At 36.3% G+C, this 144,179-nt stretch overlaps 1 protein-coding gene across 1 annotated transcript; it reads left to right on the plus strand.

The window, feature by feature from the left end:
- Nucleotides 1–40,530: 40,530 nt before the first annotated feature.
- On the plus strand, nt 40,531–114,049 carry RTKN2 (rhotekin 2). Its single transcript, XM_036066737.2, has 12 exons — nt 40,531–40,724; nt 47,655–47,851; nt 61,873–61,931; nt 67,255–67,308; nt 68,625–68,742; nt 71,137–71,331; nt 83,392–83,486; nt 93,399–93,505; nt 94,434–94,565; nt 105,848–106,013; nt 110,019–110,126; nt 111,353–114,049. Exons 1-12 carry the CDS (start codon nt 40,665–40,667, stop codon nt 111,886–111,888), a joined length of 1,827 nt encoding a protein of 608 aa, XP_035922630.2. The 5' UTR covers nt 40,531–40,664; the 3' UTR covers nt 111,889–114,049.
- The last annotated feature ends 30,130 nt before the right edge of the window (nt 114,050–144,179 follow it).

A 144,179-nucleotide genomic window follows, 5' to 3' on the forward strand; every position in this document is an offset into this window, starting at 1 on the left:
CTGTCCTTATTTGGCCTATGTCTCTAGAATAGAAATAATGTCGCTTGTTTCCTACCCCTGCAGGCATTTCGAATGCATTTTGCAAAAGGACATGCGCAGTTGGCTAATTGTTATATAATCCAGTCCTGTCGCTCAACTGTAGCCACCCTAGGACCCATCCTAAAGAAAAAAACTGATAAAAACCCACACCCTGAGTTTCTGGGACCTTTGTCTCTCTTGACTGGCCCCCTCCATCCTTCGAGTATACTTTAATAAAACTTTGCTCTGGAGCGCCTGGGTGGCTCAGTCGTTAAGCGTCTGCATCTGCTTCGGCTCAGGTCATGATCCCAGCGTCCTGGGATCGAGCCCCGCATCGGGCTCCCTGCCAAGCGGGAAGCCTGCTTGTGTTCCTGCTCTTGCTATCTCTCTCTCTCTTTGTCAAATAAGTAAAATCTAAAAAACAAACAAAAACTTTGCTCTGCTTTACTTTGATTTCGCTGTCCTATGATTCTTTACGGCGGCAGGGAAAAGAACTGAGGCTTCTTTCCTTTCCCAGCTCAGTCTCGGTAACAGAAGCGATGTTGGGCAGGGTCTAGCCCCAGCCCTTAAGTCTGGCGGCTTCTGCTTTCACTTGTTTATAGGGTGAAATAAGAGTTGAGCCATAATGTAAGAGAGAGAGAAGGAGAGAGACCCAGCCAGCTCGCAGCCATGCCAGTCGCCTACCTGACGTGCCCAGCAGGTAGCTGACGCCACCTTGGACACTCCGGGTCACAAACCGCTTCCAGCTGCCTGCGGGTACACGAGGGAGCCTAGTTAATCCCATGACAAGGGGAAGAACCACCAGCGGAGCTCGGCTAACTCTCAGAATCATTAAAATAAAAGATAACTAAACTACAGTAGAGACTAAGAGAGCACCTGGAAAGAGAAAATCACGTGAAATATAAAATGAAAACCAATCGCCAAGACAAGGGTGCTCAGCGTAGGTAGATGGGGAAGGTCCCAGACCAAGAGCAGAGTACAAAACTCTGAGCCTGAGTTAGGGTTCAATTGCTAGGACCCGTAATCGAGGCCTGTGTTTCCAAAGAAACTTTGTGTGATGATGGAAACGTTCATCTGTGGCTGTTGGGCACTTGAAATGTGGCTAGTGGATCTGCTGAGCTGAATTTTCAATCTTACGTAACTTTAATGAATTACATTCAAATTTAAATAACCCCATGTGGCTAGCGACTACCATACTGGACAGTGCAGCTACTACATCACGTGTCAGACTTCACCCTGACCAAGGGATCAAAATCAGCAACTCGTTCCCAAATTGTGTCCTTTCTTCTGCTTCCTTCTCTGAATTCTGAGCGGAACCTTATTACTTAGACCTTGATCTGCTTGAGTCCCAGAGAACTGCTTAGAATGACCATATAATCTGTCAACATTTCCATTTGGATAACCAAGAATCGGAATTGGGTTCCCCCTTGTTATGCTTTCTGAGTAAGCAGAGGTGAGGCTGGGAATAACAACTTAAAAAAAAAAAAAAATCTGTCTTTGCCTTTTATTCTATGTCTATAAATAGTCTTGAGGTGAAAGCACCTATTATAAAGGACATTTCTAAGAACTTTAAGGTGTTGAAATTCAAACCCAAACTTATATAGATGACGGCTGTGTTTCCCAAACTTCTTTCTATAAAGAAATATTTCGTGTGTGTGACTTCTATTAACCTCTTACGGCAGCAATAGGACGCATTTTGGGAATGCTTTTTTAGAAAACTGCAGAATTTTTATTAAACTGGGCTAAATGTCATTATGAAATATTGAACACTTCAACCATGAATACTACATGATAACTTTCCAAAATCAATTCCATTTCCTTAATTAGAAAATTAATCATTTGAGATTATTAAACAAATATGAGGCAAGATTAAAATGATGATTTTCATTTCCTTAGGGTTAACTTTTAAATATTTAACAAAAATCAGATAATACTCCTCTCAGAGAAGGCAAGATTTTAGCTGAGATTTAGTTTAATTATATGGTAACTAGGCTCCAAAATTTTAAAACACTGTTTTTAACATTCCTACCTCCTGAAGGCAATATTGACATTCACATGAACAAAATCATCCTTCTTTTATACCCACCACCTGGCAATCAGCCATGATTTTACCAAGCCAAGGACAAACAATTATTTCAAGGACACTTTTTTTGCTACAGAGAAATTCTTGCTTTCTTAAAGAGAGAATAGATTTGGTTCTGCTTCACTGTCTGATTTAAGACCACTGAAATTGAAAATGTGTTATTTCTACTTCTGTGAATCCTCAGAAGACTCTCCCACCCTCCAGTTTGTTCCAACTGGATTGTCAAATTAAGGTACTCCTCCCCAAATTCCTATTCATGTGAATTTTATTGTTGGTCGCAGTCCTCAAAGATCATACAATGGTTCCTTCCTCAATGGTTCTCGTGTTGGCTGCATATTAGAATGGGGTGGAGGGGGCTTTTAAAAAATACAGATTTCTGGGCCCCACTTCAGACTCATCTCAGCAGGGGGTGGGGGGAGGAGCAAGCATAGATATCCTTAAAGTCGCTTGGGAGATTTAATGATGATTACACTATTGAGCTAGTCCATCCCGCTCCCTTAACAGATGTGGGGACCGAGGACCTGCCAGCTAAGTGGGATGTCACCATTTCGTTTCTTACTTATGATGCCATCGGGACCGAAGCAGCCTGAGCAAGTGGTGGCTTTCCAGCTTGTGCACGAGTCACCAGGGTTACAAGGCGGTGTCTCCAGGGCCACCTTGGGGGTGAAAGGGGACAGTGAGGGAAGGGGAGGCGCTGATCTTCCACCAGAACACCCCTCCTGGCTGTTTATATATTGAGGTCCTTCATATTTTGTTCGAAGAGAGGGTTCCACTGCTAAAGTATGCCAAGTCTGAAAAATCACCCCTCAAAAATTGTGAACATCATGTGTCCATTTCTGAGATGTTTATCAAAATATCTTAGAGGCCAGACACCAGTTCAACTATTAATGAAATGTAAAAACACTTAAAAGAACAGAGGACTGTTTATTCTTAAATCACATTTTTCCCCAAGTGTTTGATGAGCTCTAAGGGGCTATCTAAGCCCAAATATTTGTAGCCATGAAAAATCTGTGTACCAGGTAAGAGTGTCAGGACACAAGTGCATGTTTTAAAAATGTATTTCATTTTTCTGCAACTAACTTAATTTCTATTTTTATGTCCTATTACCTCTGATATCTAATGCAGCCTGCCTCTGCCCATGGTTGTGTCTAAGCCAAGGGATGTAGGGCATTCCACGGCATCATGGAGGAGGTCTGGTCCCTGGTCCTCTTCTGTCCCTGGACAGAAATATCTGAAATACCCTCTTTCCTACCTGGCCTCAGGTCATGGGTACATCTGGCTCCTGTTTCCTCCTGACCACAAAGTCACTTAGGTCCAGCTCTCTTTATCAACAGCCTTTGCCCATACTTGGTCTCTCAGGAAAGCATTCTGCTGCTTTTCCAGCCCTCCTGGGTTTGGGGGACCATGGGAGCTGACTTAGGCTCTTCTGTGCAGAGATCCCTCCCCCATACCTACTCTGTTGCTTCCCCACCATGATGCTGAAAGGGGACCCATAAGGCTTGCTGCCTTTCCTGGCTCCAGGAGAAGCAGCCCAGCAGGGGGGACCAAGGCACAGGCTCTCTCTCCAGAAAACAACAGGGTCTAAGTGTGCTCTGATTCTTCTTTCTTATGGATACGGTAGTTGAAAGGATGGGAAAAATTGTCTTGAACTGAGAACGTTTTCTTCATTATTCTGTTCGGAAGTCTTCAGAATCCAGGCTCTTGTAACTCGAAACACCTTTCATTTCAAGACAGTTATTTTTGCTATCATTCCAAAGGTCTATTTTAATACTCAAGCGCAGAGAATCGCCTACTTGTGCTCCTTTCTCTTGTATCATCTTGTCCAAGAAGCCGTCCCAGCGGCGGTGAGGAGAGTCACAAGAGGCAAAGGAGGATGGTGGGGGTGTGGTGGTGGTGGGGGGGGGGGAGACACACGCTTCAGTTAATACCTCAATATCGTATCTTTCTACACACGCATAAAGGAGAAATGTTGATCAGGTTTTGATCAATTTCTTGACCTCCCTTCAACGCTCATCACTGTTTCATCGTTTTCCCCTGGCTACGTGTATTCGCTAGTGTCTAGCAATAGAAATTCATAATATAAATTACAGAAATTCCATATGATAGACAACTATGCAGTCATTTATAATCATATTAAATTGAAATTAGAGGACATGAATAATGATTCTGGACACTGGAAATGTTAACCTGCCCGCCTGACCACACTGGGTTGCAAGGGAAACAGCCCCACCAGCTCCTCCAGCCGCAGGGGAGCGGGGGCTAAGGCTTTTTTGACCACGTGGTCCTCCCTCCAAGGTCGCTGATTGGCTGAGGAGTGAGTAACAGATGGAAGAGTAACCCAACAGTAGACTTACCAACAACCCATTATCTGTATGGGCTTGATGGAAAAATGAGCAGGGCAAAATTTGAAATTTGTACGAAAAATCCAGAAATCATGAGACAGTAAGGTTGACAGCTCAGTTAAAAGGTCATAAGGTAAAATTGACATTGGAGGAGCTGCTGTGAGAAGTAGGAAGCTGAAAGTGTGGGGGCACAGAAGTTAAGAACAAGTAGGAGAGTGGTTGAAGGCAGAGTGAAAAGACAGATGGAGGGCAGCCACTGGAGGTTTTGGCAGCTGCCTCGGATGCAGACCCACACTCCAGTCAGTTCCGCAAGGGGCTTGCCCTAAGCCGACCCCGGCTCTTAGATTTCCAAGACAATTTCCTTGCCATTCTTTGTAAATCCCGTCATTAAGCTCTTTGCACCGTCGGGCCTCAGTGGCTCCCTAAATTGCAACTGTTACAAGAGTATATAGACTTGAGCCCAATGTTATATTTTTAATATGTGCTTACATATATGCATGCATATGAAGTAGAGTCACAAACTTACTAACAATATTCTTAGATGTACCAAGATTATATGGCTTCTTTATTTCTTCATTAACTGATTTGATCACCCAAAAGTTACTAATCACTGGGTGCCTGGGACCATTAAACTTGGCAATGTTTCAGCATGCTGTGGCATAATCCAGTTTATATATTCATTTAAAGTTCAACCCCTTAGGTTTTTGTTAAAGATATATCTCATGTAGACAAAAATAACACATTTATAAAGTCATTCATTGTACCACTGTTTGTAATAGCAAAATGTTATCTGTGTCCATCCATAAGGAAAGAGTTGAATAAATCAGGAAGCATCCTTACAATGAAATACTCTCCCAAAAAACAATGAATACATTATGTACTATACAGATAGGGAAATCCCAATAACGTATTTTAAATGAGAAAAAAGTAGTGATGCCACCTTTGATTTAAGAAAATGAAAAATCAGATTAAGAATATATATTTACATTTGCTAGTAGTAGCATAAACTCTGGAAAGATACATCAGAAGCCAACTAAAGTAATGTCCTTTGGGGGGAATGCTCTTGGGGGAGTAGGAATGGGATGGAGGGAAACAGGATTCTTTCCTGTAAATCTCTGCACATTGTTTCAGTTTATGGATCATGTGACTATATTGTTATAAAAATGAAGCCTATTTTAAAAAGCAATTAACATTCAACCTATGAAAGTGATTTAAATAGTATCTTTTGAGTGACTCTGGGTAAAAAGATTGGTCCCTTCAGACTTACCCTAATTCTCTGGTTAGGGATAGATGGAGTCATCCCATGGTGGTGAAGTGAGGGGAACTGGGATCCTTGCTGGTGATCTCTCTTTTCTGCCTGGTCATGCTTTCCTTCCTGGCATCTGCAGCTGAAGTTGGCAACTGCTGTCCTCTACTGTCTGGTCTTTCTGAATGGGTTTGGTTGAGTGGTGCTACCAGGCTGACTTGGTCTTAGCGCTTGCTGGTACTCAAGACCTCCTGGGTCTCTCCCATATCTCCTATCTGGCTCTGCTAGGAGTCTGATCCCACAGCCTCTGCTATAAGACCATCCTGCTCAGGCCTGCTGATGTCTACAGAGCAATCTTCCTTATCCCTTACCTCATTTCCCACCTCCACTTTCAGGAGACCCTGGGACCAATTGGTGACACACAGGAATTAGAAGAGTTCTTGGAAAGCTATACTTCTGTCTTCCCTGTATCTACCATGGAGAGAACTTCCCAATTCACATTGATGTGGCCAACTCCCAGGTTGGTATGTGGAAAACTCGCAAGGCTATCTCCCCCAGAGACCCAAATATGAATCTGAGCAAAAACTCCTGCCCTTAGCATTCCCTTCCACTTTTCTTACATAATTGGCTTTGGCCCAGAGAGGGAAATTTTATTTTATAATTTTTACTTTTAAAAGAAACAATTTTTTTAAAGATCTTATTTACTTATTTGACAGAGAGAGAGAGAGAGCACAAGCAGGGGGAGTGCAGAGGCAGAAGGAGAAGCAGGTTTCCTGCTGAGCAGGGAGCCCCGACTCAGGGCTTGATCCCAGGACCCTGGGATCATGACCTGAGCAGAAGGCAGATGCTTAACCAACTGAGCCACCCAGGCCTCCGAGCAAGTTTTTTAAATGTTAATTTTGTTTTGACGGGAGAGAACTTGGGAGTTGTTGTATTATTCTCTGTACTCTCCTGAATTTGTTTCCTTCTTGGTTTCTTTTTTTTTTTAATTTGAAGAAAAAAATTCATTTGGGCCCTAGATTTAATGATATTTTGGAGCCATTTTTAGAGCTATTTTGGGGGGGACAAACTGGAATTTGATTCAGCATCATGATTAGTTTGTGAACTGCACAGGTCAGATGGGGAGGGATTTATAAAATTAAAAATGGAAGATAACCCCCAACACGTACACACACACACACACACACACACACACACACACACACACACTTCGTCTGTCATTGGTTGTTGTTGTTTTCTTCCACTATCCAGATAATTGTTTTAAATCCCTAGTTTATTTGGCTAGTTCAAATCCAGCTTAGGAAACAGATATGGCAAGATAGTTTACATGGCTCTTCCATAACTATTTTGTCTCAGATGTCAAAATTTGGATTTTGAAGTTCATTCATTTGGTCAAGAGAATGCTGACCTTTTTCCTTAGTAATGGCTTTTTTTTAAGGTAAAAATGTACTCACAAAAATACTACCTCCTTGGAAATCTTGGCAAGTCTGCCTTCAGATTTCTTTTATGTAGAAAATAACTCTTGTGTTTTCAAACCACTGTAGTTGGGTTTCTTTTAATACCAACCTGACTTAATTCCTACCTGAAACAATCATGGGTAGGAATTTGTTCATTCATTTATTCATTTAATCAACAGACTATTATTGGGCTTCCAGATTCCAGATGCTGCACTCAATATTGAGTATTCTGGGACCAGATATTGGAATAACGAAAATTTTAAAAGAATAATAATAACAATGAAGAATATTATGCTGAGTCCCTTTTCCACTTGCCCCTCTAAATCCACTCTTCATGCATCCTGCTTTGTGCCCCTGGGGGGCTGACCCACTTGGCTGTTATCAGTGAACTCCCTAACTCTTTGGCTCTAGTTGGATTATTTTTCCCCCAGCTCCCTCCCTGTGGGATTTTCATAAACTGGCTTTATCCCTCTACTGAAAGTCACAGCTCCTGTCAGGCAGCCCTCTCCAGCTATTCTCTCTGTCTTCAGGTTCTCACAACTGCCCCCTTTTCTTATTAGTTCAGGCCTCCGGTGGTCATACTGCCCAGTTGTACTAAGCTTGGGGTCTCATTACCTTCTTCCCAGACCTTTATAAAGAGTTCCTTTCCAAAACTCTTCTCAAATTAATTCAACTGGAATGTGCTATCTGTTTCTTTTTGGGAACCTGATGACACAGCTCTCATTTATCAAGAACTCCTTTTGTGCTACACACTGCTAGGTATGCCATTTCATTGAATCTTGTCCACACTTCACCAAGTTAGGCTGATGAATAGAATTTAACTATAGCCAAGTTATTAACTAGATTCTTTTATATTCCTAACCAGGAATCTTACACAGAAAGGCTCACCCTTATACAAAACAGTATAATCAGCATTTAGCAGGGGTATACCCCTCCATCTTGCTCCCCATCCCAGCTTTACTTTCTGTGCCTCTTGCTCAAAGTACCATGTGCTCCCTCTTGGGGTTCAAGGCTCCCATCTGTGGTGCCTCTCTCTGGCCTGTCATACCAGCAGTGCTCCTTGCCCCCACCATAGTTACCTTCCCTGTGGAAGGAGGGGCAAGGTATCAAGATAGTCATACCACAGCACTTGCTGCTAAGTATTAATTATTACCTCTCTGGGGGGTAGCAAGAACTCTAGTTGACCTGTTACCTTAATTCAAACAAAGGGCTTAACCTGTACTGGTAGTTTTAGAGACTGCTGTGATGATTTAAAGACATATTTTGGTGGTTATGTTCTTATTGACCACAGACCCAATGGTACAAAGTGGTCTTATGCAAGGCACTAGAAAAACTCTCATATTTGGTTTTATGAAAAAATTCTGCGGCAATTCTCCACCAAAGTAATTTGATTCCTGAAATCATTTTCGCTTATGTGTCTTTACAAATTCTGAGTTATATATTCCACATGAGGAGAGGAATTCTCCAGGCAACATGTGGAACTAACAGAGGTAAAAAAGAAAATCATTTCTGCTGGTGGAACAATACTCCCTGTTGCCTTTCATTTGAGTAGAAAAAGCCCAGCCAAGTCCATTTATCATTATCAAGGACAATAAGTAATTTCGCTTCCTAAACACTTTTACATTCTCTTCCCACATTTTTACAATTTAAAAAATTTTTACAATTTTAAAAAAGCGCTTTGTCCAAAAGTGCATTCAGTATGTTTCCCCAGACAACATATATTCTATAGTTTCAACTTTTTTGTTTCTGGTATTATTGGGAGGCAGGGGAAAAAAATCCAAATGGTTTGAATTGTATAACAAAACCTACATGCCGGGAACTCTTTGAGTCACAATTCCAAATGCAGCCCTCCAAATATGCATGTCCTGTTTCCATTATCCAAACAATTTTGGAGTGGTGTAGTGTATCCTAACTACAGAAGCCTTGTTTATACAGAATGATCGTGATGGCAAAGAATTCTGCCAAAAACATTCTGTAGCACAGATATGAGGCTTGACTGAACCAGAGAACTCAGGAAACCCAGTAGTCATTTGGTTTAGCTTGGTACATTTAATCCCAATATAAAAATTTCAAGAAAATGTGGAATCCCTTGCAATATTCTCTCTCCATGATGGTGGAGAGAAATGTACTACCCACACCTATGAATTTTCCTTGACTATTGCAGTAATAAGACAGAAGACTAGAATAACTCTGGCAGTTTTAAAACATGGCTGCAAATTCTTTGACACTCCTCCCCTTGAGAGATAGGGGCTCAGCCCTTCTTTTTGAATTTGAAAAGCTAGTGACAATTTTGACCAAGAGAGTATGGCAGAAGGAATGCTGTGTGATTTAAAAGTCTGGGTCATAAAAGGTCATGCAGGTAAGCCTTGTTTGCTGGAACATTCTTCTTAGAGCCTTGAGCCACCGTGTAAGAGTCTGACTGCCTTGAGTCTGCCATGCTGGGAAAGCCTAGAATAGGCATTCCAGTTGATGGTCCCAGCTGAGTCCAGGCTCCCGGCCATCCATCCCTACTAAGGACACATGAATGAAGATGACTTGGACCCTCCAGACCAGCCCAAATTTTCCAGCTGAATACCATTAAGCAAACAGAAAATTCTCTAGGCAACCTCTGCCTGAAATCCTAAACCACAAAGTTGTGAGATGTTATTTTAACCACCAATATTTGGGGAAGTTTGTTTTATAGCAACAGATAGCCTGAATCATTACCTCCTAAGTTATCTAGTCACTGATGGGCATGCCACTATTCAGTAACATAGTTCTAGCTGATAGACAAGAATCTGAACCACAAAGTCACACAGTAATGCAGGGCTGGAGCTTGATTTCAGTGATTACTGAGAACTCTGTGTTCTTTCTTCACTATGACATCTTTTCATGTTGGTCACAAAATTTTCAAACTAGAATATTAAAAACAACTAAGTCCATTGGCTCTCAAATTGTGTTCTCTGGAGCCTTAGGGTTCCAAAAAAAAAAGGTGACTCAAGGATAGAATTGCCAAGCAAGGGAGGTTCTGGCTCTGTTTCAAACCACGTTTGTTCTGCTTTTAGTAGCCGCATAAAACATATTAATATTCCACTTAAGAGATCTTTTAAAAAATGTTTCATTACCAAAACAAAACTGTCAAACAAAAAAATTTTCAAAAGTAGTGATCTCATCTGAAATTTTCATTTTACAATTAAAAAGCCAAGTCTTATGACTACACTTATCGTGGTGAGTACTGAGTAATGTATGAAATTGTTGAATCAATATGTTGTACCCCTGAAACTAATATAGCACTGTATATTAATTATACTTCAATTAAAGGAAGGCCACATCCTGAGAAACAAAGCATCAGTATTATATCTAGTTATGGCCAGTCAAATTCTGATTCCTAGCACAGTGATTTTACCATGATTAGACAATTAGTGTGTGTCATGAATATTAGCAAGACCAAAGACCGAGATGAGTTAATTTATCCAATCAATATTTACTGAACACTTGTTAGGTACCAGTTCCCATACCAGTTGGAGATGTGGTGTTGATCATGATGCGCGTGGTCATTGTTCCCATTGGTGTTACCACTTGACAGGAAATAATTACTAACCAGTAATCCACAAGCTTCCTTTCTGAAAATGGCTTTGGTGTCTGTCACCATCTTATTCATAACAAGTGCAATCAAAAGGAAAATGTTAAAAGTCATATAATTTAGTCTCTTGCTGAGGAGAAATGTCACATAAGAGAAAGAAAAAGAAGGATGCAGGAACTATAATAATCCAGAAACAGTAATAATTAGGTCCCAATTAAGCAGAGAGGGCCATGGGCATAAGAGTACAAGGCAATCTGGAATTTTTAAGTTGTTATAAAATTACCAAAAATGAATTTTCAAGAAGTTTTATCCACTTCTTTGAGTTGTTTATTCAGTTTTGTTTGAGAACATCTCCTTAACTGTTCCAAGAATTTTTTTAAGTACTACATGATTCAGGTAGCATTTATATAACATGCTTTATAAAGATTAAACTAAACTTAAGTAGGAATGTGAGACAGTTTTGAAAAAGAAATAGGCCACTTGAGAGGGTAAATGGACGTGGGGTAATTTCCGAGCATCTACAGGCATAGAGATAACATATCAAAATACCTCATCAATTGAGTCACAAAAATTCAATCTCTTCAGGCAAACCAGTTATAGAACTTGTGAACCAAGTAAGTCTTTATGACTGAGTTAACACCGTGGACTCTTCACTTTTAAAGGTGCAAAGAGATATTTTAAATTTTTTATTTTAATTTAAATTTAAATAAGCAAAGGCTCTGCTTGAACTCTTGAGAAAGTCTAGCTGTAAGAACAATCTTTCCAACACATTTTCTTCTTTAAAAGACTCCAGTTTTGGCAAAATCATCTTCGGTTCATCCACAAATCTTTTACTTTGCATAGTCCACAATTTAAACTGAAGGTATTTTTCTTTTTTAATAGAAAAGCTCATTTATCTGGCATTGTCATCATGAGATATTATGCTACTGCAAACTAAAATTCCAGAAAGTGATCATATTTAGTTTGTATAAATTATTGGTTTTCACATCCATAAAATATAAACAAAAATATCTCACACACATTTATTTTTTCTTTTTAAAAATTGGTATTTTATTTAATTTATTTTTATTGAGGTGTAATTGACATATAACATTACACTAGTTTCAGGTATACAACATAATGATTTGATATTTGTAAACATTATGAAATGATCACTACAAGAACTTTAGTTAACATCTATCTGTCACCATACCTTGTTACAAAAATTTTGTCTTTTTCTTCTTATGACAAGGACTTTTAAGATCTACTCTCTTAGCAGCTTTCAAATATGCAATACAGTATTATTAACTATAGTCATATGTAGAACATTACATCGTCATGAACTAAATTATTTTATAGCTGGAAGTTGTACCTTTTGACCACCTTCACCCATTTTGCCCCTCCCCTCCCTCACCCTGGCAACCACCAAACTGTTCTTTGTATCTATGAGCTTGATTTTTTTATTTGTTTGTTTTGTTTTTTAGATTCTAGATATAAGTGAGATAATACAGTATCTGTTTTTCTTTGTCTGACTTATTTCACTTAGCATAATGCCCTCAAGTTCTATCCATGTTGTTGAAAATGGCAACATTTCATTATTTTTTATGGCTGAATAGTATTGCGTTATATAGGAAAAATAGTATTCCTATATATATAAATATCACTTTATCCATTTATCCATTTATGGACACGTAGGTTGTTTTCATATCTTAGCTATTGAAAATAATGTTGTAATGAACACAGGTGTCCATATATCTTTTTGAATTACTATTTTCTTTTTCTTTGAATAAATATCCAAGAGTGAAATTGCTGGATATGGTAGTTCTATTTTTAATTTTTCAAGGAACTTCCATACTGTTTTCCATAGTGGCTACACCAATTTACAATCCTAACCAACAGTGCACAAGGGTTCCCTTTCCTCCATATCCTTGTCAACACTTGCTATTTCTTGTCTTTTTTGATAACAGCCATTGTAATAGGTTTGAAGTGATAACTCACTGTGGTTTTGATTTGCATCTCCCTGAATAGGGATGTTGAGCATCTCTTCATCTGTCTGTCTGTTGGCCACCCGTATGTCCTCTTTGGAAAAATGTCTATTCAGACCCTCTGCCCATTTTTAAATTGAATTGCTTGGGTTTTTTGCTATTGAGTTGTCTAAGTTCTTTATATGCTTTGAATATTAACCTTTTATTAGATATATGATTTGCAAATATTTTCTTCTATTCAGTGGATTGTCTTTTTATTTTGTTGATGGTTTCCTTTGCTGTGAAGAAGCCTTTTAGTTTGATATAGTCCCACTTGTTTATTTTTGCTTTTTGAGTCAGATCAAAAAAATCATCAGCAAGACTCACGTCAAGGACCTTATGCCTGTGTTTTCTTCTAAGAGTTTTATGGCTTCAGGTCTTACGTTCAAGCCTTTGATCCAGTTTGAGTTAATTTTTGTGTACGGTGTAAAATAATAGTCTAGTTAGATTCTTTTGCATGTGCTGTTCAGTTTTCCCAACACCATTTATTGAAGAAGCTGTCCTTTCCCCATTGCACATTCTTGACTTCTTCATTGTAAATTAATTGACTATATATGCATGGGTTTCTCACACAAATTTATGCTGATGATTATTTAATCTTTGGTGATTCAAATGGCTCAACAAAGATGGAGTCTCGGCATCACATTTTAAACATTTATTCTCCTTGTTTACGACAGTACAAATGATGACAAATATAGGGTTGGGTCTCTAGTAATGCAGGAGCAAAACTTTGAAAACACTTTTAAAATCAATCATTTATGTGAGCTTTTTACTTCCATTTGTTTAAAAAGCATCCTTAAAAACAAAAAAATAAACTTCATGCACATACACAAACACACACACATAGTTACATATATTTATCTATCCCCCTAAATCAGAGATTTTTGTGACTACAGCTTTTTTTCTTGAAGCTTTATATATCATGCTGTTAATACAGAAGCCCCTCCCAAAGACAGGACTCAATAAATGTTTGTTGACAGAGTAGATAATAAATAGTACTTCATAGCATCTCACCTACATTGATTAATTTCGTCTTGTTTTTCACAGCAGCCTTATGACAAAAGAAGGTCAACTAAAAAAATGAGGCTTAGAATATTTGTCACGTTTACCGTCATGGTATTATTCTGTGGTGGAACCAGAACTGGACTTTTTTGACAGAATCCTATCTCCTTGCCATTCATGGACCTAGTTCCCCCTGTAGAAGGAGGAAATAAAAGCTTTCAGATTTTTTATTGTTATCATTGTTATTCCAGCAAAATAAATCTGTGTTCTATTTATTCTCTAGCACTGTGCTTTTCTCATCTGTTTCACAATACTTACACAATCTGTAATTCCCTATGTATGTGTGTATTTGCTTGTTTATTGTCTGTCTCTCCTACTAAACTCTAAGTTCTACAAGAGCAGGGAGCCGCTGGCTTTCATGACCCAGACCTCAGCCCAGTGCCTTAGGCATAGTAGGCATTCAGGGAACAGGCAGGCATTCAAAAAACACGTGTTGACTGTTGAAAGTTACAGAATTGTTTCAATTCTGTCTTCAGTCCCTAACTACAATAGCGCTAGGAAGCATGCTGACCGTGGGCGGCAGGGAACACGAGGAAATGAGGAGTCACAGGCAGCACCAGCGCCAGGCGCCTCCGATCCTATCTTTGTGAACTGACCGCACTCTGAGTCGGGTAACTGACATTTATTCTCAAATATTAGCTTTCCGTCTCATTCAGATGTTGTTTCCAATAGAATCTGACATTTTTGTCTGCGATTGATTTCCTACATAGGAAAAATAAAAATTGAGACTCCTTATAACTTCAAAGTACTTCCTTTCATTGTTGTAAGCTTTTCTTTTTAATTTTGAAAATAAAACACGCACCTGATATAAAACTCAAACAAATAATATATTAAAAATAACTCCTCCACAAATCTGGTCCCATTTCCAGAGAAAATATCTTGTTTAGTTCCTTGTAAATCCTTTCCCAAAGGTTTGATTAATTTACTCCTCTTTGTGGATACATGCACATATGTGTGTGTGTGATCTTATAATTTATTATCCTAATCAAGACACTTTTGAGGATGAAAGAAGTGTCATGTAGGGAGAGCAAGCATAAACCAAGACTGTCCTTAGCAAACCTTGACACATAGTCACCCAATATTGAAGTTTTACGCAAACCCTGGTCGTGTGCATCAAGATCATGACCTTTAAGGGCTTGGTTTGCTGAGCTGTCCAGCTGTTCTGTCCTTTTGCCTTGGAGCTTGGTCTGTGATGAAGATTTTACTGGTCCTTAGGGAAAAAAGAATTAAAATCCAATCATGAGATTTGTTATAAAGCTAAGCTGATTCAATTAAAAAATTTATATCATATTCTGAGATTATGCTCTTCCCACTCTTTTTGGTACTTAAATGTCATTTCAAGTGCGTAATGGTTGTCATTTTCTTTTTTCTTTTTTTTTTTTTTCAATGTCAGTTCCAGTTTGGAATTCAATTACAAGGAACAATAACCCATTAAAATAGGTCTAACAAGAGTTTGGAAGTAGGTAGTCATGAGCCACTATGAAGGTTCGGTGGTGACTCCAAAGACCCAGGCTCTTTCTGTACCTCTCTGCTCCACCATCCTTAGCATGATTCCTCCTCAACTCATGGTAGTAAGACAGTCACTGCGATTCTAGGCATCACATTCAAGTTCCAGGCAGAAAAAGTACAGGGAAGGGCGCCTGGGTGGCTCAGTCGGTTGGGTGTCTGCCTTCGGCTCAGGTCGTGATCCCAGGGTCCTGGGATCGAGTCCCGCATCGGGCTCCCTGCTCAGCTGGGAGCCTGCTTCTCCCTCTCTCTCTCCCTCTGTGCTCTCTCTCTCTCAAATAAATAAATAAAATCTTTAAAAAAAAAAAAAAAAAAGAAAAAGTACAGGGAAGGGCCTTCTATTCATAATTCTTAGTTTATTAAAAATTTGGTGGTCGAAGCCCTCCCTAGTAGATGTCCTTTTATATTTCATTAGACAGAAGTGGGCCATGTAACAACTTTCAGACCACTCACTGACCAGAGGACATCAAGACAGCTAGAGAGCTGTTTAAAAAAACAAATCCCAGATCATGTGATGCCTCTGCTCAAAACTCCAATGGATTCCCCATTGTGCTCAGGGTAAAAGCCAAGGTCTCCCTGGCTCTACACCATCTGAACTTCACCACTGTATTCCCTGTCTGATCTTTTCCTTACTCATTCTCTCCCTCACTCATTCTGGTCCAAACACCATGGCTTCTTTGCTGTTCTTTGAACACACCCAGCATGCCTCCTCCTAAAGGCCCCCATGCTTGCAGCATCCTCAGCCTCCAGATGCCAGTATGACTCACTCCCCTTTCACCGAGGCTGTCTCTAACCACTCTATGTAAAGTAACCACCATTCTCCACCACGGCCTATCACTTCCTACCTCATCTTGCTCAGTTTTTCTTCCTAGCTCACCACCTGGCATACTGTATTTGCTTATGTAGATAGTAACTGTTTGTCTCCTACCACTAGAATATAAGCTTCTTGAAGGCAGGAGCTTTCTCTGTTTTGTTCACTGCTGTATCCCTAATGCTTAAGACGGTGCCTGGCTCATAGGTGTTTGATGATACATCCAATCAAGGGAAGAATGACCATAGCGGTCTCTGGAGTCTCACGATTCACCCCTAGGCCTGAAGTAAAGGCCTACCTTTCCTAAGGTCAAGAGATCTCCCCTCTCTAACTGAACAGGTCTGACTCAACAGGGAGGAAAAGGCTGACAAGTAGGTAATAGGCAGCATCTGCTACAAGGCTCTTACTCAGGAAATTGAAATATTGAAAACCAAATTTCGTTCCAACCAATTTAAAAACAAACAAACAAACACCAAAACTATAGTATCTAGAATCCTTCCTGGGCACTGAGATGATTGCCTCCCTAGCTCGCCTTTGCCCTGCCTCTTCTATAGTGCTGGTGACCCTGATCCTCTGCCCTGCTGAGTTGGATGACCCTCCTGGGATCCTTCTTAGCTGTCTGCCTTCAACCCTGACAATCTCCACTTCCCAGGGTTGCCCTGTGGGTAGCTCCTTCTCTACCCTCTAATCCCCCCAGCTGTTGAAAATGGGACCCAAACAAATAAACCACTCTTCTTTTTCTCTTAACCATAAATTCCTAAGAAGCAAACCAAAAATAAACCCTAATAACTACATCAGTCAAAATTGAAACAAAATCTATCAGATACTTCAAAACAAAATGTCTTAGAAGGCACATGCAATAAAACATTTAGTAGTGAAATAATTTCAAAATTACTTAAGTTGCATTTCTTAAAGATAAATTCTCACTCTTTGTTACTAATTTGAATCAAGATGTTAGTCTTTGGTCATTGATCGCCATTGGAAATGTAATTAGATTCAAAATAACATGTTCCAAATTGTTGTTTTGACTCTCACAAATTGTTTTCTGCCTCTAAAGTTTACCCCTCTGCCTCCACTCGCCCCCGCCCTGGGGCTGTTACACACTTGTGTGAGGAGTTCGCCTCTATTATTAGTCTAAAATTGTTTTTTAGCAAAATGATGATCAAATGTCAGGAAATTCGTAGCATTCTGCCTAATTCTGTGTTGCACAATTCGGAGAGTGGATATATCTACCATGTGGAGAACAGCCAGTGGGGTTGTGGGTGGGAGACAAGGGAAAGGGGGACAGATTTCCCCCATCCCTGGCATGCACGGAACATCTGTTCCTTTATATTAAATGGAAAATCAGGCTCACCACAGCGCGATAAACCAACTTCTGAGGTATAATTGGGTATTTAATATTCAAAAGAAATAGAATGCTCTGTAAAAACAAATTTCTCTTGGCAAATGGGACTTTCCTTTTGAAATTTTGTGCAAGATTAAATAACCTTTTATCACCATTTTGACATTGGATTTCAAAACAAACTTAAAGTGTTTTATACTCATTTGGTCTTAAGATGATAAACAGATTGATGGCCCCACTGAGGAGAAATGATGTGTATATTTTCATAGAATAAGTTGATGTCACCACCATTGAATGGAATGTCTCCCAATCCCTTGCTCCATTCCCTGTAAGTATGTGTGAACATTTGTGGTGAACATACATTCCATTTGGTTAAATATCCATATATTTAAACAATGGTGAAAAACCAATTGGAGCAATACTATCTGGGGTTTATGGAATGACAGTTTTCTTTCTTTTTTTTTTTTTTTTTAAGTAGGCTCCACTGGGTGTGGAGCCCAGTGTGAGGATCAAGACCTGAGTGAGATCAAGAGCTGGACATTTAACCGACTGAGCCACCCAGGCGCCGCATGGAGTGACAAATCTTAACAGGACTTCCCTTAATGGTGTGGAATTCAGAGGAGAGGAGATCTCTTTTCTTCAGAGTGGTAAATTAAGGGGAGTTCTTTTATCCCAAAATATATTAAATTGTAGTAATTTTTTTTCTCTGTGCTTTTTTCCTCTTCCACTGCCCTGACTGCAGCAAGTTGAATATCCAGTTAACTCAGTACAACCTAAGAACACTCTGTCTTCTAGAATAATTACTTGGGTTCATCTACAAAAGGTCGAAACTCTCCAATAAAAGCAAATACAAAGACATACTTTAAATAAGCTGCATGTGCTCTCCCAGAGTTTTCTATGTCAGACTCCCAGAGAAAGCCCATTATTCCTCCAAATGAGTTTTCTGATCACTTAAACAAATAGAGCGTTCTGTTCCTCTCATTACTTGTCATAATGAATATTCTCAAATTAATGTACTACACAGTTAATATGTATTACATTGTTGTTTTCTTACAGATTTGCTGTCAAACTTTGAAATAAACAGGTCCATAGTTAGAGAATAGATCTATGTGGTTTCAAATATTTTCAAAGCTCATTTCTATTCCTTCCACTCTAATTCCTGAAAGAAAAACAGAAGCATAATAAGTGCTTCCTTTCTTGAATATAACTTCCTGAATCTAGTGAGAAATATAGGATACTAAAAATGCTAAGCCTCAAAACTGAAATCTTCCAGTATTTATCAACAAATATTAGCTTCTCTCTAATGTTCAGAAGTTGGCTTTAACAGACATTAGAATTTTCCATTGCTATTGATGTGGTTTAGAGAAGTGAGAAGAAGATGGAAAAGAGATGAGAATCTCATTCATTTCTATAGGGCAAGGTGCTTTCTAAGATGAAATTCAAGATGTATATAAATATAGGTCCATTCCAAGTTAATATTAACATTAGGACACACTTTAGAATTATGTAAGTTTATAAGAGGAGGATTTGAATAAATCTGTATTTATTAAACAAAAGATATTAAAAGATAAATGATGCTTTTTTTAAAAAAAAGAATTATAGGTGTCAGGTTCAGGATAATCAGTAATCTGACGCAGGTTATCCTCTCATCATAGGACCTGTCCCAGGAGAAATTTTCTCTCCTCAACTTTAACCTCCCAGGTAAGTTATGTTCCCTTACTTTCTCCTTTTCATTTTCTGAATTTTACTGTAGTATTCAATTGGGGTGTAATGGGGGCTTAGTAATTCAGATTTTCACAATAATTACAGTAAATGAGTGTGAATGGGTCCTTGAAGCCTCAAAAGAAGGCCAAGAGAACTTTAGCTTTAAAAAGAAATGAGTATTGTCAAAACAAAACTACTCAGGAAAGCACCAAATGAACTTTTAACTTTAAAACAACTTTTTTGGTGAACTCACTGAGAGAAAAAACAGTTAAATGTATCCCTAGAAAATGGGTTGTTAACTATAAGGCAGTTAATTTTAGGGGAACATTTTCCAAACATGATGACTCTGTTATCTGTTATGCAGTATTAAACTAAAGTCTTTTTTTGGCAATAATTAGAAAACTGGGGCAGTTGTCAATTTCATAATGGGTCAAAATTAAAAACTTTGTTTTTAGGCCTTTTTCACATCCATTGGAGATATTTTTAACAAGATAGAATAATCAGATTCTACTTCTATAAAGAATCTTGGAAAAGTCCTACCTTATCCACTCTCCCTGCTTCCCAACCCACTCCCTGTTTATTTACTGATGAGAAAACAGACAGGCCAGAAAGCTTGTGGAAGGCCACCAGTGGAGTTGGAAATAGCCTAGGTTTAAGCACATGCACGAAGAGTTCACCTGCTTCTGATTTTTGCTCAGGAAGTTCCCACCATCTCAACTTTCTAAAATGCAGTCGTCATCTTACCAACTCTTGGAAAGTTTTGTGGGAACTTTCACCTTACTCCCCTCCTCTGCCATTCCTTTGCAAAACCATGATACACAGTGCACATGGCATCTGTCTGCTATGATATAATTGCTGATTCCCTCTATGTCCTTCATTAGACTAGGAGGACAGGTATTATGTGTCTGACTTTCTGTATCCTCAGCACCGACATAATACCCAGAATATATTAGGAACTTAAATATCTATGTATTTAAAAGATTCAATCAGTAGAATTATAGTCTCCTTATTTCTTTTTTCTTTTTTTAATAGTCTCCTTATCTCTAAGACTACATTTTTCTCTATGCATTCTATACTTACGCAATGCAAACATTTATTTTATTTTTTTTAAGATTTTATTTTTTAAGTAATTTTTACACCCAACATGGGGCTCGAACTTATAACCCTGAGATCAGGAGTCACATGCTCCACTGACTGAGCTAGCCAGGTGTCCCATGTAAACATTTATTTTTATTATTACACCAAACATTTGGATTTTTTTGTTGCATATTTATTTTGTCTGTCTATATAGCATCCATTTCCATCTTCAGTTAGCAATATTGGGAAATGGTTCTACTCTCTGTGTGGTTGGGTAGGGTGGACCCCACCTTCAGCTCCAGGGGTCTCAGGAGACCTGATCGCTATATTTCATGTCTTTGGCTGGAGAAACTGTTCCATGGAAGAAAACAGAACTCAAACCAGATGAATCTCACTAAATCCTAGGACACTTTGGGGACTCTTTTGGAGGAAATTCTCCTTAGGTTAAAACTGGTATCAGTAAATTTATGTTAGTTTATACCTGCCTGGAGTCACTACTTGGAGCCTGATAGTGAAGCCAACAAAGAGCGCAAAAGAATTGTGAGAAAAACAGATAAACATTTGATAATAGCCCTCAAGCTTTTGAACCTAACCATACCTGAAATCAGTATTATCAATTACAATGCCTTTGGCTACACATAACTAAACATTGCAATAGAAGTGATCATTGCATTTAATCTAACAAAGAGTTCAGGGATAGATTGTTCCAGATTTGCCCCACATCTCTTGTGTAACCACTATGGCATCACATTCTCACACAACCATGACTAAGGACAGGAAGGAAAAGCCTTTCCCAAGGATTCCATGTTGACTTCTCCTTGTGTCTCATTGGCCAGGATTAGGTCACGTGCCCATACCCTAGCTGCAAGGGAAGCTGGGAAGCTGGTTAGGTGCAGATCTGTCGATTTCCACTTGCACAGTGAGAGATAGGCCTTTCTGGTAAGGGAAAGAATGGTATGGGGTGGGAGGTGGGGAGTGTGTGTGTGTGGGGGGAACCACTAGTAGGGTCTACCACACTGATTTTCCATGGATTTTTCAAGTACCTGAGGAAAAATAGTTCATTTACTTAAGCTATTTTGAATCAGCTTCTGTCCTTTGCAACTAATTGTGTATCATAAAATATTCCATTTTAAAAATTTATCTTTTTATTTTAAATTTTAAAATATTTAAGAGAAATTTCTTATAAATTAGTGTACTATTACCAAAGAAGTAAAAAATTATAAAGGTTATTTAGTTTTAGAAGATGGATTTGCTGTCCATATTTTCATACCAGTGACCCAAACATTTCTGTGTATGAAGTAGACCACTCATGTACTTACTGAGAAGGTAACTGAGCTATCATCTCACAAATAGGGCCCTGGAACAATTGCAACATAAAGTCACTTAATATTTCATAGGGTTCTTCATCTTTATCTTGATTTCAATCTTTGAAATCTATCTCAATCTTTGAGATAAAAATATTTATGGAATTTAAGATTACTGTGCTCTTTTATCCACCACACATTCTGTAAATGCATGTCATTCCATTGCTCACTGTTTAAAAATTTTTTTACAGAAAAAGACCAAAGAGCATAAAGACATAAAAGTTGAACTCAGATGACTGGCAGAATTGGGACTCAAAAACTTTCTTCTCTTCACACACACAAAAAAACTAGGCTACTTCCAGTGAAAATTTTTTTTCTTTAGTGCGTTTTTTGGTGATTAACTTTTAAAGACTTGAATCATTTGTAAATTAGATATTCTTTCCAATTTTTTCTAAATGGTTTTGCTTAATTTTTTCAAAAGCCAGGACAGATGGCTTGTTCATTTTCAAATTTAATTATAGCTGTACATATGAGGAGCAAAATTGTTACTGTTTTTTGTATTAATTTTCTCAAAAAATTTCAGACAATTTAGTGAATACTAAATTTCCTCAGCTTTCATAATGGGTTTAGAAAATAGATATCAGAGGAGCAGGTGGACTAATTAGGAATGAGTATTGCAAAAAAAATGAGCTTTGTACTTTAACCACAATTGTAGTGAGATATCAAATTCTTCTGAGTATAACTACAGATTAGTGAATAAAACTATAATCTGATCAGGGAACCAAGATAAAGGCTAATCCTAAGGGTATTTTAGAAGTTTCTCTAAAGTCATTCCGATATTCTTTTAATCTATGGTATATTTCAAATTATATGTTAGAAATAATTACTATTTATTTAGTGTAAACAATTTGTATCTAAGATGTGAAGATGATAAAAATGGACAAATTGGGAAAAGTTAGGGATAAAATAAAACTTGAATGTGACCATGCCTCTGGAGTTTCTCAACCTTGGTGCTATTGACAATTCAGCCAGATAATTCTTTGTTGGGGGAAAGGAGTTATCTCACGTACTGTCGGATGTTTAGCAGTGTCCCTGGCCTCTTCCCACTAGATGCCAGTAGCGCTCCCCTTCATTGTGACAACCCAAACTGTTTCCAGATATTGACAAATGTCCCCTGGGGTCAAAACTGCCTGGATTGAGAACTAGCACTCTAGATCCTACTCCAGTTTACAAGAAATTCAGAGGACAGAGGAACAGGACATGCACTCAACAAAACCTACACCGTGGAAATTATACAGATCAAATGACATGGTTTTTTCCTACAACTAAATCATAAGAAAGAGTAAAAAAGGGATTAAGAGAGACTTAAGAAGCATATCAATCATTTTCAATGTATGGATCATATTTTGACCCTGATTCATACAAACGAAATATAAAAATGTTATGTGATGATAAGAGAACTATGAACACACTGGCTGGGTATTTTATGACAGTAAGGAATTATTTAAATTATGGGACTATGGTTATGTTCCTAAAAAGAGATCTTGTCTTTTAGAGAGCCTACTGAAATACTTTCAGAAGAAGTGATGTGCTGTTTGGTACTTGCTTCCAATTAATCAGGGTTGGAGCTGGAAGGAGGGGGCAACTTAGATAAAGCAAGACTGATTATGATTTGATAGTGTTGAACCCAGGTGATGGATTCGTGAGAACTCATTGAATTATTCTTCTTACTTAAAATTATGTTTAATATATGCCATCATGAAGAATTTAAACATATTTAAACATTTTTTAACAGTTTTAGCTTCATACACCATCCTTACACTAGCAGCTTTTAATTTTTTTACTGCACTCAGTAAAAAACTTTATTAGTTACTAAGTTAATTGCCAAGAGAAAAACACAATACATTTGCTTTAATCTAAATTTGGTGGCTCTTTGATTAATTTAAGTATTGCTAAGTCACTATCTTATATTAAATAGAGCAAAATCTGACCCAATGCCCAGTACATTAATTTTCAGGTAGTGTGCCTCACCAATCCTGAGGTTCCACAGAAGTGCTTTCAGAAATACCTGATTCAAATTGCATGGTTTAAACACTTCCAATTATTTTTTAAAACTGCCATTTAAAAGACTCAATTTGGAAATCTACCTATCTGTTACCATGTGTGCATGTTAATTCGATTTTCCTAAGACTAAGAGTGAGGTTACTTCTGCCATCACTGTTTTATTGAGTAAAGAGCACCCTGAGAGTACAAGGTGAGTCGTTGAAAAGTAGTGTAATTTCCATTACTAGTTTGTGTGAATCCAAATTTTTTCAATGTTTTCTAACCCACTCCCAAGATGTGAAAGTCTAAAGTACTTTATGACTACAACTTGCAATCATAATACCCAATATTAATATTTTGTTTATTGTTATTTTTTTAAAGATTTTATTTATTTGTATTGAGAGCGGTGGGGGGGAGGGCAGAGGGAGAGGGAAAAGCAGACTGCCCACTGAGATCATGACGTGAGCCAAAGGCACACGCTTAGTCTAGACTGAGCCACCCAGGCGCCCTGTTTATTGTTATTTTGAATCAATGTAATACTATAGAAATGTTTGTAAATGTAATAAAATAATTTTATGCTAATCAAGTCCTGAGTTGTTTACACATTTAAAAAAATGATGGTGCTACAGCAAGAAGTTTGAATATCAATGTCCATGTGGAAAAAAAACCCTGGGCATCAGCTTTGAATAAACAGACCATGCATTGGAGGCAGGACCACACCTTGAGAAATGACGCAATACATTAGAAATTTCATTCCACCTAAAAGCCCTATCAGGTCAAGAATTATATATGGTTTAGTCTCAACCATATGCCCAGACTATTACTAAGGTGCGGCCTATGGAAGCTTTAGTTCCCACTTGAATCTCTATTAACTCTAAATTCAAGACTCTCTAAATTCAAAAATTTTAAAATACCAGTCAGGATACGTGGAGGGAAGGGAAGCCAACTCAGGAAGATTGAAGAGATTCCAAGAAGGGCCTCCTCCCTGAGACGTGAGCTGAGTGACGGCAAACGACGCGGCATGGTGAGGTACCTAGGGTCCAGCAGCAGGGGAAGCCGTTGGTGTCCCTATGCCTAGAAGGGTAAAGAGAGGAAGCAATACTACTGAAACCCAAGGCAGTTGGAGCCTCGAAGTACAGGTAGAGCCGGGGAGGCACACAGCCGCCACTCAAAGCAGGAGGGAATGAGGAAGAAGCAGGGACCCCTGTCTTCCCCCATCCTTCAAGTACTGCCAGTGTCTCCCGCCCGCTGGACCAACTGGAAGGAGGCACCTGGGAGATGCGGGTCGCCGGGCGGTCTCCACAGCAGAGCCCAGGCAACGGATGGATGATGGGCACGGATGAACAGAGAATAATCAGCAACCTTCTCCCTCCCCTGCCCCCAAAATTGGCAAAATGAATATTTAAAATCCTCGGGCTGACGATGTCATGGATTAAATAACAAACGAATGAAATCAAGTAAATCCTTCAATCTAGGGTGACACTTGGGTGACCAGTGGGAATTACAAGCAACCCTTGTTTCAGCTTCTACTTAAAGATTCCGTTCATGTGAACAGGTCTCCATATATCTAGTAAGTTTAACATTTTCATTTTGTGGCGATCAGTCAATTCAGCTTTGTTCTGTCCCTGGGGTGGCAGTCTTGGATAGTGTGACTTGTATAGGGCAACTTCTACTTCCAGTGATATCTGCGGAGTTGGCTACTTGCCTGCTCCTTAATTACAGGTCCCCACCAGTTGCCGAGAGTGTCCCTTCACTGCAAGATCCCTTCTCTGGGGTCCAGTTCTCTCTGCAAAGTCAGCGCCATCCTCAAGGCGTACAGGGATCTGCATGCTGCTCCCGAGCTATGCTGGGCTCTGGGAGGGCTGTCAAGGACCTTTCCCTCTGGGCATGGGAGGGGGCGTGGGAATCCTCTGCTTCTACAAAGAGGCAAGGGAAACTGTGGAGCCCTTTTCCAGCACATCTACATACCTAGTCAAGTATCCCTTCCCTGGGGCCTCACTGCTTCTCCAATCTCTATCCAGGAGTGAGGCCCAGGTCCTCTTGATCTTGGATCCCCAGCCTGTCTGGGGTTTCCCTTTTCCAGGGACACACAGTCTCTAAGCTCTCTTAGCTTCTCCTCCTACTTTCACCTCCCCTGACCAGTTGAATCGTATCAAGTGTGAGAGTGGTGTCTGTGGTAGAAACCAGAGTTTTGACATTTTTTTCTTTATAGCAAAAAACATCTAATCCTATCAGACACAGGCTCTCCTATTGTACTCCGATTCTATTCTATTCTATTCTATTCTATTCTATTCTATTCTATTCTATTCTATTCTATTCTATTCTTTAGCAAGTGGAAAAGTAGTGTAGTAGGCTCTAGAGTCAAACAGATCTGGTTTAAGTCCCAGCCAGGGTGGCCACTAATTACTTGTGTGAATGAAGCGAGTTCCTTAATTTGTGAGTCTTCCCCCCTTCCTGTCCTGTATTCACCTGCCTCAGAATAGTGGGGATTAAATAAGATAGAACATATAAAGCACTAAGTATCATCACTGCGGAACAAAAATACCAAGTAAATATTAGCTGCTCCTGCTGTTATTACTATATGTAAAGTCTCTAATTCATATTTTATATCATGGGGCTACTGAAAAGATTCAGTGAGTATCTAAGCAAACAGACTTCAATTCCATTTTCAAATGGGGAGAATATTTAGAAGGCACAGAAAACAGAAAAAATGGAAGGCTTACCTAAGCACATCATTTAGTGAGTATACTAAGGTCCATAGAAATAATTTAAGAGTAGTGTAAGCTATGAAATCAAAGCCTTTAGGAAAATATATACTACTTTTCAGTAATGCGGGTAAGAAAGGAATTGACCCCAATTAAATTAAATGATAAACTTAACATTCAGAATAATTGGTTAGTAGAATTTTCAAGAATTGTGTTTTCAGGATAATGATTTTGCTTATCTTTATTCTGCAGTTATTTTCACATTTTTTCCATTTTAATATTCATCTGTAACTTAACAATTGCTAAATGAAGTGGTAAATTCTATAAATACATAAAGGGAACGACATTTCTCAAATATAGTAACCATAGAAGAACCTAACCCTTTGTCAGACACCCAGCATCTCCTTAACATGACTACGATTCACAGATTTAATTCTTACTCAACATTTCGATCCTTATTCTTTACTATAGCTTGCAGGTAATGTTTCTTGCTAATATTATATCTTTTGCTAAAAGATAAATCAAAGAATTTGATTCTTAATCTCTTGGGTTCTAGCTTAAATTATTAAGAGATTTGTGTAGTAAACACAGAGTCACAAAAATCCAAACCAGGTTCAAATTAATTAAAAAATGAAAGATGTTAATGTACCCTTTTACACTTTTAGCTAAACATCTTGAAAATAATTTTCCCCTAATCAATAGTGTAATAATGAGAGGAATGTTTATACTATGAAGTCAAATATAATTAATTGTAGAATAAATCAATTTTTACAAAATGTATTAGAAGTAGAACAAATAAAATTACTGCAGTATTATCACATTAGTATACAATAATTAAAGAGAAAATGAGCACATCAAATTTAAAGGATAAAAACATGATTTATAATATCCATAAGGATTAACAACTTACAAGAGAATCACTTATTTCTTTAAACAGTTTTGGTTTAGGGGCGCCTGGGTGGCTCAGTTGGTTAAGCCACTGCCTTCGGCTCAGGTCATGATCCTGGAGTCCCGGGATTGAGTCCTGCATCGGGCTCCCTGCTCAGCAGGGAGTCTGCTTCTCCCTCTGACCCCCCCCCTTCTCATGCTCTCTCTCTCTATCTCATTCTCTCTCTCAAATAAATAAACAAAATCTTTAAAAAAAAAATTAAAAAATAAACAGTTTTGGTTTATTAAAAAATAGAAGTGTGAAATGACTAAGACTTATTGCTAACTGACCTATTTCAGAAAAAAGCAAGTTGATTATTAGGAAAGCAATTGAGAGCCAAGAGAAATAATCTATCCTAATTGATCATTAATTAATTTTGACTGGTTATTCTTGCTAGACATTTGTATGAAATTATTAATATTGAAAGTACTTCAATAATTTAGCCAAGTATTTGACATAAGTTATTTTAATGATACATGAAAGACATCTTGTTAACATTCTGGAATGAATAACTTTATTCATACCATCATAAATATGATGATCATAATAACAGATTCAAATATGTAGTCTCATTTTTTAAATTAATTATTATGGCATCAGACTGACATTTTACCTAGTGTTGTATAACCTTTTGATATTAATCTTGTTAATTTGAGGTTTGAAATGTAGCCACAGAAATAAATAATGATGAGCCTGAGAAATTATTTAATGTTACAAAGTATATGAGAGCATTGAAGCTGAGGGTGGAGGTGGCAAGGCTTTTTGTTGTACTTTTCATCTGAAAAATTAGAGACTTAATACTCAACAGATGCAATCCTATGTTTGGTTAAACCTCCAACTTTTCTCCAATTAAAACTGCAAAGAAATTCAACAGCATTGAGGCTGACTCTTGGCTTTAGACAGAGAAATGTGACGATCGTTCAAGAGCTCTATCTTAAAAGCTAGATTTTGCTTTTTATAGGAAGAGAAAAATTGCTGCTACTACAAGGAAGAAATAAAATTACTTTCTCAGCGGACGGATGACTATATTTATTCTGTGGCCAGTAAGCTGTAGCATAGTGCAATCAAGGGATCATTTTATTTAAAAGGCATTGCAACTGTCACGACCACTGAGCTCCTGGTTGATTAATGTCTTGTCTTATCTAAACTATGACAATTGGATCTGGGAGGCAGGAAAACAAGAAGCACGGCAGGATCTTCAGGGCTGGCATTTCTTCTTTCTCACACTCTTGTTTCCCCATTGAACTAACTGTCTACACGTCCAACAGCGTTTATAACTTTTAGGCTCACAGCTGGAAAGACAAACTGGAGCAAGAGCCTTTCACAACTGTCCTAGCAAGATGAGCATACGGAGATGGCCCTTGGGGAGATCACATACTGCTACCTGGGTGAAACCCTGGCCAATACTGTAAGCAGTCATTTTAAAATGATGGAAAAAATACTGTGGTAGCTCATCATTAACAACCAATTTGGGTCCTTAAGTAAGTGTTGCCATGGAAAAGGCCACATCAGAAAATCACTTTGTGAAAATCTTTTTTATCATATATTGGAATTGTACCTCATGCCATATAATATATATCAATGTTTATACAAATACATAATAAACACTGGCGATGTATCATATTATGAAAGATCTTTCAGAAGAGATTACCAATATGCCCCAGTAGTATATTAAAGGTACTTAATATGTAGTAAATTCTTTTGTTATTTTTATAATGCTTTATAATGATTACATTGTTTCTACCTTCTATAAAACTGTAGAATAGAACTGGATAGGTACTCTCTAAGACTTGCTCTAATTTCTAAAATTTTATGATGGAATCTTCTTGGCTCTGAAAGTCCTGTAATACATTTTGCCAATAGTCATAAAAATTCTGACCTGATGAAGCCATAAAGAGTTGACATCAACCCAGATCCTTTTTAGCTCCCATTGTTACACTAGCTTTTACTCTGTACCTTAGAAAAACACAGCATAGCATCTGCCTTGTACACATGGTGATGATTACTAAACCATTCTCATATTCAAAATATATATAGTAAAATCTTCCATTATTTAACAAATCTAACCTGTCATTCATTAATGACAATGTCTGAGACAATCAAAATTTTTTCAGGGGAAAATATTTTGTTTGAGTAATAAAAGGTGGTTAAACGCTTAATCAAGAATTTGTTTCCTCTAATAACGAATTAAGATATAGAAAAAAACCAATAAGATACACAAAGGACTTTTAAATATTTTTCCTCATTTCTACTGATGTTTTCAACTTATAAAATTCATTTTTGTTAACACTGAATTATGTTAAAAAATAATTTATGATAATCCAGATTTCCATAGCCATTCTTTTTATTTTATTAATTTTATGAATTGGAAACACAGCTAATAGAGGCCAATTTAGCTTCAGTAAATAAGTAATGTCCCAAAGTGGAAACTAATTGCACCTTAGATAATAAAATACATATAATTTTGTATGTAATTTCTACAATTAGCCTGAACGTAAGAAACTATTAAGCAGAGAAGCAAAGTAGAATTCGATTAAATAAAAACTATACAGAAAAACAAGATATTAGGGGCGCCTGGGTGTCTCAGTCAGTTAAGTGTCTGCCTTTGGCTCAGGTCATGAACCTAGGGTCCTGGGATTGAGTCCCGAGTTGGTCTCCCTGCTCAGCAGGGAGCCTGCTTCTCCTTCTCCCTCTGCCCCTCCCCACTGCTTGTGTGTTCTCTCTCTGCTCTCTCTCTCAAATAAATAAATAAAATCTTAAAAAAAAAAAAAGAAAAACAAGATATTGGGCATTGGGAAGAAAATTCTGTTTTTTTTTCTTCTATTTATATGAGTATCTTTTTCTGGGTACAATATTTTAAAGGAATATTTTGGTTAGACACTTTTCAAGTATGAATCCGGTGTATGATTGTACATAGAATTCTTCAAAGTATTTAGTGTTACACATTAAGGAAGACACATTAAACCTGCAGGTAAAATCTCATATTTTATTTATACCATGCTGAGGAGAAAGAGTAACATTGTTATAAAAACATGCACCAAACAAAGAAATGAAACTCCAAATGGTGAAGATATTGTTAGGACATAAAAAAATAAAGATGTATATCGGATGACTATATTCTCAAGCCTACACAAATGTCCTTTCAAGAAGTCAGAGACACATTTTTGAGTCACAGTGACAAGTTTCTTACTGATACTATATACTATCTTACACTATTTATTTCAACTGAAGAATTTAGTGCATGCTTGATAAATGAATGATTTCTGTAAGTAATAAAGAAATGGTTTGAAGAAATTAAATTATATTCATGGTAGAATTAACAAATGGAAAGAATTAGAGCAGTTGCCATCAAAAAGTAAGCTTTCATTTAGCATTAGCTATTATTTAACACTTAATTTGAGCATAACAAATCAGTAAAGCTTATACAGCTCAAAACGAATCCTAAATCTTTTAGATTTCCCATTGCAAAACTAGAAAGGACAGAGATAAGTAATCCATTCCAGGTGTAATATATATGAGAAGGAGCTCAGATTTTCGTGTATAATTATTCATCACACATCATCATCATTATTGTGACAGCACCAGTCAACACAGCACTTTACAGAATTAACATGGAGCCCGCCCTACCTGCCTGGCCATCATAAGACAGCAAATGGCAAGCCAAAAATAACAATCCTGTAAGATCCGGAATTCCTTGTCATGGACAACTTCAGTGTTCATGGTCTTTGTTAACCAGTGCAGAGCTGCTAAACAGGCTCACACACTCTGGAAAGTGGTCACAGGATGTTTTCCTGCCTTTAGTTTTCAGAAAATAATAGGAAGGGCATTTTTATAAGACTTTATGATTTATTATTTCTAATGTGGTTCTTTCAATGGAAGATAAGGGTCAACTCACGAGAACTCACAATTTTGTAGTGAAGAAATGGCTGAAGAAGTTTGAAAACAAAGCAGTTTAATAAGCTTGGTTCTGGAATTCATGGTAAGCAAGCCAACTCAATGCTCACTTTGATAGCACATTAACAAAAAATATAATTTTTAAGGCCAAGATAAACTTCTTTTTCTTCCAAAATTACCTTTGGTTTTATTTTTCTTAGGTATAACTCTTTAACTTACAATAAAATTTCAAAAGCATTAAAGACTCTTTAAAGAAGTTTATGTTTACAAAAGAAAGTGTATGTAGTTATTTAGATATTTTAGATGGACATGTCACTACTTCATGCTGAAATCATCAAGTCATTCATTGCACCATTATCTGATTTAAGTCTCGAGTTTTCATAACTTCCTTAATGTTTTCTTCTTGGAATTGACATTAGATAGATGGGAATAAACCAATTCAATGTTGTTAATGACAATACTGGAATATATTTGCACCTCCTTTACATTTTTCAGACACCTTCACAAATGCTGGATACCACAACCAAGCCACTGCAGTAGCCAGGGAAAGAATTACTAGTCCTACTTGACAGGTGAAGGAACTTGGGTTTAGAGGCCCTAACCCTAAGTGACTTGGCATGTGGATACTAGGTGGCAGGGCTAAGACCATACTTTAAATCCTGTCCCTCAGTTTTGTACTCGCATCACTCAGTATGGCCTATATGACGCTGTAGCAACAGACAATCCCCAGATCCAGAGGTTCAAAACAGCGAAGATGGATTTCTTGCACTTAATACATGTTCATCACAAGATATCTGGGGCTCCCTTTAGTTCTCTCCCTCTGCAACCCAGGATATTGTACCATCCACTATCTGGAAAGTTGCCTGTCACTGGGACAGAGGGAGAGAAAATTGTAGCAAATCACACACTTGCTCTTAAAGTTGCTGCACAGACACTTCTATTCATGGTTCATCAGTCAAAGCATACCTCACAGTCATGTCTAACTGCAAATGGGCAAGCCTATGAGGAAGTGAACCAAACCAGAAATATTTTGTGAATGTCACTGATTACAATAGTCCTTCAAGGCACCAAATATTTGATTCATTCTCCTTCCCATAGGCAATATATACTCATCCCTCCCTGAAGGAGAAAACCCAAAAGTGCCATTTAGTGAGGACCACAAGCACAAAGAGCAGAATCTATGGATGAGACTACAGTGTAGTCTCTACGTCAGGGAGAAATCTGCTTCATGTCTGGGTGTGGCTCCTCTTGAACCAAAACACTTATGAACTAAAAAGGCAAGTAATCTGCTTGCCAAACATCCAGTATACTCTGGTGAAACATGTTCAGGGTAACTTCAGTAACGATTCCTATTAAGAAAAGAGAAGAATGGGAGACACAGCACTTTTGTCTATAGCAGGTGTGAAATCCCAAGGGGCAGATATTTTAAGGATCCTCTAACCCAAAGGAAGAGAAAAGTTTTTTTTTTTTTTTTTTTTTTTTTTCTGTTTTTTTTTAGACCTACAAGGGGCTCTCCAATGCATTTATCCTCTATGGATCTTTGTTCTATCCTCTGAAAAATTCCATCTTTGTCCAAAGATGAACAGTGTTGACCTTACTGGGATACTGAACATTTTCAGGTGGATGGAAAAAAACAGACAACGTGGCAAGTTTCCCTTAAAACCAAAAGTGTGCAGTGTAAGACTGCACTGAAGAATATTATATACTTCTTATATTTTTGGTGTTAAAAATACCCTTTCCTAGGGGCTTCTATATCAGCAGTGGGGTGGACTTCATGAACAGTGGTTCCTCTCATTATTGAACAAGTTTGCGTGAAATATAAATTTTGCATAAAGTCTAACTTTTGTAGCATTGCTGAAATCTCAGGAAAGAAGAAATAACTTTTAAGGGACTAAAAATCGAGTAACAACCCCAAAGCCCCCCAAACAAACAAAGCAACCAGGAGTCGAAACCTGAGCTGCGAGCTATACCTGCACAAATGCTGTGGCCACACACAAACGGTCTTGCTCTGCCAGTGGCATGTAGAAGGACCTGCACCTGAGATTCTGACATTAAACCTAGGGATCTGGGCTGGGTGGTCTTACATGTCTAGAGCCTTATGGCTCCCAGCAGAATGTGCAAATCCTCTCTGCAAGAAAGTTGAGATTAGCTACACATGAACATCCAATTAAAGGCTACAAAACACAAGGAAACAAGTCACCATGAGTAAATGTCAGTGGAAACATCAAATTAATGTCCTCAAAAACTACAAATATTAGAATGACTAGATACAGAATGTAAAGTATGAAAAAGATTGAAAGAAATTAAAAATAGAATCCCACGAATGCACAGGCAACAACAGACTACCCAAAAGGACAAGGAAGATCAAAAAAGTAAAATGGAACTCTTATAAATGAAAAACATAATTGTTGAAATAAAGAAACTCAGTAGTTGAATTTAAGAGAAAATTAGACACAGACAAAGAAATAGCAAGATGGAAAAATACTCAGAATTCGCCACAAAAAGCAAGAAAATGGAGAATATAAAATAAAGTTTAGGAGATAAAGAAATAGAATAAGATTTAACCTATGTCTAATTGTAGTCCTTAAATGATAGAACAGAGAGAAGAAAGGAGAGGCAATTTTTAGAGTTAATGCTTAAAAATGAAGGGCATAAATCCCGAGCAACAAGATACATAACGTAGTGAGATAAAGAAATGGTTAAACATTAGAAACATTTCCTTTAAAAATCAGGAAGAAGACAAGCATGCCCACTTTCCCAGCTTCGATTTAACACTGTATTAGCTGCCTGTCCTTGCCACAGCGGTAAGTCGGGAAAGAAGAATAACAAGAATTAGAAAAGAAAGAAAGAAAACTGTTCTAATTCACACTTCGCTGTCTACATAGAAAAACACCCCCTGCCCTTGGCAAACCTACCATTTATTAGAAATAATAAGAGAATTTAAGTTATCAAGGATAAATTGGTATTTGGATATAACACCAACAAACGGAAATCAGGCTTATTTTTATACACTAGTCGCAAACAGAAGACATATTTTTAAAGCCATTATTTACCGCAACAAGAAGAGATATAAGGAATCCAAAAATATATGGAACAAAAGATATGCAAAGCCTATGTGGAAAAAAGTACAAAATTTTTATTGAAAGACATTAAGGAAGATCTAAATTTGCAACATATGTGATATTCATGGAGAGGAATGCTCAGTACCCTAAACATGTAAGTTTCTTCTAAAGTCAATACAATTCCGATAAAAATTTCAACAAGCTTCTTTGTTGTTGCTTCAGAACTTGAGAAGCGGATTCAGAATTTTCCATGAGAGAGCAAAGGCCCCGCCAAGACAGAGAAAGGAGAAAACAATGGTGAATAGCTATAGACAGAACATCTCCAGAACAAGAGCAGGAAGAGAAGAATTTGTCCTTAGACTAACTGACGGTATTAATGCACCTGAAGAAAAAAAATTCCTGAAGGAGCTGTGTCTGTCTGGGAAACCAGAAGTGGTTAGGAGGGACAGTGAGGGGTGGTGGGAAGTAGGAGAGGAATCAGAGAAAAATTGGGGGAAGTGAGTCTGCAAGCATGCCTTTCTGTCAGACAGACACATCCAAGTTTTGCAGTGCAATGTTATTAGAGATCTAAATCAGCAGTTTTCCAAAATATTAGTGCAAAACTCCGAAAAGAATTTTTAAAAATTCTGTATTTTTCAAGGTGGCATCTATTATGTTTTAGCATATATTTAAATAGTTACAAAGGATGTAATAGCTGGTGTATTGAAAATAATTACAATGTACAATTTATTTTTTTTTATTTTATTTTTTTTTTTAAAGATTTTATTTATTTATTTGAGACAGAGAGAATGAGAGAGAGAGCACATGAGAAGGGGGAGGGTCAGAGGGAGAAGCAGGCTCCCCGCCGAGCAGGGAGCCCGATGCGGGACTCGATCCAGGGACTCCAGGATCATGACCTGAGCCGAAGGCAGCCGCTTAACCAACTGAGCCACCCAGGCGCCCACAATGTACAATTTAAATCATTATATTTACTAAGTGTATCTAATGGAATCCCAAATGTTAAAGATTTGATACTCAGCCACCATCTTCCATTTAGAAAAGACATGAGCCACTTTATCTCTAAATCAGAAATTTTACATTGTTCCTATTTTACTTGAACTTCTATTTTTATTCCACTTTCCCACAGACTTTTCTACTTACATAAAATATTTTTATGCTTGAGGTCTTCATTGCTCATCCTATCATGCTTCTCCCCAGCAAGCATATAAGCGTAAATTGGAATTTTATACATTTTTACATTTCATGTGACTATAAGATTTAACGGTCAAGAGTTTTCTTTTAGATTGCATTGTTAAAATTGTTAGTAGTATACAATTGATAACAAAATAAGCATATGACGAATTATAACAGATCAATATTAAAGATTGAGAGTAAAATTTTCCTGGAAATGAATCTCATAATCAGATAGATGAGCCCTTTTTTCCTCCAATTGGTTTATGTATCCATGAACAAATATTAATGCTAGAATGAGACCGTTCTCAACATCAAGCCTACTTCTGCTATGTAAGCAACTGAGCCCCTGGTTCATTGATTGTAGCAACATCAACACCAATGAATTTAATTGTCCCTTTGGCCCCCAGATGGTTTTTATACCGAGGGGCAATGCTGTAGTGCGGATGGTTAACACAAGTGGGAGAAGGTGACTGTGAAAGGGCATCAATGTGAGGCCCAGACAACAGGCACCTTAGGTAATCAGCTTTAGGATGGGGAGTGTAAGTTGAAGATCTTAACAATGATTCCTTTAACACTGTCCAAGCCTATAAAACTTTGGAAAGATTTGTGTGCCACTGTTTGAGGACCACGGATTCAAGTCATGTAACTAATTCCTCTGGCTGATTTTCTTGCTCAGTAAGGAGCCCTTTGATTTTAATGTCATTTGAATGTCTCTAGACCTATGTGTAATATAAAGGTCACATTAACAGTAACTACTCAAATTGCACTTCACTTCATCCCCACCTGCTGACAAACCTCTCATCCTTTGCAAAATCTACCTACCTCACCTGCCATCCAAGCGCCCAAGCAATGGCTCTGGAGTGTTCAGATAAACCCACATGGCCAGTTTTCATCTCTCACTGGGCATAGGCACCAGCGCATTACAGCTGTGCTTTCACACTTTCACATACTAAAATGTACTGGAAACGAATCAAACGTAAGTCAAATTTTGGAAGCCAAAAAATGTATTGTTATTTTGCCAAGTAAGAATCTTTTAAAAGACCGTACGTTATCACCATTGTTTAACTTGTACAAGAACATTTCAAATACCTTAGAATGATTTCTATTATGACATGTTGGAGGTATGCAAAAGAATATATGCAATATATATGTAAGTTACTAGGTAAACATTAAAATAAATACCTGGGAACCCATTATCCAGCTTAAGAACTAAAACATTACTATTAGCTTTGTGTTTGTATGCTCTGTCTCCCTCCCATCCCCCTGCCTTTCTCCCAGAGATAGTCACTATTCTGAGTTTTGTTCTTAGTACTCTCTTCCTTTTAAAATATAAGCTTTTTATTACATGTGTTCCTAAACAAAATATTGTTTAGATATCTTATTCTGCTTTGTAAAAAGTACATAGTCTATGTACTCCTCTGCAACTGATTCCTTTATTCAATATTTCCAAGATTCAGCCATGATGTTACATATATCTATGGTTTACTCATTTTTACTGACATATATCATTGGGTACACCACCACAATTTTTTTTATCCATTGTCTTGAAATGAACGTTTGGATTGTTTTATATTTTTGCTATTACAAACATGTTGCTGGCACACATTTGTAAGAAGTTCCTTAAGGATATATGTACCTCAGAGTGGAATGGCTTGGTATATACATTTTTAACTTTACAAGATAGTTTTGAATTTTTTCCAAAGAAATTGCACAAATTTACATCTCCTCTGTCAGTGTATAATATCCTTTTGACCTGTAAATTCCCCAGTCCTTAGTATTATCAAACTTCTTAATATTTACCAATCTAGTAACTATAAAATATTACCTTGTTAGGGTCTTAACCTGTAAATTACAAATTTGCAAATTTACAGATTAAAACTGATAATAAAGTTGAGCAACTTTTCACATTTTATTTGCCACTTGGGTTTAATCTCCTACAATATCCCTACCATAACATTTGACTATTTTCCAGTTGGATATTTATTGATTTGTATTTCTTTGTAATATAATTGAGGTATTAATTATTTTTCAGTGGTAGGTGGTATATCTTGAATATACTCAACCCTATTCATATAAGCTTTTCTCATTCAGATCTCAGTGTTCTGTGGGTCCTGTACATCGGCCCATCATAGGTGCTGATGCTTCCTTCCTACAGTAGCAGTGTCTCATGTTTTTGTGGATAACCAGTTTACAAAGCACTCTCACAAATCTTATCTCATTTGAGTCTCCCAACAACTTTTAAAAAAACTAGCTAGGTATTATTATACTTGTTTTATAGATAAGGACACTGAGTGGCTTGCCCAAGGTCATAGAGCTAATAAGTCCTCAGATTCTGTATTCCATATCCTCCTTATGATTATATGATGCTTCTGTGTTTGTAGATTATGGCCTATTCATTTAAGCAAATGCTGCACCTCTGCTTAGCATCTTTACTTGTTTCTTCCTTTTTTTCTTTTTTTTGTATATAATTCAAAATACAGCTCTAGTCTATGAAGTTCATTTTAAATGCATTGCCTATGAGATAACAGATGAATAGAGGAAGCATTGAGAGAATTTTTTAATAGGAGTTTTTTAAGAGAGTCTAGGAGGATATTAGAAACCACAACAGTTATCTGTTCTGGGGCAGATCACATTTTTAAACATAATAGGTCTATTATGTAAGAGAGCTGATTTCCAGTTCAGTATTTTCTTTTCTTTTGACCTTTTAGAGATTTAAAAAGGGGAATGCAGGGATTAAGAGAAGAAAAATTTGCTTTAACATTTATTAGTATTATCTAAATTGGCTGTCCTATGTCAAATACTGATTTTATATTTATTAATTATTAAATATTATCTATTTGTTATATTAGAGATAACAAATACTTATAATTAGTCTTGCATGTTGAACTTATCATGGGAAGTAATATTGGTAGAACAGTAATCCCATCATTCACAATTCATCTGAAGCTTTTATACCTGGGCAATTGGGTAGGCATCCATCGACTGTGGGAGCCCAAGGAGGGTGGGATGTTAGCTCTCAAATGAGAGATGACCAAATGCTATTTTTCAAACAGTTGAGATGGTAAAATGTCATACTTTTTACTTTCTGGGAGTTGTTAAATTCATTCATTCATTCATCCATCCATTCATTCATTCTCAAGCTAACCAAACTACTCATGTGAAATCTTTAAGCTTTTGGTAGTTTCCATCTCTTTTGATGTACATCACATACACCAGAGAAACCTATGTTTGATGAAACTACCGGAGGGACCTGGGGATAAATAAGGAAACAGCATTCCTGCTCTGAGGTATTTTAATCACCAGGTAATAGTTATATCTTAAACACTTCCTGGACACATCCCTTGATGAATAATAAAAGAGATAGGACTACATTATATCTTCTCCAAAGAGAAAGGTCTTTAATAGCAACTGTCAATTCCACAGGTAAATATGGCTTCTCCTCAAGTATCATAAATAAATGCATCTCCAGTTAGTATTTACTCATCAAATATTCCTACATCCATGTCCAATTTAAAATTGGTTGGCTTGCCTCTCTTTCCATAAAGTGATGGCTTCTATAAGTATTTTGGTTTGAGTCTGAGAGCTGTGTGTGTTATATGAGAAATAATATATGTCTGATGATGAGCTCCCTGTGTGTATTTCCTTTATGAGTCAGGTACTCTACTAGGCTCATGCAGCTCATTTTGAATAGGGGATAATTATACCACAAAGTGGTAAGCAGAAGAGAGGGGTGTGCATTGGGGGAAGGGTACCTAATGACTTTGGAATTCAGATCTGTGTTTGAAGAGAATGAGGTGAACTCATTGTGTTGGTAATTTTGAGCTATACACATTTTATAGTTGTGTGTAAGGATATGGGTCATTGTTAATGACCCATACATTCCTAATGTAAGGGGAGGGTCATTCCTAGCTGGGAAGCTTCTAGTATCATCTTTTCCAGAGGGCCTCAAAGAGGCAAATAACCTATTTGAGAGGACGGGCACTCTTCATTTTTTCAGAAGTAAATCTTCAAACCAACTGCTTAAAAAGAGCCTTGTGGATAATGTGGATAATTTATGGAAGGAAAAGTGCCCAAGGCCTTCTATGAGGTGATGGTGGGAGGGTTATTTGGTTAATTTTGCACTTAGGAGAAAGAAATGTCAAAAGTCAAAGAGGAGTCCTGTTGCCTTTTCAAGGGTAAGTCAGGATAGGCCAGGACAATGGATTATAAGGATCTTACAAGGGCCTGAAATGTTTAGCACTTCAATTTTTATTTTTAAAGATTCCATACTTTCCCATTATGATTAATAATAAAACTCTTTAAAGAGTCTTTGTATTGGGGGGAGTGCCTGGGTGGCCCAGGCCATGAAGCGTCTGCCTCCCGCTCAGGTATGGTCCCGAGTCCACAGATCAAGCCCCACAAAGGGCTCCCTGCTCAGTGGGGAGTCTACTTCTCTCTCTCCCTCTGCTCCTGCCCCCTGCTCGGGCTCTGTCTCTCGCTCTCTCTCTCAAATAAATACATAAAATCTTTGTTTGAAAAAGAGTCTTTGTATTGGTCTTTAGGGACAGCAAAAAATGGGGCTCTGGGAAAATAATACGTCATTCGGCTATCACCTTGGATGCTGGTGGGGAAGGAGTAATGAAATAAGTATTTTGCAAGAAAAGAATAAACTGCTTTCAAGAAAGAAGTCTTTGCAAGAAGAACAGACTACTTGGGTGTGTGTGGTGGGGTCTCTGGAATTATAAAGAAACACTGGGGACAAAAGAAAAGACCTTGGTATCTCACCAGCCGGGGTTATAGGGCCCTGGTCTCCGAGTGACCCTGTGCTGTGTGAGAGCGCTGGGAGCAGTGTCCCTTGGTTCTCTGGGAATGAGGCCATAGGCTCCTAGTGACACCGTGTGTCCCTGAGTCGTCCGTAAGAACGCAGGGACTGCAGCCAGCTCGAGGGCTGTGGAGGGAGAGCCTGCACTGGGATGCAGGCAAAATGCACTCAGCGCCAAGGGCGTGCCTCGAACGCCACCAGCAGAAACCCTGTGCCGGGCCAGGTGCGCTCCGTGGCCGGCGCTCTCCCCACCGCCCGGCCCACTCCCGTCCCAAGCCCGCCCACACCCCAGTCCCTGCCTTAAGTCGGCCCTCGGCTCCCCACTTCTCCGCGGGCACGGAGAGCTCGGGTCCCCGCCCGCTTCCAGCTCGGGTCCCCGCCCGCTTCCCCTCCGGCTGCAAGCCCCCCGCGCCCCTCCCCCCGCGGCCGGACTTGGTACGGCCGGGACGGCGGTTGGCGTCCTCCGCGGCTCCAGCGAGCGGCGGGCTTTTCAAATCTTACCTTTGGAGGAGTGGCGGCGGCCCTGGCTGTGGCGCTGGAGATGGAGGGGCAGACCGTGAGGGGTCCCGAGCTCCGCCTGGCGGGCCTTTCCGCCCAGCAGGTGAGTGAGGAAGGGCCCGGCTTCGAGTCCTCAGGCCACCGTTGTGCCTCGTCGTCGAGAAACCCCCACCCCGCGTCTCCTATTCAGCCGTGGCCAGAAACAAAGGGAAGGACTAGGAGGCCGCACTTTTGAGGCTCCAAGGGAGCTTGGGAATCTCCTCATCCCCCACGGCCCCCGATTTCTTATGGAGGAGGCAGACCCGAATCGGGAAGCGATGCCAGAGTTCCGCCGAGCGTTTCCGGGCGCACCTGCCCGCTGCTTCCCGCCACCCTCCAGGGTTTGGACCCCCCAGTGTAGGCGATGCCAGGGGAAGGGAGGCCCCGGGATTTCCGAGAAGTCCACTCGAGGCCAGGAGAGGACAGTTTGCTTATTACTCGATTTGACGGAAACACAAGTACTGGAGCGCTGTCTATGCACGACAGAAACTTGAGGGGACAGGGTGGAGGAGCAAACTGCAACCTTGGAACTTTAGAAAAAGTTGGTTTGATAGTGGATTCTTTTTGAATTGGATAAGAAAGAAGCTTGATAGTTTGCTATTTCGCCATGTAAAATGTGTGTTAGAAACCTTTTTTACTTAATAGAGACCAACATTTTTTCGTAGGGAAATCAGTTATTAAAATGTTATATTTTCCCCTTAACCATAATTTTAAAGTCTTAAAACTGATGTCTTTAAGCTGGATCTTCACTTCTGTTTTAATCTCCACCTTCTTTTACCTACTTCTGAGATAGATTAAACCATATGAAAATACCAGTTTTGTAGGTCAAAATTGGTAGACTAGTGGCAATTTTATATGGTCCAACCTATTATCTTTGCTTAGAAACCTGGCAAAGCCTTTCCTTAGAAACTTACTCTTTGTTAGAAGTCTCAGTAGATGCAACATTGTTAGTAAATCTTCAATAACACTGAGAAAAAGTAAGATATTAAGAATCATTATGCAGAAAAGTCCAACTCCTTTATTAGTAATGCTGTTTTATGCCAGTATTTTCAAAAATTTCAAACATTTTAATGTAAAATACTTCTTTTTCTGTCCTATCCGTTATGTACTTTGGCTGTCCCAATCGTTCTGTTTTTTTTGTTTTTTTTTTTAAGATTTTATTTATTTGACAGAGAGAGAAAGAGAGAGCGAGAGAGGGAACACAAGCAGGGGGAATGGGAGAGGGAGAAGCAGATTTTCTGCTGAAAAAGGGAGCCTGATATGGGGCTCCAATTCCAGGAGCCAAAGGCAGATGCTTAAGGACTCAGCCACCCAGGCGCCCTGGCTGTCCCGATTGTTAACAAAATCTTGATTTCTAGTGAATTGGCAATCTGTTGAGGTTCTTGTGTGTATTACATAGGTGTTTGTATAGTCGTTCAAGTATATTTATTTTGTTGTGTTCAGCAATAATATTTAGGAATTATACAAAAGAGAGAAGAGGGTAAGGTCATGAAAGAAGTTTAGCTATATGGAATGAAAATAAATGTTTAAAAATACACAAGGCTGGATTATTTTCATGTGAAAAGGTACAGTATTTAGTGATTTCTTAGGCAGCAAGAAAAGCAAATAATCGAGTTGTGGAATTCCTTCTGTTCGGATCTTGGATAAAAACTGCAAAATAGTAATAGGTTTTAACCTATTACTGAGGGTCAGTAAGAGAATTTTATACATGACTAACTGAATTTTTATTTGCTGTTTTTCCTTTGATATTAATGAACCTGGCATCTAATAAGGATAGGACCAAAAATTATTGGGTGGTCGTAACACTATGAAACACCTCTGCTCAAACCTTGGAGTCATCTATGAGTACACACAGCATAGAGTATTGGCTTTAGAGTCAGATTAAGGTCAAATCCAACTCTGCTTGTTGTACAACCTTGAATAAGTTGTCTGTCTTTTCTAAGTCCTTGGTTTCCACAGTTGTAAAATGGGTAAGATGGTTATTCCAGAAAGTTGCTGGGAGTTGAGAACTTCTTTAAAATACTTAGCATAGTACCCAACACTCAGAATGTGCTTGAGAGAAAACTCTTTTTCTTACCATCTTCTGTCCCATTCATCTGAGATGTTGGGGCACCTACCTTTTCTTACAAATACTGAAGCTTAATAAAAATGAAATTCAAGAAGTAATGCTATTGATGCCAGCAGGCCGGGTCAGAAGACCCAGTTGTTGTGTGTTTGGGGGGGTGTCTCGCAAGACCAGCCCAGAGGGTCCTTAGCTTCCTGCAGGATGGAAATCTCACATGAGCCCACGGAGGTGAAAAAGTTCATTGAAGATATAGAGAGAGCAGATACAGACAAATGCCCAGGAAACTCAGAAAGACAAGGAGCATGAGTCTTGTCTTAGTTTGGGGTCTGGGGGTTTTTATTGAGGATGATGGTCTGGTGTATGTGTCCTCTCAGGCATCCAGGAACCGGTTAGAACAAAGAGGAGGACCCAAGTGTTATTGCTTGGAGCCGGGGTTGGGGGGTGGGGGGTGTCTTCGTGTCTAGATGTCTAGCGCTGGTGGTCTGGAATACACATATGGTAGATCCCTCCAGTCATTCTCATCTGGGTCTTCCTTAGATGTTATCTGTTCTAGAGAAATCATGAACTCCTTGTCCCTTACAAGGAGGAAATACTCTATTTGCATTACAAGGCATATGTAAAGTGGGGTGTGGGTGCAAGTCCTAGCAAGAATAGAAGCAGGAAAAGGAGCAAAAAGGAGATTTTTTATGGAGTTCTTCAGTTTCCTTGTCTCATTATCTCATTTCAGCAAAGTAAACGTATACAGAAACATGAATTTAAGAATTCTTTCTCTAATACCATTCCCCAGAATGACCACTATTGACGATTTCCAGACTTTTTCTGTACATAAACAATTCTTAAAATAACACGCAATTTCTTTTAGAAGAAGGATGTATGCTATATATCCTCTTTTGCAGTCTTTTTCATCATGGTCTCTTAGCAAACATGGTTTAACTATATCCATTGTGTGGGTGATAGTTTCTATCTGGATTACTACAGTTGTCTTACTAGCAGCCCAACTTCATTTTTTTTTTTTAAAGTCCGTGCTTAATTTCAAAACTAAGGCCATTTTCTTTGCGCTTCCTTTGTCCCGTTCTAACTCTTCAAACCCAGTATCTTTCTGTTTTCTACATAATTTACAATTGCACTTTTAAGTCCTTTCCCTATTTCATTTTTAGCCTTGCCCTGTCTATTTTTATTAGCCTGACTTTAGATACCTACATGATCAGGACAGTGTCATAAGCTTCATTTGACTTGATTACAAGGAAGCTCTGATTTAGAAAATTGAAGAAGAAATGGCAAGAGGAGGGTTTTCCCCCCATTCTTTGCTTTCTGGAGACTTGCTTTCAGACACTTCTAAGAGGGATGGGTATATGCTTTTGTCTGGGGTCCTACTCAGTCTCAACTCTGCCATTATGATTGAGGCAGCGGCAGTAGGGATTTTAACTTCCTCCTGTTCCACTTTGAGGTTGAGTAAGCATCATCCTTGAGCACTCAGTCTGTGCCCTCATTACAGGATCATTGTTCTCACTGTGGATAGCACATCAACTCTTACCACAGGAGCACTTTGCACCCCTTACTAACTAAAATTAACTTCTTTGACTCCATAAAGACTTTCTTGGCTGGAGTAATAGCACTTGACTAGAGAGGTTTTTCTCTGTGTGTGAAGTATAGATGTGTACTAAAGTTGCATGGGGAACACAAAACTAGCTGACACCACAGCTCTCTCTCTCTTTTTTTTAAACCTCAGTACATTCGAAAGCATACATACACTTAACAATTCATGCCACTCACGTCAGCCCTCCCAGATCCACATCCGCTCACTGTAGAATAGGAGAGGTAAGCTAGTTTACTATGAATGTTAATTTGGCTGGGTTAGGGATCAGCAAACTCTTTCTGTAAAAGAACAGGTAGGTAAATATTTTCAGCTTTGTGGGCCACGTGGTCTTATTTGAAATTACTCACCTCTGCCAATGTAGTTTGAAAGTAGCCTTAGATAATACAAATGGGCGTGACTGTGCCCCAGTACAAGTTTATTTACAAAAAGACAAGCATTGACTGGGCTATAGTTTGCTAATCCCTGCTCTAAAGGATAGAATTCTAATGTTAATATGTTAGATATATCTCATTTCCTTAATGAATATTTAACCTTACAAATAAGGGGATTTAAAAAAAGAAGCCCTAACTTTGCATTTCATTTCTGCACTATTTCCCAAGCCTCTATAGTTTTATAGTCTATCAATAAGTGATGAAGAGAAGATAATCTTCATTTATAAGAGGGAAACCTTAGAAGCCCAAACTGATTCTTTAATGTGTTTGTGGCCACCTGCTGGTTCCTTGAGGTTGTTGCAACTTTCCACATTGCTATGGAATTTCAAGTACTACAGCAGTGGATCTCTACCCTGGCTGTACATTGAATCACCAGAAGAACTTAAAAAAAACAGCAGCAACAAAAACTCAGACTCGGGGCGCCTGGGTGGCTCAGTCGGTTAAGCGTCTGCCTTCGGCTCAGGTCATGATCCCAGAGTCCTGGGATCGAGCCCCACATCGGGCTCCTGGCTCAGCGAGGAGCCTGCTTCTCCCTCTCCCTCTGCCTCTCTCCCTGCTCATGCTCTCTCTCTGTCTCTGTATCTCTGTGTCTCAAATGAATAAATAAAATCTTTAAAAAAACAAAACAAAACAAAAACAAAAACTCAGGCTCCACCTCCTGAGAGTCTAATTGTTTTGGGGTGAGTCTTAACTTAGGTACTTTTATAAGGCCCTTCCCCACATTCTAATGTGCAGCCAGCTTTAAGAACCGCTGCGCTGGTTCAACTGGCTGCCTCACAGTAACATTTAAAAAGCAAAATTGAATTTAATGGCAGCAGATGGTATTTGTTTATATTTGAGTTGTGGGGTAAAGCTATTCATCTTGGTTTCACGTTGTTTCCTGCATGCATTCTCCAATACTAACCAGTCTGCCAGAGCTTATTTCTATAGACATATGGGTCACATAGATAATTCTTATAATTAATTATTAATTACATTAAAGAAGAATTTACTTTGGGACTGACAAAGTCATAAAAAGATGAAACAGAATTGTTGAAGTTCAGCCTTGTGTAAAGAAGGAAAACCAGCAAACAACTACATTTATATAGTATACCAGTTTTGAGTTCTACTACTAAAGAAGGTTTTTTTGTGGTAATTACATGATGTAATTACAGAAAGTCATTAAACAGATCTGTTTTTCTGCTTATGAATAGTGCATTTGATTGATTTGGATAGTCAAGTTAAATCATCTACTGCAACTTCTCTTTTAGGGTTATTTTCATAGACTTGCCCTCCTAACTTTTAGGTTTTACTTTTGAAAAGATTGTCTTTTTAATATCTGGAACTTCTGTTATTAGATTCCATTTACATTTTTTGATACAGATTTTGATCTAATTAAAAGGTAAATTATAACATTCATTTTTTACCACAGAAGCCAGGATGGTCACTTTACTTTTAGAAATAGACATACTGGAGCATTATTATGTTTGTAGTATAGTAAAGAGTATCCAATGATTTTTAATTTTTTATTTATTTTTATTTATTTATTTATTTTTTTTTTTTAAGATTTTTATTTATTTATTTGAGACAGAGAGAATGAGAGAGAGAGAGAGCACATGAGAGGGGGGAGGGTCAGAGGGAGAAGCAGGCTCCCTGCCGAGCAGGGAGCCCGATGCGGGACTCGATCCAGGGACTCCAGGATCATGACCTGAGCCGAAGGCAGTCGCTTAACCAACTGAGCCACCCAGGCGCCCGATTTTTAATTTTTTAAAAAGCCAGTGTGAATTAGATCAATAGTATATTGCAGTTTATAGAATTTTAATGTTACATGTGTAACTTGTATATAGAACCAGGCCATTACAAGATCATTGTATGGAATAAAAGACTTTCAGTACTAAAGTGATTTAGTAGTTTCATGATGACTCTTAAAACTAAAGTAAACATATCCAAAAATGTATTCTAAATCTCTGTTCCATCTGATAGCTAAAGCTTCTGACATTTTCTGGGCACAGTGTTTTCACTCTTGCTTCTGAGATTTTATTTACATTGCTTACCACAGCCGCTAAACCTTAGTCCCTTTTCCAGCATCTTCTCCTTTAGAAAATTTTTCCTTGGTTAGTCATCAACCGCATCTTGCCATTCCACAATACAACTATATAATATATGCATGTGCTATATTGTTTACATTAGTTACTATATTATTGTATTAGTTTCCTGAGGTTGTCCTATAACAAATTACCAAAACTGGGTGACTTTAGACAGTAGAAGTTTATTCTCTCATTGTTCTGGGATCAGAAGTATGAAATCAAGGTACCTACTGACAGGCCCATATTCCTGCTAAGGGCTGTGGGAAGAAATCTTCCCTTGCCTTTTCCAGCTTCTGGTGGTTGCTTGGTGGTCCTTGGCTTGTAGACTCATTACTCCCATCTCTGTTTTAGTCTTTGCATGTAGTTCTCTGTGTGTGTGTCTCTTTCTTCATGTGCTTTCCTATAAGGACACCAGCCATTGGGTTTGGGCCCATACTACAGTATGACCTCATCTTAGCTAATTATATCTGCAAAACCCTATATTCGAATAAGGTCACATTCTGCAGTTCTGGGAGGACAGGAATATTTGGGGGACATTATCCAACCTCGTGAAATTATGCTAAGAATATGTAATGTTTCTCACCCTTGTTTCTGTTCTGTTTCTCCACTAGATTGTAAAGACTTCCTAATAAAATAAGAAATTAAGGTTTGCAAAGAGCATTTTCAAATAGCTATATCTTTTGTGCTATTATACATTAAAACTTTGTTACTTTCTCAATATGTTATAACATTAAAATGATGTCTAGTACATTTTCCATCTATTGGGGTAAAAATAAATGTTATAATTTTGAATTTTTGCTATCTTTTAAGAATATTTTCTCTCTTTTTTTTTAAGGATTGCAGCATTCAAGAAAAAATAGATTTAGAAATTCGAATGCGAGAAGGAATATGGAAGCTCCTTTCTCTGAGCACTCAGAAAGACCAGATCTTGCATGCAGTTAAGAATCTCATGGTATGCAATGCTCGAATAATGGCTTACACATCGGAGCTACAGAAATTAGAAGAACAGGTTGCAAATCAAACTGGAAGATGGTTAGTAGCATAGTTTTCTTATGGCTTTTAATGCACTCAAGTATTTGAATAAGAACACAATATAATTTAATTTTAATGTCAATTATCAAGTCACAAAAGCTTTTAAAAAATAAATATACCAAAGTAGTCTCTGATATTATAAACATTTTGGCAGTAGAACCCAGAGTAAACTTAATATTATTAGCAGTTTTCACTAGGCAGTTTTGTTGTGTTCCAGATTATAAGATGGTTAAGAAGCAAGAATTGAGGGAATATTTTAAAAAGGACCAAGACTAGGGCCCCTGGGTGGCTTAGTCGGTTAAGCCTCTGACTCTTGATTTCAGTTCAGGTTAGGATCTCAAGGTTGTGAGAGTGAGCATCGTCTCGGGCTCCACACTCAGTGGGAGTCTGCTTGAGATTCTCTCCCTCTCGGTCTGCTCCTCTCCCCACAAGCTCACTCTCTCTCTCTCAAATGGTAAATAAATAAATCTTCAAAAAAAAAAAGGACCAAGACTGATAGTTGAGTATATAGAAATGTGAATTAAAAAAATTGCTTAAAAATGCTAATAAAGAGGTGCTAGCTGAGAGTAATGGACACTTAAGTGTAGAAATTGAAATGCACAGTCCTTTCATATGGTGAACATAAGTCCTAGAGAGGCAAGCAACTTACTCAAGGACATGTCACTGGCTAGTGACAGATGCTAACGAGAGGTTGCTTAGGATTTGCTGAGTACCTTCTGGTCCTTGTTCTCTCGGTTACTCTGTGCTGCCATTTTGGATCAGGTCTAGGATTTATTTGTAAATAAAATTTACATCCTATCCCATTTACAATGCCAAGTCTTTTTTTTTATTTCAACTTTTTATCATCAAAGTTTTCAAACATGCGCAAAAGAAGAGACTGTTGAGTGAGTAACACCCATATATCCATCCTTAGGTTAAATAACTTTCAATATTTTGCTGTACTGATCCATCTATCCCCTTTTTTCTTTCTTAAATTTTTTTTGACTTTTATTATTTTTTATTTTTATTTTATTTTATTTTTTTTGATGTAGTGTTCCATTGATTCATTGTTTGCATATAACACCCAGTGCTTCATAATGCCAAGTCTTCTTGAACGTAAGAATTGACTCAACTTTGTTGGTCTCTTTTCCAATATAAATGGTCTTACATCACCCATTGTTGATCAGTCTTAAAGCTCTAGCACTAGTGAAGAATTTCTTTTTATATCTTAGTGGCCATTGTGCTGTTCACAGTACACCTCCACTAAGTAGATACATAAGATAAAAACACAGGTTACAGAAAAAGATTTTTGTAAAAATAAAATGTTGATGAGATTGTGATATAATAAAGACTTGTGTACGAAGTAACTAATATTTATTCGCTGTACTGCTTTTGGATAGCTATTTAATCTCTTTGGCCTCAGTTCCTTCATTACGGTTGGCAAGATAATATTTACATTTTTAAAACTAAGATTATATTAAAAACCTAATCTAATACTTTCTACATAATTGTTATTCAACAAATGTCAAATAATTTTCATTATTATTTATCCCTGACATTATAAAATGAAATTATTCTTGTGTCATAATTTAGGAAAATATTTTTTTAGATGGACATACCTTGGTTTAAGTCAGTGCCTCTCAAACTGGGTCACATATATCACTGAGAGTACGTGATTATGTGTCAGGAGATACAAAAAGCCATGATAAATATGGCATATCTTCTTTATAACCATGAATTTTTAGGGTAAGACATGAGAAATTTGGAACTGTGGTATAATTTGAATTATTCTACGCACAGAGATATATGTTCTCCCCTCTCCATCCTTTTTACGGACATTTTGTCGGGGGGGGCTGTTTCAGTGGAAGAATTTGAGAAGCACTGGTTAAGTACAGGGTGGGACTAAACCCTTGCTATTACATCATCTCTCCCAGTTACATGAAATACTCCTCTGGGAATCCTACCTGTTCTCCACATTTATGTTCTTTACATATTTTTAGTGAATTGTGAATTGACCGTTTTCCTAATTTGGTAGTATGACTTTTCTAAAGTTACTGATTTATAAAAATGTTAAATAAACTTAATCCTTATTGGATTGATAGAAAAAAGATAGGAAAAAATATTTGGGACTCTCAACTGGAAATGTGTATGATTTTCAGTTTCTTTAGGGATTATCTTCATTAGATGAAAATAGCTTTGCACTAACATATATTTGTTCATAATTCCTATAAAAAATTGTCTCCCTTAACTATAAAATTATTTCTTTAAAGAAATCTGAATATTCCCTATGAATTCTTTCGTTTACAATTGCATTTTGTCATGTGCAGATATGCTCTGCACTGATCAAATATAACTGGAAATTGTAATTTTTTTTTTTTAAAGATTTTATTTATTTATTTGACAGAGAGAAACACAGTGAGAGAGGGAACACAAGCAGGGGGAGTGGCAGGCAGAGAGAGAAGCAGTATTTCAAGAAAGAAAAATAGCAAAATAAAAGCTCAGGGTGAATGAAAGATGACCATGGATTATTTAAGAGCAGTGATGAGCTGTGTTTTGTTGAGGATCAAGATGAAGCCAAAAGTTGAAAAGCAAGGGGGAAGCAAGATTCAGGAAAGTTTAGAAGGCTAGCTGGCAAGTGAACAGTTGTTAACTGACAGATTTCCAGGTGCCAGATACTATGTTAAGGTGTGCACAAATATCACGTTATAAACTGAGAGAGGTATAAACCTCTATTAAAGACTTGGCAAATGGGACTTTGCAATATTAGATAACTGTTTCAAAGGACACACAGTGACTACGTGGCTAGGACGTGAACCCAGATGACCCAAAAGCCTGAGGACTCCTCACCCTGGAGGAAGTTAATGGGGGTTAACGGACAGCCTGCTAGGTGCCAGGTAATTGTGCTAAGGTGTTTGCAAATGTCACATTATAAACTGAGAGATATAAACCTCTTCTTAAACTTCCCAGCATTCTTTTTGTCACCTTCATGCGTATTCTTAAGTTCTGACTTTTGTTGTCCTCTACGCTTGCTGTGTTAAATGTTGTCAAGTATTATTCCCTACTTTGTTCAGTTTTTTAGTCAACTTTTTATTATGGAATTTTCATATGTAAAAAAATAGTAAGAATAGTATGATAAAAATTTTAAGAATAATATATTCTCTACCTAGATGGACCAGTTAATAGTGTATAGGTTCATCTGTTCTCCCTTCTGTCTTTGTATTATATGTACACACACATGCACACACATACATTTTTCTTTTTTTGTATTGATCCATTTGAAAATAATTTGCAGACAACATGGCATGTACATCTCAATGGTTCTAAAAACAAGCATTCTGCTACATAGCCAAAATATGATTATCATATGTAAAATATTAACAATAATTCCATAGTAATCATCTAATATTCAGTCTGAATTCACTTTCAGCTAGTTGTTAAAAGAAAATCCTTTATAGTTGTTTTTCCCAAACCAGAACTCAATCAAAGTTCATGTAGTACATTTGGTTATGACTCTTTATTTTCTTTTAATCATTTTATTTTTTATAAAGACTTCTTGCCATTAATGCTTTGCAGAGTCTACACCTTAAAAAAAATAGCCTTTAAAAATACCCTGCATTTTCCATTTATTTAATTAGCTCTTTATAGTATCATTGAAACTTTTCTCCTATTTTCTGTTTTTGCTGTATCTGGAATTTGGGTTTAAAGGCTTATTCATAAGACTCAGGTTAAATATTTTTTTGGCTAGAATCTTTTGAGGGGAGGTTGGGTAGGATCTGTGCTGTCGATGTGAATGTGATGGGATTTATCACTCTGTGTGCTGCAGTTTGATCCCTTGGTTTGGATGGCAGTTGCCTGATTTCTCCTTTGTAATATAATGGTTTTTCCTTTGCAATTCCTAAGTAATCTTTGGGACATTATATTGGGACTAGGAGAATATTCTGTTATCTAACTAGCTTTCACTTAGTGGTTATATACATTTATGATCCTCACCTACATTATTATAATGGGGTTTGCAAATAGTGATTATCTAACCCTATTATTTTTTCTACACTTTGTAGTGAATCTTCTTTAAGGAAGGGCATTGCTCTCCTTTCTCTCTCCATAGATTCATGGAATGTTATTCAGTGTGTTATCATTTATAGTCATTAGTCTTTTGATAGATAAATTGTCTCAAATTTGTTTGATGGAAGTTCCTTCAGACTGACATTTTTATTCTTTTGACTTGCCTTTATTAGTCCTTAAGAACTTTCTTACTTTCTAGCACAAAAAGATGACCTAGGCTTGCCTTGTATTTTCTGTGCCTCACACCTAGAATCAGCCATTTATCTAATGGGTCCTGGTTACCTTCACTGGCAAATGGTATTTTGAAATCAAGATCTGGGCACTGGGTGTGCCCATTGTTACTGGGGATCACTGATTTTAAATCTTTTTAGTAGACATAGCTATGGGAGAGATTTTTTTTAAAATTGTGAGTTTAAATTGATATTTGTAGGTTTTTGTTTTCTTGAATTATTTTATATTTATCTTTTTACTTATTCTGAAAACCTTAAGTCCTAGTAACAGTAATCTTTTTCCTTATTTGTTTAATTATATGATTATGTAAAGTAGTTTCATAATTTTGGTATTAATATGATTACTGACAGTAATCATAGGCATAGACAAGTTCAGGATTTCTTTGCAGTTCTTTTCCAACATACAGAAATTATGAAATTTTCCAACATACAAAAAGGTTAAAAGAACTGTACAATGAAGACTCATATACCCACCACCTAGATTCTACAATTAATATTTTAACTATATTTGCTTTATTCTAAATTCATCCTTCTGTTTATCCATCAATTCATCTTATTTTTTGTGATGTAATTCAAAGAAAGTTCATTGTGTGTGTGTGTGTCTATGTACATGCAAACATGTATGCATTCCTGTGGACAGGCAGGAGACCATGATTAAAAGTTACTTAAAAATTATCTTTTTCTTTCTGAATGGTTATGTTATCAGTTTCATAAACAGAGTCATCTATTGTTTCAATTTGAATTTGCCTTTTTTTCTTTTTTTTTACCCTTGGAATAAATGATACTTCTTGGATACGACCTGTTTCTTTTTCTCCAACTCTCAATTAGTAGTACCTACCTCTGCCCCCCACTCTAAGAGGCAAGCATTGTTAACTGATTTTTTTTTTCCACCATAGGTTTTGCCTGTTCCAGAGCTTAATATAAATGGAATTGTCTAGTATGTACTCTGTTTTTTCCTTCAGCATAATACTTTTAAGATTCATTATGTAACTAGTGATTTGCTCCTCTTTATTGATAAGTAGTATTCCATTGTATGACTATACCATGGTGCCACTCCTTTGTAGTGTTGACTCTTCTCTAATTTCTTACTTTTGGTTGCTTGCCAGTCCTTTCAGTTAGTTGTTTTTTAAGTAGTTTTTCTGGATTTTATGTTGTTTTCTATGGGAAACAGAAGAGGGAGAGGTAGAGTTTTTCTAATATGAGGTACTTGGACATTACCAAAGAGGAATTCATTTTATATCTTGATCAAACAGATTTTTTTTAATTCTACTTTAAGGAATATTTTGTAATTTTCTTTCTGACTTAATATAGTCAATTTTCATAACTTTCATGGGCTTTTAAAGTTATATTTCTTTTTACCATGATACAAAGTTTAATGTTCAAAAGATCTATGTTATTGATTGTTTTTAAAGTCTTCTATAGGGGCACCCGAGTGGTTCAATTGGTTAAGTGTCTGCCTTCAGCTCAGGTCATGATACCAGGGTCCTGGGATCGAGCCCCGCATCGGGCTCCCTGATCTCAGGGAGCCTGCTTCTCTCTCTCTCCCTCTGCCTCTCCCCCAGCTGTGCTCTCTCTCTCTCTCTCACTAACTCTCTCTCTCAAATAAATAAAATCTTAAAAAAAAATAAAGTCTTCTATAGTCTTATTTTTTGACCACTTGAACTATCTTGGACTGAAAGATAGGTTGAGATTTTTGTTATTAAGGTTTTTCTGTCTTACCCCTTTTATATTTGATACTTTCTGTTTTATGAAACATTTGGTATCTTTGCACTTGTTACATACATATTGTCAATTGCAGCCTTTAGTATTATAAAGTGTCCTTTTGTTGCTGTTGTCTCATAGTGCTTTTTTAGACTTGAATTCTGGGGTTGCCTGTTAACAAGAAGATCATAACTGCAAGCTTTCTTAGTGTTTGCATTTGTTTGATTTATCTTTGCCCATCTCTTTATGTTAGCCTTTATGAATCACTTTGTTGGAGGTGTGTTTCCTGTGTTCATCCCAGAGTTGGGTTTTATGTTATGAGCATATCTGAAAATCCTTTAACTAGGGGGTTTAAGCCTATTTACATTTATATTACTGATATACTTGATTTTAGCTTTGTCATATTCTTTTATGTTATGTTAACTTATGTGTATTATAATTGTGGTTTGTCTTCTGGTATTTGGTTTGTTCTGCTCTTTTTAATTTTTTTTTAATTTAAGAAGAGTTTTACTGGTTATAGTAGTTACTGGAACTTCATATTAAAAAAAATTTTTATATAATGACTTAAGCTCTTTTTTCCCCCTGACTTAGGCTTTTACTATTTTGTTTTTTACTTTAAAAGATATCATTTTGTTTTCACTTATCATCTGTGGGGAGATCAATGAACTTATTTTCCCATTTATTTCCTTCTCTATCTTTCTATTTTATTTTGGTTTATTATTATTATTTTCTAGGCTGTCTTCTCCTTTGGTTGAGTAGATACTATTCACATGCTAATCTTATACTTGTCTCTCACCTTTTTTTTAGTCTTTGATCTACTCTTAAATATGTATAACGTTCACTACCTGTCCTTTTGTACTTTCCAAAATCATCTCTTATTTGGAGAAAGGTTATGATCTAGTAGATTTTTCAATGTGAGTATAGCTTTCTTCACATTCTTTTATGTTTAAAGTGCCTTTCTTTAGTGTTTGAACTTAAAAGCACAGCTTGGCTGTATACAAAATACTTGGCCAGTGCTTCTTTCCTGGAGTTTCTTAAAAACCACGCTCCTCTGTTGTCTTATCAGGAAATCTAATGTCTAATTTTCTTTCCTTTGTAAATGACCTGGTCTTTTTGTCTAGAGGCTGAAAATACTTTTCACTGTCTTAAAGTCAGATAATTTTATTGGGGTATGTTTAAAGGCTGAGCATTTTGGCTCACTTAAGACTCTTTCAGTATGTAGATTCAGTTCTTTTATTTTCAGACAGTTTTCCTGGACTTAAAGCCTCTAGAATAAAGCATTAATTGTCTCATTATTTTGTTTTTATTAGTCAAAGACTCCAATTACACATAAGTTGGATCTTCTTTGCCTGTCTTCTATGTCTATCACTTTCTCTTTGATGTTTTTAAAAATCTTTATCTCAGTTTTGTCTTTTGGCTCTTTTCATTCTCATCCACTATGTCCCTTAATGTACTTTCAGTTTTATGTCTTCATCCTTGGGCACTTGGTATTTTACTCTTCATTTCAGAAATGATTTTATTTTCCTTTTTCCAATTTCTTTCCTGTTCTTACTCTCATTTTTTTTTTTTGGTATATTTACCTATTGTTTATCCTTTATTAGTCTGAGATATAAAGATTTCAAATTCCTCACTTCTTCATATTTGTAATAGCTTATTTAATTGCACTTAATTCATTTTGGAATATCATGTTTTTGTTACTTTGTATTTTTTGGAGAGTGGTTCATGGAGTATTTTTATCAGCTGAAGCATTTTGACTCCTTCTATTTTCGTTTTATCATAGCTTTCTATGGATGTTTGGGTCCTTTTTTTTTTTTTTTTTCGTCCTTAGTTAAATATGCAGGATGTAGAGTTTTCCTGGGCCAAGTGATGATTTATGGCCAAGTGAGAGCAGTCTCTTTAATAAATGATGCCTTTGAGATGTTGGTTAGTTGGTTTCCTGATTTTTTTATAGTATTTTGTTTTTTAAGGCTTTTAACTTCAATTGCTTTCTTCTTCTTCTTCTTCTTCTTCTTTTTCATGGCCAAACCTTTAAAGGATACCTGTTTCACTGTGTGTCTTTCTTCTCCATAAGACTAATAATTTCTGAACCAGAATTCTTTTGGAGTCCCTTTCAACTCTCTAGGAGCCAGTGCTATGGTATCCATCAGGTCTTATAACCATTGTCTTTTCTTCTAGGAGAGATCATAAGTTGATATTGTGTTTTGCAATGGGTACCTGACCTCCAGGAGCTGGCTTTGATGGTTTCAGTTGTCAATTTCCCCACTTATATGTAAATTGTAGTTTGTTTAGTCTCTGTTTTGTAGTTATGCTGTAAAGTGTGGGCCATAGGTGATTTTATTTGCTTTCCTTGTTGATCTGAAAGCTTTTGTAAGATACCTGAAGAAATTCAGATTTAGCTACCATTATCTTACAGGAACTGGGAAGTCATACTCTGATCACTTTTTTTTTTAAAGATTTTATTTATTTGTCAGAGAGAGAGAGCACAAGCAGAGGGGGCGGCAGGCAGAGCAGGCAGAGGGAGAAGCAGGTTCCCCACTGAGCAAGGAGCCTGATGTGGGACTTGATCCCAGGACCCCAGGATCATGACCGGAGCCAAAGGCAGACGATTAACCGATTGAGCCACCCAGGTGTCCCCATACTCTGCTCACTTTAACAAATGTTTTAGTGCCTTTTCCACATGAGCTCCAAGTTAAATACTGAGGCCAAAAATATAAATACAAAGTAATCCTTGTATTTGTGTAACATATCTAAGAATGACATAGAATACATTTAAAATATTATTTCATTCAGTACCTATGAGGTAAGTAGATATTTCTCCTATTTTACAGATGATGATGCTGAGGCTAAGAGGTTAACAGCAACTCTTTAGCATAACTAGTTACTGATGGTAAGAATCAGACCAAAGATTCAGACTGAATCTACTAAATACTCCCTCCTCCATCAAAATGGCCACATATATTTCACTTCATTCAGTATTCACTAAACATTTATTGTCTTAGAAGGTATTAAGCTGTATACCAGGTACTGGTGACTCAGCAGTGAACAAAATAGATGAAAGAAATCCTTACAGAGCTTACATTCTAGCAATAATATTCTCTCCTATCCCATCCTGCGAATGTATCTCGTCTTAACTTCTGAAATACTTTATTTGGTTTTGTAAAAATACTATTAGTCAAAGTCATTTGTAGCGCCTAATTATGTATATCATTCAATGTAATTTTGATTTTAATAATGCCACACTAACCAGTTTCTTATAATCCAGTTGCCTAATATATTGCTTAAACACTAATAAACTGAAAAAAGAAAAAGTATAGATGGCAAGTGAAAATTGTGTACTCCTGGTATTTCTACAATAAAACATGGTATATTAAAAACATTGCTGACTTTATTTTTTAAACTTTATATTATTTGGTGTTGATTGAGTTTGTTATGTCAAGGTTTGAAATAGAAACCTCATCTTCCCAATTTAAGATACTTAGAAAGTTATTAATTTTATACCACATAATTTAAGATGTTTTAAATTCCACATTAAGCACTTCTGAATGTCATAGTTTTCACATATTTGCATAAGAGATGAAGGATTTTATAACCTGCTTCCAAATAATAGAATCCCAGTTAGAATTCTCTTAGTACTTCATTAAGAAAATATAAAATACTTTCATAATTGTTTAATTTCTAATTATACCTTGTTAATTTTGGCAAATAAATGCTATTTTAAATTCCCATATTGAATAATATAAAATAGGATAATCTGTACTTAGTCAATTTTAATACAGATTTTTGAGCAACAAAGTGGTTGATTGGCACCCTCTGTTGGTCATTTTATTTACCTACAGGCAGAAATTAAGTAAAAAAGCAAAATTAAAAGTTTGTCTTTAATATTTTTATCATTATCTTTTAAATTAACATTTACAAGTCTCACCAAAATAATACTCTATACTGGGTTTATAAGAATAAGGTACACGACTATTTAGCTGTGCCTCTGTTTGGATAATTTTGTGGTTATTTGCTTTTTCCTCAGGCTGGCTCTCTAATTGTAGCGTTTAGAATTGGCATTAACATTGCAGATTTTCAAACAAGTATTTATTTAACTGTAGCAAACTATTAGCTACAGTAGCACATTATTAAACAGAGAATGTTTAACAATTTTATTGTCAATTTGGATTAATTAGAAAAACATCACATTTTAGCACCCTAAATAACAGTTTGAGGAGTTATTTGAATTGAAAATAATTCAGGCTTCAGCAAAATGAGGCTGAATTAGTTCAGTGTGTCTCTCATTTAAAAAAAAAACAGGTTTAATTATTCTGTAAGATTATATGATTAAATGGATTTAAATTATAGTTTGATAATATTTATGTATAATAAGTTTGTTGGCTGGCCCTGGAAATGCCTATGCAAGTATATTATAATTACAGAGAAGAAAGCTGTATGTACTCTGCCATGTGGTTAAATCATTTGGGGGGATTTTTTTGTTTTTTTGTGGTAAATTTTCAGCAAGTTTGCTTTTGGTGGTTCTTGTATTTCAGAATTTCACTTACCTGCAAAAGCGTCACATTTAATCCAATTTAGTAATACCTAATGGATCTCAACTTTAGCATAATCTATGACCTATTCCATAATACTCAAGTTACTCACCATATTAGAGCTTTCTTGTATTTCTTCACTGAAATAAGTATTTTAGGAATTTATATTATGCATTGCTCATATAGAAGGTGTTTTTAGAAATATTACTTACAAGTGCCAGCCAACTGTATATATATTGTATTTCTTATACCAATTTGAGGAAATTGAGATTTGTGTTTGATTTCTAGTGTGCCTTAGAGTAGGCTAGTCAATTGAAATTTTCACTCTGTGATGAACTAATAAGCAAGCTAATGTTCTTCAACATGACAAGTTTAGTTCTCCAACTAAACTTGAGTATAAAATATTGAACTTGACTTAAAATTTATGATTCAGTGAAACATTATTTTTAAGTAATCAATGAGTACTTTTATTTTTACTTAGTGAATTCCCTGTTTTAACTTAAATACTAATGTGACCACAAAGAAATTAGATAGGATCTTGAGAAATTTATGGTTTTAAGTCTACTACATTACTTCAGTTATACCTCACATGTAGTTCTATAAATACTATATACGTGTCTTATGTAAGTTTATCAACTTAAGTATATCAGTATATTATTTCAGCTCATATGGACTATATTTCCCTAAAGTGTTTATGTGCTTAATCGAGTAAGAGTAAGAGAAGTAGACTGATATATTGTCTTCAAATCTTGATGTATAATAAAGAATATCTATGCAATCATTTTAACATGCCTACTGAAACGCAATGAGATGGTGTCATACTCTTCTGAAAATTAGTTACACTTCAGAATCCCACCCAATCTTTCTCCAAAAGCTCTCTTAGAATCAAACATTGCTAAAATGTCTATGCTGCCCAGAGCCGTCTGTACTTTCAACGCCATCCCAATCAAAATACCAACAGCATTTTTCAAAGTGCTGGAACAAACAATCCTAAAATTTGTATGAAATCAGAAAAGACCCTGAATTGCCAAGGAAATGTTGAAAAAGAAAAACAAAGCTGGGGGCATCACGTTGCCGGATTTCAAGCTATATTACAAAGCAGTGATCACCAAGACAGCATGGTACTAGCACAAAAACAGACATATAGACCAATGGAACAGAATAGAGAACCCAGATATGGATCCTCAACTCTATGGTCAAATCATCTTCGACAAAGCAGGGAAAAATATGCAATGGAAAAAAGAAGAAGTCTCTTCAATAAATGGTGCTGGGAAAATTGGACAGCTATTTACAAAGAATGAAACTCGACCATTCTCTAACACCATAACGAAGATAAACTCAAAATGGATGAAAGACCTCAATGTGAGACAGGAATCCATCAAAATCCTGGAGGAGAACATAGGCAGTAACATTTTCGACATCGGTCACAGCAACTTCTTTCAAAACATGTCTCCAAAGGCAAGGGAAACAAAAGCAAAAATGAACTTTTGGGACTTCATCAAGATAAAAAGCTTCTGCACAGCAAAGGAAACAGTCAACAAAACAGAAAGGCAACCCACAGAATGGGAGAAGATATTTGCAAATGACACTACAGACAAAGCGCTGATTTCCAAGATCTATAAAGGACTTCTCAAACTCAACACCCAAAAAACAAGTCAAAAAATGGGCAGAAGACGTGAAAAGACACTTCTCTGAAGAAGACATACAAATGGCTAACAGACACATGAAAAAATGTTTATCATCATTAGCCATCAGGGAAATTCAAATCAAAACCACATTGAGATACCACCTTACACCAGTTAGAATGGCAAAAATTGACAAGGCAAGAAACAACAAATGTTGGAGAGGTTGTGGAGAAAGGGGAACCCTCTTACACTGTTGGTGGGAATGCAAGTTGGTACAGCCACTTTGGAAAACGGTATGGAGGTTCCTCAAAAAATTAAAAATAGAGCTCCCTATGACCCAGCAATTGCCCTACTGGGTATTTATCCCAAAGATACAGATGTAGTGAAAAGAAGGGCCATATGCACCCCAATGTTCATAGCAGTTCAGTGTCCACAGTAGCCAAATTGTGGAAAAAGCTGAGATGCCCTTCAACAGACGAATGGATAAAGAAGATGTGGTCCATATATACAATGGAATATTGCTCAGCCATCAGAAAGGATGAATACCTAACTTTTGCATCAACATGGATGGGACTGGAGGAGGTTATGCTAAGTGAAATAAGTCAAGCAGAGAAAGTCAATTATCATATGGTTTCACTTATTTGTGGAACATAAGGAATAGCATGGAGGACATTAGGAGAAGGGAAAAATGAAGGGGGGGGAATCGGAGGGGGAGAAAAACCATGAGAGACTATGGACTTCAGGAAACAAACTGAGGGTTTTAGAGGGGAGGGGATTGGGGGGCTGGGTTAGCCCGGTGATGGGTATTAAGGAGGGCATGTTTTGCATGGAGCACTGGGTGTTATACGCAAACAATGAATCATGGAACACTGCATCAAAAACTAATGATGTACTGTATGGTGACTAACATAACATAATAAAAAAAAGAATCAAACAGTGTATTCAGATGAAAAGTTTTAATCTTATAACATTATTTGAAGTACCTAATTAAATTAGCCAGTAGTTAATTAGCTAGCCAAATTAAGTCGAGACCCATCCTCACCCCCAAAAAAGTGCAAAGCAGAATACTCTGGGAAATAGTGCTCCAGAAATGCAATGCTAATTTCTAAATGTGGGATATTAGGAAATAAGATACTGGAAAAATATTCAAGGGTGGGATTGATTTGATTTACCAGGAGATAACTATTTTGAATTTTTTTTATGGTAATAGTATATTCTAAAGTCAGATCTGGGAATGTCTTATATACCAAGAATTTTACTTGAGACTTTTTCTATTGTCATGACAATGTTTTACTTCATATTTTATTCTCTGCAGAGCCACTCCCTTCCTTTAGTGTCTGAGTTAATTTATTGTTTTAGTATATAGTTTTTTTGAATTTCAAAGAAATGATATATATTACTGCATATAAATATATAGCAGAGAATAAATTTTTTGATATTTGTTAGATTTTTATAAGGATAAAGTACTACTGAGCAGCAAATTCATGGTTGGGAAGCTTTTTAGCTTTTTCAGGCAACTATAGTCTGGTAAGCTAGAAATGTAATTTATGAAAGGTGATCCAAGGTATTACACTTCCTAGGACCTGGACAAATATTGCACATCTTGCTTATAAATAAGTGTTCACAGAAGGCTTTCATTGTAGGGTAAGCCAGTATATAATCTTCAGGGAATGTAAAGCTTATATGAAAAATGAAAGAGAATGTCTCTATATATTTCTCTTAAAGGCAGCTAGCTGTTGACTAAACATGGTGAAGTTTGAGTGAAGTGGTTTATGTTAACTGGAAGTCATTATTATGCACGGGTATGTGTTTTTAATATTTAGGCATTTGTGAAAGATTGTTAAAACATTGCTTATTAGAAAAGATCTTTTCTTCATTAGGTTTTTTCCTTTTGACAGTGATGTGAATTTTGACAGTAAAGAACGGACAGCATGTAAAGGAAAGATTGCCATATCAGGTATGCTGTAGATGGATTGTTTTTATATTGCTGAATAAATTCTATTAAGTGCCTTCTTAGAATTCGTGGGCTTTTAACTCCCTGCATCCATTTTTTTTTCCTTCATTTTATTTTGCATGCCTCTATCTATAGTTGTTCTAAAACACTGTTTTCATCACTCTGCTGTACATTTATGTAAGATTTTACAGTTTGAGAAAGCTGTTTCATATGTATTATATATATTATGCAGTTTTCTCTTCGGTGAAGTTTTGTGAAATAGGTAGGATAGTTCTCTTTTTCTAGACTCAGACTTCCTGTAAGTGGTTGGGCTGGGCTACAAACTCAAATCTTTGACTCCATTTCTTTTCTGCTCAGAAGTTTCAGTAGCATTTCTATGTTTGTCCAGGCTAGAAGTTCCATGAGGGTTGGAACTATGTTTTGTTCATCACTGTATACCCTGAAGCCAAAACAGTGCTTACACATAGTAATTGCTCCTTGGATATTGATTGGATGGATGACTGCTTCTTGTTTTCCATAGGATAAAAACCAAACTTTCCCCCTCAAGAGCTTTCCATTCTGACCCAACTATTTTTCTAGCCCTATCTTCTACTCCTGTACATAAAGTGTCTGCTTAGCCAGACATTTCTCTCCCTTTTCTGTCAATACACTGCCTACTTCTGACACCAAATTAGCTCTTGAAATAACTATATTATCTTCAGGATCTGTTTGCTCATCTATAGAGCCTTCCCTGTTACCATTCCAGCTGGAAACGATGTTTTCTTTCTTTGAATTCCTAATCCAGATGGGAGACGCTTTACCACTAGATGGCACTTATGCTGTGCTGTCTCAGTTTCTCCAAAGTGTTAAGGAAACTAGACAGTGGCTTGGAGATGCCACAGATTGAAGTGAACACAGGCTGACTCGTGTACACTAGCCAGATAATGTACCTTTTACAAATATTATCTCATCGGTACATTTTGGGAACAACCGACCTCCATCAGCCCTTAAGTCATAACTAGCTTGTTTCATTGGCCGGAAGCCTTGTTCTCTTAGCTCCAGGGAACATGCGGCTGCATTTCAGCTCTCTTGCCCAAGGAACTGTTTTTAGAAATGTCTTTATGGATAAACAAAATTCTCATGCAGGAAGGATAGATCTGAATTTTACAGGATGTAATTGTCCTAAATCATAAGAATTGCCCTCAGCAAAAAATTCTTTAGGAAAGTAACTGAACTATATAAAATCTGTTGCTTGTTTTATAGTTATTTATATTCATGTCTTCATATTTCCAATTATAAGACTGGAATAAAACTTGTTTTATTCCTCCTTATATGCTTCTGATGCCAAACACAGTACTTTTACGTAGTAGTTGTGCACTATGTTCAATACATTTCAATGTGAATAAATAAAATATTTGAGATCTTTAAGGGAGATTTTCTAAAAATACTTAAACATAATCCTCCATTTCTTGCTTCTGATTTAGTGTCACTAAGTACACGAGTAAGATATGTTAAATTGCTGTTGAAGACTAAAATGACATGATAGAGTTAACACCTATTGACATAATAGTTTATTTGCTACAGCAATTCATGATATTAACATTTACTGCACATTTAGAAGAGTACTTAAGTAAAAACATTTAAAGTAAGAGAAAAAAACTATTTTCCTGACCACAAATACTCAAGTGTAGAAATTAAACTTATTTCTGCATGTGTTCCTTCTTTCCAAGAGATAATTTTAAATTAAGGAACTGGAAGCCTCAGAAAATGGAATACATATGTAATTTCTCTTCATCTTTGCTTCAACTTAATTATATCTTGTCTCTTTATTTGTAAGAAATAAAAACAAAGAAAATTAAAAACTCATTCACGTTTTAAATACATTTTTTTTTTTGACATTGGGATGACTTTTGATCAAAATGAGTATTTGCAGCAAAGGTTCCTAATGTTCTGAGATTACATTGATTACCAGGCAATACCTGGGTTTTCCATTTCCAGTTTCACCACTCATGGCCAGATCCTTATAAAAATAAAAAGATAAGTCAGATATATCCTGATCGTTCTTACTAAATATCAAATAATTGCATTGTGGCAATTGTCTCTGCTTATTCATTGACTACTAATTCAATATCTAAAGCCAAATCAGTTCCTAAAGTGCCTCGGTTTTTACTTTTGAAAATGATAGAAAGACTTTGAGGAGTTGACAGCATCAGGTTAGCCATTGTATTATGTATGTCTCTTTCAGTTTATCGTAAAAGTGTCAATGAAGACATAAAAAGAGACAAAGGTAAGAGCACTGTCAGCTAAAACTGAGTCAACCATTTGCAAGCATCTGGAAGGAATTTCTATTTGAAGCTGAATTAAAAATCACAGTTGGTAGGTTACACATCTTTTGTCATCTGAACAGTACCTGACCACCTGGGAAATAGATAAGAAATGTGTGCCTTCTCTTGAGAATTTGATGTAGGTAGGCATGGGAAAAGGCAAGACTGACCCATAGGCTATTGGTATATAGCAGAGGAAGTCAGGGTTCATGTTCCTCCCAAGATAGTGTAAATAGTTAATACCACCCTATTAGGACAAGAACAGCTGTGAACAAGAACAGTTGTGAAATGAAATGAGTCAGCAACTGTGGCCAGGCAAGAAGCAGGCTCTTTGACAGGGTATCAGCCAAGTCATAATTATAAAACAATAAAGGCAAACCCATTAAAATCAAGGACAAAGTAAAAATGTCTATTATTATCAATATAATTTTGACACAATTTAAGAAATTGCAGCTAAAATAGCAAGAATGAAAGATGAAACTGCTGAAAAGAAATAGAGAAACTGAATACTATTTTAAAATAATAGATTGCAGACCTAGAATATCTAAGGAAATTTACTGAAACACTATTTGAACTAATAAAGAAATCAGTAGAAGTGGCTAGATTCAAGGTAAATATACAAAAAGTGGTAAGCTCTTCTCAAAACCAATAATATCTAGTTAGAAAATATGGCAGAAAGATCTCTTTTACAATAAAAACAACAAAAAACAAAAATATTAAATAGCCCAAGAATAACCTTAATAAAAATGTAAGGGTAACTGTATAGTGCTACTGAATATATATTGACAGAGTATTATAAAGTTACCAGTTCTCAAATTAATTTGGATAATAGAATTCTAATAAAACATTTTATTTATTTATTTATTTATTTATTTATTTTTATTTTATTATGTTATGTTAATCACCATACATTAGTGGGGGAATTTGGACAATATATTTCTAAAATTCACATAAAGAAATTAGCAATTGAGAATAAGATGTTTTGGAAGGCTATATTTCTAGCAAATGGTAAAGTATACTATAAAGATCCAGCAGTTATAATAGTATGGTATTGCTATTAGGATAGACAGTAACTGTTAAACGATTCAATTAGATCTGTAAAGCATATAGCCAAAGGACAGATACTCAGAATGGCATATATGATAAAGATCCATTGAATCATTAAATCAATGAGGAAGGGAATGCCTATTAGATATATAAATGGAGCTGGAACAATCATTTTTATAAGAAGAATATTTTACCTCATATACCCCCAAATTCTCACATAGATTAAATAATTAACTTTTAAAAGTACAAAGCATAAACAGTATGTTAAAAAAAAGAAAAGTGGGTCATGGATACAAACATTCACTGAACTGGCTGATAAATGTATTAACATTTTTCTTGTTAATTAAAAAAATGCAAATCTAAATTTGTCAATTGTCTGTTAAATTAGTAAATATATTTTAAAAATTATGGTTAGATGAGATGTATATAAGGTGTTTAGCTGGGCGCATGGAGAGAGCCCAGTAAGTAATATTTTTTTACCACAACTGCTAAGGCAGCAGTGGCAGGACACTCATACACACATACCTGGTTGGACGGGTAAGGGTGAAGGAGTATTATAAAGCTTTTCTAGAAAGGAAATTAGAAATAGGCGTTAAGAACCTTATAAAGGATTCTAAACAAATGAATATGTAGACAAAGAATCATAGCACTTAAAGTGAAACACAACATAAATGTAGCCAAGCAGCTTATGTTCATAAAGATTTGTAATTATTTGAAAGTGGCATAATTAATAGGTATGAAAATATGCATATTACACTTCCCTAAGTGTAATAGGGAAGTGTCTTAAACAGAGCAATTTTCCACAAAAGTTTGAGGTATTTATACTCTGAGTAATTAAAACTAATTTCACTTTATCATTGAGCTTTCTACTGTGCTGTGTTATGCTGTAATTCATACATCTTAATCTACTTGGTAGAACTTTGATTCTCTTTGAAAATATATAGATACCGTTAGAATGTCAGAGGAAAATTGTTAATCTAGTATTAAAAGTAAAGGCGGGGCGCCTGGGTGGCTCAGTCGTTGGGCATCTGCCTTCGGCTCGGGTCGTGATCCCAGGGTCCTGGGATCGAGCCCCACATCGGGCTCCCTGCTCTGCGGGAGGCCTGCTTCTCCCTCTCCCACTCCCCCTGCTTGTGTTCCCTCTCTCGCTGTGTCTCTCTCTGTCAAATAAATAGAATCTTTAAAAAAAAAAAAAAAAGTAAAGGGAAGAATGGAGGTAACTAGGAAGGAAAAATTTTGACTGTGTCAAAGGTCTAGAATAACATCTGGAATAAGGATCATTAACATAATTACTTTAAGGTTTGAAGAATGTGTGAATGAGAGAAAATACATTTTGATCACTTTTAGAACATATGCCCTTTCCTTGGTCTTGAAGAAGAAATGCATTACTTTTTTTAGTTTTATTTCTTAAGGGAAATGCCATAGTTTGTAACATGAATATACAAAGATCTGCAAATTCTTTCATAGACAAGTTAAATCTTCTTAATGAAAAAGTTTGGATCTGTTTGTCATGAACAATGATCTTAGACAAGTCACTTAATTTTCTTCATCTTTCGCATAGTGGAAGTCCTGACATCCTTTCTACCTACTATTTTATGATTTTGAAATGTATTTAACTACATTTTTTGCTACCGCTTACCCAAAATAGAAATTCAACTATTTCATCTATTGCAAAAACATAAATCACAAAATGAAAATGTTATGGCATAAGCTTATTACAGACCTTACTTAATAATTTCTTGAGTAATAGTTGGTAGGGTTTTTTAGTATATTATTTAAATAACTATAAGAGATTTTATATTCCTAGTCTAAGCTATTTTTGAGAAAATATTGCCTGTGTTAGAATATTTAAATAATAAATTTTATATTGGCTTTAATGGTCAGAATCCATTATGGAATTCAGAGGTTCATTTCACGCTAAGAAATGGAATTTATCAAGATTATTACTTGTCATTTCTTTTTCCCCTCCTTCATAGATATTCGTATACCACTAATGTGGAAAGACTCTGATCACTTCAGCAATAAGGAACGTATGTACGATTTTAATTTATATTTGAAATGTTTTTTTTAGGGTATAGTAAATTTGTGACTATTGGGAGAAAAAGCTGCTTCCACACTGAAATAAATTGATGTCATTTGGCAGAATAAGCTGTATCTTGCTGAACTGTGTTTTTTCCTATTTTTAGTGCAAATATGTTGTAATTGCTTGATATTAATTAAGATAATACCTACCTAATGTACTTTTAGTTGTTGATGGGAACCCATGCAAGGACTGTAACAGGTTGTGTGGAAGGGAAGGTACAACAAAAGAAAATGTTTAAGGAGTAAAGGTAAAGGCAGCATTTCTTTTTGACCGGAATCTGGGAGATCTTTTCTGCCTTGTTTTGTTACTTCAGATTATTTAACAGGATGTAAGAGGGAAAGATTTTTAGCTTGATCTGATTTTCCCCCTTCAGCATTTACAAATCCATGTATTTTCACAAATCCGTGTATTGCTTAGGTCATAGAAATTAACCTCAAATGATTTCTAGAGGCAAAGTGGAAAAGCTATGATAATCCTTTATCTTTCTTGTCTATTGTGATAGCTTTGTTCCTCATAGTTTAAAAAACTGAATCATACTGAGCATAATTAGTTTTATATGAAGAATCCAAAGTCAGGTTAGTATATTTGTTATTCAATTAGGAAATATAATTTACTTTACAAAGGAATACATGTGGGGATTAAGTGTATCTTTCTGATTACTATAGAGAATAAGTTTTTCTGAAGAGCTACATTTTCTCAATAATGAGGTTTTAGCCCTTTAATCACCCAATACTTTTAAAAAACATCACCAAATTAAAAGGCTCAGCAGCTATGTTTTTTGTGTTCACATGCCTACTTTTTATTGTTTTTGTGGTTTCCTCCCTTGCTCTCAGTTTGGTGGAAAATGTTTTGCTGCTGTTAACGTGCCTGCCCCTAACCTCTTGTAATAGAAAACTTCTTAAATAGACTTGGAAACCAAAATGACAGCGGTAATAGTATATATACAATAATAAATTTGCTATTAATGAAAGTCTAAAGAGTTTCTAGGAATAAAATTTATGAATGTGATGCTTGCTTTAGGCTGCTGAGAGGCCTGTATTTTCAGCTTTATTTTTTGATATTCCTTGGTTTAATTGCTTTGTTCTGGTTGGGAAAGGTGTTAACATAGACTGACAGAGCAGTCCCTATAAAAAGTTAACGATTACAGTGTAACATATATGAAAATAAGAATCTTTTAACAAATATTAGAGCTAATTTGTCATTTTCAGGTAGATTTTAACATGATATAGGCATGATTCATCTCATGGAGCACTCTTTCCCTAGGATCACAGCAGTATGCCATTTTCTGTTTATTCAAAATGGGAGCTGAAGTTTTTGATACTGACATGGTGATTGCGGATAAAACAGTCACAGATCTATGTTTTGAAAATGTAACTATATTGTAAGTATGTTTAAATCTTCAGAGAATGAGAACAATTTAAAATTCTACCTTTAAAGGAAGGCAAAATTATTGGGTTTTTGGATTATTTTTGAAGCATTAAGATCTTTAAATGTTTAAATTGATTTTGAAAATTACTTTATTCAGAAGAAGCCCATTTTTGCATTTGAAAATTTTCAATGTAAAATAAAGTGGAATCATGTAATATTAGTGGTAAATATTTGACTCATTGGATATGATAAATTTTTATATTAGTTTCTTTAAACATGTATAGTTTCATTATTAACCAAGCTGTGAATACAATGGAATCTCATTATAACATTATTTTATATAAAGTGAATTTGAGCATAAAACAGGTTCTTACATCTCATATAGGATATTTAGTTACAGAAATGCTAAAATAGTTATAACAACTTTATTTATAAGATTGTCCTGAAATATGTACTATAGGGAAAGCACTTTGGTAAAATTTCAAGATGTTCTTTTTCTTACGGTGTACTTCTTTCATGTACTCCAAAACAATAAAAAATTGGGTGATCCTTAGGGCTGTTTTTATTGCCCCTGCTCTTTTACAGGCTCATTTTATTGTGGTCATAATACAGAACCAGAAGGAAGTCCTCAGGTAGCCATAGAAATCATTTTTAACCAACATAAGTTTTTCCTGGCCTCTTTCAGAGGTTCTATTGTCCTAAATCAGTGTGTGATTTGTATTTCTTTCAGGGTTTCAGAAACACTGTCTTTGTATCTAAATATTAACAGCTACTTAACTATTAAAATAAAACTGAATGTACATGGTTTTTGCCATTTTCAGTTATGAAGCTAAATAGTAGAGATTGGAGAGTAGTTTTGCCACTCACATAACATTAGAAAAACTATTGCAAACCATGTTTTGTGGCTTCTGTCCAGTATGCCATAAATAATTGTGTAGCACAGAAAAATAAAACACATTGTTCTGAGTTATTAGCAGTTGTTCAGGCCTTCTTACAAACTATTGAACCAAAGGAATTTATTTAGGATCTTCAAAATATCACCAAATGCTTATGTAATTGAAACTAAAAGAATAATTTTCCTTGGTTATCTAACTACTTTTATTTCCATAATCAACTTTTGCTAGTGCATTTTTTTCTACCAAAACTGTCCTGTTAATGGGCTCTTTTCTTCACATCACTTTGCTATTCTTTGCTTTTACCACAAAGACAAAATCGTAATTTTTTTTTCATTGAGAGAACAATGCAAGTTACTTCGGAAGACACCACATGATTTATAATTTTTTAAAAATTCTGTAAATATTTTAAATTGTTCCAAAAATAACTGCTGACAAATGTTCTAAATGTTTAAAAATGTGCTTTTGTTATGATTGTTTTTAATAAGTATTCAATATTTATGAATCTCTGGTTTTTCTCTAAATATTGACATTTGTTAGTCATTACCAGTAATACTGTATGTTTAAAGGTTGCCAAGTAAATTATAAAAATATCTGGGAGTTATTCCTTGGATGTATCCAAAGTATAGATTGGCCATTTAAAATCTCTGAGACTGATGGATCTTCCATGTAAGGCAACATCTACTGCTGATGGATCTCTTGCGGTTTTAAGTAAATTTTGTTAGTAATACCACCACAGTCTTTTATGGTAAAGGTAGTTCGTTGTGTCTGAAAAAGTGCAAAGCCAAACTTAGCATTTGCTAGAAGTGCAAAATTTTTGCATATGAGTGTAATAGTGTATTGAGGACCTTTTATGCAAGGTTAAGAATATAGAGATTACCAAGGCAGCACTCTCCCTCAAGGAGTTCCTGCCTTGTAGTATATAGCTCTTTGTATTGCTTCTTGCTTGTGTGTTTGTTTTCCCCTAGATAACCAAACAGTGCAGCATTATTTTAGAGTTATTGGGTACAAAGGTGGGGTGGGGAGGGCATGGTAGTGATTGGACTGTGACTCTTTATGAAAAAGAAATGAACACTGAAGTTTTCAGAGAAAAAACCTTTTCTTTCGTTTTATAAGTCTTTTCCTTTTGGAGGAATAGTTATTTCAGGAAATCACACATATTATGTAAATACCTTACAAAAAGGTATAACTGAAGACATGACATCAGGAAAATAGCATTGGCAACAAGATGACCAGGGCATATTATCATTTTTCTTTAGGACTGTGCCTACGTATATTGATCGCATTGTGTTAATTTGGCCCTACTTTAGAAGCTGGTAGCTCTGGAAGTTACACTGACTCTCTGAGGTCATTTAGATACTAAATAAACACAGGGAGATTCTGTCTCATTAACATATATTAACATAAGCCTGTTTCAAATTGTGATTTTAAATGTTATGAAAACACCAAAGGATGTTCCAGTTTTATTTTCTACTGAGTTAAGTTTCTAACGTTATGAATGCTCTTGATTTTAGTAATGAAGCAGGGCCAGACTTTCAGATAAAGGTGGAGGTATATAGCTGCTGTACAGAAGAATCTTCTATAACCAACACACCAAAAAAACTAGCTAAGAAACTGAAGACATCTATAAGTAAAGCTACAGGGAAGAAAATAAATTTGGTGATTCAAGAAGATCATGAAACATGCTCGTCTTACAGTTCTGCTATTTTGTAAGTTTTTTAATACAGCATTTATAGTGACATAGTATTACTATGTATTTGTGACATTTTAAAGTATTGTATGTAGAGTATAAGTTTACATTTTAAATGGAAGAAACATCCTGAAGCAGAAACAAAACTGACATTTACCCAGTTGAGGTATCCTTAATACCTTCCTTTGAAAGTAGGAAGTTGGGGGACAGTGTGTTTTAGCGATTTGGAATTCCAGTACCTACCACAAAGCTGAAATGTTTTTCTTGAAAAGGAACTATCTATTTGTCAAAGTGTTTGCTGCCTGTCAGCCTACTAACTGGATTTCTATATATGTCATGCGTTATTCTTACAGATTTTAAAAAATATTTTATCTCTGTATAACAAAACCTCAGTACCGTTATCATGTCTAACAAAATAAAAAATAAGTCCTTAATATCATCTGGTATCCAGTCTGTATTCAAATTGCCCCAATTATGAAAATGTCCTCTTGTAATTTGTTTATGCAAATCAGGATCCAAATAAGGTCTACAGTGTTGCATTTAAGTGAATCTTTTAAGTTTCTTTTAATCTTTAATGATTTCCTGTCTACTTTTTTCTTGCCATTCTTTATTGAAGAAATCAGATCTTGTAGAATTTCCCATATTTTTAATTTAGCTAATTGCATCTTTGTCTTTTTAAACATCTTTTTCTATCCCGTTTCCTACAATTGGTAAATCTAGAGGCCTGATTTGATTCAGGTTCTTTTTTAGGCAGTAATGCTTCACATTGATTATGGGTACTTCCTACTGTCTCCCATTAGGAGGCCTTGTCCCACTTACAGTTATGTTAAAATTGATCAGTGTGTTCAGGTGTTGCCAGCCTAATTCATCCATTATAACATTCCCTATCAATGTTTTATCTAATGGTTTTAACAGCTATTACTGATAATTATTTCATTAGGGATTATAATTTGGTGACTTTCTAAATCTGTCATGCATTTTTTTTTAAAGATTTTATTTATTTATTTGACAGAGAGAGAGGGACAGAGTGAGAGGGAACACAAGCAGGGGGAGTGGGAGAGGGAGAAGCAGGCTTCCCGAGGAGCAGGGAGCCCGACGCGGGGCTCGATCCCGGGACCCTGGGATCATGACCTGAGCCGAAGGCAGATGCTTAATGACTGAGCCACCCAGGCGCCCCTGTCATGCATTTTTTTTAAACTTTGAATTTTCTCAAAGAGGAACTTTCCTTCATGAACTGTGGATATAAATGAAAAAAAAATTGGAGGAAAGGGAGAAAAAAATGCTAGATTCTTTTATTTACCCAATTTTAGAATAATGAGTTGATATCCTAGCAACCATGGAGGTAATCAGTGTTCTCTTTTACTTGAACTCTTGAATTTTTGTATATGTTTGTGTTTCAATCTGTTACAGTTATTATTCTCTTTGAAGCCAAGTTGTCCCATCTTTGATCAGGGGGAAACTTTTAAGCTGACTCCTGCAGCTTTTGACATAACCTAATCTCTGATAGCTTCTTTGCTTTCTGACACAAGATGTTCTACATTCATCTTGTATTTTTCTGCCCAGACTTGGAGTAACCATTTCTTCAAGGAGCCATGGTTTCTTTCAGATACTTTCTTTAAACATTGTGTTGTTACTTCACAAACAGTTTTATGTTTATGTTTCTTGGGAAAACTGTTGATCAGTCTATATTCTTAGAATTTCTTTGCATGTTCTGATAGATTGGGCTCTTCAGCATGTCAATAACTTTACTATGATTACAAAAAGCAAAATATTTCAGGTATATAGACCCTGGAAATGTCAATCATCACAACATAATTATGTAACTCTTTTCATGTCAGATACATTACATATGGAAAATGTCTTGGGATTCTAGCATTGTAGCTTTCAGTCTCTTTTGATTGAGGCCTATGCTAAGAAATACATTTTACATCATTACTGAGTGTACAGCAGCATAAGCAACATAGATTTCATGAAGCAATACTTGGCCCTAGCTATTTATAATACACGTATCAGACTTTTTTATTCTATTTTTAGTTTTTTTTTATTTTTTTATTTTAAAGGTTTTTATTTATTTGACAGAGAGATAGAGAGCACAAGTAGGCGGAGTGGCAGTCAGAGGGAGAGAGAGAAGCAGGCTTCCCGCTGAGCAGGGAGCCCGATGTGGGGCTTGATCCCCGGACCCTGGGATCATGACCTGAGCTGAAGGCAGCTGCTTAACCAACTGAGCCACCCAGGCGCCCTATTTTTAGTTTTTAAAAATGCTGTTTATGAGTCATAGGTTGATGTCACGATCCATTGGATGGGTTCCCCCCTGCATTTTCCACTGAAAAATAGTCATAGAAGATGTTAAGTCTTTTCTCATATAAATATCATTGAAAAGTAGGTAAAGTACCCTTTAATTTTCTTCCTTTAGAATTAAGGCCTTCTTAAAACTTTTTTAGATTAAGATATGTCAAGAATTTTCCATTGAGTTCAGTAGTTTTTAAAACTTTTTTAAGCAGCAAAATTTATTTTGCTTTATTCAAAACAACGAAAGGGCCAGTAATGTCCTGGAGAAATTACATTATTCCCTGGGTCTCAGTTTTCTCATATGAAAGGTAAGGATGTTTAGACACAATCATTTATTAGGAGCCTCCTTAGGGACATTTCTAGGGTTTCATACACCTTAAAGCTTGTATAAAAGAAAAAAAAAGGGAGGGCCTCAAGCCTCATTTTAAAACCTTATTGTTTGGCAGTGAATATTTAATTTTTTGTCCTGTCGTGTATTATTTGTGTGACCCAGGGCAGGTTATTTTGCATTTAACATATTAGCTTCAGGTGTACAAAATAACGATTCAATTTTGTATACACTGAGAAATGATCATTACAATAAGTCTAGTTACTGCCTAGTAACTAGTTCACCATTCCACGTTAAAGATATTTTTCTTGTGATGAGAATTTTTAAGATTTTAAGATTTAAGATTTTCAAATATTTAATACAATATGATTGACTGTAGTCACCATGCTATAAATTACATTTTCATGACTTATTTATTTTATAACTGGAAGTTTATACCTCTTGACTCCCTTCACCTATTTTGCCAACCCCCCAACACACCTCCCCTCTGACAGGCACCAATCTGTTCTCTATATTTATTAGTTTTGTTTTATTTGTTTTGTTTTTTAATTCCACATATAAGTGAAATCATATGGTATTTGTCTTTTTTGTCTGACTTATTTCACTTGGCATAATATCCTCAAGGTCCATCCATGTTGTTGCAAAAGGCAAGATTTCATTCTTTCTTATGGCTGAGTAGTCATCCATTGTATAAATATACCACATCTTCTTTATCTATTCATCCATTGGTGGGTACTTAGGTTGTTTCCATATCTTGGTTATCATAAATAGTGCTACAGTGAACATAGGGATGCATACACCTTTTTGAATTAGTGTTTTCATTTTCTTTGTATAAATACCAGTAGTGGAATTGTTACATCAAACTAAAAAGCTTTTGTACAGTGAAGGAAACCATCAACAAAATGAACAGGCAGCCTACTGAATGATATGAGATATTTTCAAATCATATATCTGTTAAGGGGTTAGTATCCATATACATAAAGGATTCTTAGGATTTAATAGCAAAAAAAAAAAAAAAATCCAATTAGAATAGAGGCAGATGATCTGAATAGACATTACTCCAAAGAAGACATACAGATGGCCAACAGAAACATGAAAAGATGGTCAACATCAAAAATCATCAGGGAAATGCAAATCAAAACCACAGTAAGATACCACCTCATACCTGTTACAGTGACTGTTATTAAAAAAATAAGAAATAAATGTTGGTGAGCATGTGGAGAAAGGGAGAACCCTTGTGCACTGTTGGTGGGAATGTAAATTGGTGCAACCACTGGAAAACAGTATGGGGGGGTCCTCAAAAATTAATAATTGAAAAAAATAAAAATATAGTGAGAATTTAATAATTGTAGCTCATTCCATTATTGTTACTATTTTTACTGTTCTGAGACTAGTGCTTTTCCTTAACTTTTTCTCAAACTCATGCTAAAGCATTGCAATTTAAAAACAACATAGGATTATAAAATACAGACATATTTTAAAATTTAAAACCATTACTTATAATTTCATAGAACATAATCTAAGTGATGTTAGAACTTACATTTAACCTATATTCTTTTTGAAGCCTGGAGGAATTTTTGAGCATAATATTGTTAGTTTTAAGTTCCTTTTTTTTTTTTTTTAAGATATTTGAGAGTGAGAGAGAAAGAGCACTAGTGGGGAGTGGGGGAGAGGGCCAAAGGGAGAAGCAGACTCCCCGCTGAGCAGGGAGCCTGATGTGGGGTTCCATCCTAGGACCCTGGGATCATGACTTGAGCCAAAGGCAGATGCTTAACCAACTGAGCCACCCAGGCACCCCAGTATTAAGTTCTTTTAAATAACAACTGACTTATTTGTCTTGAAGTGTTCATTCTATTTAGATTTATTATTCTACTTGGTTTATACCTGAATCCAAACACTAATTTTCTTTATGAACATTCCCCATGCAACTTGCATGTCATTTGCTTATTTATACCAATTAAAGTTGGTCAAAGGAAGAGTAAAATCTTTTACTTTTCACTGAATCATGTTCTGCTAATACCTATATTCTGCTGAGCTTCAGGTGTGAATTCAGCATATTCTAGGTTAAATTCATAGCCCAGGACGACTCTTAACTAGTAATTCCTTAACTGACTGCTTCAGCACCATGATAGGAGTTTGAGAATAGCACTAGTGATCAGAATGCATAAGGGGATCAGTTTTGTTTCTTTAATAGTGATCTAGTTCAATGAGAAGATTCCCAATACAGCTTTTAATTTTCAACCAAAATGGTCATAATAGATCAAACTTGGGCTGTATATATCTTCTCTAGTAATATGGCATGTGACCAAATATAGCTGTTCTTTCTGACAAAAGAGTGCATTTTTTAGACTACCATTTAAAGTAGTCATTTATTTTTTCATAACATTTTTGGACCAATATCCACCCCCCCCCGCAATGTTATAACAATTGGCCTATTTGATAAAAAAAATGTAGCTGATTAAACTGTTGGGAACTCAATATTAGGGTTGGCTAAAAGGAATGAGTGTAATGTTTTAGTAAGAAAATGTTATCCTGACAAGAATGTTTTAAAAGTGAGATCATTGTTGGTTTTGGAAGCATTGGCATTGTAATTAGTCATGGTTTAAAAATGAAGTAACTTGAAATATCATCATAAAGTATTGTTTGATCCAAAAGAAGACAGTGAACATTTTTGGTAATTTTTAGCATGCTCCCTGATGTGATTCATTTATTCATTTTATTTGTGGAATTTCACTTACTGAAATTCCTTTAGCCAGATTTTCCCAGTGTCTCTAATAGCTGAGTTCCCTATTTTATGCTTCTTGAGAACTATTTATTTAGTACATTATTCATCACTGTGTAAGTATACATCATTTTAAACAATCATTTCAAGAAAACTGGTAAAATTGAGAGTGATTATTAGACAAAAAGGTATATTAATTTTTTTAAAAAAATAAGCCACTATACTGCATTTTAAATTAGATTGAAGTTATAAAACAAGTATCTTAATACTGGTCCAGCATAAATGGATTATTTATGTTTTGAGGACAATGAAGTTACTGTTTTGATTGTGTGAAAGATGATGCAGAGTTCACACGTAACTAAGGAGCTCCTCAGCCATTGGGTGTAGTTTCATTATTCATTCATTTAATCATCTTAGAAAGGATTATTCAGCAGTTATATCATATGGCACATTGGATTCCAAGGTTAATAAGTCATGCTCCCTGAACTCAAAATTCTTGCAGTGGTAAAATATGGTCCCTTGTATCTGTTTTAACAGAAAAAAGTACCATAATTTTAAACTATTTCTTAATGAAGTATAAAGGTAGTAAGTATAGTGGGGCTTTCTTTCCAATATACTACTTGCCTAGCAGAGGCAAGTCAATTATATTCTCTGAACTTCAGTTTCTTCCTCTGAAAACATGGACCAAACTATCTGCTCTGCCTACCTCAAGTAGTTATTGTGAATCTTTAAAAAGATATTGCTTGTCAAAATGCCTTACACTGTACATATGTGGTATTATAATGCATTGCCTGTCTCTGATTTTTACAGGAGAGTTCCATCATACTACTGCTTCACCACATTATTTGATTACAAAAATTATCAAATAGAATCTAGAAGAGAAAAAAACAGTTATTCATACTTCATTCTAATTCAAATACTTTTTATATATGGACTGATTTTTTTTTCAGGTTTTTAAGTACCTAGTTTTGGGGGATAGTTAGATATTCATAGTTATCTACACATTCAGCTTTTTTTCTGGAGTTACTAGAGTCATCACATAATCATTTTAATGACCACATTATCTATCATTTGGCTCTATCATAGTTTATTTAACCATCCTTAGAAGTTATCAATAACTTTCTTCAGATTGTTATTTTCAGATGTGTTATTTATTGAAAACAGAGGCAAATATGCTCCGTGTTTACCTGAAAGTAGCTGAGGAAAAGATGTCTTAGTCACAATTATTTCTTTAGTCTCTCATGGTTCATCTCCCCTCTGATTTCCCCCCTTCATTTTTCCCTTCCTACTATCTTCTTTTTTTTTTAACATATAATGTATTATTTATTTCAGAGGTACAGGTCTATGATTCATCAGTCTTACACAATTATTTCTTAAGGTCTGAAAAAAAATTCAAACATATACCTCGCTCATCACATAATTTTAGCCTGTTCTGCCACACAAGTTGCTTTCTGAACATGCCACCTCCCCAGTGCACTTGGTGCAAATGCACAGCCTATAACCAGCTGCGTCCTGTGCACACTAATAGCAGTATTTTATATTATATTATGTATTGAAATGATGCTATTTCTGAAGTGAAGAATAGTCAAATGTTTTTAGTGGTTAGTAAGAATAAATTACAGTGTCATTCCGAAAAATAAAAAGTATCTTCATTCTCTTTCTCTCCCTCTCCCGGCCTCCCACTATTTTAGATATTTTTCTTGATGGCTTAGAAAGACATGTAGTCTATCCATCTAATACCTTGACTATCAGTTTTGTGACCCCCTGCCTCCAGTGATCTTGTCCTTCTGCCTATTTCAGTCCTCCACCCTATTATTGTGCCCTAGACTTTGTTGTAACGAATAATTTCACACCCTCTACCATCTTTATAGCAAGTATCCCACTCTATCTACCACCTCCCACATTTCCAGCCTGCTCCCTTTAGTACTCTGACTCGAAATTAGCCTGGACTCCATGATTTACCACTTTATTCTTTCCTAGCATTTTTCTCATGTCATACTTACCTTGGAAAAAACTCCAACCTTGGTTAAATCCTCCTTTGAGTTCCGCTGCACCTGCACTCATGAGAAATAGATGAGGAAGCTGGAGAAAAACAGTCATAATGACTGGTCTCCCTTTAGACCCATGATCACTAACCTTAAGTGAGTTCTCAGTGTGACAGCAATCCTACTAAGTTTCCATAGCCTTACACTTTACCTCTCTTCAGGGAAAGCATGTCACATCATATTACTGTCTCCTCTGAAGACTCCCGATTCCCCCTCCTCTCTACTCCTTATTCAAAGCTGATGACTTTGTTTCACCTATCACTAATACTACTGAAGCAGTCAGGAGAGAACGTGCATATCTTCCTTCTGCCAAATCTGTCAGCCTGTCCGCATCTGTATCTTTATTTGCTGCTTTCCCTCTTTGGGAACTCTGCCTCATCTAAGGCCACCTTCTTGTGCACTGGATCCCATTTTCTGAACTATTCAGAAGTAAGCTCCTGCGCATGTCCCCCACTCCCCTACATCATCAATTTTTTTTTTTACTGCATCATTGCTACCAACACAGAAGCATGCTGAAATATCTCCCATTTGTACTGCCCCATTTGACAGCTACCCTTTACAGAAAAGTTTTCTATATTCCCTACCTCTACTTCCTCTCTTCTTACTCTCTCTTGGACAATTTCTGTTAACTTGCCTTCTAGGATCCACTTCCCTGTTTTTTTTTTCTACTTCTGACTGTTCCTCACCTGCCTCCGTTGTTCATTGCTCTTCAACTTGATCTGAAATGATGAAGTGTGTCTTATTTTTCAGTCCTTGGACTTCACTTGACTTTCTAACTTTAATTAAATTTCATTTTATTTACTGGTAACTCCCAAATTTAATTCTTCCATGTTTTTTTCTCCTAACTCCAGATTGATATGTCCAGCTGCCTACCCTACAATTCATCTAGATATCTAAAACAATTTTAAACTTGACTCATCCACAACTAAATTCATATTTCCCATATCTATTCTTCTCTTAGTCAGCCTTACTGCAGTGTAATAACAATTCCATTTTTCTGGTTGCTCAGGCCAAAAGCTTTGGAGTTGTTTTCAGCTCTTTTTTTTTTCACCTCCCATGTCCACATTGGGTCAACTTTAAGAATAGATCAAGAATCTTGCCACTTCTCACCAGCTCACCAGCTAACACCCTATTCCAGTCCTGCATCAGCTTTTTTGACCTGCAGTCAGGTCAACTGCAGAAGCTTTCTAGTTGGTGTCCATTTTCACTCTTGGCCCCTGTGGTCTGTTCTGCACATGGCAGCCAGAGGGATCATTTAGAAATACAAGTCACATCATAGTACATGCCTCTGCTCACAACCTACCATTTGTTCCCATCTCACTCAGAAGAAAATCCAGTGTCCTTAGTATGCCCCACAAAGCACTGCCATGTACAGTGTCTGCCCCCTACTTACCTTTGGGACATCTCTCCTTCTCCTTCATCGTATTCCAGCCACACCAGGCTTGTGGTTTGTCACACACATCTAGCATCTTTCTCTCGCACCACTTCCCTGCTTATTGACAATCAGCTGTTCCTGAAGATAACATGCTGCATTAAAATGCCAGTAGGGAGTCTAATCCCCTTTATTCTAAGTGGGAGAAATTATAATGTAGTTCTGTAAAACTTATATGTCAGGGACAAATTATCATGTTGAGATAATGCTTAACATATTGTATAAATAGCAGCATTGAGATAATGCTTAACATATCTGGTGACCTGATCACCAGACAGTTAGTGATTATTAGTAGGCACTTTGTATGTATTCATATTTGCTCTTCCATTGTAACTGCTGTTCTCAATTGCTTTGACTTTTTTCTCCATAGTTTTCATTCATACTTTCTTAACTTTTGTGGGGGGACTCATTGTGTAACGCTAGGGAAAAGTAGGAGCTAACTATGGAAGGTACTATAGAAACCCAGGATAAGTGAGTAGTAGCAGAGAATGGCCCACACTGAGTGCGAGGCTGGTGCCTTTTAGCTCTTGCAACAGTGGAGATTTGTTGGTGCTTAGTGAATTTTTCCAGAAGTCTGCATAGTAGTTGACATTATAACAATTTTATTCAGACTGTAGCTTGAAATTTTAGTCATGCATCACTTTGTTAAATTCTTGTTGAGTTTTAGAGACAGAAACATAAATTTCCCTATATAAACACTGACAAAAGACATTGGGTATTGAGAGATATCTCTAGTCTATGGTGGTTGTATATTAAAAACCCAAGGTAAATCAGACCATCATGCTGTACTTATAAAGTATTTCCATTATTTCTCAATAAAACTGGAGAAGAAAACAAACCAACAGGTGTTCTCCAAGGGAGTAACATTCTGTGGAGTATGCATTACACACCTACTACATGTATACATACTTTTTCTTTGTAGTAAAGATTCTATTAAGGATTTAGTATGAGGCAAAGAAGGTTTATGAAACATATCAGTTGGCACAATTAATAAAAATTCCCACCATACTTCTCTCTTCTCCAAAGTTTGTCTATATTACTGTCTGTCTGTCTGTCTCATTTTAACATGCTTTCTGATGTTTTGGATGTTGAGGTTTTACTAATTTGGAAAATAAATAATAAAACCAAGAAAAAGTCTTGAAATAAAATTAAGATTACTAGCACAGAAAATAGAATTATTATTGAATGAAAATTCACTTTTTATCACCACAAAGTACCAGGATATTAAATTTAGCATCAGAATTTTTAGATACTTTGGCAAGAGTGCTATTTTAACCCAAGTAGCATAAAGGGGACTATCATGAAAAAAAGTGGAATTAGTAATGAAGTCCCCCATTTTCCCATATGATGGATGAAAACCCCAAATCTTTGAAGTTGGTAAATCAGAAGAAGATTCATTCTTACTCCCAGGAAGTAAATATGAATCAGATCCCATCACTATCTTCTTATTAACTTTCTCCAATGACTTCCTGTTACACTTGGAGTCAAATCCACTCTTCTCCAAAGCTCCCAGCAAAGTCCGAGGGATCTAATCCCTGCCATTATCTTTGACCTTGTGTCCTAAGGTGGTGGTTCCCACTTGCTCCCTATGCTCTAGCCACACTGCTCTTCTTTCAGTCCTCTCTGCTTGGAATGTTTTCCCGCATTCTTTGCTTGGTTCCATCCTCTTATGAGATCATCACCATTACCCCTTAGAGAGTCCTTTCCTGTTTCTCCTGCTTAACAGGTCCTCAGTTTTCTTATCCCCTTTGTTTTATAGAAGAGGTTGCATTATAACTTACAAATGCCATTATTTTATTTATCCCTCTGCTTACTTTTTTCCCCCTTCCCCTTGCATCAGAATATAATACTGAGTCTTGTTTACCAAAGTGCCCATCACCTTGCATAGGACTTGGCACATTTTAGGTGTTCAGTTAATATTTTTGAATGAATGGAGATCTTTCAGAGAAACATTTGTGAGTTAAACCAAATAACTTGCAGATTTTCTTAAGATAAAATAGCATAAAGAGATAAACATACTAAGTTGATAATTCATTTATGTTTATAATCTGTCATCTATAACATCTAAATGTGGCTTTTCTTCATTTTTTATTATGGTTAAATATATAATATAAAATTTACCATTTTAACCATCTTTAAGTGTATAGTTCAATGGCATTAAGTACATTCACAGTGTTGTGCAACCATCCCCATCATCCATCCCCAGAACTTCTTAATCTTTCCAAGCTGAAATTCTATACCCAATAAAAAATAACACCCTGTTCCCCCCTCCAAATCGACTTTTTGTTTCTATGAATTAGACCACTCCAGGGACTTTACATGTGGAATCAAGCAGTATTTGTCCTTTCGTGATTGGCTTATTTCATTTAGTGTAAGGTCTTTAAGGTTAATTCATGTTGTAGCCTGTGTCAGAATTTCCTTCCCTTTTAAGGCTGAATAATATTCCATTGTATGTATGTACCACTATTTATCCTTTCATCCTTTGAATGGACAGTTGACCTTCTTCTACTGTTTGGCTATTGTGAGTAATGCTGCTATTTATACAGGTGTACACATATCCAATTGAGTCACTACTTTAAATTCTTCTGGGTATATACCCAGAAGTGGAATTGCTGAATCATATGGTAATTCTATTTCTAATTTTTTGAGGAACCAGCATACATTTTCCATAGTGGCTGCAGCATTTTACTTTTTCATCAGCAATGCACAAAGGTTCCAATTTGTCCATATCCTAGCCAACAATTATTTTCTGTTTGGTTTTTTTTTTTTTAATAAAAGCCATCCTAATGGATGTGAAGTGGTGTCTTGTTGTATTTTTTATTTTAATATTAAAATATTTATTTATTTGAGAGAGAGAGAAAGAGCACACGCACTTGTACGTAACATGGGGCAGGGCAGAGGGAGAGCCAGAGAATCTCAAGCAGACTTTGTGCTGAACACAGAGCTGGATGCAGGGCTCAATATAACAACCCCGAGATAACGACCTAAGCTGAAACTGAGAGTCAGATATTCAACTGACTGAGCCACCCAGGCGCCCCACAAATTGTGGTTTTGATTTGCATTTTCTAATGATTCGTGATCTTGAACATTTTTCATGTTTTTATTGGCCATTTGTATATCTTCTTTGGAGAAATGTCTATTAAAGACCTTAGCCTGTTTTTTAATCAGGTTGTTTATTTTCTGTTATTGAACATCTAAATATTTTATGTAGTAGAAAATACACTAAAATACTCAAAGTATGTCTTATTTCTCCCTATTACTAGTGGTGCAAAGTATAATTTGCTGGCTCATGCTACTCTGACCTTGGAAAGTGCTGAGGATAGCTTCAAGACCCATAATCTGTCTATTAATGGAAATGGTGAGTATAGTCTATATTTTACTTATTACATATGTTGTGTTAATAGATAACGTGGTGACAGTAATAATTTCTAATTTTAATATGCTCCTCTGAAGCGGATGTTGGCTTAAATAACGTAGGCATGCGTTTATCTGTGGGTTCTTTCTAATATGTCTATCCCTTTTCCCCTAAAGAGAAAAAAAAAATTGTTTTCCTTTTTCTGTGCCATTTGCCAGAGATTTGTTTGTGAGGCTAGCTTAGTGAGGATAGAAAGGTTTTGTGTATTCTGAATCTTTGTCTTTGACTTGAAATTGATTACTTTACCACCCTTCTAGTTGGCAATCGAAGACCTGTCTTATTTTTGAAGTTGAAATTGAGGAATCCAGCCCTCCTGTTGGTAGAAACAGAGAATATAGGAGAAGGTAGGGCTGAATTAATTTGAACCCTTTTCTCTCTGGATGATACTGGTAGTTGTAGTTTATCTAAAAAAATAATATAACAAGTTGAAGAAGGGAGCTAAGTGATTAGAAAGATTTGTAAAATTTAACAAGAGTATTGTCCATTCTCCCAGATTATTTTACCTATGAGGAAAAATACAGAGTGGTGATGGCAAAGTAGTTTAGAAATATAATTTGGGTTATTCTTGTCCATTTTCTGAAGCAGAATATATAAAATTATGTACAACCTTACTTATACTTATTGTTGTAAAGATGGGTGACTCCATACTGATGAAATAGATGATTTTACAATATTTTTTAGATTTTGCACTAAAAATTACATTAAAAATACAGAAACGTTCTTAAAACGTAAATATACAGTGTAACAAATAATTATGAGATGAATATATGCATAACTACCTTCATGTCAAGGAAGAACATTGCCAACATTACTTCTTAATTATTCTAAGTGTAAATGTATCCCAGTTTTTATGGTATTCACTTCCCTGCATTTATTTTTGGTTTTACCACCTATGTGTGCTTCTCTAAATAATACAATTTAGTTTTATCTGGTTTGAACTTTATATGGATAAAATCACATTATGTCTTCTTAGCAACTTGGTTTTTGTTCTTTCAGTATTATATTGCTTATAGTATTTCATTGTATGGTTATATCACTATATCACTATTCAATTATTTTTAATAGTTATAGGGTTCTTTAGGTTTACTCTTTCTTGAGTCAGGTTTAGTAAGTTATATTATATATATATATATATATATATATATGCATCTATTTTATCTAAAATTTGAGGTTCATTGGGGCATCTGGGTGGCTCAGTCGGTTAAGCATCCAACTCTTGATTTCGGCTCAGGTCATCTCAGGGTTGTGAGATTGTACCCGTGTTGGGCTCCTTGCTGAGAGTGGAGCCTACTTAAGATTCTCTCTCTACCTCTCCCTCTCCCCCTCCCCCCCCACTTGCACACGTGCATGCTCTCTCTCTCAAAAAATAAAACAATAATTAAATAAAATAAAATTTGAGGTTCATAAGCATTAACTTCTTAATGATAGTTTTATTGAATTTCCCCAGCATCTATAGTGATGTTCCTCCTTTCTATTTGATACTGGCTTTTTGTATATTCTCTTGTCTTTTTATTATCATTCTTGCAGTAGGCTTGTCAGTGTTTTTATTCAGCTGTCTGTTTTATATATTCTAATTATTTGTTAGAAGTAATTATTGTAGACTATATACTCTGTATTACTATGAGAGGTGTGATAAAATCTGCTGTGATTGTAGATTTTTCTAGTTCTCACAGTTACATCTATTTTTGCTTTATATTATTTGAGCCTTTGCTATTTGATGCACACAATGTTTTTTTAAGGGGACGCCACACTGGAGCCCAACGTGAGGCTTGAACTCAACTCTGAGATCAAGAGTTGGACACGTAACTGACTGAACCACCCAGGAGCCCCTGATGCACAATTTTTAAATTGTGCATTTTCTTCCACTCTTTTACCTTGAACTGTGCTTATTTTTATATTGTAGATATGCCTCTTCAAACAGGATTATATACTGGATTTTAATTTTTATCCAATTTGACAATCTTTGTGTTTTTTAATGGAGAATTTAGTCATTTTACATTTAATACCAAATAGTTTATAAGCCATATTATATGATATTAAATATTTGGGCTTAAATCTCCCTTCATATCCTGTGTTTGCTATTGATCTTACACATATCATGTGTTTTTCTGTTCTTTCTTGCCTTTTTAAGGATGGATAATTTTATCATTTCCCTTTTTCCTTGTTCTAAGTAAAGTTATAATTCTTCTTCTCATCTTTCAGAAATTACTTCTAGAAATGTCATTAATCATACTTATTAAAGTCTAAAATTAAAAGATGGTTTTACTGTTTTCTTAGACAATGCAAGGACTTTCAAACAGTTAAACTCCATTTCTCTGACCGGTGTGCTATTGTTATATATTATAATTCTATTTGATTTTTAAAGTTCACAAGATGTTTTATACATTTTATATTTACTAAGATTTACCTATAAGTTTCTGTGTACTATTTGTACCTTATATCTCACATTTGGGATTACTTTCCTTATGCTCGAAGTATAATCCTTACAATTTCATTTAGTGTGTTCCACTGGTACCATACTACTTTGTTCTTGTGTTTGTCTGAAGATGACTCTATTTTGATTCATTCTTGAAAGGTATCTTTTATAGGATATAGGATTTTGGCAATTTCAATTTTTTTCTTTTTGAATATTAAAGATATAATTGCACTCTCTTCTGGCTTCTTTTACTAGTTATTGAAAATAATTTGTCAGTGTGTCACTTCCGGGAAGGTAACTTTATTTTCTCTTTGTCTTTGGTTTTCTGAAGTTTCATTATGATATAGATGTAGAATATAATTTCATTTATGCTGCTTTTGGAACTCCTTTAACTTCTTAAAATTACCGATTGGTGTCTTTCATTAGTTCTGAACAAAAATCTCACTTTTCTACTCAGAGAGCCTCTGTTCCATTCTCTTACTTTTCTCCTAGCATTCCTGTTAAACCTGTGTCCGTCTTTCTGGCTTTATCCTCTATGTTTCTTACCCTTTATGATGTATTTTTCATCTTTTTGTCTGTCTTTAATGCTTTTCTGGATTGCTTTATGAACTATGTTCTATTTCCTTTATTCTCTCTGCAGCTCCATCTGATCTGCTGTTAAACCTATATACCAAGAGTTCTTCATTTCTTTTTTTATGTTATGTTATGTTAATCACCATACATTACATCATTAGTTTTTGATGTAGTGTTCCATGATTCATTGTTTGCATATAACACCCAGTGCTTCATGCAGAATGTGCCCTCTTTAAAACCCATCACCAGGCTAACCCATCCCCCCACCCCCCTCCCCTCTAGAACCCTCAGTTTGTTTTTCAGAGTCCATTGTCTCTCATGGTTCATCTCCCCCTCCGATTCCCCCCCTTCATTCTTCCCCTCCTGCTATCTTCTTCTTCTTTTTTTTTTTTAACATATAATGTATTATTTGTTTCAGAGGTACAGATCTGTGATTCAACAGTCTTACAGAATTCACAGCGCTCACCATAGCACATACCCTCCCCAATGTCTATCACCCAGCTGCCCAAGAGTTCTTCATCTCTGTTCTTGTATTTCTTGGCTCTGGAAGTTCTATTTGACTTTTTCAGATTTGCTCTGGAACTTTGTATTTCCTGCATGCATTGTCATTGTTATCTTTTAGGTTTTTAGTAAAAAGGCTCTTTTATAGTCTATGACTAATAATTCAGATATATAATGTCTTTCTGGGTCTATTTCTGTTGTCTTTTTCTAGTGGTTCTCATGATGTTTCAATTCCTTGGTTTTCATATACTTGTTATCATAATCAAAAGTTTACATACAGGAATAAATTGATGCTTAATGTTTCTGTTTGCTTCTGGCAGGCACCTGGCGGGGGACTATCAATCTAGGCCCTGCTTTATCCAAAGATCATGTCTGAGTTTCTCTTGGCCCCTCCTATCCCCCCGCCTCTAGGCATTAAGAATCCTGGGCTTGGATTATTTCTAGTTCACCACTACCCTGTTGGTGATTCCTTCGGGATATCAGCCTAGCATGAGGAGGATCTCCCATTAAACTAGTTACATTGTTCAGGTCCTAGACTTTGATTTCTGCTTCCTCATCTTGCAGGATCATTAAATCATAAATTCAGACTTGCTGGGATTGGCAAATGCTCTCAAGACAAACACAGCTTCTGTGCTCACTTAACTCACTGGTTCTTATCTATCAAATTTGTACTGGTAATTTCTTATAGTCTTGTTACCTCTTTGTTGCTCTGGGAAAAAATTTTAAATATATTGATTCAGCATTTTCAGTAGTTTTCAGTGGGAAGTTTGGTCTGAACAATCTAGATTTCCATCACCCAAAACTTGAAGTCCGTAATAGTATTAGCATTATCAGTTTCATCAGAAAATCTGGCAGATGGAGTTTATTGTCATTTCATTTGTGTCAGTTCTCCGCGAATTATCAAAATTACCATCATATGTTGAGTGTCTATTATGCGTCAGACACTGTTCTGTGAAATATTATTCAGCCTTAAAAAGGAAAAAAATTCTGCCATATGTGGCAACATGAATGCACCTTGAGGACATCATGCTAACTGAAATAGTCACAGAAGGACAAATACTGCCTGATTCCACTTATATGAGGTAACTAAAATAGTCAGATTCAAAGAAGCAGGCATAGAACGGCAGTTGCCAGGGGAAAGAAGGAGTTGCTAAATAACGGGTATAAAATTTTAGGTATGCAAGGTGGATAAGTTCTAGAGATCTGCACAATGCACTGCCTATTGTTAACAGTACTGTATTGTGCACTTAAAAATCTGGTAAGAGGATAGATCTCCTGTTAGGTGTTCTTACCACAATAAAATGTAAATAAATAAATACTTTGTAGCAGTTTTCATTCCTAGTATCTGTGAGATATATCTATAAAGAAATGTTACAATGAAGTGATTAATAGTCTGGACTGTGGAGCCATCAGCCTTGGACTCCTATTCTAGTTCTACCACTGGCTAGCTCTGTGACCTTCACAAGTTCCTCATTTTATTGTCATTTACATTTTACAGATGGGTCAATTGCAGCCTAGAGAAAATAACATGCTAGATCATGTAGCTAGGAAGTGGGTGAGCCAGACTTTAAATAATCCAGGACAGGCTGTGCTCTTTCTGCTATGCTTTCTGGTCAGGGATGATGACTGCTAAAGCACCTAAAGACTCAAAATACTATCGATGTGTGAATAATGGAATTGATGATGAGAGGGTCCATTCTTTCAACCAGATCATCTGAAAAGTTGTGGAAAGGAATACAATTCATAAAGGAAGTATTAATTTAGCAGTGATTCCTCAGTTGTCTTCAGTGTTTTGTAAGATCGTACTAGATTCTTATTTAATAAAATGCTCATGGGTAGATCAGCATGGGAACTGTGTGGTATGGCTCTGTTTTAGAGAAACACAATCCAGACTAACATATTAAAGATTGTGAGAAGACCTATGCCTAAAATAATAACACCCAAAAACTGTTGACTTTGGAACTTGTAGCCTCCACAGAAAAAATTTTAAGGAATAGTAATGTATGTGTCTAACTCTTTATGTAATACGTATGTATATTCCTAGGAGTGTGGGTAAATTAAAATCTTGGAAATCAGTCATATTTTGAAAAATAAGAAATATTGTAATTTAAAGGAAACAATTTTATACAGCAAAAAGCCATCCTCAAATTTATTCATTAATATAAATCTACGTTAATACAGTGGGTTTTCCTAAATATGTCTATAAAATCAAGAGGAAATACTAGAATTTAAAAAATTTATAACTCAGTTTTATTATTCTTGATAATTGAAAGGAAAAGCTAAAATGATATCTTTGTCATCAAGAAATTTTTATGCTTTTTATAAAACAATGAAACCACATTGTGAAGATTGACTCACACGGAACTGAGATGTTATCTGGATTCTTTCCCTTGCCTGTGTTTTGTTTTTGTTGTTGCTGTCATTTTTAAACACCATTTTGTTCCCCATTTGAAACTACAAATGAATTAGATAAAATCTTTAAGTAGTGAAAAGTCAAATTGCTTTTTCACTTCCTGTTTCATCTTGTCCTAATGCCGCCCTTGGTTAGAAAAGAAGAATTAAGTATTTTGATTAGATATGTTGCACAAGCTCGGAGACAGCTCTGAAAATGGAAAGGGTGTGGTTTTGAGAGTGAGACTGCCCTGGATATGAAATTATGAGAAGCAGCTACTGTGTGCCAGACACAATGATAGATGCCATTTACACTTTATCTTACTTGATTTTCACAACAACCCTCCTACCTAAGAAGGTAGTATTTTTAAAAATGAAGACTTGATACTCAGATAGGTGAAGTGACTAGCCTAGATGCCATATTTCTTGTCAGAAGTCAAGAGAAGCAGCTGTGACTCTACACTTCATTCCACAGGGGTCCTGAGCTGTAAAGAAACCTAGGTTAAAAGGGACAGGTGATTGCAGAGTATGTGGCAAGGGGTCTGTAGAAAAAGGAATTCTACATCCAATATCCCTTTTTAAGGACTGCAATCAGAAAGAAATTATTTTTCTCTGCATGCTATGAAATCTAAACTTATTTTACCAGAGAAGCACATTGTTACATGTGGTATTTAGGTTCCAGATACATTATTGATTGGAGAAACTTTATGAACTCATCTGAAAAACTAATCATCATTTATGATTCTATTTTTTTAGAAAGTGCATCCTAACTTAAATACAACTAGCTTACAGATATTTAGAACATAAGCCGTTCATAAATCTGGGATTGCTATATAAAGAAATTTGCTTTCAAACTTTAAATTCATAACTCACAAAGTTGATTTCAGATGTATTACTTAGATGCCTGCTTTTATGCAATTTTTATTTCATTTCCTGTCTATTTTAGGAAAGGAGATTCTCACATATTTATTTATTTATGTCTGTGTTTTAGAATCATTGCCTTTATTGTATTTATGCATTTATTTCTCCCAGGTCAAACCCTTTATTTCTGAAAGATAGCAGCTTTACCAAGGTATTAATAAAAAAGATTTTAATAGTCCCAGGCAATTTGTTGTGTTCTATTCTATAGTAGAATGATGAGCAAGCTGGTTGTTAAAAACTTTTTTGTTTTACTTTGTATACTTCATTTCGGCTGGTCTTTTTCATATAACTGATGTACCAAACCTGGGCATGGCATCTATATATAATATAATTGTATTTTTACCTAAAAATGTTTTATTTTCCAGAATTATTAAGACTTTTGGGTCAATAGTAGTAAAAGCCGATGGCTAGCCATTTTATAGTCAACCAACAGGGATGCAGTAAAAACTTTGAAAATCATTTTTGTGTGGTCGAGTGTGGGCAAAGGGCCATATATTGGGTTTTTATTTATACCCTAATACAGAGAATTGTGCAAATGTGAAAGCTCTATGCCCACCTACACACTACATTAAAGGAATATCTTAATGGTTTTTGAAAGAACTTTTTTAAACAATTGCAAACTTACAGAAAAATTACAAGTTAAATGTCGAGATCTTCCCCCCCACCAAAATACATGAGAGCAACTTGTTTACATGATTCTCCATTAGCCCCAAACATGTTAGTATGTATTTCCTACTATAGGACATGGGCTACAACACTACCACTATCCAAGTCAGGAAATGAATATTAATACATTACCACCTTTAATCATCAGACTCTATTAAAGTGTTGCTTATTGTCCCAATAATGTCTTTCATGACAAAAGGATCCAGTGCAGAATCCTGCATTGCATTTAATTATCATGCTTCTTTCAGTTTCTTTCAAACTGAACCAGTTCTTCTTCTTCTTTTTTTTTTTTTTTTTTGGCATTTATAACCTTGACATTTTTAAACATCATAGTCTGTTATTTTGTAGAAGGTCCCTAAGTTTGGGTTTGTCTGATGTTTTCTTGGGATAAGATTGAGGATATGCATCTTTGGCAGAAATATCACGGAAGTGATGCTAAGTTCTCATTGCATTCTGTCAAATGGCATATAATTTCGATTCATCCCATTACTAATGATTTTCACTTTGATCACTTGATTAGTGTGGTGTCTGCCCACCTTCTCGACTGTAGTTATTCTTGTTTCCCCTTTGCAATTAATACATATTTTGTGTGGAGGAGGGGAGTGTCTTGAAACTATGTAGGTGATTTCTTATTAGTCTTTCAATTTACTCATTGATTTATTTATATCAATATGGACTCATGTTTTCCTATTTTATTCAGTGCATCAAAATCGGTTAATATTGCTTATTTTAAGGTTCAGATTGTCTCCAGTTTGGCCAAGGGGAGCACATTCAAGATGGGTTCTGTTGTCTTTTTGACAATGTTCTCATCATTCATTGAGTAGTTTCCTTGCTTTATGGCATAACAAGGTATTTCAATCTCATCAGGTACTTTCTGTGCCCCAGCCTTGGAACCAGTCATTTCTCCAAGGAATGCCAGTTCTTTTTAATGGAAATAATACTTAGAAGACATGGTCTGGGCTCTAGGTACACTCCCTGCTATGAGAGCACCACCATTAGGGTGCTGCTTTCCCCAGGCCCTCTCAGCGGGCACAGCAACACATATGCACATATGCGGTCTTGTATTTCTTAATCTCTATGTGTTGGAAACCATGAGTCCACACCAGTGCATCCAATTCTAATCCCAACAGTGCAGAGTTCATTCTACACATTTGTAACTCCTTTTTCTGACAGAGAGAAAACCGTCTTCTATTACCTTTAAAAACGCATTTTCTTTGATCAGTCTTCCTGAAGGCAGCCATTTTTTGATTTCCCCCAGATGGATGCTCTCTCCTCCTTGCTGGAGCTCTGACTCATTCTAGGCTGTCCCTTGCCCCGTGTGGCCACTCCTTACCTTGCTGAGGCTTACACAGCCCACATAGGCCTACTGTCCTCAGGCTTTCAGTTCCCATGCCTGGCTGCCCATTCCCTTACGCCATGTGGACACCCCCCTCAGCCTGCCTGTGCTCTGACACCCCATGCCCAGTGCCTGTTCTCAGATGCCCTTGTCACCAGGCTCTGTCTGACACACTGTTCTGGGTCACTGAATGTATGGATTGTGTCCTCACAGCTCTCGGACTCTGACTCCCATGGCTGAGTCACCTGCCGAATGTGTGCACTCTCCTTACTCTTTGGCTTCTGATACCTTGCATTGGGCAGCCACACCATGTAGACACTCCTCACTCTGCTTGGGCCTTGACCCCCCACGCCAGGCCACTCCCTGAAGAAAGATTCCCCCACGTCATCCATCTTCCCCAGCCCATTCAGGCTCTGGCACCTCGTGCCTGGCAGCTCTCCTACTCACCCTCCCCATCCTGCCTTGCTGTAGCACCTTGCTCTGGCACACCACAGCTCCCCCCACAACCCCTGGCACAGATGCCCATGTTGGAGGGCTTCTCCTAATGTTCAGTAAGGGAAGGGGAAGAAGAAGAGCCAAAGGCTTATTAAAGTATTATCATGAAATGGTGCTCTGAAGTGTTTTATTTAGAATATCACTTTGCTAGCTATTATAATGAAAATCAGAGCAAAAAGTAGAATTTGACGTATGAAAATCATTTTATTAGATGTTTTTTATATTAGATGAGTTTCTTTATATGCCCTGAACTACTTCCATTGATCAAATACTTTAAGATCAAATGAGAGATCAAGAAACTAAAAGTTCTATGTCTATTCTAGGTGAAAGCATTTTATAAACTAACAGTTTAATATCATCTTATCCTATCTAATTTCTCATATTTGATTTTGTCATTAACTATGGCACTTGTATATGAGTAGGATGAACCTTTACATATGAACGTTCTTATATAAAGCAAAAAAAATTGCAAAAAGAAAAAAACATAAAAATGTATAATGACCTTAAATAAACATGTTTGTAACTTGATTTTTTTTTTTCTATCTTGTTTAAATAGAGGAGTCTTCATTTTGGCTTCCCTTATATGGCAACATGTGCTGCCGCCTAGTCGCCCAGCCAGCTTGTATGGCTGAGGATGCATTTGCAGGATTTCTTAATCAGCAGGTTGGAGGACTTTAAATATCCTACAATTATAGCTACAATCTAGATCTTAATATACTGGCAGTTGTTTTGCCTTCTGATAATAAGTATTTTTTAAAGTCTTCTTTTAAATGACAGTTTCCTCCATGTTAGACATAGAATGATGGGTGACGGGGTTGGGGGTGAGAAGGGGGGAAGCATGGGGTCTGATGCGGTTTTGATGGCTAAGGAGCTGCCTCTCCAGGTTCCTCTGCTTCATAAGAGCAGGAACCCGATAGCCAGCAGTGGAGGACTCCTTGTGGAAGCGGATGACGACTGCTCCACACCTTTCATAGAAGGGCCTTTCTGGCAGACAGCTTTTGGCACAGTTTAGGCCTCTGGGCTTCCAGGGCTGCCTCTGTGCCACCTATTCCTGATTTATTTATAACCAGAGTTATTTATATTCAGTAAATAATTAATTATGGGCTTCAATGAATCAATAACTTTTTTTTAAAAGATTCCATTAAGAGGAAAGAAATTTTGCATTCCTACAGGGTAGTCAACATTTCCCAGTGTTCTGAGAACAGTAAGGGAAAATTACATTTTGAGTATTGAGTTATTTTTATAATTTTTTTGAGTCATTAGATGGATTGCTGTGGAATTTAAAGCACTAATTTTGAATAGACTAGCATTTCTAAAACTGCATTGATTTATGATTTTACGTGTGTAAAAGTTATGTGGTAATCTTTACCTCCATTTTGCTTAATGCTTTTGAGAATTCCAAACCTTTCTTCTGTGATATTAACTTACTCTGATTTTGGACTGTTGACTTATTGCACACTAAATTAATGGGTAACTCTATCACATTTAAAATTTTTTTTAACTAATGTAACTTTGATAATTGAAGTATTTTGTTGAATTTAATGATGATAAATAATGATTAAGGTTGATGGTTTCTTGAATTTTTTTTCAGCAAATGGAAGAAAGCCTGATTAGTTGGAGAAGGTTGTATTGTGTTTTAAGAGGGGGTAAACTTTATTGTTTTTACACTCCAGAAGAAATTGAAGCTAAAGTGGAACCAGCTTTGGTAGTGTCCATTAACAAGGTAAATAAAATGCTATTTTGAAAATAAAGATATAACATTTTATAAAGTTTGTTCTTTTCTATACAATTCACATTGTTACCATTTATGGACAAAAAGGAAGGACTGCTAAAAATAGGTTAGTTCAGGGGTGCCTGGGTGGCTCAGTTGGTTAAGCATCTACCTTCAGCTCAAGTCATGATCCCAGGGTCCTGGAATCGAGCCCTGAGTCGGGCTCCCTGCTTAGCGGCGAGTGTGCTTCTCTCTCTCCTTCCTCCTCATGCTCTCTCTCGCTATTTCTGTCTCTCTCTTCTAACTAAATAAGTAAAATCTTAAAAAAATAAAAACAAAAAATAAAAAGTTAAAAATAGTTCATAAAGATAAATTAATCTTCTTATTTTTCCTCCATTACAGAGCTTATCCGGTAAAGGAAATACTGTATATTTCCTAAGAAAACATAGTAATTGGAAATCTGTACCAGTAAATAGGTTTTAAAGCAGAGAATGTAACTCCACATTAACATGATATTTAAATTTTTCATGAATTTATTTAAGAGATTATATAAACATAAATCGTTAGTTCATATTACAGTGATGCTTTTTGTAGTTAATATTCAAATGAACCCATAAAAAGACATTCCTGAGAATACTTCCTGATTTCTTATGTGATTGATGGGCAGTTGTCCAGCCTTGTGTCAGAACAGGAAAGCCTGATCCCTCCCCACCCCACCCCCCTGCCATGCACACATGTGTGCACACACAAGCACACATACACATACATACATGCATGCACACACACACACATACATGCATGCACACACACACACACACTTATACCATCATCTTAAATTTATCTTCATCTGTTATCCAAGCCTAGTGCTTCCCCCCCCTCTTTTTTGGCATTCCTACTCTGGAGTACTTTAATGGCATTTCTAGAGCAGAATATCATGTTTTCTCTCCATAGACTGTACTTAATTGTTTCTAGTTGTTTTACTTTGCTTGCTTGTGGAGTGATTGAATTGAAGGCAATGGTAAAGTATGAGCCATCACATCTGTTAACTGTGCATGTTCTACTTGACTTTAAATTATCTTTTGAAAAAAAAAAGTTGTATGTCCTGAGAAACATATGGATACTAGTTTGCTAATCTATAAGGACTTGAGTTAATTTCTCTGATCTTTTCCAATAATAACATTTGGTCTGTTTCTATCCTGCTTTTGGAAATTATACTGCTTTTTCTTAAAGGAATTTCTTCAGTGAGACCTTTTAAATTAAGTCCACTTAATTTATCTGTTTTGTGTATCAGGAAGATTAGTGCTGCTCTTAAATAATAAACCTCAATGTTACAACATGGTGAATTTATTTTGGTTTAGATAATTAGGTTTATGAAAGTATATTTTTATTATTGGAAAATTGATATAATTTTTTCATTACTTGCCAGTGTTTTGTTTTGTTTATGCAGTGTCCACTTTTCCCCACCTTAGCCTTTTGAAAATTTCAGATGTGCAGAAGAGTTGAAAGAATAGAATAATGAACAGCTGTCGTTAATATTTTACCATATTTGCTTTCTCTTTACGTAGTTTGAGATTTTTTTCAGAACCATTTGAAAATAAGTAGCAAACAGCATAACGTTTCTTCCCTAAAATATTTCAGCATGTTTCTCCTAAAAACAAGGACATTTCCTTCATAACCATAATATTATTACCACACTCAAGAAATTTATTGTTGATAAAATAATAATACCTAATATATAGAGCAAATTATCCCAATTGTCCCTACAGTGTTCTTGCTAATGTTTGTTTATTGTTTGATCCAAGACCCCCATTAGGGATCACAAATTGCAGCTGGTCACCATGTCTTTTGATTGTTTCCTTTTTTTTCTAAATTGGACCCATCACTCACTGCCTCTTTTTCTTTTTTGTCTTTTATTATATTGACATTTTGGAAAAGTCCATGCCAGTCCCCACATCTGTTTTTGACTAATTGTTTCACTAGGATTCAGGTAGATGCTTTTGACAAGAGTTCTGCATAGATGATTTTGTCTAAACTGTTTTTCACTAGGTACCTAGGTAGTAAAAATAGAATTCTACCAATTTTTCTCTTACATGTTGTACAATAGAATATGGATAGTCCTAAAACAAATTAAAATGTAATCTAGACAAAGGATACTTTAAAATTCATTTGTTTTATTTGAAAACAGTTTTCAAGGTATTCATTTTACCATATCAGTCCTTTATGGCAGACAGAGCAGGTAAGTCAGCCCTGTTTTATAGGTATGTTATTTCTGTTTTATAAGTGAAGAAACTGACTCACAGATCAGATAGAACTTGTCTAGCTAGTAAGTAAAATTATATGGCTCACTGTTTTTCTGTTTCCTTACAGACATACTGCTAGACTAGATTTGGAAGACAAAATTAGACTTTTTCCTATCTCCATACCCACTCTGAATAAGTTTTGAAAGTAAGAAGCATCTCTGAAATGAGGTTGTGAGCCTGAAGCCACAGTTTCTACCTCTAGGCAATGGCTTAGACATGTGTTGAATCTTTAGCATTTAAATGTAAGAGGGCAGTTATAGTGGAACCCCTCTGTTACTGTAACCAGGGTATGTGTATTTTCTTGTCTGATGACAAGGGTGTAATTCCAGAAAAGCGGTTAACAGTGTTTACATGGCCCAGCTGAATTGACCTTTTTTCAATTGATTCATTTTTCCTTGTGGTAATAAAAGCTGATGGCCTGGTGACTGATGTGATTCTGTAGTCAATCAGCTCCATTATTAAGATGCCTGAAGTCACCATACTTAGAAATCCCAGTGGTGGTTTCACAATTGACCATTACAAATTCACAGGAAAATGATTAATCTAGTAATTTGTATGGACTCGACCTTAGACTTGGGGACAACCATGGGCTATATTTGACCCTGAGGACTGATGACATAAATTGTCATTGTGCATGACTTTTGTCTCAAGTACAAAAGAGGATTTTAAGATTAAACCATGAGGTAAGGGTTAGGTTGAAAAGATTAATAGAATTTAGTTGCTGATCTCAAAGATTGAACTGATACCAAGGTGCAACATTCTCTAGCTTTGTGATGTTGCTCTCTTCATTTTCTCCAGGGCTGACCCCTGCCCTCTCTCTACAGCACCTCTCCTGTTGGCAGTTCCTACTCCCACCTCAGGTTTCCCTTCAGCCCTTCCATTCACCTGAAAACTGCTCTTTAGCAGTAAACACCCTGGTTACCTTATTTAAATATGACTATCTGGGTCGAGAAGTCTGTTTGTTACTTCTGTAAGCCTGGCTGCTATGTAGTTATATCTTATATTAAAGTCATTTTTACTTATTTTTTCTCAACTTAGACAATGATTCAGATTTATGAAGAAGTTGAAGCAATACTGGAGTGACACTCATGCCACCTAGATTCAGCAGTTACTGTTGCTGTCCAGTTTGCTTTCTCTCTAGGTGTTCTTCTTGGGGGGGGGGAGTTGAAGCTCTTTGTATTTCATTTTTAATTTGTTTTATGACGGTATAGCTTACATAAAATAAAATTCACCAATTGTAAGTGTACAATTTGATAATTTTGACAGATAATATACAGTTGTGTAATCATTACTACAATCATTATTGGATTATAGGTTTTTAAAGCTTTTTTGTGAGAACATTTAAGTTCTACTCTCTTCACAAATTTCAATTATACAGTAGTGTCATCAACTACAGTCACTTTCAGACCTTACTTATCTTATAGCTGTGAGTCTGTAAAGCCTCTTATCTATATTTTTTGCTGACCCGTTTGAACATAAGTCTCCAACATTGACACTTCATCCCCGAATACTTCAACGTGCAACTCTTAAAAATAGGAAACTCTAAAACAAAAGTGTGCGTGTGTGTGAATGAAATTACAATACCATTATCACAGCTAGCCAAAATGAACAGTAATTCTCTTATATCATCTAATAATCCGGTCCATATTCACCATTTCCCCATTTTCCCTAAATTCTACTAAACTGTAAATTAGGTCTAGAGGCTTGATTAGATTCACTCTTAAACATCATTTACCACCATGTTTCGTGCATAATGACAAATACTTTATAGGGCATTCTGTTCAGAGGCACATGATGTCAGGTTGTCTCATTATTGGCAATGTCACGTTTAATGACTTGGTTAAGGTGGTGACCACTAGCTCTCTTCAGCATAAAGGTAAGTTTTCGTCTTTACTATTAGCAAGTAGTCAGTGAGGTGATAGTTTGGCACTGTGTGAATATCTTTGTCGTCCAATAGTCTTTCACATAATGGTTTTATGACCTGATTGCCCTTGTCTGAATTGGTTATTACACCGGAGACTGCATATGTTGTTCTCATAATATCCCTCCTTCTACGTGGATTAGCTGGCATTCTTTTGTAAAGAAGGACTTTTTCTCGTCAAGTAGGAATGAATGAATCCCAGTCGCTCCTGAAAAGGCAGGATGAAAGCTCACTGTTTTAACGACCAGTTTTCAGAGTAAGGAGTTGGTATTACCTACTGGTCTTGGACTGATACTGACAGGCTGTACTGGAGCAGCGCTCCTCCCTCCAGAAGAAGCAAACGCGTGTTGTGTCTGCTGTGTTCTCCCCGTATCAGTGATAAACTCGTAGAGTTTTATTTATTCAGTGTTTTAAATTACTTGATTTTTAAATATAAGGTAGATGTTTTCATTGTTTGCCTTACTTTGGAAATATTCTAAGGGACACATGATATTAGTGTATCCTCAAATAAACAAGATCTTTGATAAATGCCAACTTGGTATTGGAGCAGGTAAGCACCAAATAAAACTTTTAAAGAATAGTGCTTTTGTTTCAGTTTTTAGTATATTTTCAATGCTGGGGCTCTAAGATCTTTTTATGCTTAATAATGTTAAGTATTAAATACAAATCAGAGTTCTTTTCTTTTGGTTGTCTTTCTTCTTCTCTCATGATTTAGAAAATAATAATTTTGTTTAATGCCACTTTATGTAAAAACATAAATTTTGCAGTTGCTAAGGTATATATAAATAATAGTTCTGTTATTTTGATCACAGGATCTGTTCTCTAACCATAATTTTTGTTCTTCTAAATGGCATTTCCTATAAAGCTAAGTCAGTTTATTAATTTTCATAGGGAGCCATCTGTGGAAAGAGTCACATGAAGGAAAGAAAAGCCTAAGCTCTTCCCCTCCTCTTTTCAATCCAAATTTGAAAGGATGGTTTACTTCAAAGTGATTGCTTCAACTTCAAAAAAACTTCCCTATTAATGTTCTTGAGCAAGACATTCCCAATCAGGGGTACTTAACAGAGCCACTGAATCCTCTATACATTGTAGAAAACATTTTATTAGCCAAAGTTTTATTCATTGCCAGTGGGGTGGGGAGTGGGATGGAAAAGTGGTGTGGGTCTTTGTGATCAAAAGTCTTTTCTTGATTTAAATACTATATATCACTTCAATTTAATGAATAATAAAAGTTGTACTAAACAAATCAGTATCACTACTTGGTGTTATAGGCCTTTGTTAAATTGTCTTGAAATGCTTTTAACCATTATGTTTGTCATGGACCCTAGCAAGCAGATTATTATGAAGCACATGGGATTTTTTTTCTGATTATGTTAGTCCTTTAATGTCTCAATGCTACCAATGATTTAGATTGTCCGTTATTAAATATAGCAAAAATAATTATTTAAACAAACCTCTTCCTTTAGGAATTTACATCTGATTTAATTGGCATAAATTGAAAATAATTATATCACACTAATACTAATCCTTCCTAATGATTGGTTTAATTTATGGTTATGGTTCACGTATTTCAAGCATTCCTTGCTGCATATTGTGAAGGTATACTTTCTTTGTCATTAGAGTATATATAAGGTCTAAAGGTTGTTTTTGACCAGCAACATTTTGTTTTTGTTCCTGATTAACAAGACTTTAGACCAAACACCTTTCAAAGAACTCATTTATTCTTACAACATATTTATGAGGAAGCTGTAAGTGAAATAATGTTATCTCTGTGTTATAGGTAGGAAAGGAGGCACTTAGTTTTTTGTACTTGTATTTTATTTTCAATTTTTGAGGGGAAAAATTTAAAGATAATCTATAAAGAGAAAGGTAGAAGTAAACTTATCTCTGCCTTCACACATTGCCCCCACCATAGAATTATTTTGAAGCAAATCTTGGAGACTGTATGATTTAACTTGTAAATATAACAATTATCATACTTTAGAAAAATATATAGTCATATATATAGTCAATCTATCATCAAAATTTCAGTGTTCAAATTTCCCAGTCTTGTAATTTTTAAATTCGTTTTTGAATCAGGATTTTGAAATAGGGTTATATATTGCAGTTAATTGATTTGGTCATTTAAATCTCTAAATCTGTTGGAATGCTCTAGCACTCTCTCTCTCACACAGACACACATATACACACCCACACACTCTCACACACACAATTTATTGAAGAAATTGGGTCATTTATCCTACAGAGTTTTCCATAGTCTGGATTTTGTTGCTTGCATCTTTGAGTTGTCTTTTTCCTTTTCCCTTCTATTTTTGACTCAGATTTAGGTTGGTTGGTTGGTTAGTAACAATATGTCTTAGGAAATATTTTGTACTTTTATTGGGAGGCATTTAAAGATTTTTTTTTTTTTTAAGAGAGAGAGAGAGGGCATGAATTGGAGGAGGGAGAGAGAATCTGAAGCAGACTCCGCACTGAGTGTGGAGCCTGACGTGGGGCTTGATCTCAGCCACCACAAGATCATGACCTGAGCTGACACCAAGAGTCTGAGGCTTAACCAATTAAACCACCCAGGCATCCCATATTGGGAGGCATTTAATGTGTCTGAGTCTTCTATTCATATTAACATCCACAGATGAGCATTGCTTAGATCCTTTATTTCATTAGGGATTGCAAACTGGTGATATTTTAATATTCTTTATTTATTAGCTGGGAAACTTATACTTTATCAGCTATTTGGTTGAGGTACAATTCTTATAGGGAAGACAGAATAAAGACTTTAACTAGTTACCAAAATAGTGAGGTAGTTCCCTTAGAATCCTTAAAAAGTGACAAATGAGTTCATTTTTAAATATCATTATGAATTTATAGATTTAAAGACATTTCCTGCATCAATCCATTACCATTGTTATTAACATCAGATGGTCCCATCTTTGGCTACTGGAAGCCTCTTCAATTTGGCTCCTGAGTCCTTTTGATACAACCCTAGTAATCTTTGATTTCTGGTAGGAGAACATGTTCTGGGATTATCCTGTACATTTCCTGGCCCAGGGTGAGAATCAGGCATCTCTGTAAAGAGATCTGATTCCTTTTAGCAGGAAGAGTATTTAGAAACCATAATCTGGGTACATAGTAGCCTTTTAAAGATCATAAAGTCAAAAAGTAAGGTAAGAAACAGTTCATAAATCTAGTCCTGACTTAGTAATTTTCCATTATCACAGAAATTGAGAGGTTGAAGTACAGTCTTAATTCAAAATAATGAACAACCTAAAAGAAACTTTCCTTTGATTTCAGAGTAAACTGTATTTTGTTACAAAATTGACTTCTCAGATTATATTTTTATTGACTTCACTTGGCCTTCTCTGAGTACCCACCATCTCATGCAGTGGAAGGTTGCAGTTCAGTATGTGCTGACTGACAAAGTAGATCCAGCCAAGGATTAAAATTTCACAGTGAATAGTCTCAAATCTATCCACAAAGCAATAAAAGTTGACTGTAAAACCTCCCAAATCAGGGGCGCCTGGGTGGCTCAGTCGGTTAAGCTTCTGCCTTCGGCTCAGGTCATGATCCCAGGGTCCTGGGATCAAGCCCCGCATCAGGCTCCCTGTTCGGCCAGGAGCCTGCTTCTCCCTCTCCCTCTGCCCCGCCCCCCCAATTGTGATCTCCCTCTCTCTCTCTCTCTCTCTCTCTCTCTCTCAAATAAATAAATGAAATCTTAAAAAACAAAAACAAAAAAACCCCTCCCAAATCAACTAAATGGTTTGGGCAGAAAACTCTGACTTTGGATAGAAAACTGATTTCGGAACATCAGTGTCCTCATCTATAAAGAGTAGGATTAGGATCATCTCTGGGATCGGAGTCTGTCAACCTACAACTGTCATTATCTGAGTTGTTCTCCTATCTCATTCACTTATTCTTCAAAAATATTTCAAATACAGTGAGTGACAGACAATATTTTAGGTGGCTGAAGTAGGGGGAGCGAAAATACCCAAGGTTCTTGCTTTCATACCCTAAAACACACCTTGAGTTTTCTAATTCATTCTTCGTTTGAGAAGTGCAGTTTTAAGCACTCTTATTGATACTTTGTCCACAATGAAAAACAACTTGCATAGACTTTCTGACATTATCAGAAACTTTATTTGTTTAATGACTTTTTCTTTGACATGGAGTTTTTTGGTTGAAAAAATTCCCATTAAATTATTTTGGGTGATAAAATATAGTAAGTTAATTCAAATGGTCTATTTTGTGTTTCATTTGCACCTTTTAATAGCTTCTCATGTTTTAAAAATTTAGTGGTATTTATGGTTCTCAGAGTTAATGGAGTGTATAATGTATAGTATTTTTTATATTATTGCATTATATTCTCTTAGAAGGATATAAATGATCCAGTTCATCAGATTTTCTACATAGCTATTTTCATTTGAAATGATATCTTGGTGTTATTAAAAATGTACATATTCATCTGTAAAAATCACACTTCCCTTATTTAAAAGTTGAATCCATTTTAATCCTATATACAAAAGGTAGTCAGAAATTTGTATTAAGATAGATTTGGATGGAGGGAAGCACAATTTCAACAACAGGAATACTTCATATTTCATTGTTTGTTTGTTTTTTTTAATACTAACAGCAAGGAGGGTTCTCTTGCCCTCCTCTCCCACTGAGTCAGCCTTCAATAAATCTTATTGAGAGCATATTAAAGATTCTTCCTAGAGCTTAAGTCATTCTCTGCTAGTGATAATAAGCTTTCTATTTAAAGACATGGATTATATGCATTTTCAGCCTCCAAGGATGCCATTTAGGGCACCATTTTGTTTTTATATTGTATAAATAATTACTTAAAAGAGTTAATTCACAAATTACCATGGCATAAGAATGTAAAAAGACCCTGTTCTTTTAAATTACAATGTTGACCATAAGTCCATTATAACCCTCTGAAGACATTCACATTCCTACATTTTAAAATTGACAGGATAGACTGTCTCTAAGATGGTTACCAATCCTTACCTTTTGTGATGCTCAAAACTTTCAAAGTTATGTTGCTACTTCATGCAGCATACATTTTTTTTCTCATGTGATTCTTGAATAAGAATTCCTTCCTTCAGGAAAGAACTTCTGTAGTATACAATAGTCCCTTCCTATCTGCAGGGGATATGTTCCAAGACCCCTAGTGGGGGCCTGATACTGTGGATAGTACTGAACCTGTGCTATGCTGTTTTTTCCTATACATATATAGTTCTGATAAAGTTTAACTTATAAATTGGGCATAGTAAGATATTAACAACAGTAACTAATAGTAGAATAGAATAATTCTAACAATATACGTAATAAAGGTTATGTGAATGTGGTCTTTCTCTCAGAATACCTTGTTGTACTGTACTCACACTTCTTGTGATGATGGGAGATGGTAAAATGCCTGAGTGATGAGACAAAGTGAGGTGAATGACGTAGGCGCTGTGACGTAGCGTTAGGCTACTACTGACCTTGGGACCATATGTCAGAAGGAGGATCATCTGCTTCTGGACTGCAGTTGACTGGAGGCAACTGAAACTGCAGAAAGCCACAAACTGAGGATGAGGGGGAGCTGGTGTATATGGTGTTCACCTGCCCGTAGTTACCCATTCTTCAGGGAATGTACAGCGTTTCTTTGTAACTCTTTGCTACTTCTGTAAGTCCACATAGACATCCTTATATGTGTATGTTGGTTTTGGGGTATGACTATACATACAATCTCTCTTCACTCAATACTGAAAGAAGTGAGGAATTTCTTCTCACTCCTAATCAGCTTTTGTAACTGCCAGCTAACTACTCTTCTACACACACTACAGTAGGTTTACACATAGGAGTCTAGAGCTGTTCAACCCGGTGCAGGAGCCACTAGCCACCAGTGGCTGTTAAGCACCTAAAATGTGCCTGGTCCAAATGGAGATGTGCTGTAAGTTTCAAATAGAGACTGGATTTTGGAGACTTAGTATGAAAAAGAGTGTAAAATATCTCAAAAAATGTTTTTTGCTCACATGTTAAAATAATATTTTGGATGTGTTGGTTACATAAAAACATGATTTTAAAAATAATGTAATAATTAATACATAATGATTTTCACCAGTTTCATTTTACCTTCTTAATGTGGTTACTAGAGACTCTTAAATTACATATGTGGCTCACATATTTCTAATGGACAACACTGCTCTAGAATAACATCAGTCATTATCCAAGCAGCCAAATCCCTATTGTTGCATAAATAGATAGTTGTATTCCGGACGTCTTTCCCCAAAACTCCTTGGAAACTGCATGTAGATGCTAGTTTGTCATGCGGTGTGGTGGTGCCTGAATGACTTGGGAACAAGACTTTTCTACATGTAGATACAATAAGCACCACAATGTCATACCTAGTACCATGCAGAAAAAGTTTAAACTACCAACATGAATGAAACCATTGCCTTTGTTGTAGATCGGTGCACTCAGCGTTTAAAAAAATAATTGTTACTATCACGAAGGTTATAGTACTTCATGGATCTTTAGCTATGAGCTTTGTAAATGAATGGTACATATGAAATAAATGTTAATGGAGAAAACCTAACTGCTTTGCTGCAGTAAACACTAAGTTATGGTTTTACTGCTTTAAGTGATAACACTGTATCTAATGCCTGAATATTAGAATAACAAACATACTTTACAGATTCTTTTATTTTATTACTGTTGGAAATGTAGTTAACATAATTCACATTGCAGTTATGACACGCTGTACTTGTTTTATTGCAAATTTTAAGATGTATATAAAAGACAGCAAACTCCTACTTACACAGATCAAAACAGGTTATGTTTTAATCTCATGTAATTTAAAGTAAGTTCGCTACGTAGCATACTTTGAAACATTACTCAGTATTTTTCATACAAAGCATTTTTTATCGATTTGAGTCTGAATATTGAAAGTTCTCAAAATTACATATTTTAAATGATCAGCAATAAGATTTATAATTGCATCTGGTGTAAGTATGGTAGCTAAGCAGTAAAACATTTATTTGATCATACAAAAATACTCTCCTGTAAAACACCAATTTTGTCTTAATTTTTAGGAAACCAGAATTCGGGCAATGGATAAGGATGCCAAGAAAAAAATTCATAATTTCTCTGTCATCAACCCTGTTGCCGGACAGGCTGTAACTCATATTTTTGCAGTGGACAATAGAGAAGATCTTCAGAAATGGATGGAAGCCTTCTGGCAACATTTCTTTGATCTTAGTAAGTTGATGTTTGGATTTGCTAGTAATGTATTCATGAAGCATGAAAGGATGCACAAAGCAATCTAAATATTAAAATTATAATCTTATGGTTTGTATCAAGATTTTTTTATGCTCTTGAGGAAAATGATAGTATATATCATCAATGCATTGATGCCTTTTTCTCTCAACCTTTCCCCAGTGCCTGACTTACTATAGTTTATTATACCTTTGAATTCCTCGTATCCCTACCTATTATTTTTAAGTTTTTCTGGTCCCTAAAATAATTAGACCACATTTTTTCAAAATATTGGGTTTTAACTGGTTAAGGCAGTGTGTTTGATCAAAGGGATAAGAAACTATTTGAGTAGTAAAAAACTTGTCTAGGTTAGTGATGATCCTAAAATTTGAAATGCTCAAGAGATTCATGTAACCTTCTGTTAACTCCAGATTTGTTATATCATCTTGGACATCATCCAGAGATTTCTTTTAAACCATACATATGGTTTTTCAGTTTCAATAATACAGCCCATGATTATAAAAACAATGTGATAGTAATATAATAGAGTTCTACTATGTAAAATATGTGAGGTCCTAATATTCTCAATTTAAGGAGGAATTTTATCAACAAGAAAATATTGAAGTCATATATTGAAAATGTAGACTATTGATAACGGCTATTTCTAGTCAAACTAAGCCTACCATTAGATTCAACTGGTATTTTATGTCTTTAGAATGCTTTTCTTATAGAATTACAAAAGAGAGCCATTTCCAAACGATACAAAGTTGTTTCTGCAACTCCTAGCAATAATCCTACAGAAATTTTAGGATTTCTTAAGATCTGTTTTGGGGAACTTTATAAAAGAGTTAATACCTGCTGTCCTAAGATTAATTTTTATAAGCCTAAGGTGATCCATGGCCTGGTCAAGTATTATAGTGATGTTTGGGGTGGGGGCAAAGAAGGGAACTAAATTTATTGATTACCTTCCACATACCACATGGCTTCATTTTTTTCTCACAACAGCCCAGCAAGGCAGAAATGATTTCCCTCTGCTCTAAAGTTGAGAAAATTGAGGCCTGAAGAGATTGCTGGTTTACTGCGGGAAACCAGAGGACTCCCTCCATAGCCTTCTGGAATTCTTTAGGACTTGTTTCCCTTAAGCACTACCCCTAGGCACTGAATAGATGTTTAAATATTTGTTCCATGCTTATCAGCATGCACTACATTTTTTTTTTTTTTAATTTCAGCTGATCTTAGATGTGTAACTTAAAAGACAACAACTTCCTTTCGTTTGCTGATCACATCTGAAATTTTAACTGCTTTCCTAAATGCTCTGCTCTAGAGAGTCTGTCTTACAAAGACTATATTATTTTTAGAAGTGATTCTGCTATTTTACACTTTTTATGTGTATAAAAACAGGAACGAGGGGTGAAAGGAGGTAAAAATGCAGAATATTATGGTCTGGATATCAACTGCTACTAGACGGTCTTATGTTTTTATTTGCCAGATTAGGTAAAATAATTTATCATGCTAAAATGGGGGAGTTGGAGGGATACAAATCTCATGATATTACTGCCAAAATAAGGAAGGGATGACAAGTAGGTTCTTACATCTGGCTACTTCTTTAGTATTTAATGATTTGTGGATAAAATCTGCCAATCTTTAAAGTATAAATTCTATTAGATTTGCACTTTAGATTTCATGAATGAAGATATGAAGCAAAGATGGAAATGTTTATACTATCCTAAAGATTGACTTTTAAGTGGTAAGTGTAAGTGTAGCCTCTTGTGATCTTAGGTGAAATCTGATGTGTAGAACAAAGTAGAGGATAGATATTTAGGGCAGAATAAACTCAGAGTAATTTAATATTTAGAACAAATTTCAATTACTTGACTCTGATTAAGAGTAGAAAATCAGGAGAATGAGAAAATTAAAAACCAAGAAAAAACATTAATGGCACTAGGTCTGTTTAGCCCGGCGAAGAACAACCTGAAGGGTGGAGGTTGGAGGCAAGGGGGATGTCATAGCTAATTTTTAGTATTTGAGAGCTAACGAACATGTAAAAGAGGAATGACACTTGTTTTGGTTGATCAAAAGGGGTAGAGCTAGGAATGGTGGCTCAAAGATACATTTTTTCCAAGTATTTAATAATATAAATATTGAGTTACATAAGCAGCTTAGCATAACAGATCATTTTGACTGGGAACGTTATAGCAAATATTATTGTGGTAAACATCTTCAGTGTACAGATTTTATGTGAACACAACATAGCCATTTAATATTTCATACGGGGCCTTTATTTTTACATTAGCATGTTGGTATCAGGTATAACAGCACATACTAATTTATTCACTGATAAAATAAATGTTTCCATTGTAAAATTGATCAGTGAACATACCACATGACTCTGACTTCAGTAATGCATGGGATAATATGGCTTTATATTCCAGTCTTCAACATGATTAGTATTCTGCTACCAGTTTAACAATGCAAAGCTTTCATCTATCAATGTAGAGAAAATACCATACTTCATAATTTGCCTAAGATTTGATGGAGAAATGTTTGCCAGTTCAAAGTATTTCATTATTTTTCTATTAGATAAGACCTTATTTTTTTTCTGCCCCCAAGAAGGAAAAGCTGGCTTTTATATATTTATCTAAAAAAGGAAGTGGAGGGGAGGAATAAGTTATCAGATCTCAGATCCTACTAGATTTAAATTCTGCAGAGCAACCTTTGAAGCCTCAAACTCAAGATTTCATTCCCTTTATGAGATGCTACGTGGGCTATTTTGAAATTTTTACCATATTCTATACTTAGCATTGTAATAAAACATACTAAAAGGTTTTTTATGTTTCTTAGCTATTTAAGGTGATGGATTTAGAATTTATGCATATTACCATATAACCATGGCTGTATATTAGATTTAAAACAACAAAAATGAATAGATAACTTGACCAAACATGAAATGTCTTTTATTTTTAAGCTATGGAAAATAACTAAATTGGATATTGAGTATGGAGACTGAGAATATAATAAAAGGAAGAGAAATATAGATCATAAATCATTCCAAAAAGGCACATGTGTATTAAATTTACTTTTCTACAGATGTAAGATAGAGTATAAGAATAGTGAGGTGCAATAACCTACTTTTATAACATGGATATAGAGGCACATAGTCTCTGGCACAGTTGTTATCCAGCACGCAGGCGCACAATAAACATGGAAAGGTTAAAGTTTTTATATCCATTCAGAAGAAAAAAGCCTGAGCATTTTAAGATGAAAATAGTAAAACATAATTAAAAGAAAAATTAATGTTGTCCACACTCTCAAATTTTAACTTAAAAATCAAAACAACTTATTTAAGAGTATTTTTTTAATTCCAAATGACTAATGGCTTTAATTAAAGTTAGTCCTTCTTAAAATAAATTAGACTCAGTTAGAATTTTGACTGATGTGTAATAGGCTCTTATATACCTTTTACTTGAATGAAAATGCAGCATTTTTCTAGTTATACGAATTTTGAAAAGCATAATCATTTGAAGAAATAATTGTTAAATAAACAATTCTTATTTCTTAATTAGAATTTTCAAAGTTAACACCATTTTTGAGAAGCACTGTTTCCTTCTAGATAACTCTATTTCAGTTGATTTTTACCTTTCAACTGTCTTAAGTACTGGATATTTTTATTTAATATTTAAAAGAGGAGAACTTGTACAAATTTTTGCCATGAATAGAAATTTCATTTACTAGACCATTTAGTGAAATAGTATAGTATTTAATAGCCTAGGGATCTTAGCTTCTTATATCTGTGCACAGAACTTTATTTTCCAAATAGATTACTCTTATGCTTAGACTTGGACTTTAAAATTATAGGTAGTACTAGGTTTTTGTGGCTTCCTTAAGGCAATGCTTTATAAATTCACTCTTACTTTTCACAGCAAAAAATATGTTGATATCTATTGAAAATGAAGTATACGTCTTCACATTTATGTTTTAAACTAGCCTGCCTTTTTCTGTTTTTCTTAGGCCAATGGAAGCATTGTTGTGAAGAACTTATGAAAATTGAGATTATGTCACCACGGAAACCACCTTTGTTCTTGACAAAAGAGGCGACCTCAGTCTACCATGATATGAGTAAGTGGGGTTTGTCTTTTCTAAGCTGCAGGGTAACAAAAACAACATTGTCCATACTCAAGCAGCTTATTCTATTGACATAAAAATGCTAAAATTTTCAGGGCACAGTCAAAGTGAATGAAAAAAGACTATGATTATAGACTAAGGAACTCATGTTTAATAGATGAATTAATACAAAATTAATGAATACACATTTTTCATAGTTTGAATGCTTCAGATCAAACAAAATGTTAAGGCTTCAAAATGAATAAGGGTGCACTGAAAATAAATATTAGCTGAGTAGCTGATGAAAATTCTGAAAATGTAAACTTGCAGATTCTAAAATATAATCATGTTCTGTAATTTTTTCTGTATTTTATTAAATTTGTTTTAAAGAATGTTGATAAATGAATATTAATAAATGGAAGCTTTCATCTCTGGTCAAAAAACTGGTTAAGTTTAATACTTTGGAAAATTTTACATTTCTAGACTCATGAATATTCCATTTTCCCACACTTTGAAGGGTATTTATTTCTCTGTGGGATTGCCTGAGTGAACAGTGCTGTCAACAAACACAGGTCAACACTAAATTCTATTTTATTTTGCCACAATATGTACTTTATACACACTTTAAAATGTTAGATTAAACATGATACAACCAGTGATTCATTTAATACCAGTAATTCATTTAATAGACATTTATCTCTGTTCTTTTATTTTCTCCCAAGGAAAAATTCATCCAGCATCCTTATCACCAAACCTGGTATCAGGGCTTCACTCTGTTTCCTTGGGTTTCTGGTTTTGGAATTTTCCCCTATTAACAGACTTTGCTAGTCTACAGGAAAGGATGCTAATCCAGTTACACTTGTCCAAGTTTACATATCAGGCTTTTATAAAAAGGGAATCCACTCTTACCTAGATGTCAGAATAGATTTTAAATCCAAGAAAAGTTATTTAATAAATATTTAATCGATAGGATTGAAAAACCTAATGTAACTCCACTCCTTTGAAAACTGGCTTTTACTCATTTAATATTTGGAATATATTTGTGTGTGTGTGTGTGTGCAGTGCATAGTGAACAATCTTATTTTTTGGTTCTGTTGGTAGGGTTATTTTTAAACCAAAACCACTTGCTTATCCAATGTGTTTTTGATGACTGTTACAGATACTGGTTTAGAAAACAATAACTCAAAATGTACACAGCTTTTGAATTTTCCCCCATGTATTTTTTCTCAAAATTATTACAGGCATTGATTCACCTGTAAAACTTGAAAGTTTAACTGATGCAATACAAAAAAAACTTGAAGAGACAAATGGACAGTTTCTTATTAGTCAGCATGAAGAATCCTCACCACCTCTTTGGGCCAGCCTCTTTGATGATAATCATCAAGTGGTTATCCAGAAAAAGGTATTATCTCCTTCAAGCAAGCAGTTACATGATGGGAAAGGGAAAAAAAGACGTGCTCCCCTTCCTCCTTCTGATAAAGCTCCATTCAGCTTAAAAACCCAGAGCAACACAGATCAATTGGTTAAGGACAACTGGGAGAAAACAAGTGTGTCTTGGACCTCGCCTTTGGATACCAAATTATCAACCCTAATGCATCACTTACAGAAACCGATGGCTGCTCCTCGAAAACTTCTTCCTGCCAGGAAAAATCATTTAAATGATGGTGAACACATAGACACTAAAACCAATTTTGAAGCCAGGCCAGTGCCAGCTCCAAGGCAGAAATCTATCAAAGACATTTTGGACCCTAGATCATGGTTGCAGGCACAAGTGTAGAAGACCCTTAATGTATAAAGCATTTAACAAAATCTATAACTGTTAGGCTTAATTCACAAGCACTAGAGATATGGTAATATGTAATTATGTTGGTAAATATGATAGTGATTTACATCCATAATTAATAAGCTATTAGGTATTAAAAATGCTTTATAATGAAGAAATGGATTTCTCTTTTACTTCTGATCTTCAGAATATAAGTGATTTCCCTGGTAGAGTGCAAAAGGCAGTTTCTAGACAATATCCTACTTGTTGGAAGGGTTAATTTATTCCTAAATTAGTGCCAGCAGTGAGCAAGCACTAGGCAGAAGAAGGCATTAAAATTTCTTTGGGGAGAGACTGTCTAGTAATTTAAAATGTGTTAAATATGAGCCATATTCTCATTGTGAGAATTTTAATAGTAATGGAATGTTTCAAAAGTTTTATTCAAACCACAAATTGTAGAATCCACCCAAGAAAATTTCTTCTTAGCATTCTGGAATTCTCATCTAATGGTTCACTGGCTCTCATCTGTTGTTTAACTCACTAGTTAACTCACTGACCTTTCAAATTCCTGAGATGAATTTTGGAATATTAAATTCTTCATCTTTAAAGGGAATTTATAATGTGCTATTCAGAGTTGTTTCCTTGATGAGCCCTGAAATCCTGTTGACATCAACTCTTGTAAGTGAAGCATAACATTTATTAGTTTAGAGAAAAGGTAAATGAAATGTTCTTTTATTTCCATTTTTCTATGCATGGTGCTAATTTCCATTGTGACATTGGAATTTGGGGAAGTGAGTAGCTGATTAACACCTTAAAGTTCATTTAATACTTATTTAAAAAGCAGATGGCCGATTCAAAAATATCAGAAAAGTTGGCCATGATAATAATTTTCAGAATTAATCCTTTTAAAACATTTTAATTAAATTTCCTTTTTCTAGTAAGGGTTGATGTCTGCTATTGATATTATTCATTAAAAGTCATATTCTTACAACAATGACATCGGAATCATTTCCATAGGAGGTAATTTCCATAGCAACTAATCATAGTGACCCAAACAGGATTATGAAATCAAGTGAGGAATTAATAGCAAGAGGATGAATACCTTAAAGGAACAAAAATCCATTTTTTAAATAATAATACTTCTTGTAAACAAGAGCTGAACAGTTTTAAAAATCAAATCAGAATTTCCAAATAAAACAGTTTCCATAAGGTGTCAGCAACGGCACAAAAAATCTGAAATCACACTGAACCCTAAATGTCATTGCAAGAAATAAAAATATAAGAATTAAATTACTGCCCTGTGTTTAATCTCTGAAGATCTTTTTAAAGCTCACAAGAACTCTATTTGGATCAGAACTACATTATTACAAAGTAAAATGAACACTTGACAAAAAAGTAACATTAATTTAAATGGAGGCTTTCATTATTTTTAGATAGCAGTCTTTCTTCATTTATATGGAATGATGTAACTGCCCGGTTACTTTTGTGTTTGCGGGGGACTCCTAGTAAGAATTGCAACTCCAGGGAGTAATGACACAAAAGGTCTCTTGTGACCCGTGACACCAGGATAGACATAGTATTTGATGAGAAGGAAGCCCCATGTGCCTGCCTTAGAGGATTGTAGAGACAATCACATGCATGAAAACCTGCAAAGGTAGGATTAATTCGTTTTTTCTAATGAGAAGCCTCTCATAAATTCTGTTGTGGTTGCCAATTCAGTAAATGACGTATTAAAAATCTACAAGATATTATTGTTTGAATTTTTGTTTATTTTTTGAACCTCGCTGCTGTTTCTGACAGTGTTTGTGACTGTCATTGCCACTAAATTATTGAGCTAGAAGATGCTGCAGGCAAAATTGTTTCTGAAACTGGCATCTAAGCATTTTTTTTTTTTTTAGTTGAAGCCTTCCTTATAACAACCAGTGTTAAAACTTCCAAATTATATTCTTGTCATTTCCTCATGCCTATTATATCAAGAAGGATTTAAGGTGTACTGGAAAGAGAATTTTTTTTTTTTTTTTAAAGATTTTATTTATTTATTTGAGAGAGAGAGACTGAGAGAGAGAGAGAGCATGAGAGGGGGGAGGGTCGGGAGGGTCAGAGGGAGAAGCAGACTCCCTGCCAAGCAGGGAGCCCGATGCGGGACTCGATCCAGGGACTCCAGGATCATGACCTGAGCCGAAGGCAGTCGCTTAACCAACTGAGCCATCCAGGCGCCCCTGGAAAGAGAATTTATTCATAGAGAAACTACCTAGCAGTTGTGCCCTCAGTGGGATACTTTGAAAACAAGGCTGAGGTCCTTCCTCCTAGAAATATTTATGTGAAGCCTGACCAAGGACCACAGTTACTCAGGCTATTTCTGGGGGCCCATCTAGCTGTATGCTACAGAGACTTTGGGATCAGGCTGAAGGCTTCAGCTTCACTTCCTTTAGCGTGGTGTTCATTAAATGTTAGCTCACTTCCCCCAAAAGGTATAATACAAAGTCGGGGCTCCCTCCCTTCCTTCTTTCCCTCTTACTCCCTTCCTTCCTTCCTTCCTTCCACAGTTAAAAAAAAAATCTAAAAATACTTAGTTAAACACTTTGTCAAGGAGTTCATCAAAAGAAGTATTTGTTTTCTCATTTCCTAAACCGGAAGTTTATGACAGATAAAAATATGTCATGTAATAAAAGATGTTTCAGCTTTTTATGAGCTGCCTTTTCACATTCCTTGTTTGTCCTTTTAATTTGTTTCTTGATATATGAAGACTATAAACTTGAAAACAAAGAGTTAGCTCTCAGATCTTGATAATAATATTATAATTAGAGAAACAGAAAGAATAGATATTTTATGATATTATGATAATTCTGATGATCTGAAGATAATGTCTTAGAAAATTACATTTACATTTCAAGCTCTGGGACATAAATTACTTACAACAGCATTAAGATAGTATTATTTTTACTTGCTACAAAGTGGTGAGCTTTTTATTTAAACATCTTGCCAAGGACAAAGACGGCATTTTGTTATTATAAACACACACCTCCTAAGGTAAACACAGTCTTTCAGAATATCAAGTGTGCCAACTCTTGGGGAGTTTGGTTAAATCCTCCTTAACTGTCTGCAGTGCCCCCTGACTTCTTTTAAATGGATGTGCATGTATGTGGAAAACTAATTTCATTTATTATAAATGCCTTATCTTTACCCTTTAAGATCCTACTAAGTAAATTTTTCTGGTCCTGTTTATTAAAAATGGAAGCTGCCTTGTGTTAGAGACGATTCATATAAGGTAGGTTAAGCAGTCAAGTATTTCCATAGGCTTGTGTTCAGCACCTCAGTCACCTACTGAGAAGTTAATTAATTCAGTCCAAAATGAAATTATAGGGCAGTTTGGCTCAATTTATGGTAAATGCCATTTGAATGTAATCACCTGTGTTACCGTGAATGAGGAACAACTGTACTGGATACAGACAGAACACTGTACCAGGAACAAGAAGATAGTGCTTTGGCAGGGAGAGTATCTGTCCCTGGGGTCAGAATTTATCAAAGCCCTTGTCTTTTTAAAGAATGAATTATTGAACAGTAATTAAACTTTAACTGATGACCATTTGTATAGTGTTCTGTTAGTCTTAAACTATAAAGTAAACAGAGTTGACTTTGTGCCCTTATATTTCAAAGGCATCACTATTTTTAAATGTTTACATGTTTAATGTAACTGCTTCACTGCTGATAATAGTTCTATGTAAAAACAGTTTATTTTGGATTATGCATATTTTTAGTTAACACTAGAAAAGGTGTTACCTTTGAATTTTTAAAAGACAAGATTGCATTTGAAAATACGCTAGGGGGTGTTATTTTTTATAACATGCTTGTATAATTGGCATTGTTTGTAATTTTTATTTTTTAATTAAATGTAGGTCAAGCATATGGATTAAAACATATTCATGGGGCACCTGGGTGGCTCAGGTGGCTAAGCGTACAACTCCTGATTCCGGCTCTGGTCATGATTGCAAAGATCCTGAGAATAGAGCCTCACGTCAGGCTCCATGCTGGGCATGGTGCCTGCTTGAGGTTCTCCCTCTCCCTCTACCCCTCCCCCTGACTCTGCTGGCACTCTCTAAAAAAAAAAAAAAAAAAAAAAGTATTCTATTATGGGTATGTATTTTTTAAAGTATTTTTTAAAGATTGGTAAGGAAGCCAATGTCATGTGATTAAAATTTCTATACATTAAAGGAACTGATTCATGAAGACATTTGCTAGCTTTTTCTTTAGGTACCCCCTTCTGTGCTAGACTGATAGAAGTAAGCTGTTGTGAAATCAGCTCAGTCAGAGAAAGACATACCCAAAGCTGCTGCTAATTATTATGACTAATATTTGATAACCTTGCTATAACTAATAATCGTTAAAATGTTTACATATAATCTTTCTTACAGTATACTCTTTCAAAAATTCACTGATACAAACTTAGTTTTAGGTTACTGATGCAGAATTTGCCCAGAGCTTAAGTCACTCTGATAATAAATTAGGGACCTAGGATACTCAGTTGCTGTTAGCCACAAGGAGACTCCTTATTTTAATGTACCTCCCTCAGTGCTTAATTTATTCCCATGGAGCTCCTCAGGGGAGGGGGAGAGAAATGAACAATCCTGGCTCAATTATATTATTTCAACATTTTACTTCTGAATCTGAAACATGACCAGAAATATTTAACATTTCTTTTTTTTAAAAAGCTTCCTATGCTCTGAGGAGATTTATTACATAAATATTTTTGTTTATCTGAATATAGGAAAAATACCAGTCCTGGCATGTTTGATAATTAGAAAACTAGGCAAAATCATTCCAAATCTTACTGAAAATTGTGTTTTAAATCGCAGCAGTTTGCTTTCAGAGATACGGTAATCTCTTAATGTACTACTGAAGGAGAGATTGAAAAGATCTTGTATATACATAATTATGCCATGTCATAAACATGTTTCAAGATATTAAAATAAAATGTTTCAAACAAAAAGCAGAATCAGACCTGTAAATACAGAAGACAAACTGATGGTTGCCAATGGAGAGAGGGCCGGGGGGATGGACAAAATGGATAAGGGGAGTGGGAGATACAGGCTTCCAGTTATGGAATGAATAAGGCATGGGTATAAAAGGCCCAGCACGGAGAATGTCGTCAGTGGTATTGCCATAGTGTTGTATGGGGACAGACGGTGGCCACACTTGTGGTGAGCACAGCATAACCTATAGACTTGTCGAATCACTATGTTGTACACCAGAAACTAATTAACATTGTGTGTCAACCATACTCAAAAAAGTGTTTTTTAAATAGATGGTTTTGTTGAAAATGGGTACTTTTCTGAGAGTAGTATTTTTATGTTTGTTTACTCAAAAACCATTTTCTTTCTGTTTTTGTGAGTAGATACATTTTTGTTGAATTTAGCCATCTTAATAAACATATCTTAATTTACTTGGTTGTGGTAATTTTCGTTTTATATTAAAGAGGAGAAAAAGTATTAAGAAGAGTTATCTATCCACTTACCTCAAACATTAAACCATGTGTTTATATATATATAATATAAAATTGTAGGCACATACATATACTCCATCAAGTCTTCAATCCAGATATTTTCAATTAGTTTTAAAGGCCTCTTTTGTAAGTGCTGCCAGTGCCGGCAGGATAAAAGTCCAGACCTCTCCACAGCTGACGGAAAGCCTCACAGCCCCCTTCCAACTTGCCACGCCCTGCTGGGCGCGTTTCTCTTGCTGCTCTCAGCACTTGGACGTTGCCGCAACAAGTTTCTGCTTGCTCATCATTTTCTTATGCTCTCCTCTCTGCCTAGAATATCTCTCCTCCCTCTCTTCTTCATGCACTCTTCCCTCAGCCCACAGCCAGCAAATTTTATTCGTTCTTCAAAATGGTAGCACCTCTAAATTCCTCAAGACTTCATGCCCTCTTCAACCTCTCCACCAGGATAATTATGCTCCTTTCTTTGTGTTTTATTCCTACCTCTACAGCCCAAGCCCTTGTTTATAGTTTTGTGTTCCCTTACATATTAGTTTTGTGAATTTGTCCCCTGTATAACAAATTACCATAAACTTATCAACTTAAAACAACATACATTTATTATCTCACATTTCTTTAGATCAGAATTCTGCATGGGCTCTCAGTGGACTCTCAGCTTGGGATCCCACAAGGCCGACATTGAAGGTACCGGACAGCCTGGGCTCTCTAATCTGGAGCCTCTGGGGAAAATCCACTTCTAGGCTTATCTGTTATTCGGGTGTTGGCAGAATTCAGTTCCTAGTGCTTGTGGATTGAGCAGGGGTCACTCTCAGCAACTGGAGGTCACGCTCCAGTTTTGGCACATGGCCCCCTCTTCAAAGATAGCAACAACTCATTAAGTCTGCTGAATTAAATCCCCCTCATGGAGGAGTTGAATCTATCTAATTCAAATCTGTCTGACTTTTCCATCCACTACCAGCTGGGGAAAACTACTTTTAAAGGAATTATGTGAGTAGATGTAGCCCACCAGGATAATTTCCCTTTTCATTAGTTCAAGATCCACTGATTAGTAACCTTAATTACATCTGGAAAAATCTCTTTTGCATATAATATGATCATGGGCATGATATATTCATAGGGCAGGACATCTTGGGGTGCCATTTTAGAATTCTACCTATCACAAATTAGGTTTTTCAAGGACAGGGAGCATGTCTTATTGACCTTTTAATCCTGTCACAGCGAAATGCTGATGGAGGAATAGTATTGGGTAAATATGTGTAGGGCATTGTGCTAAGCATATGAATTAACTCAGTAGCGCAATAAGCAAACACAGAAGAATTGCCTGGGGTCATATTGCATGGTAGTTAGGAGTGTGGATTCTGGAATTAGACCTGGATTTAGTTCTAGCTCTCTGTGACCTTGCTGTGTAATTTGGGACTTTTTTTTTTTTAACATTATCTAAATTTGGGGTTTTGGGATTTTCTAATCTTTAAGGTAAAAATAGTATTTACCTCATAGGATAGCCATGATTATTAAGATAATGCAGGTAACAAACATAAAGCCCAGGGCCTGGCATATAAGTTCTTACCTTGTCTCTATAGTGTGACATAAAATTGTAACAAATGTATAAAGAAAGGAATGAGAAGATCTAGCTAATATATACACATACATACATATATTCTTAAAAGAATTTTAACCCAGCCCCATTTTTTTTTTTACTTCATTTGAAAATATTGGACTTTAAGAGATATCTAAAAATGTGTCCAAATACTTACTGTCCCTATATTAGAACCCTATGTTAGGCACCATTGGGGTTTGCAAAATTAAAAAGAATACTTATTTTTGAGAAGTTCATGTAAGAGTTTGTAGGATCAACCATATTAGAGAATATTGAGGTGAATTACTGCTTGAATTTGCATTCTGCATATCTAACAGTAATATATCTATACACAGACATTTAAAACAATCCCTATCTACCACCAGTGTACCTGAGAAATTAGTTGAAAAGATAATACATAAAACAATAGGCAATATAAAAGAATATCAGTATAACACAAACATCTAACTTTAAGTGTTATGAGAGATCAGAGAGAGGCATGAGAACTTTTACAAAGCAATTTTTCAACAAGTGCAAAACGCCTTGTATCTTTTTACTACTAAAATGAGTTAAGCAATGCAAAATTATATACTATGAGTATCTTGGGACAATGTGAGAGCAAGTCATAATAGGAAGATTTTTCAAATCTAGGAGAAATAAGTAAAATAGAAATCAGTTTATCCAGTAGGTTCCTGGAGGAGTTTAATTTTACAGCATTCAAATTTAAGGGGGGAATGTAGTCATGAAAGTTGTGGAAAAGAATGGATTAGATAAGGCAGTGAGACTATTTTTAAGGTAAGAATCCACAGAACATGGTGAAGATTGTCATGGCTAAAGTAAAATTGGCAATAGGGGAAAGGTAGGGTATGTTGGACCACGTGCAGGACCTTGAATGCCAGTTCAGGAAAATAAGACAAACTGAAATAGGAATAGTTGACATCAGCAATAGAGTTGGCAGAGTTAGTTGAAAGAGTATTCAGTTTATGAGTTGGGAGAATTGGATTCTAGTCCTTGGCTTACCATTAACTAGCCATGTTGCCTGGGCAAGCTATTTATTCATCTGTTCAACTTTCCTATCAGTAAAACCACTGGAATGGCTGTTGGTATTTATCTCAAACTAATCTAGAGAGCCCTAGGCTCCTGAGTTGATAACCTTTGAGGTAGACCCAGAGAGAGTGATGCCAAGAGAGTAGCCTCTGGTTCTCCCTCTCCTAATTCAGCTAGAGCAGCTCCAAGTTGATCTGCCTCGTTTTATCCCCTCAGGGTGGTATCATAACAATCACCATATTACAAATGAGCGATTTAAGGCACAGAACAATTAAGTAACTTGCCTAAAGTCTCATGGGGAGTGAGACAGGATTTGAACGTCATCATTCATGATCCAAAGTGAGTGCTCAACTTCCTCACTGTACTCCCAGCCTCTAATGTGAAATAGCAAAAAAGCATTAAGGGCAAGTTTTGCCAGACTAGCTTCCAAACTTTTCCCCTAGTGATGTGGTCCCTGGGTATATCCCTTTGTATTAGAGCCCCAAATGAAAATCCATTTCATTCACAATAAGATCCAGCATATACTATTCTGGACATGATGCTTGGCCCCGGGAGGCATTCAGGAGGGACCTGCTTTGGGTATGTGTAAATTTGAATCGACTACTAAGCTGTGCAAAGCATTATAATAGAAATATGAAGGGGAAGAAGAGATAAATTCCATCTAAGGAAATCAGGGAGAACTGGAAGAAATGGTATTTGAGCCAGACCTTGAAAAAAAAGGGGGAGGTGGGGGAATTTATTGAAAGGCTATTGGAGTCAGGAGTGAAGGAGCCCGGAAATGGTTGGACAGGACAAGTCAGAGTCCTCAGCAACATAAAGTTGAAAGAATAAAGTCACGTTCTAGATTGTTAGAACCATCTTTTAGAGTAGTGAATACATCAGCGTATTAAAGCTGTTTAGTATCGGGGTTACAAAAATAAATCACAGAACTTTTAACATCTAGAACTGTGGTTCCAAACCAGGGGTCATTTGTGTTCACCATGGAACATTTGACAATATTTGGAGACAGTTTTGATCGCCATGCCTGGGATTTGGGGTGCCACTCAGATCTGTTGGGAAGAGACCAGGATGCTGCTAACTATTAAGTCATGTCCTTTGGGGCCCTGCCTATATAGGAAGGGCATTCTGAGCAGAAGGAACAGAGCAAATGGTAGGGCAGGAGCATTATGGTGGTTTAAAATACATCTACAAATTCTTTGACACTTCTCTTCAAAGGTGGAGCCTCATTCCCCTCCCCTTGAATGTAGACTTCATGATTCAGTCCTAGTTAACAGACGATGTGGACGTGATGCTGTGCAGCGGCTTGTGATGCTCAGTCATTATAAGGACAGCTTGCCCCTGAGCACTCTCTCTCGGATCGCTCACTTTGAGAAAAGCCAGCAGCTACCTTCAGACAGTCCTGGAAGAGACACAGCTGAAGAGGAACTGAGCCCTCCTCCCAGTGACAAGCGCCACCTTTTGAGTGAGCCATCTCAGGAGCAGATCCCAGGCATGACCACCCTCCTGAGAAATTCCAAGCCAGAACCATCAGCTAAGTGCTTCCTAAATTCTTGACCCACAAAAACTTATAGTAAGATAATAAATGCTTCTTGTTTTAACCAGTAACTTTTGGGGGGTTTGTTTCCATAGCAATAGATGGCCTTAAAAAGCATGAAAATATAGAGTATGCCGAGGGCCTGAAATGGTTTAATTGCACATGGCTGGGGATTAGTGAGAAATAAGGTGAATGAAGCAGTGGGGTCAGATGAACTGCCTTGAATGTCAGATGAACTGAAGTGTTTGCCTTTCGTTTAGTTTCTGAAGAACTCTGCCATGTGGGCTGAGGGCATCCAGATCACCTGTGACCTACTCTCTTTAGAGCAGGAGGGCCGGAGTGGTGACAGTTGGAACTGGGGGAGCATGCTCGCCGTGTCTCTAGAAGAAGAAAAGCGGTAGCCTGTACATGCCAGTGTTACCTGTGAGGTCCACGGACGGCAGGGGCTAGTTTTGAGTCTTGCTTTGTCAGTACAAAGGTGCTCAGAGGATCAAGCCTCCCCTGGCTTGATTAAAAAAAAAAAAATTAAGAAGAGAAATAACTTTTCACGTGTATCCAGGTCACTAACGGGACACCATTGACTTGATTCTTCTTACCTACCAGCCTCTTTACAAGCAGAAGGTGACACATTAAATTGCTTCCCTCTGCGACATCTGAGCATGATTGAGTTTATCAAATTCTCTTTTCAGTAGGCAAGAGGAAGGAGAGGCCTGAAGGGTTGTGAAGAGGGACCCAGAGCCATGAACAGATTGAAGGGAGGAAACGTTCACGGGCCCAGGGCAAACCTCATGCGTCCATCCATACCAAGCCCTCTAAATGGAGTTCATGATTCCTGCTCCCCTCTGTGGGAAATGCAACTGTACTTTTTTTTTTTTTTGTAATTTGTGATACCAAAAGTGCTTTTTAAATAGTCAATTATGAGAGCAATGCTGACATCATCCCCAAATGAGTCATTCAAAGTTTCTTCAGGAAATTAGAATGGTGTGCCCAGGATACTTCCACACCTTTGCTATTTCATGCAGCAAAGCATCCCAAGAAATGAAACTCAATAAAAATGCAGAGATATGATGCCGCTTTAGACTGATTTCAACCCAAATCAATTACTAAAATAAAACGCTTCGAGTGGAGAGCCCAGAAAGTGTTGGACTAAATGTACCACAGGCCTGATCAACACCAGTGAAAATACTCTGTTGTTTAATTTTCTGCTGTGAACTTCTTGGGAAGTAGCAGATGACTTGTATTATTAATGTAATGGGGAAAACACGACATGCATTCAGCCAACACTTTAGTAGTTCCCATCATATGTAGGGCTCTGCTAGCTGCCCGGACAGGGGAAGACGAGGATGAAGGCTAGTCTCTGTCCTCAAGGAGATTATAGATTACTTGAATTGATTCATGGGGTTTAGTTCCAGTGCCAGAAAAAAACACAAGTACTTTTCTATTATCATTAACCAGCATTAAAATGACAAGTACACAATATTATGCTTTTGTTGCAGCAGCAGGACCCCATTTCCAAGCAAAATCTTATGTGGGTCTTTTAATAATAAAACAGGTTTCAGTGCAACTACTCTGGAGTGGAAAGGGAGTAAGGAGCGCATGGCCTCCCCATCCTGCTTCCTACCTATCCCACTCTTGCAGTCCCAGAAGCTGCTCTCTAGGACCTTGGGCTTTCCCACAGCAATTTGGAAACCATTAGTCTAATGCATTCCTTGAGTCTTAGTGAGGTGCTGCTAGACATTCAATTTAGAAACTGATGAGCTTTAGACTAACTCCTCTTACTCCTTTTTGCAGTTAGTTGGGACCTTCTAGAAACTTACATTTGGACTGCTCAGTACTGGATTACTCAGTTTACAAAACTAAGCAAATCTCAATCCAACAACACCCCCCCACACACATACACACATACACACACACACACTCACGTGCGAGAGAGTGAGTGAGAGAGAGAGAGAGGCAGATTTTTCAATAAGAAAAAAAGAAACTATATTAATTCCAGCACCCATATAAGATTAAATTTAATGGGTTTTATGGTACTCCTGTTTTTGAATTCTATAAGGTGGAGGGAAGGGGGCACCCAAATCTTCCATGTCTCCCAAGGTCTTAAATGAGCCCTGAACGGATTCCTGGGACCACGAATTAAGGAGAGAACATATCTCATTAAACGACACATGTCCTTTCCTCACGGGCTGATAGCCACAGTCCCTGTTGTGCCAACTCCCATTCCAGTGAAGAGACAGGAGGATGCCAACAGGTTCACTGTGTGCTCTGTTCCTCCATGGCCATAAAGTCTCTGTATTTGTCCCCCTCAAATCAAAATAGTGTTCCTTCATCAATCCTGTTTCTAGTAAATTGCTCACTTAACTCGTCCTTCTTTAACAAAACTTTACTGAGATACGTAGAAGGGATCTCTTTTTGGAACTTCACAATATCTACATGCATTAAGTACAAGCTTTAGCTGAATTATAGATGATTTCCCAAAGTGAAACAAAATAAGGACAAGATACAATGTACAAGTCAAGAAAAGGTAAGAATGAGCTCTCCTAGAAGGGGAGGCAGGCACGGAGAAGAGAAAGCAAAGGCGTGATGGCCCGGCTCCCTCCCACAGGGAATCCCACTCCACAGTCTGGCCAGCGCAGTGCTGAAGGAACCCAGCGGAGGACTGAGTCCCAGGGAGAGGTGCTGCCTTCACCCACTGGCCTTAAGCCAGTCAGCGTAAGGCCGCTAAGCTGCAGACCTTGTAAAAGGGTAATGATAGGACCTTCTTCAGAGGGTCATTGCAAGGATTCAATGAGGAAACTACACATAAAGCTATCTGCAAAGTTCCAAGGAAATAGTACGTGTCCAATAAATGTTAGCTGCTAAGGCTATTCTTACCGTCCCAACTCCTGAAGTTGTTCAAAACACAAGAAACATCTGATAGACGGCTTAGAAGACAACCCAGCTTGGGGTGGCTGCAAGTGAGGAGCCAGTAGTCATGCGTTAACTGTAGTAACATGAATTCCCATGTTCGGTTAACCCGGGCTCTTCCTGAAGGAACTCCTCCTTTGATGTCTCACCACCATTTGAAAGCGAGACAATGGCTTTGCCAGGAGCCCTTTTTGAATCAGAGCCAGAGGAACTGTTGCAATCAAATGCTCATTAGCTTAGGATGTACACCTAAGTGCCAGTCAACTTGGAGAAGCTGCCGATCAAAAATGTGAGTTTTTATTTTTACTATGGAGGTCTTTTTAAAGAATAATTATAGAAGCAAGGAATGGTAAGCTAAATTTTAAGATGAAACAAGAGTCATCTGAAGTTGGCACTGAAATCAGAAATGTGGGTGGAAAATTAATTAGAACAAGGAGGCAAAAGTGAGGGGAAAGACGTTAGCAAGATTTCTGGGGAGTTGGGGATGCTGGTGGTGGCAGGGGACCCTGGACTGATCGTTGACCAGTTTGGTGGTTTACCAATGAAATTTGACGGACATTTGGCCCGCCAATGATAAGATTTCTAATGAACTTAAGGCAAAAAAGTATCTGGTAAAATCTATACTTTTATTTAACTCTCTTCAGTAATTAACAAGGCCTGTTTGTTTTCTTTAGCTCCATCTCTGGTTTGAGATCATTGTTAAATAATTATAAAATATAAATAGAATCTTAGCATCTTGGGTGTATTTGGCTGTTGAGAAATCTTTCTCTAGAGAAAATATAACTTCACAATCGTACTTATTTAGGTTCCTTCAAGCTAGGAAGGAATCTCAAAGGCAATCTATTTCAACCACCTTCCAGAGGCAGAAGCCACTCCCAGGAGTCCATAATATCTGTGAATTTCTAGCCTGTATTTGACATAAGTTTTTGTTTGGGTGTTTTTTTTTTTTTAAATCTTACATTATTTTTTAGAACATTCAGCCTAATTTCTTGTAAGTTCTAGTTCTAAGAAAGGTCTTACATATAAAGATGGCTTATCTTTCCTGAGACTTGCAACTTTTTCCACTGACTGTACTTTGTGATTCTGCTTGGTGGTGATTTTCTGGGTTTCTCCTTACCTTTGTGGGACTAAAGGTGATTTTTTTCAAAGTAATAGTAATCAACTACACAATTTCCAGAAACGGGTACAGCCTGTAACCTCCAAATTCCTCTTCACATAGCATCTCAAATACTTCATTAAAATGGTGACGCCAAACTTAAAACACAATGTGGCAATTCTCTGGCAGAATATAAGCTTCATGAGGGAAAAGACATGTGTTTTCTTCTCGTATTCATAGCACCTAATACAGTACCTGACACATAATGGCCTTAGAAGAATACTTAAGGGGCATTGAATGAACGTTTGTTAGAGCTGTCACTGTTTATTATTTTTCATTCACTGTGTACCAGTAACTTCTTTTAACGATGTCTACTATTTAGACAGTCACTTCATTGTTCATTAGTACATGACTTTGGTAAGTACATCTCTTGTGAAGAGAAATAATTTAACAAACTCTTATGGCATTCAACACTGATATTTCAGTTACTCAACTAATCCACCCACTGATAGAGTGAACTTTGAATTAAATGCTTTGAAGAATAAAGTCAAGTAAATCTTGATAAAAATCAAAGGCTGCGGAAATCTTGTTTGACAGAAGGCATGAACAAAAATGCTAAAATGAATACTGTTTGGGGAGAAACACTCATTCTACGGCAGACTAAATGAAGAGTAATAGTTCAAGAGTATCAAAATGCCTGTGTGATCAAAAGGCAGAAACAGCTTCTTTTTACTATGTCTTGATATTCCAGGACTCATGATAACCTGCCTACATGAGCACCTGTCTTTGTGGTAACTCAAAGTATTTGAACACCTTATCTCATTCAACCTCAAATTTCCTGTGAGGTAGGTAAGTGCTGAGAGCTCTTGGTGCTGTTTTCAAGATTAGGCAAGTGAATTAGAGAGGCTGTTTACACACCAAATTTCACAGAGCTCTGAGAAGGAAGAGAAGGTAAGAATTAGCAGTTAATTCCCAGTCATAGAAATCAGTGTCAGAGCTTGAAAGGACATTGCCAAGACCCTGGTCCAATGTGGGCTTTTCTGATAAGATTTATTTGTGATGACTTGATTCATTTCACCAACCACACAAATTGTATATGATTTTCTAGTTATAAAAGTAATACAGGACACAGTAACACATACATACATTCACATAATACATGGTATAGAAGGGTATTAAATTTAAAAACAAACAAAAGACATGTATTAGTCTCTCCTTTTATATCCCAGTGCCATTTATGAAGATTCCTATTACCCAGAGGTAACCGCTGTTAACTGTTTTGATGTATATTTCCAAAAATTTCTTATGTATCTAAAAGTGGTTGCATGTATCAATTATATCTCCCACTTCTTATTAAATAGCTATACTGGGAAGCTCAATAATCATTCCAAACTTAACATGACCTTCTACTCTTGTCTCCCAGTCCTGATCTTCTCAGTTCATCTGGAGGATACCAACTCCATCCCCCTAGGTGCGAGGGTCAAGAATCTTGAGATCATCCTTGGCTTCTCTAGCTCCTCCCTACTCCATGTCCAGTTCATCAGTAAATCTTGTTGGATGTAGGTCCAAAATATGTCCAGAATCCAACCACTTATCACCTCTTCATTGCTTCTACCCTCATTCAAGCCACCATCATCTCTTGTCTGAATTATTACAATCGTCTTCTAACTGGTCTCCCTACTTCTTTTAGCTTCCTATTGTGTGTGCTCAGGTAGTGGAAAGAGGGATCCTGTGAAAAGACAATTTAACATACAATATATATTTCTTCCCTACTCAAAAACAACCAAGGCTCTCCATTTAACTCAGAGTAAAAGCCAAACTTCTTGCAATGGCCTGCAAGACTCTATATGAACTGCTGACCCCTTACCTCTCTGATTTTATCTCCTCCCACTCTTGAGACCCCTCATCCCTCTGCTTCAGACAAATCAGCCTTTTTGCTGTCTTGAATATGCAAAGCATATTCCTCCTTGGGGCCTTTGCACTTGTTGTTTCCTCTGCCTGGAATGTTCTTGCCCCAGTGTCCTCTATTTCCTTCAAGTTTTAATGTAAACGTAACTTTCTCAATGAGTCCCGATTGCAACTCATACTACACCCTTCCCTGCTTTAGTTCTCTCCTACAATTTATTTTCACTGATTTATCTTTGTTATCTCTCTCTCAGAGGTAGATTGCTTCCAAAGATGACTACAACATTAGCTGCCATCCCACATGCTCTTTTCTGAGGTGACATTGCCACTTCCCCATCAAGAAATGGAGTCTGTTTCCTCTCACTCGGGTCTGGGCTTCTGCTTTTGATGTCCGGAGTGCTTCCTTTTGGAAGTCAACAGACAAGTAACAAGATCAACTACCCTCAGACCAGCAAGCCCGAAGGAAGCTCAAGCTAGCCAAGTGCTGCGAGGCCACATATGGGTAATATCAAGGCTCCAGACATGTAAATAAAGCCTTCCTGACCTTCCTAGCCTATCATAGCTATCAGCTGAATGGAGCCAAGTGAATGCCCTGGCCAACACTATCTGGAACAGAGCTGCCAGTCTGGGCCCCGAATTCCTGACTCAGGAAATAAAAAGTTGTGTTTGATGACACCATGTTTTGGGATAGTTTATTAAACAGCAGTAGATGTACAAAACATGCCTACTAGAATGTTAAGTTCTGTGAGGACGAGGATTTTTATTGGTTTTTGTTGACTGCTGTATCCCCACTGCCTAGAATAATGCCTGGAACAAGGTAGCAAGTCTCAGTTTTATCCCTCTGCTAACAGTTCCCTTGGTAATTGGTCTAGAAAATAATGTGTAGGCACAAGTTAACCCTTAAGATTCACCTTATTTTGTTACCTGCTTTCCTTCTACACAGTATACTAAAAGAGGGTTCCCAGAATGTGTCTAAAACAACATTTAGCTTCCATGTACTGAATATTATTATAGCCATGGCCCATTTATTCCTCACAACAACCCAGTGAGGTAGGCATCATCATTATTCCCATTTTATACATGAGGAAATTGAGGCTTGAATAGGCAGCATACTTGTCCAAAGTCAACACTTTGGACATGATAAATTTGAACTCTTAACTTCCTTCCTCTACTGCCTCTGTCACAGATACCAAACTCATTATCTTTAAGGGCTACACTCTTATGGTCCATTGCAGTAAGAAGCCAGCAATTTTGAAACTATCTTTTATGCATTCTAGGCTTAAGCAAATTATACAAATACTGAGGATAATGGGATCCAGGTTTCTACTGTTGGGTTACAAGTCTGAGAAGGGGAAGAGTAGAATATACCCTGCATTGTTGGATTGAAATTGGAAGTATCACGATTAACTCCTTTTTCTTACATATGTATATCTATATCCTAGCTCTATCTACTGCGAAGGCCTGGATATCATGACATACCAGTATCAGTGAGTATACCTGGTGCCCAGCTCTTGGTTCTAAATACTCTTCTCCACTAAAAGAAACCAGAGTTCCTTGTAGAAATGGCTGACACTATTGTTTAGGATAGGAACAGCACAAGATGAGTCTGGAACACCTTGTTGCACCAGAAAGTATGGAAGAGTCCCAACAGCCAAAGCTGGAACCATGTGAGCAACAAAACCAAGTAGAATTAGATTATAACACAAAATATAAAATAAATATTCATGAATCCATACTGTTATCAATAAATGATTGAATAAATAAATAACAAGAGAAGAATTCTAATATATCTTCATTTATGTGATACATATATTTATTTACATATTTATTTATATATATATTTAGACACACACACACACACACACGTATACAGCTTATGTAGATACTCCCTTCTCCAGGAGATGGAGCATAACCCTCCACTCCTTAGGCTGAGGCTACACAGAGTGACTTTCTTCCAGAGAGAACAGTATGGAGAGGAGGAAAGAGAGTAACTTCACAGTTGTGAGACTTGACAAACTCTACCTCAGCCATGTGAGCTCTTTTCCTTGGCCCCTGTGTTTCTTTGACACACCCCAGTGACTGTGTGTTTGTATGAGTGCTTTCTTACTTTCTGGTACCACAGAATTCTCCAGGCTATCTGTGTATTTCCTGCCCTAGTCCTAGAATCAGCCATTTCTTCAAAGAACCCTGGTTCCTTTTACTCATTGTTACTGAGTATTCTTGCTTCTAGATCTCTCTGCTGACAGAGCAAGAAAATGGGAACACATGAATGTATCCATACCTATAAATATTTCTATCTATAATCATGTATTTATAGTAAGCTCAACCTGAGTTTAAACTTAACATATCCAGCTCGAAACCATTACCTCAGAGATCAGTCTAGCCACTTCCCCTTGATTATTTGTAACCTCCCACTCAAATAGTGAGAAACCTGGCTCCCACCTCCACCATCAATTAACGTAATTGTTCAATTCCAGTGTACGTGTATCGTGGCAGCCCATCTTTTCAATTTTAATCATTGTAATGAGTAGGTAGTAGTATCTTACCGAGGTTTCAATTTCCATCTTCCTAATGATTAAAGATATTGAACATCTTTTCCTGTGCTCATTTTGCCATCAGTGTAGCTTCTTTGGTGATGTATCTGTTCAAGTCTTTTGCCCTTTTAAAAAACTGAATTGTTTGTTTTCTTCTTCTTATGTTTTGAAAGTTCTTCATATACTCTGGATACAGCCTTTTCCCAGATAATTTGGTTTGCAAGTATTTTCTCCCAGTCTGTGCTTTGTCTCTTCATTCTCTGAACAGTGATTTGAATGTTGATGCAGTTTATTTATCAGGGTTTTTTTTTAATTTTATGAATCATATTTTTGGTGTCATATTTACAAAGTCTGCCTAACCCAAGATCACTGAGGTTTTCTCCTATGTTTTCTTCTAAAAGCTTAATAGTTTTTAGGTTTCACATTTGGTCTCTGATCCATTATAATTTATTTTGTATATGGTGTGACATATCACTTCTATATGCATATTCCCGTTATTCCAGCACCATTTATTGAAATGACTACTCTCTCTCCACTGAACTGCCTTTGCACATTTGTAGAGAATCAGCCCATGCATTTGTAAGTCATTTTGACTTGGATGCTCTCTATTTTGTTCCATGATCTATTCTGTCTTTACACCAAGGCCACACTCCAGCTTTGTAATAAGTCTTGAAATCAGATTGTTAGTCCTACAGCTTTATTCTTTTTCCAGGTTGTTTTGACTATTTGAGATCCTTTGCATTTCCATATGAGTTTTAGAATCAGCTTGCTAGTTCCTACAAAATCCCTGCTGGTATTTTGATTGAGATTCCATTTAATCTATAGATTAATTTGAGGCCTCAGACAATGGGTTGGGAAGTATTACATCCTTTTCAGTTTTCTGGAAGAACTTATATAAAATTTGCATTATTTCTTCCTTACATGTTTCATAAAATTCACTAATAAAACCTTCTGGGCCTGGATTTTTTTCCTTTGAAAGTTTCTTTGAAAAACTTAATTCCTTTAATAAATACAGGGCTACTCAGCTTATCTATTTCTTCTTGAGAGAGCTTTCACAGTTTGTGTCCTTCAAAAAATTTAGGCATGTAATCTACATTGTTAAATCTATTGACATAACATTGTTTGTAATATTCTTTCCTTATCTTTTTAATATCTGTAGACTCTATTAGTGTCACTTTTCTCATTCCTGATATTGATTGTTTTTTCTCTGATTTTTTCCTGATTAATCTGGCTAGAGCTTTGTTAATTTTATTGCTCTCAAAAAGCCAGCTTTTATTTTATTGATTTTCTTTATTGATTTTTGTTTCTAGGATAATTGATTTCCACTTAATTCTCTATTATTTCCCTTCTGTTTACTTTGAGTTTCATTTGCCCTTGGTTTTCTAGTTTCCTAGTGTGGGAGCTGGGTTCACTAATTTGAGACTGCTCTTCTTTTCTATTATAGGCAGTTAGTGCATGAATTCCCCTCTAAGCCTGGCTTTAGCAGCATCTTACAACTTTTGACATGCTGTGTTTTCATTTCATTCAGTTCAAAATACTTTTATATTTACTGTTTTATTCCTTCATTGATCATAAGTTATTTAGAAAAGTGTTATTTAATTTCCTAAACATTTGGAGATTTTCTATAGATCTTTTTGGTATTGATTTCTAATTAATACCACTGTGTCAACAAACATACATTGTATAGTTTGAATACTTTTAAATGTATTGAGATTTGCTTTGTGGCCCAGAATGTTGCCACTCTTGATTAATGTTTCACGTGTGTGCACTTGAAAAGAACATCTATCCTCTGTCATTGGATGGAATGTTCTATACATGTCAGTTAAGTCCAGTGGTTGATTGTGTTGTTCAAGTCTTCTATATACCTGTCATCTACCTTTTATTTACCTGTTTAGTCAATTAGGGAGAGATGGATATTGAAATCCCTAACTATAGTTGTGGATTTCTCCTTGTAGTTTTATCAATTTTACTCATATATTTTGAAATTCTGTTAATAGATTCATAAAAGTTTAGTATTTTCATATCCTTCTGATGAACTGATCCCTTTAGCTTTGTGAAATGAACTTCTTTGTCCCTGTCTGTTTTTGCTCTGAAATCTACCTCATTTGATATTAACATAGCCACTCTGGCTTTTTTCGATTAATGTTAGCATGACATATCTCTTTTTAGCCTTTTACATCCTTGTACATTTAACCCCATTTGTTCTTTTCTATTTGTTCCATTAGTTCATTGTTCCTCTCTTCCTTCTTTTGTGCCCTATTTTAGATTAACTGAGTATTATAATAACAATTATTATTACATTTTATTATGCTTTTTGATTTATGAGCTGTAACTCTTGTTTTAGTGATTCTTTTAGCCTGCATAGTAAAAACCTTCTTTTTATTTTTTTTTTATTTTTATTTTTTTATTTATTTATTTTTTTTATGTATGGAGTTTTCCATTTTTAATATTTGGTTAAACAAAATACATCTTTTGTAAACAAACCCAGCACAAGGCCAACAACAAAAAAAAGGAATAAAAGCAAGAAAAACAAAAAGCCTAGGGTTGCCCCTTATTGGGCATCAGGGTCAGGCCTGCCCCCTTCCTTAAAGGAAGTGGGGCTTTTTGCCCTTGGGCATCAGCATGGGTCCCTGTTCCTAAGCACCAAAATTGGATATGAACAGAGAAACCAGCCCTGAAATGTTTAAGCGTCTTTGCATATCCCATTGGCTCATGGACTCCAAGTGCACGGGGACTCCTCTGAAGTGCCATTTGCACAGGCCCAAGCAGATTGGTGGAGAGGAGTTCCCTGTCCTCCCAGGAGATGGCTTACTATCACTGACAGTGCCCATGGACCCAAGGTCCTGCTTGTGACAATCAGGTTGGCTGTAACTTCTGGCTGGTGGTGGTTGGAATGTCATTGTGCAGGGGTAAAGAGCTCCCTGTGGTGCCAAGCAGGTCTGGTGTGGAAAATGGTGCAGAAGAGACTGCAGCCAGTTGCCGAGAGGGTGTGATGCAGTAGCCGCTTGGTGGCCTGTTATTCAGCATAAAAAACGGCCTTAAAACCTTCTTTTTAGATATGCAATGGGATTTCTTTGCTATATAATGCCTATCTCTTAAAACTTTTACAGAAATTACATTTTTGGATATCTCCTATGTGTTACATAGTATTCAGCATTTTAAATACATTTACTCATACGATACAACAAAACTGTGAAAACAGTCCTAAGAATTTCATGGACATTTGCTTAAGGTTACACAGCTAGTAAATTAAACCACTCTTTCCTTAACCCTGGCTCTCTGAATCTTAGTAAATTCAAAGTAGTGATCTCAAATCATGGTAACTGCTTCATTTGAAATTTTATTTTGTGTTGTTTTTATTGTTATTATTTTAACTCACGAACCTATTTATGGTAGCTTAAGCATCAAAGATTTCTTTGAATTTTTTTAATGTTTGTTATAATTAAGTTGTTATAATGTGTTTTATTATTTATGCAGTTATTTTTATTATTTCTATTTTAATTTTATTTTAATTCCAGTATAGTTAACATACAGTGTTATATTTGTTTCAGGTGTATAATATACTGATTCAACAATTCTATATATTATTAAGTGCTCATCAAGATAAGTGTACCCTTAATCCCCTTTACCTATTTCACCATCCCCCCCCCCACCTCCCCTTTGGTAACCATCTGTTTGTTCTCTATAGTTAAAAGTCTGTTTTTTGGTTTGTCTCTTTTTTCCCTTTGTTCATTTCTTTTGTTTCTTAAACTCCACATATGAGTGAAATCGTATGGTATTTGTCTACCTCTGACTAACTTATTTTTTTAGCATTATACTGTCTAGATCTATCCATGTGGTTGCAAATGGCAAGATTTCATTCTTTTTTATGGCTGAGTAATATTCCATTTTATATATGCTACATCTTCTTTACCCATTCATCTATCTGTGGACACTTGGGCTGCTTCCATAATTTAGCTATTTTAAATAATGCTACAATAAACACAGGAGTGCATATAACCTTTTGAATTCATGTTTTTTTATTCTTTGGGTAAATACTCAGTTGTGTGATTGCTGGATCATACAGTAGTCCTATTTTTAATTTTTTGAGGAACCTCCATACTGTGGTTGTACCAGTTTACACTCCCACCAACAGTGCGCAAGGGTTCCTTTTTCTGTATATCCTCACCAACACTTGTTTTTTGTGTTTTTTATTTTAGCCATTCTGACAGGTGTGAAAAAATAGCTCATTGTGGTTTTGATTTGCATTTCCCTGATGATGAGTGATGTTGAGCATGTTTTCCTGTGTCTGTTGGCCATCTGGATGTCTTCTTTGGAGAAATATCTGTTCATGTCTTCTGACCATTTTTTAACTGAATTATTTGTTTTTTTTTTTTAGGTAGTGAGTTGCAGGAGTTCTTTATATATTTTGGATACTAACCTCTATCTGATATATCATTTGCAAATATCTTCTCCATTTTGCTGATTGTTTCCTTCCTTGGGCAGAAGCTTTTTATTTTGATGAAATCCTAATAGTTTATTTTTGCTTTTGTTTCCCTTGCCTCAGGAGACAGATCTAGAAAAATATTTGTATGGCTGACATTAGAGGAATTATTGCCTGTTCTCTGTTCTAGGTGTTACATTTAGGTCCTTAATCCATTTTGAGTTTATTTTTGTGTATGGTGGTTCTTTGCATGTAGCTGTCTGGTTTTCCCAACACCATTTGTTGAAGAGACTTTTTCCCATTGGATATTCTTGCCTTCTTTGTCAAAGATTAATTGACCATATAATCATGGGTTTATTTCTGGGCTTTCTATTCTGTTCCCTTGATCTATATATCTATTTTTGTGCCAGTACCATACTGTTTTGGTTACTACAGCTTTGTAGTATAACTTGAAATCAGGAATTGTGATACCTCCAGCTTTGTTTTTCTTTTTCAAGTTTGCTTTGACTATTTGGGGTCTTTTGTGGTTCCACACAAATTTTAGGATTGTTTGTTTTAGTTCTGTGAAAAATGCTGTTGGGATTTTGATAAGGATTGCATTAAATCTATAGACTGTAGGGCACCTGGGTGGCTTAGGCAGTTAAGTGTCCGACTCTTGGTTTTGGCTCAGGTCATGATCTCAGGGTCATGGGATCGAAGCCTGCATCAGGCTCCATGCACACATGGAGTCTGCTAGATTCTCTGCCTCTCCCTTTCTTTCTGTCCCTCCCCCTGCTTGTGCACATGTGCTCTCTCTCTCTCTCTCTCTAAAATAAATAAATAAAAATCTTTTTAAAAATCTATAGATTGCTTTGGGTGGTATGGACATTTTAACAATGTTTGTTCTTCCAATCCATGAGCATAGAATATTTTTCCCTTTGTGTCAACTTCAATTTCTTTCATCAATGTTTTATAGATTTCAGAGTACAGTTCTTTCACTTCCTTGATTAAATTTATTCCTAGGCATTTTATTATTTTTGGTGCAATTGTAAATGGGAAGGTTTTTTAATTTCTCTTTCTGCTGCTTCATTATTAGTGTATGGAAATGCAATGGATTTCTCTACATTGATTTTGTATCCTATGACCTTACTGAATTCATTTATTAGTTCTAGTAGTTTTTTGGTGGTCTTTAGAATTTTGTATATATAATATCATGTCATCTGCAAACAGTGAAAGTTTGACTTCTTCCTTACCAATTTGGATGCCTTTTATTCCTTTTCACTGTCTGATTGCTGTGGCTAGGACTTCCAGCACTTCCTTGAATTTTTAATTTTATGATTTGGGAAGTTGTCGTATCACATGTCTCCATGCATGAAATTCTCAGTTCCTGGAAGGTAATCCATCAAACTAAAATCATGGTATTTATTGTTTTAAATACTCTTCCACTGGATGTTAGGTTGAACTCCATCATTTCTGTGGTTTTTATCAACCAACTTTATTGGTCTTTTAAAATTCTCCCCAAAATTGATCACTAAAACTTATAATTTGTTTGTAATTTTTAAATGTGATATTGTCCCATGTAATATGGATGTACGTTTTCTTGTTGCCAAGAAAATACTGTACCAGAAGAATAAGATTCCCTTGCTCAATGATTTCAGCTAATATGAATGTATGTTTAGTAGGTTTATCTAAGTGTGATCCACAGATCCCTGGCTATTGGAGGTAGTGGGGATATCTCTGAGACCCTTTCAGCAATATGAGAAAGCAAAGCAATTTTCACAATAACACTAAAAAGATAATTTGCCTTCTTCACTATATTGACATTTGCACTGATGGTAAAAAAAAAAAATAATGGATAAAACTGGCATCTTAGCAGGAACACCAGCTAGTAGTCATTATATTTTTAACCACCATGTGGAGGGAAAAGAAGACAGTTTTGTTTAGCACCCTTGATGGATCAGTTAAAAATTATTACTTGTATTAAATATTGACCCTTGATTACATGTATTTTTTAATATTCTATCTGATGAAATAGGAAGTATGTATAAAGTACTGTATACCGAAGTATGATGGTTGCCTTCAGGAGTGTGGTTGCTTGAGTTGTGAGCCCAACTAGCCTCTCTCTCTCTCTCTTTTTTAAATGGAACATTTTTACTTAAAAGAATAACTGACAGACAAATTATGGTTATTTAGACTTGGTTATTTGGCAGACATATTCTCAAAAATGAATGAAGTCAGCTTGTCACCACAGTCATGCAATTGACAGTACTTTTTGCCAATGCTAAAATTTAAGCTTTCAAGTGAAAATTAGAATTTTAGAAAACTTGTATCTGTCACCATGAATGTGACAGTTTCTCGATACTTAAAATTCTTCAGAGGAGATTGGTAGTGATATCTCCCAGCTTACACTGAGCCTGCCTCTCTGATAACTGCCCCTTCCTCTGTCCACGGGGTGTGATTATTTACCTAGGCTGTGATCCTTCCCCTCCTCCCCATCAGTATCCTGGGGGGTGAGAAGGGTTGGGAAGTGGAGTACTGAGTGGATACCCATCTTATTCTCTTATAATTCAAGTGGGACCTAAAAAGTTCTGGTGTCTCTCCAGTGCCTGATCCCATAATACATGATGTCTGTTACCATATCAGGCCCAATTTTCCATCTAGTGGAGGGAGTAGAGCAGGTATTGGTTTGCAGACTAAGAAGAGAATGAAACAGATAAACAAAGAGAATAGAGATGGGAGGCAAAGCAAAAATATAAATTCCCAAGGTTTCCCACAGACCTCTAGTCCTTGGTTTGTTTGTGCCTGAGCACAAGCGTGGGTTCCATGGAAGAGCCTAGTATCAGAGTAAATAAAGAATATCTTTTCCTTTAGCTAGCTTGAGTGGGTGGGTGTCTCTTAACTTGAAATCACATGAATCATTTATAGCTAATAAAGTAGGCCATATGTGATCTGTTATCAAACTTTGTAAAGTTTATGATGTGCGCTACATTTTAGAGCATGATTAGACTAGAAAGACAAAGCCAAGGTTTCCTGGAAATGCAAAGATACTATTTCTATATTGAAGTTAAGAAGAAGAATTGCCATAGGCTACGCATGGTTTAATTACTATCTTCAAAGAACTAGAACTCTATCAAACATCTTACCACAAAATTATGCTGAACAAAATTTAATCTTTCTATGACTGTTCAGAAGAATTTAGAATGTTTTAATGCTCCAGGGACATTACCATTTTATAAATTGCACACAAAAAAATTCTCATTATTTCAGCTTTCTGGTAGTTTGGATTCAGAATAAATGGGAATTTACTGTAATACTTTGAATTATTAAGTTCTGGGGAGCTCAAAGTATTTCAAATATATATGAATTATATCACTTATCTTTCTCAATGGTAGAATGAAATTTACAAATGGAAACAGCAATGGATGGATTCAGGATACAAAGTCGTGTTTCTCGATGTTCTAGTGAATAATCCTTCTATTTGGCTATTCTGAACTGATACTGGCTTCCTTTTCTACTTAAAAATATGATTCTTTTTTCAGCTAAAGATCAAGTAGGACTAAGACCAGCAGCAAAGAATGTGGGCTATAATTTTATTTTATTATTAAGTACATAGTGATTTGATTATAGGTTTCAGCTCATAAATTTTCCGATGAACCTGGGTCCTGTAGTTTACTTTCGCAAAGTAGAAAAACTCAAATAGAGTGGGAAAAAAATCAAATACATTTATATATAATCCTGGCATTTGTCAGAACTAAAAATATGATTTAAAATGTATGGGAAATAAATAAAATATTTAATTAAGATTTTTTACTCTAGTATTTAGACTAGAGCTCAGTATCCTATCATTTGACTTCCTATTTATGGATTTTCTGTGACCTAATATATTTAAAATTAAAACTACCTTCTTGCCATCAAACTCCCTTCTGAACATCTCTCTCCCTTAAAATGTAATTAGTTTCTTTCTGCTACTAAAAAATTTAATGCTCTCTGAAGCCAAAGCTTATTTCTGTATCACCTGCTGTTTTGGAATATCTGTACCTTTCCTCCTGCCAGTTAGCATGGATAATCAAAAGTGAACTGTAAGGAGAAATCTTCCATTTAGGAAACATCAATTTGTACTAAGTCTAATCTAAAAGGTTAATATGGAGCATGTGGTACATTCAATAGGAAGATGGCATTTAAATATTAATACTAGATAAATACACTCTTGCTGCTATCTTTGATAATTTATAAGTCATACACTTCTAGAAGGAAGTAAATCACTTTTTTCTTTTATGCTGTTGCTCAGTAACATTATACAGCAACATGTCAAACAGGGCACCATTTTCCTAGTCAGATCTGACAAGGGGAAGTGAAATATTGGGGTCCAATTTCAACCTCATTTCCTTACAGCCTAGATTTGTGTCACATGCCTGATCCTAACTGGTGCTTTCCAAATTAAATGTATATTTCTCAAACCAATATCTTAAGTGGTAATGTTCCAACAGTCCAAATGTCGATTACCAAAACAAACATTTGTTTCTCTAGCAAGTGTTTTCACACAAAAGCATTTGATTCACGTACTGCAGCAAACAAACATTTGCTTTAGGCAGTTAAGGCAGCCAAAAGTTCTTGCAGAAATATTTCACAGGCTGGCTGGCATTCCTCCCTGGAGCAGGGCTCGCTGAGGTCCGAGAATTGCTTGTGAAGCTAGTGGCTGACCAAGAGAATCCTTCGCAAGACATTGAGGCCATGAGGAGGCGCAAGCATCTTCCAAACACATCTATTGAGAAAATGTGCTTCTAATTATGATGTTTCCATTAGAAAATGTCTTCATGTCTTCACAAAGCTTCATTTGTTAATATGAATTCAGCCTTTGATGTAATCACAAAATCAATTTTTTTTTGAAATTTCGCAAGGCACTTTTCACATAAAAACATTCATATAGTTCAGGAATCATTATTTATGCAGCAACCCCTGAGAGTTCATTACATAAATAGTCCTATTACTACATTAAAGTTTATTTTCTCTCTGAACAAGATGTAGATTATATGTGTAAATATGTTTTTCTTAAGCGCATGTCTACTTTGCTGTCAAGATGCAGCTTTCACATAAAATTCCTCTTGTTTTCTATATTATTTAAATGCTTTTGGAACGAATCAATATTTCTGAGAAAGTCATTTACTTAAATATAAGTTCTTTAAAGCAGGGGGAAATTGATTCTTAACTTCTGCTCCAAAGACAGAGTTTCCTAGCAACCAGGTCAAGATTGATTCTTGGCTAGCTCTAAACTGAGAATAGTTACTAGCTCACTTACAAGCAAACTAAGAGGAGTTCATCTTAGATAATTGAATGAATTGAGTGAATTGAATTGAATCAATTGAATAATTGAATGAATGAATGAATGAAAGCACATGCACACACACACTAAGTTGACACTTAGAATGTATGTGATAGAACACACGACAATTTGGACCTCTAGCTAAGCAACTTGCAAGAAGAGTTTGCTGACTACTTTCCATGGGTTTGATTCTATTTTGGCATTGATGGGATGGGGCAAGTATGATGCAGAGAGAAGGTAAGCAACCATAATCATTATGGTAACAATTGATTTAGCATGTATTATGGCCTGGTGCATACAGGTGAAATAACTTGAAACATGGGCAGAAAATGGCAGATCAAGGTCGAACCCAGGTCTGTCTTATATTAGAACCCTGTAAACTATACTGCCTTTACATGGGAAGCCCAGAGCATTTCTGGTCTTCCAGAAAATTCCAACCTCACTATAAAGAAAACATACCCAAAAGGATTAGGTGTCACCTGAGAGAGTATATGTTTAAGGGAGGCTGTGCTAAGGACCTGACTTCATGAAGGAGATGGAGCTCAGGCTTGGCCTTGAAATGGGTCGGGAGAGGTGAAAGCAAAAAAGGAGGGGCCTTCAAGGTGGAGCCGCATAAGTAAAGGCATAGGGGAGGTGGTGTTATTTGGTACCTGTCAGGCTTGGGGTGGCAGGTTGGTGTGCGGCGGTGGCACTGAGTGGGTAGGTGGGTCCAGATTATGGAGGGCCTTGCAAACCAGGGTGAGATGCAGAAACTTGATCCAGGAGGGAAACGTGGATTCGTTCTATGTTCTTGAACACTGGAGATCTGATAATCATCCCCTATAATTACTAGAACAAAGGGAATATGCATTTTCTGTTGAAATAGCTACTGCCAATATGCCAACAGGATCTTAGAGTTTTCCATCTGCCATATTTTCAAACATTTTAGTATTTCCTAATATTTTTCTTTAAAATGATACCCTTTTTAAAAAATTTTGTGCATCTTTGGCTTTTGATATGATTGTGCATCTATTTATAAGTTTACTAGCTATTTGCATTTATTTTTCTGTGAATTCACATTTGAATTTTTTTCTTTTCTCATCCTTATGTGTAGTTTTTTTTTCATTGTTGGTTTATAGAAGCTCTTTATATATTATGGTTTCTGTCTCTTTGTTTATCATATATTTGCAATATTTTCTCAGAGTATTATTTTTCTTTCAACTTAGACTATAGTGTGTTGTTTTCCATATAGAAGTTTTTACTGTATATTTAGCTAAAAGTACAAATCCTCTTTAAAATAGACACTGTGCTTCATATGCCTAGAAGGAGATGCCAACATTATAAAAATGTTCCAATATTTTCTCCTAGAACTTAAATTTTTTGGTATATTTACATTTCTATACATTTGATACATTTGATCCATCTGGAATATAATTTGATTTAGGTGTGAATTGGAAATTTGTTTTTATTTTTGCCACTGATTTGAAATACCTAATTATCATATGTTAATTTTCTATATGTGGGTCTGTTTCTGATCTTTATTCTATTTCCTTATTCTATGATGACATGGGACAGTATTGGCTTAATTATTATTGTTTTATTTTAGAAAAAGTCCTGATATAACATAGTACAGTGGTTAAGAGCATAAATACAGTATAATAGATAAGAGCATAAACTCTGGAGCCAGTTGACACTTTATTGCTAACTAGTACTGAGACAAGTTGCTTAATCTCTGTTCCTCAGTTTCCCCATTTTAGAAATGAGGATAATAACGGGATGATTATAAGGATTTCATGAATTTTTCTTTTTTAGAGAGAGAGAGAGAATGCGCACACATGCGTGAGGTGGAGATGGAGGGGCACAGGGAGGGGGAGAGTGAGAATTTTAAGCAGCCTCCACGCTCAGTGCAGAGCCCCAGGGCTCCATCTCATGACCCTGAGATCATGACCTGAGCCAAGATCAAGAGTCAGGCACTTAACTGACTGAGCCACCCAGGTGCCTTGGATTTCATGAATTTCTACATATAAAATATGTTGAGCAGTATCTAACATATAGTTAGCATTTATAAAGGTGTTGGCTATTATTATTTGTCATAACTTTTTCCCCTAAATTTTCTTGCTTTCCTATGCATCCTCTGGATGGCTTTTATAATCAGTTCCTAAGAGGGCTGATAAAGAGTCTCAAAAGGCAATTCCGTTCCTGCAGTGAATCTGATGTCAACTATTAAGATAATTCATTTTTCCACCTGATACATAGTAAGCACTCAATAAATGGCAGTCATTATTATAGTTGTGGTTATTATTTTGGAAGGAATAGCAATGGTACAAAGTGAATACATTTTCCTCAGATGTCTCATTCTCCTTTGCCTGGAATGGAATCTATGTAGAGAAGGGAAAGAAAGGAAGCCCACGGGTTAGGGATTTGGGGAGAGAGCCTGGAAGGAGCAGCTTGTCTTAAATTTCTTTGGGGGAATTTGTAAATCAGTCTCTGTTGCCCATCGACCATTCTCCTCGGTAGCCCCTGCCTTTAAAGAGTTTTTACAAGAATTAGAAAAAGCAACCCCTCCTCTGTATCTCATCCCTTCCTCCCTGGCAGAAATGTCAGTTCATCAGAGATCTGGGCAGGGGAGTGGGGCTAATGCTCCCAGAAACTGTACTTGGGGACTAACACAGGCTTTAGCAGAGTTGTTCTGCTCTTTAGCGAAGGCAGGAGTCAAGAGACCAAACTGCCTACAGGTGCCAGCAGGCAGAGCAAATCAGTGGTAGTCATGAACATGCCCCAAATTTTTGGAAAACCATGTACCTCTTATCAGATTGTTAGGTTAACATCTAAAATTTTTAATCATATGCTTAATAGTTATTTCTTAAAAGGTAACTAGTAGTGTACTGTAAAGGGTAACACTTTAAAATAAATAATTTACATCACTCCAATAGAGTTTAGACCCCATACCAATTTGATAACCACCATCAACCATAAAAAGAATACACAAGTTCTTATTTGAAAAACAGAAATTTTACTTCCTTTTTCTCCCTGAATTCATATTTTAATTACTCTTCCCCCACAAAATTTTATTCAACTATAATATTTGATTTAAAGTGTTTTATTCATCACACTCCATACTTCTCTGCAACATAAATAAAATACAAATTAAAATAATTTCCTGTGACCATCAGGCCATAGGAGTTAAAATATTTTTCTTCTGGGAAAATTGATTAAAATAACCTAAATATATTTGTAAATTTTTCTGAATCATATTCATCATAAAATTAAAATTTTATTTAAAACGCCTACCTATACGAGATAGATGGCATTTTATTTCTTCCAATTATTTCACGTATGCACGGATGAATATTACCTAAGATGAGGTAAGGTTCCGCACCAAACCTGTTCCTATGTTTGAAGTTTATAGATATAAATGCTGAGAAAACTGGTTTATATAAATAAATAAATGGGAATAGAAACTCTTTTGTTAGAGCAACATCAACATCAATACTTGGAGTTGTCTGATTGTCCTCCAGGGAATTGTAATACTCTGAGGCAATGCACTGTAGTAAACCTGAGATGGGTCAAAAGGGTGCATTGCTTTTGCATAGCAGGTTGAGTTCTCTGGAAGCAGATGCTGAGACAGAACATGGGGAGCGGGATGTTTTCTCAAGATCAATACATGTGCAAAGAAGGAAGAGGAAGCAAGCCTGGATGAGAGGAAATTGGTGACGGCTCCCCAGCAGGCTGCTCTGAAGTGAACACTGCCCCTCGGAGTTGTCTTGGAGACAGGTACCCCACATGCTCCGTCTCCAGATGTGGGGCTGTCCTGGGAAGGGTGTGACTGCAGTCAGGGTGGCCCCCTGCAGCTGAGGCCAGCCCTGAAGGAGCTCCCCACAGAGAGGAATAAATTCATTTTCTAGGTCTGCCAACTTGGTGGCTTCAAGTCACAGAAATTTATTCTCTCATAGTTCTGCAGGCCAGAAGTCCGAAATCAAGCTGTCAGCAGGGCTGGGTCCTTCTGGAGGCTCTGGGGGAGAATTTGTTCCATGCCTGTCTTGCAGGTCCTGCTGGCTCCCGGCACCCCTTGGTGCCCCTTGGCTTGGAGACTCATCACTCTGCTCTCTGTCTGTCTTGACATGGCCTCCCCCTCTGTATCTCTGTGGCTGTTTTCTGTCCTTCAGCTTCTTATTAGGACATTTGTCACTGGATTGACGATCTACTGTAATCCAGGAATTAATAATATACAAAAACCTTTATTCCATATAAGTAATATTCTGAGGTTCCAGATGGACATATCTTTTGGGGGTCATCTTTCAGCCCACCATGGGCAAGTCCTTTGTAGAAGGAATAGCTGGGCAGCATTATTTCCACTACTACTGTGAGGTGGGACAAGGGTGATCATAAAGGGGACCTGAGAGTGAGAGAGAGAACAAATGTGAGGGCTCAGAAGGCAAGCAGGTTGCCAAGCAGATCAGCCTTAGAAATGAGAACATATGGAAGTTGAGTGTCTGGAAATTGATATTC

The sequence above is a fragment of the Halichoerus grypus genome, chromosome 7, assembly GCF_964656455.1.
Source record: "Halichoerus grypus chromosome 7, mHalGry1.hap1.1, whole genome shotgun sequence".
Taxonomy (NCBI): Eukaryota; Metazoa; Chordata; class Mammalia; order Carnivora; family Phocidae; genus Halichoerus; species Halichoerus grypus.

What these genes read in the sequence shown, in the direction of transcription:
- RTKN2 (XM_036066737.2), top strand. Translation starts at nt 40,665, where the DNA reads ATGGAGGGGCAGACCGTGAGGGGTCCCGAGCTCCGCCTGGCGGGCCTT. An exon ending in CAGGATTTCTTAATCAGCAG is followed by an intron (nt 93,506 to 94,433) that starts GTTGGAGGACTT and finishes ATTTTTTTTCAG; the next exon opens with CAAATGGAAGAAAGCCTGAT. An exon ending in CTCAGTCTACCATGATATGA is followed by an intron (nt 110,127 to 111,352) that starts GTAAGTGGGGTT and finishes AAATTATTACAG; the next exon opens with GCATTGATTCACCTGTAAAA.